This window comes from Homo sapiens, chromosome 4 (genome assembly GCF_000001405.40).
Source record: "Homo sapiens chromosome 4, GRCh38.p14 Primary Assembly".
Classification (NCBI taxonomy): Eukaryota; Metazoa; Chordata; class Mammalia; order Primates; family Hominidae; genus Homo; species Homo sapiens.
The window spans coordinates 60,678,315-60,822,493 of record NC_000004.12 but is presented as its reverse complement, the minus strand read 5'-3'; the positions used below and the strand labels follow the sequence as shown (position 1 = coordinate 60,822,493).

The 144,179-nt window shown below is 35.7% G+C and overlaps 1 long non-coding RNA gene and 1 pseudogene across 1 annotated transcript, besides 1 other annotated feature; both read right to left on the bottom strand.

Annotated features, from left to right (window-relative positions):
- Positions 1 to 26,393: 26,393 nt before the first annotated feature.
- On the bottom strand, positions 26,394 to 71,927 carry LINC02496 (long intergenic non-protein coding RNA 2496). The gene is made up of 5 exons (NR_183857.1): positions 71,629 to 71,927; positions 34,042 to 34,160; positions 32,374 to 32,679; positions 29,236 to 29,307; positions 26,394 to 26,915 (listed from the first exon to the last, which is right to left on the bottom strand). It is a non-coding gene; the product is annotated as a long intergenic non-protein coding RNA 2496 (long non-coding RNA).
- On the bottom strand, positions 37,798 to 38,341 carry LOC100421808 (protein phosphatase 2 regulatory subunit Bgamma pseudogene; annotated as a pseudogene).
- Positions 97,318 to 98,517: an enhancer, noted in NCBI's record as "BRD4-independent group 4 enhancer chr4:61589695-61590894 (GRCh37/hg19 assembly coordinates)". NCBI's record gives its function as "activates an origin of replication core promoter dependent on BRD2, P300/CBP, MED14 and CDK7 cofactors, and independent of BRD4, by STARR-seq in HCT116 cells {active_cell/tissue: HCT116}" and the evidence as "EXISTENCE:reporter gene assay evidence [ECO:0000049][PMID:35650434]".

Here is a 144,179-nt window from a genome sequence, read left to right as displayed (position 1 = left end):
AAAAACATTAAGGTCATCTTTAACATTAACTTACCTTTTACTTCCATGTCTAATCATTCTTCCAATTTTACCATTTATATTACTAATTTACATTTTTAATTCACCCTCTCTTTCCCACACACATTTTTGTTACCTTGTCTCAGGTGGAATAAGAAAATACTCTCTTAAGTACTTACATAATGGCTTTGAAGTCAGGCAGGCCAGGTCATAAATCTGGCAGAGCCATTTAATGTCTGTTTCATCCTGAACAATTTACTAAGCAATGCTTTTCTCTAAGGAATGTGGGAAGGAACAAAATGACATTATACATATGCATATAAAGATAGGTAGATAGATATACCTATAATAAATGTTTAATACATTTATTTAATAATTATTAATGCTTTTTTGGCTTTCTCTCACTCTGCGCTATAATTTGTTATTCAGATACCTCATCTAGATATATAATGAATAAAGACTACTCCCACCCTTCACTTCAAATTTATCTAAGACAACCTTGTCCCATGTTTAATGATTGAGACATAAGTATCTTAGCATGTACTGCAAGATATAGTGGACTTTTTTTGTCTAGAAGATTGGATTTTGATCTCAGCATGGCCATTCATTAAAAAAAAAGTTTATTGGTATATTAGGGTTCTCTAGAGGGACAGGACTAATAGGATAGATGAATATAAGAAAGGGAGTTTATGAAGAGTATTGACTCACATGATTACAAGATGAAGTCCTACAACATGCCATCTGCAAGCCGAGGAGCAAGGAAGCCAGTCTGAGTCCCCAGACTCAAAAGTTGGGAAGCTAACAGTGCAGCCTTCTGTCTGTGGCCAAAGCCCCGAGAGTCCCTGGCAAACCACTATGTGAGTCCAGGAGTCCAAAGCTGAAGAACTTGGAGTCTGATGTTTGAGGGCAGGAAGCACCCAGCATGGTAGAAAGATGAAGGCTAGAAGACAGCCAGTCTAGTCCTTCCACATTCCTCTGCCTGCATTATTCTAGCCACACTGGCAGCTGATTAGATGGTACCCAACCAGATTGAGGGTGGGTCTGCCTCTCGCAGTCCACTGACTCAAAATGTTAATCTCTTTTGGCAACATCCTCACAGACACACGCAGGTATAATATTTTGCATCCTTCAATCCAATCAAGTTGACACTCAATATTAAGCAACACAACTGGTGACCTATTGCATACCTGGAAATTTGCTAAAGGTTGAAGATAGGTAACCAAGCAGACACTGTCATTTCCTATTATGGCTACTCTGTATTTATTTAACCACTCTGAGATCTAGTTTCTTCATTTATAAAATAATGATAATAAGTAGATTTTGCGCTTGTCTGAAAAACTTAATGTGATAATAGCAGATGTAGTTATTACTATTATTTAAAGGTATTTCCAGTGATAATTAAGAGTAATCAGATTGAAGATGGAAGCAGAAATTAAGATTAATAATGTTGAGAGAGTGTTCCACATGGAAGAAAAGACACAAGGCCTGAACGTTGTCTTTTTATGCCTATAGGTATAAAAATAGTCTTCTTTTTCTCTGGACACACATATAACTCTCAGTTTTTGTTTGTTGGTTGCTTCCTTTTTAAAGGCAAGCACTGCTAATATATGTGTATTTATTTTCTACTTATACTTACTGTATTCATTCGATATTATAAACTGACATATTGTTCTTTTTATATGAGAATAAACTATAACTGTCATTATAATGTCTTCTTTATGTAAACCAATGGATCATTATTTCCCAACTTTTTTCTACAAAAAGTTGGGAAATAACTAGCCTAAGCATACTGCCCTTTGACAGTGGGAAGGGATTGATTCCAGGAGACATTTGAATTACATGGAGCCATGAGGATTAAAAAAAAGAGGAGAGGCTAGGCACGGTGACTCACTCCTGTAATCTCAGCACTTTGGGAGGCCAAAGCAGGAGGATGGCTTGAGTTCAGCAGATTGAGCCCAGCCTGTGCAACAAAGCAAGATCTCTTCTCTACAGAAAACAGATATAAAAGCAAGGTGTGGTGGTGCACACCTGTGGTCCCAGCTAGTCGTGAGGCTGGGAGGTCGAGGCTGCAGTGCCATGCTTGTGCCATTGCACTCCAGCCTGGGCAACAGTGCGAAACCTTGTCTCAAAATAAAAAATAAGGGCAGGCGCGGTGGCTAAGGCCTGTAATCCCAGCACTTTGGGAGGCTGAGGCGGGCGGATCATGAGGTCAGGAGACCGAGACCATCCTGGCCAACATGATGAAACCCCGTCTCTACTGGAAATACAAAAATTAGCCGGGCATGGTGGTGGGTGCCTGTAGTCCCAGCTACTTGGGAGGCTGAGGCAGGGGAATTGCTTGAACCCGGGAGGCGGAGGTTGCAGTGAGCCGAGACTGCGCCACTGCACTCCAGCCTGGTGAGAGAGCAAGACTCCGTCTCAAAAAAAATAAAATTAAAAAAATTAAAAACTTAAAAGTGAAAAAAATAAAAAAACAGGGAGAGGAGGAATGGCGTCATCAGGAGAGGGAGAGTGGAAGGAAACTGGAGTTTAAATAGGTAAAAAATAAGCAAAATTATTTTTTCACTTACATGGCACAGGACGAAAATAGCCCCTGTTGTACTGGTTTTATGTTAAATTACTAGATATAACTTAAATGATTGATTTTACATTCTCACAGTGTGAAAATATTGTTCTGAAATGTTTAGACAGAGACAGGAACATCAAGAAGTTAATCAATTCTTTCAATGTCAAGAAATCAGTTAATTAGAAGACCTAGAATAGAATTTTACATCTCTACCACTTCTGAACAACCCTTTTGGTGGTGGTAGTCATCATAGAAAATGGGGTATATGTTGATGATAACACAGTTGCAATTTACATTTATTCTACTGATTTGGCTCATTAATATGTGTTTCTATCATTAGACTGTCGAAAGGGTAGTAACTGGAAATTTTTGGTCATTATTGTATTCCTATCTTTTACCACAGCTCCTGAAACTTAGTTGTCAAATCTACTTTAGAACTAAAATCTGAATTTCTTATCATGGCCTATAATGCTAATATAATTTTACTCTGGCTAAAGCTATAATCTTATCTCTTAATACTTCCTTTTTGTCTCTGAAACTATAATCATGCTTACCTGCTTGCTATTCCTAGAAAACACACCCCTGTCTCATTGCTGTTGCATTTCTGTTTCCTTTTGCTGGAAGTCTCATCCCCTAGATAGCTGCATGGCTTACTTCATCACTCGATTCAAGTCTCTGCTGATCTATCACCTATTTAAAGAGGACTTCCCTAGCATCCAATCTGAAATAGCCCTACCTGTCAGTGTCTCTGTTTACCCGCTTTGTATTTCTTTATAAAATTTTTAATTGCATTCAATATATGTGTTTTGAGTTCATACTATGTACCAAATACTTATCTAGGCACTGGGATACAGCATACAAAAACATGCAAAAATCTCTGTTCTCATGGAGATTAAATTCTAGCATGGAGATACATAATACCAGAGGAAAAAAATAAAATATATAATATTTATGTTAGTGAGCATGGAAAAATAAATGAGGAAGGGGAACAGGAAATGCTGGATGTCCAGGGAAGCCTCAGATGAAAAAAAAATGATGCTTAGTTAAGTCATGTAGAACATAAAGGAGCACACTATGCAGTGATGTGACAGAAGAGCTCTCCAACAGGAGGAAACAACAAATGAAAAAGCTCTGAGTTGAGATTCCAACATGCTTCATTCAGAATCATAGAAGAGTCCACTATAGCTAAATTAATGATTGAGGGGAAGCATATTAATAGATAAAGTAAGGGAGAAAAAGGTTTAGATGGTATAATAATTTGGAGATGATAGTAAAAATGAATTGTGTTGACCACAGAGGAGGTCTAAAGGAAACAAAGTCCAAAAACCTAAAAATATAAATTATATTATTCTGAGATGGTAAGGTTTTGAACAGAGAGGGAATATGGTTGAACTGAAGTTTGAATTGGATCTCTTAAGTTACTTTGTTAAGAACAGAATGAAGAGGGGCATGGCAATAGCATAAATACCTGTTTGTTAGGGGGATCTTGTAGTAATTCAGGAGGCAGTGATGGTGTTAACAGTGAAAATGGTAAGAAGTAATGATATTCTGGATATATTGTGAAGGTAGACCTAAGAGATATGCTGATGGATAAGTAACAGGGCTTGAGAAAAATATGAGAAATAGACGATGAGTCCAAGTACCCAAAAGAAAGGAACTTCCTTTTATGGGGATGGATTGGACTGTGATAAAAACAGATTATGCAGATTGGGGTGGTTGGATAACATTTGAGGTATTCTCAAATATTTCAAATCTCCTCCTTCTGGGAGAATAAAAGGATTGCACTTACAAATTTGGAACTTAGACATGTATATGTGATTTGTTTTAGCTAATAAAATATGAGCAGAAGTGATGGAGGTCATTTTCCATTTGAAGTTTTTAAGGGCCTGTGCATGGTGCTATACACATGTACAGTTTTTTTCAGAAGTGATCATGGAAGTATACAGTAAGATAGAGCCTCTGAGTACATGAGTTGCAATAGAGCTTCATCTGTGTACATAAATAACTATGATTATTCTACTTCCCTGCTAATCTATGTTGGAGATATAGCTAAAGCCAGAAATAACCTTTTGTTACACAAAACCACTAAGATTTTGGGGCTACTTACTATTGCATCATCATCTAGTTTATCTTGATTGATACTGGGAGAGCACAGCAGAAGCTAAATTTTGGAACTGTTCTTTCTGATGCTATTAGATATATAAGTGAAGATGTCAAGATGGATGCGTCTGAATTTTGAGAGAAAGACTAGAGATATAGATTTTGGAGTCATCAGGAAATACATCATTTTTATGGCATGACTGGATGAGCTCACTAAGGGAATAATATATATATAGAAAAAAAAAGTCTAAAGCCCGAGTTCTGAGCAATACTCTGCTAAGGGGTCAAAAAGGAAAGAAGGAACCAGCTAAAGAAACTTGGAGCAAGCAGTAAGGTAGCAGATTTTGGTGTCATGGAAGCCAAATAAAGAGTGTTCCAAAGAGAAGGGACTAATAAACTGTATCAAATGCCGCTCATGGTTCAGGTAAGATGAAGACTGAGAAATTTCCACTGAATTTAACAAAAGGAAAGTTGTTTGTGGGCTTGAGAGGATAAATTTCTGTAGCATGGTAGGAACAAAACCTAGAGTCCTTACTTATGTTACATCCTGCTATTATTTTATATCACTACTTGATATTAATTCATTTATTCATTAAATCATCTAAATAGTCTGTTTATTCCACTATACTAACCCCAGGGTCTTTATATTTTTGTTTATCTCTGCATTTTGCTTAACTCTGTATTTTGTTTGCCACTCTATCTTCCATGACTAGAATTTTTCATCAATAATTATTTGGTGAAAGAATGAATACAAAATAAAAGGCCAAAGAAGGTTGAATAAATTAATGAGTAAGGCTTCTACAGAACCAGTAGCAAGAATAGCTACTCTGTTACATTATTTTTTTAAACTCTAGGTCTGTGAATACCTTTGAATTAGTACTATTTCTAGAACTGGGGCATTAATTATTTAGCCAGAAGGCCACCACACACAGCTCTCTTATCAAATCCATGATAGTAATTATTAATCCACCATAGAACTTTTAATATTAGTCCAGATACACTGTCATAATCCTTCTCAAACTATTGCTCCAGGTAGTCACATTCAATTGGTTAAAGTCAGCATGTTATTTAAAGCGTATTTATTGAGATTCTACTGCCTAGAAGTAGGTGTTCCAAGTAATCATGATACATGAGGAACAAAAGCAATATAAGTCTCTAACATCATTCAATTTGTGATCTTCTGGGGAAAATAGACAACAAACAAATAAATGCGTGGCATATTAGCTTGATATCAGGGGATTTCTATTGTATATAGGATGGTGTATCATTTAAAGCATACAATAGCCCTTGTAACAGATAAAACTTGAAATCTCAATGGCTTATCCAAATATAAATTTGTTATTCATATGCAAATGAATATGTTGGTGACAGTTGGGTGCTCAGCTCTTTGAAGTCATTCAGAGACCTAGATTAATGGAGACTCTACCATCTTCAATGTGTGGCTTCCAGTGTTCCCTTGGACGTCAATATCTAGATGGCAAATAAGGGAAGAGAGTGTAGAGTTCTGATAGGAGATTTTATGGGGTAGGCATAGAGTGGTGGATCTTACTTTCCTCTTCCTCCATTCCATTGCATTTTATACAGCTAAGTGGTCCAGCTATATGCAAGGGGAGTTAGGAAATGTAGTCCATGTCTGGGCAGCCACTTACCAGGGACATCATGGAAGAGGAAAACCATCTGTGGTGGAGAGCTCACTTTCTTTGCTTCATCCTATGAGGAAATTTTTGGCTGAGGGGTTAACATTTGAGCTGAGACTTGAAGGAAATGATGGAGTAAACTATGTGGCTCTCTCACTGAACAAATATTAGCAAGCAGTGGGAGTGTTCTTTTGGAACAATAGGAAGAAAGTCAGGGTGGCAGATGTGTAGTGGCAAAAAGGAGTCAGAGGAGAGATCAGAGGTGATTTGGACAGATCCAAGAGCCTAATTAGCCATGGTCAGAAATTTGGCTTTTACTCTGAGTAAGCTAAAAAGCCATAGGAATATTTTACGGCATATATTACACCATTTTAAGTGTGGTATATTGTAATTTTAAAGAAGATTAATCTGCTAGGGAGAATAGATTATAGAGGTATATGGGCAGAAGCAGGGAGAAGAGTTCTGAGGCTGCTTCAGTAGCCTGGCAAGAGAAGAGTGGCTAAGAACAAGAAGGTAGGGTTGGTTGGGGATGGTAAGAAGTGGTTAGATTCTGGAAAAATTCTGCATATGTTTTAGAATCAACATTTTGCCCAAACTTTATATTCTAACATTTTTAACCTACAGAAAATGGAAATAACCATAAAATAAGCAACCATATATATTTCACTTAGATTAACCAATTATTATTTCACTGTCCTTTCTTTATCTTCCTCTGAGTATTTGTGTATGCATGTAAGTATGTAGGTTTACATACAAATTTAAGGTGGCCCAACTTATTTAGTAGTTTACAGAAAAACTACTTAAAGTAGTTTATAGAAAAATCATGATGTCATTCCTAAATGCTTTATCATGCAGCCTCTAAGGATAAGAAATTTGTCCACTTAACAATAACAAAAATATTTTGAAGGCAGAACTGACAGTATTTTCCGATGAATGTTAGAAAAAGACAGGGTCAAATATGATTCCAAAATTTTGATAAGAGCAACAGTAAGTATGCAGATTCCATTTACATAGAGTAGGAAATGTGTAAGAGATGCTAGTTTTGGGTCAAAGAGTAAACTTCTTGCTATTCTTGTCTAGACTTAGTTGGGGCAGGTCATAATCTAGAAGTTTGAGATATGTAAAGTTCCTTGAACTCAAGAAAATCTTGTATGGTGCAATACAAAACTGCAAGACCCAAGTGTCATATTATTTTTAGTGAAATAATTTTATAGGAGTCCCAAAATCAAGAAGGTTCACTCTGTAAAGAAAAGAAGTAATTAAACTTGAAATGCATTTTCATGGTAGTTGTGCAACCTGTGAGGGATGTGGATTATATGTGACTTGACTACATTTTATAAAAGAGGAAAAAAAAATCTAACAGGTTGACTCCTAACTGGAAAGCACCACAGAGCAAACGGCCCATGGTGCCTGCAGGCTGCGTGGGAGCCCTGCTGCTGACCTGTGCTCAGCACCTGTCACCCACAGGTAAGTTACAAATGCTGCTGGCACCTGTTTGCAGGGGAATGTGGAAACATGCATCCGGGTTCATCCAGACAGCTTGGGTGAGCAGGAGAGCCACAAAGAACTGACTTCATTAGTTTGATTTCCAGATGCAAGTCTGGTTCAGTTCTTGATACCCGAGTTTCCAAGTCTCCTACCTGACCGAGTGTCCTCGGTCTATTTGTACTAGTCTTTTTGGGGGAGGACAGATGGGAAAGACATTGGTGGTGAAGACCTCCTGCATCACCATAAGGCTGTGGGAGGTCTCTTGGGAGGCAGCTGTGGGATGGCAGAGGAAGAGGGGTGCCACAGTCTCGAGGGGTTCATGCTTCTCGTGGTACTGATAGTTCTCTTAACTTGCCCAACACAGCCTACCCTGGAGAAAACCACTTTTCTATTTTTTCCACTATATAGTATGTTTGCTTGATCAAGAATATCATATAAATTAAACCATATTGTATAAACTCATTTTGGTATGGCTTCTTTGGTTCTGCAAAATATCTGTGGGATTTATTTATATTGTATTCTTTATGTTGAGTGTATATATACACCCACACAAGATACTTATACATGTATGTGTATATCTATCCATCCATTATCTATCTATCTATCATCTATCTATCTTCTTCATCATCATCTAATCTCCTTTTTTGCTAAGTAGTATGCCACTGTTCAAATATTCCAGATGCACATTGGGTCATTTATAGTTTTTGGTAACTGTGAATAAGGCTACTAAGAACATCTTTAGTAAGTTTTTGAGGGACTGCACATATTTTCATTTCCCTTGGGTAAATAGGAGTGAAATTGCTGTGTCATAGGGTAGGTGTATGTTTAACTTTATTTTTTGTTTTATTGTCTTTGAGACAGCGTCTTTCTCAATTGCCCAGGCTGGAGTGCAGTGGCGTGATCTCAGCTCACTGGAAACTCCACCTCCTGGGTTCAAGTGATTCTTGTGCTTCAGCCATCTGAGTGCCTGGGATTACAGGTGTGCACCATCATGCCCAGCTAATTTTTGTATTTTCAGTAGAGATGGGGTTTTGATGTGTTGACCAAGCTGGTCTCAAACTCCTGGCCTCATGTGATCCGCCCACCTCAGCTTCCCAAAGTGCTAGGATTACAACCGTGAGCCACCACCCCTGGTAATATATTTAACTTTACAGGAAAGTGTCAAAGCTGTCACTTCTTTAAAGTGGTTGTATATAACCAGTCTTGAAAATAACAGAGGCAAAAACAAGATATTCATCATTAGCATTTGTGGTTGTGGATTTTTAATATAAAACAAATTATCATGAACTATTAATTCTTCATTTCCAAATTACTGTGTGTAGAGAGAGGGGAAAGACATAGGACTTATATACTGAAAGAGTACCCTACTTTCTTCCAGGGTTGATGAATGCAAAACTGTTGGCATATCATGTTTGAAGCCCAGAAGAGAAAGTGTAGATGGGTCTTCCTGATGAAATGACTACTCACCCTTGTAGAAGCTCGGAAATGGAGTCTTCAATAACAGTAACTAAAGCAAAGGAAGGGCCAAGTATACAGGAAAGGAGACAACTTTTTATTTTTTAGAAACAAGAAACTCCAACAATAGTTATATCCACTAAATGACATGTGCTTTCACTGAGTTAGGAAACATCTGTTTCTGGTTTGGGTTTTGTTTTAATTATAGACAATAATCAGTTTCTATTTCTATGCCATGAGCGGTGGTGCTGTCCCTAGAAACTCAGCCATTGACCTACCTGCACTTTGCTTCAGCAGATTCTATTTATTTTATGTCTATTTATGTAGTACCATCCATCTACAGTAAGGGTGAAATCAAAGATATGTACTTCTAATACAAATATAGAATTTAGGAAAGTCTATTTTTTATGTCTTGATAGTTCCATTTATTGTCTTAGCCTGCCATTTACTTCCTTATGAGTCCTGAAAAGCGGACATTTGTAGATAATAAGTTTTTCCTTTTTCATTTACTTTCCTTCCCTTCTTTCTCTTTTTCTTCGTTTTTCACTAATAAATATTTAAAGCTAAAATAACTCTAACCCCTAGTTTTCATGATGTGCAAATAAAACATTGTGTACTTCTCTCTTTTGCTCTTATCTACCAGATGAAAACTGTTCGTTCTGTATGATTTTATTCTTTCTAATATACCTAAACAGTCCCACAATTAGCTCACAAATATATTCTCTTGCTTTTGATTGAGTATTTTCCCCAAAGTTCATGTGTTGGAAACTTGATCCTCAATGCACAATGTTGAGAAGTCAGACCTTCATGAGATGATTAGATCATGAGGACTCTGCCCTCATGGGTAGATAAATGCTGTTATCTCTGGGGTGGTTTAATGATCGGAGTAGGTTTGTTGTAGAAGTGAGTTCAGCCCTTTTGTTCTTTTTTGCTCTTCTGCCTTTTGCCACAAGATGACACAATAAGAAGTCCCTCTCAAGATGGGCTCCTTGATCTTGGACCTTCCAGCCTCCAGAAAAGTAAGAAATAAATATCTGTTCTTTATAAATTACCTAGTCACAAGTATTCTGTTACAGCAGCAGAAAATGGACTAAGATATCTCATTACTCAATTTATGCATGTAGTCATGGACATCCTGGCTACAAAATAAAAGCCAATACACAGCCAGACTTTAAAAGTAACAAATCTATTTAAAATTGGTTCCTTTTCCTTCTTCTACATAATAACAATTTATTATTGGCATAAAAATATAAATAATTACAGGCCAAATGAAATAATTTTTAATTTTATTTTGAATAAAACCACTGGATTGAGGTCATTGTTTTATTAGAGAAAAGGTAATAATGTGATTATTATATTTCTAGTTTGGAATCTTGGTCTCTGTCTTGATGCAGTGACTACTGTGGAAATTGTCTGCTGTGTTAGTTCCATGTGTTAATTTGATCTCTTTCCGTAGTAATTGTGGAAGTGAGAGTGGGGTAGTGGGGGTGGGCAGGGTGGGCATCTTTCTCTGTAGGCCCTTTGTGAAAATAATTAAAATTCCTTAAGGAAAATAAACTCTCTTCCTCCCTTTCTGTCTGTCTGCATTGTCTCAATAGATAGATGATAGATAGATAGATAGACAGATAGAGAGAGAGAGAGAGAGAGATCAGCTGGTCTAACTTTCTGGGGTCATCTCTATATTGCCATCAATATTAGAGGTCTTGAAATCCTCCTCAAGGAAGGTGCTACATTTGACTTCATCATTTTAAGCTCATTCTCATCATCACCCTAAGCTCCTGCAACTGCTGTCATGCCAAACCCAAATGGCTTGATCCTTCCCTTCATTTTTGTAAATCATTGCTTACATAGGCTATTGTATATTACGGACACTTACCAAAGGTGTAGTAAAGGATAATTAGAGCCCACAGAAAAAAAATTTAAGTAGAAACCACTGTCTTAAATATTTATTATGTCTTCCATACCAAGGGAAATTTCTTGCTGACTATCGTGCTTCATTAGACCTCAGCTTGTCACCATCTCTTTGAGCCTCCTAGTCTGATATCTTTTACTACTTCCACCAGGCTACCAAATGGGAAATCTCCACATTGCTATTACTTTCTCAAGCAGAGAAATTTCATCTCCTTGTCTTATTCTTACTCATACTCAGATATCCTCCAAAACCTGCAACATGTTTTAATACACTAAAAGCAATGAAAACCATTTTTTTCTTTCTTAAAGCAATATTTGATTTATCTCTTGCTATATACATACCTCTTTTCTCATATGCTACCTTGAGATTCCTTATCCATTTTCTCACTCCAGTTATAATTTGAATCAGGGTTCTGAACTGAATGATTTAAATAATTTTTGAATAATCCCAGTATAAAAAGCAGTGAACATAAACCACATTGCGTTTAGGTTAAATTTTCCTACAGATGGCTTAAGCTGTTTCTTTATGTAATATTTAACTATTAAACTGAGCATATAAAAAGGGATTGCCAAATGGGATAAAATAATTATTAACAAAGTAATAAATCATAGTAAATTGAAATGCCATTCTTGTCCCATTTTTGTCAGTTTTGTAAAGGGAATGGTTAACTGAAAATATTTGTTGTGTGAACCAAAGACACCCATTTCAAACAGCTACATTATATTTCTGCCTCTTCATTCCTATAGTCCACCATGAAAATATGAACTGAAGACTATACCTCCAGGTACTACCACTTTAACATCAATTGAATACACAGTCCATTTGGGCTGCTGTAACAAAATACATAAACTGGTACTTTATAAACAGCAGAAATGTATTTCTCACAGTTCTGGAGGTGGAGAAATATGAGATCAAGGTGCTGGCAGATTCAGAGTCTGATGAGGGCCTGCATTTTCATAGATGGCACCTTCTGGCTGTTGCCTTACATGGTGGAAGAGGAATGGAAACTTGCTTGAGCCTCTTCTTTTATAAGGGCACTAATTCCTTTCATGAGGGCTCATCTCTCGTGACCTAATTATGTCCCCAAAGCCTCACCTGTTAATACCATTTTGGGGGTTAGATTCAACATATTAATTTTGAGGCAGGGGACAGCAACATTCAAATCACGGTACCCAGGAAGGTAAGGTTATTTCACAGTCTGAAGAGCACTTTATAAAGAGTGACCCCACTTTTGCTAAGAACTTAGGAAAGACCTAGAGTGTGCATAAATAATGTTAGCTATGACTGTTAATGAGAGGTAGCAGCATATTGTAGTTAAAAGACTGGACTCTGGAAAAAAGACGGCCTGGATTTGAATCTTGGCACAACTACTTACTTCCTGTCATTTTGGACAGTTAATTTAAGTTTTCTGGGACTCGATTTCCTCATCTGTGGCAAAAAAAAGTCAATAATAATGACAACTGTATCATGGAGTTGTCCAGAGAATTAAATGACCTAATACATATAAAATGCTTAGGACTATGCTGAGGCAATGTAAGTGTTTAATAAAAAATGTTTTCTCAATTTGCTGTTGCTTTTGTCAGAGGTAGCCTAAAATCATGTCCAATGACCTGGAATCCCTTTGTCTGTATTTCATGGCTTTGATTTTTCAGAGGTTGGCAAGAAATATTGAACTGTGGTGAGTACTCCATCTGAATAACAGTAGTGAAAAAGAGCTGGTGTTAAAAGCATTGCTGCTACTACAGATCAAATATGGCTCTGTAACAAAACTTAGAAGAGGCGTCCTATTGGGGAATCTGCAGTATGTGTGTGATGATACTAGTGAAGGCTTGGCAGTGTATATGCAAAGTCCAAATTGAAGAAATGAAATCTTGAATAAAATAAAATGCCTTTCCTCTGGGGATCTAAGGATACTCACAACTTTAAACAACTCATTATAGAAAGAAATAAATGGAAATTTTGCCATGCAAACCATTTCTGCTATTTTTCCTTTAGTGCTCACACTTGGAAATTTTGCTAGTCTAAATGTGTATAATGTATCACATTCATTCATCATGCTCCCATTTTGGCAAATGAAAGCCATGAGGATTTAATTAAGGTTTTCTGAATATGTTGTGGGAGGCCTTTTTCCACTTCTGCCAGTGTTTCCTCCAGCTCCTGGCAATTCTTAGTGATATTTGTGCCTGGAACAGGGCAGATGAACCTTGGTAAGAATTAGAGCATCTCACTGGGAATCTTACTTTGGTGTTACTCAATTCCACGGGTGCTCTTATTCTTTAGTTTCAAGAATTTGGTCTGGGAATTGCTGGTTCTCTTTGGCAGTTCACAGGTTATGATTTGTAATGCAGGTCTGGGAAAATAGTCATGCATCTGCTGAAAGGTAGGAATTGAGCCAGGGTAACTGCTTGAAAGCAGTTGACTTTTTGACAATAGAGGCTGGTTGTCTTTGCTTCCACATATGCAACTCTGTGAACAAAGACAGAGAGGGGACTGATGAATAGTGTATGGCTTTTTATTTACCATAAAGAGACTGTGTATTTTACTGGCATCTCCAAAAATCTAGCTGTTTTACCCTGTGGATGTATGCATGGAAGTGGGGATAAAGCTGAGCAAATGAACAGCAATGAGGAAAAAAAAATTCCAGCATCTTTCAGAGTTGGCTAAAGTAAATGATCTGTCCTCTGTATGACACAGAACAAAAAGAAAATGGATTCAGATGAGGAAGAAAGCCAATGTCATATAAATCTACAAGACCAAAACTGAAGGTATGATCTTTTATCATGTTGCTGTAATATTTAAAAAGCCGTATACATCAGAGAAGTGCAATTGGCAGGATTTTACCTGGAGCAAAGTTTTTACATTATGTTGCAATCAAATTGCATGTTTTAATTGAATTCAGACTTTAATACTTAATGTATACAGATTTATGCTCCTAAATGAAAATTCCAGGATCATTTTTTGATTGTTTTACTATGTGAATTACTGTTAGTTTAGTTAGCTAATGATAAGGAATAGATTTGCTTCAGCCTAAAAACATAATTTAAATATTAAATCTTTAAAATTTTGATGTTGGGAATAGACATGGATTTTCCGGGCCAAGTGTGGTGGCTCATGCATGTAATTTTAGCACTTTGGGAGGCCAAGGGGGGAGGATCACTTGAGGCTGGGAGATCAAGACCAGCCTGGGCAACATAGTAAGACCTCATCTCTATAAAAAATGTAAAAATTAGCTACTCTGTAGTCCCAGTTACTTGGAGGCTGAGGCAGGAGGATTGCTTGAGCCCAGGAGCTCAAGGTTGCAGTGAGCTATGATTGTGCCACTGTAATCAATGTCAATGATCATCATAGAAATGCAAATGAAAATTACAATGAGTTATTGTCTTTCTCAGTTAGAATGGCTATTATAAAAAGTCAAAAAATAACAGGCATTAGTGAGGGTGTGGGAAAACGGGGAATGCTTATACACTGTTGGTTGAAATGTAGATTGGTACAACCCTTATAGAAAACAATATGTAGATGTCTCAAATAACTAAAAATAGAACGACCATTTGATCCAGCAATCCTACCATTGGGTCTCTACCTGATAGTTTATCACAACATTGTTCACAGCAGAAAGATATGGAATCAACCTAAGTGTCCATCAGTGGGTGACTGGATAAAGAAAATGTGGTATACATACACAATGGAATATTATTTAGCCATAACAAAGAATGAAATCATGTCTTTTGCAGCAACATTAATAGAACTGGAGGTCATTATCTTAATAAGTCATACACAGAAAGACAAATGTCACATGTTCTCAAAAGTGAGTTAAAAAATGTACATACGACTGGGCGCAGTGGCTCATGCCTGTAATCCCACCGCTTTGGGAGGTCAAGGCAGGCAGATCACTTGAGTCCAGGAGTTTGAGACCAGCCTAGCCAACATGTTGAGACAAGTCTCTACTAAAAATACAAAAATTAGCTGGGTGTGGAGGTGCGTGCCTATAATCCTAGCTAGTTAAGAGGCTGAGGCAGGAGAATTGCTTGAACCTAGGAGGCTGAGGTTGCAATGAGCCAGGATCGTACCACTGCACTCCAGCCTGGATGACAGAGGGAGAACTTGTCTCACACACACACATGCACAAAAATGCATACATAAGGACATAGAGTGTGTAATGATAGAGAGTGGAGACTTAGAAGGATGAGGAGTTGGGAGAAGAGGGAATGATGAAAAATTACTTAATGAGTACAGTGTATTTTATTCAGGTGATGGATGCCCTAAACCCACTGACTTGACCATTATGCAATCTATGCATGTAACAAAATTGCACTTGCACCCCATAAATTTGTATGAATTTGAAAAAACTCAAAATAAAAATATTTATTCAGATCCTAAGTATCAGGCACTTCACTGGCTCTAGAATTTCTGCTGATAAGGTTTGATTCCTGGCCTGGAGAATATCTCAAAGTTATGAAAAACCAATACTAAACAAGTAATCATGATGAAACAGAATTATGCAGTCTCTGATGAGAGGCACCAGACAGGGATGTACAAGCTGTCAGATGATTGGGGTTCAACTTCAACTTTCAATGCTTACAGATACATTGATCTTTGGTTAGTTATTCACCTTTCTGAGCCTCAATTTCCCATCTCTCAAATGGAGACAGAATTAGAATCTACCTCATGATGGTGTTGAGAATTTGAACTACATCAATCCCTGTGAGATGTGTAACAGTACCCGGCACATATTATGATTGGCTTTGATACCAATCACAGAAATTGTAAACATATTACATTTAGCTTTCCTGTAGTAGCCTGTGTTAGTCTCTTTTTCATAGTGCTATAAAGAACTACCTGAGACTGGGTAATTTATGAAGGAAAGAGTTTTAACTGACTCACAGTTCTGCAGGCTTAACAAAAAGCATAACTGAGAGGCCTCAGGAAACTTACAATCATGGTGGAAGGCAAAGGAGAAGCAAGCATCTTATTTACATGGTGGCAGGAGAGAGAGGACAAAGGGGCAAGCTACAAAATAATCTCCTTTGACTCCGTATCTCACATCCAGGGCATAATGATGCAAGGGTATGCCTCTTGTGGGGCATACAATCTTAAGCAACTCTACCCTTGCCCACTATCTGCTAAAGCACCTGTCATTGTCTGCATCCCAGCAATCAGGAAAAGGAACAATAAAAAAGAAGGGTCTAAGGCACTCTCTAGATATCTGGAAACCTGCCTCAAAACAATTCTTACTTTTTTTTTTTGCTGATAACTGAGGCACAAGGCTGCAATGAGCTCGGAGAGCAGTTGGGGAGTATGGTTTTTGAAGCATCCACATGTCTAGCTAAGAGTGGGAGTCTAATATTAAGAAGGCAGAAGAAAAGGAATATTGGAAAGTACACATTCACAATCGGGCAGTTTGAATAGAGCTAAAGCAGAGAGTCCATGGACGTCAAAGTTGACTGCCACCTACTGGTTAGATGACTTTGGGCAAAATGCTTCATTTCTCTATGCCTTAATTTACTGATCAGGATCAGAGACATGTCTCAGGAACAAGTGAGTGCAATCAGCACTAAAAATAGTGTTGTGCATGTGGAAAGTGCTCATTTCAATAAATGGAATGCCACTGAAGAAAACTGAGTGGGAAAAGGCTGTCACGTGACTAAAGTGTTAAAATGATGACTGTAGCTAATATCGAGCAAAGATAAGAAGGAAGAGAAGCTTCAATGTAGAGAAAGAGTTAGAAGACTTTCATAGTGGTGCCAGTGGAATTGGGAGAAGGAGTTGTCTTTAGGGTATATTTTGACAGTGAACAAATAAAATTTATGGATATAGGCTGGGGAAAAAAGAGTAAAGACAACTTAAAAAAGTTTGGCCTATGGTTGTCTTATACACATTTTTTTTTTTCACTATGCTGTGATTTTTTTCACAAAAATCATCACCTTATCTCACTGGCACTATCCACCACAGTGTCTGGCACATGATAAGTGCTATGCAAATGGTCTAGTCGATTCAGTAAGAGAATTAGCTACCCTTAACTATTTTTGGGTTCTTGGTTTTCTCATTCGTTCTTAGACACATATCTATTGATAAAATAATTATAAAGTTATAATAATATAAATATAGTGGAAGTGTCCTAATTTATGTGTAAAATAAATTTTGTCATTTAAGTGAGATGAATTCTGTAACTCCTTTTAAAAGTTTAAAACCACTGCTATAGTTTCTGCTTCTCTACCATGCTTTACCTACAAAGACATTAAAGATATATAATATTGCGGTTAATTTTAGAGACAGCATGGTGGAATAGAAAGAATAGAACTTTATAAGCAGTCTGAGTTAAATTCAGTACCAGCGCAAATATTTAGGTTCTCTGAGTTTTTTTATTATTTGAGTCCTTCTAAAAAGATTTCCAATTCAGATCCCTGCATAGCGTATTTTCTGAGGTCTTGTTTGTCTGGAATTGTTGTTATTATTATTATGCCATCTATTTAAGTTATAATTAAGCTGGCTATCAAATTATTGGCTCAATATTATTTTCCTTTAATATTTTGGAAATAGTATACTGTCTTTGTGTAACCAGTGACATCTGACATTATTTGATTCTTATACTTTTACAGGTGATCTGCTCTGTCTGCAGGCTATATATTTTCTTCTACTTTTGTTTTTTCACATTTCACCATATTTGTTCTCTTTGTCAATGTATGGATTGCTTATATTTGGGATATTTTATCTTTCATCTGTGTGTTTTTATGTTTTTATCTTCTGGCACCCCTATTATCTGAGTGGCTTATCCATCTATCTCCGTAGATCCTCTAGCCCTTCCTGCCTCCTTCATACATCTGATTACTTGTTCTTCAGCGGATTCCATCTTACTATTTATAGAATAGATTGTTTTGTTTGTTTCATGTCATTTTTGTTCTTTTCTGTTTCATTACTGTAATTTTCTGATTTGATTATTCTCATATCTTCTCTTATCCCCTAAGTATAAATGATACATTATAATTTTAAATAATAATGATATATTATTATTATTTTGAATTATATGTGAATTTGTTTCAGTAACTCTGCATTGAATGACGGTTTTTCCAGGAATATATTTTATATTTAAGGTATGTAACTCCTGTGTCCAGTGACTTTTACCAGTGACTTCATATTCCCCTAGGAAGAAGTTTTAGCTATACTCTTGATCGTGTATTGGGAAGGGCTCAAGCTGAGCATTACTCTATGTTGGTCTGATGAGGATTAGGGAAAAGTGAACACTGAATGCCAGCGTAGAGGACCCTATGACCACAACATGCCAAAGAACATCTTAGGTAGACTTGTCCTTATAAACCCTTAGAAAGATGCAGCTTTCGGGGAGCCAGGGTCTCCATTCTGTAATCCAACCTTCCTGGTTATTTGTAGGAGGAGCAGTGGAGGAAGGAATTCTCATGGTTTTCTGGTCCATCCCATTCTGCTTCCCTTGTGAACTTCAGTTCCTAGGTCTGTATGCCCACTGCTGCTGTTTGCTCTGGTGAAGGAACCCAGTATGATTTTCTGAGGCTCTGCTGGAGAGAGGCAAGAAGAGATTGTAAACTATGTTTGCAGTCTCTTCCTGCCACCCATGACTGTCCTCACACCTGGGTTGGAGGGGTACACTGGCCCTCATTCTTTCTGCATCCAGACACCACTTCAAGAAAATGCTCTGTTTCTCCAAAGGGCTTGTAATTTCTATTGTTGCTGCTTTTGTTGACATTAACTTTTGTTAATTATTGGAATCCAAGTTCCTTTCTGGTTTCTATAACTTCTCTAGGTTAATTTCATAAGAGAAAGCAAGGTGTTCATCTCAGTTTATTGTCTTGTATGCTCTGCCACTCTTTAGTATATAACAATATGAAGACCTTAAACATCTTCAGGAAATACATTCTAAATTGAACATGTCTAACAATATAATCTTTCCTTTTTACATATTTAAGCTCTGGTATTATTTTTAAATTGTAAAGTTTTATATTTCTTTTAAGTTTTGTTTAATCACTCACCACTTAATGAAACTTGACATTCCTCTCATTCTTTTTCTAATCGGCGGACAAGAGAAGTATGTAATATTTGCTTGTAAAATCATTTGTCCTTATGCACCTTAGAAATTGACTAACTTTTCTAAGATATGAGTTCAATTTCCATTTTCATACTTATGAGATAATAAAACTGTAAGCCTGAAGTGTGATGCCCTATAGTTAGATATTATTTGTCTTTATTGCCATGGCCTTGTGAAAACAAATACTTCACCACAAATAAAGTAAATAAAATAGGTTTGGCTTTTGAAATACTGCAAATAAAGTTAGAGAAACTGACAGCTCTCTTCTCTTCTAAATATTATGAAAACAATTGCTGTGAAAATAAATTGTTATTTTTTCCATTTACCCATTTTTTCATTCGTATGTTTGTTGAAATGGGTTTTTGTTTGACTATGAAATGGTATGTATATTTCAGTGACCCAAAACACAATATAGGACACCAGGTATTTAAGGAATCATTGAACAGGTTTTTTATTTTTGGGGACTTCAGAAGTTCAAAGCCAATGATAATCACAATATACTTATTAATATGCTTCTTAGATTAAGCTAATGGACATGATTCATTGGAATTTAAAGATGCAAATTAATTAATAATGGGAATTTCTTAATGATTAAGACACATCATGGACTCTATTAGAAAGACAGGTTGAGGGAGGGAAAACAACTATATGTCAGCATTCTAGGCTAGCTCCTCTCTCTACTGTATAATTTGGAAGTTAACCTGGTGTATTCTGCACTTGTTTAAAACACATTTATTGAATGTTTTACAATTATGTGTTTTCCCTGTTTGCTTGGGTAGGTGACCTTTGGTTCAGCTTCTGTGTATGTACACAATTTAATTGAAGCCTTTAAAGAGTTTAAGGAAATGGAATTAGTTTTCAAGATGTTGTCTCTCAGAGAAATCTAGCCAGGAGAAATGAAGGTTCTGGGGTTAAATAGCTGCCTGTGTAATGGTAGGACTATATCATTTATTTTTCTCTACTTCATTTTCTCTCCCTTTCTTTTCTCTTTTGCCATATATTGTATTTTCTCTCTTCGGTAAGTATGTATTGTGATTCAACTAGGAACTAGGACTAACAGAATCAATTAGACAGGATGTTTATGACCTTAAACAAGTTAGTTTCAAATGATATGTGTGCTAAAGCAAATAGATTAATTTCATATATTGTGAATAATGCCACCACAAAATATGGTATAGTCAAATAAGGCTGATTTTAAAAAGTCACATAACAAAATATATACTCAGCAATTATTTCCCAAGCAAAAAATAAAATCCTTTTTAGTGGAAAAATATTTTTGTTGCATGGATTGGATTTTTAACTGAAAAAAATTATTCAAAACCAAATCTAATAAATAATATAATCAAGTTTTATTATTATTAGTAATATCTTTACATCCTTAGTATAATAAAATGTAATTTAGAAAAAAATGTATTTGTAGGCTCTAAACTGATTAAGAAGCAATTATTGGAAGAGAAGTTCCAGATGTGATCAAACACCAATATCATCATTAAAGTAATGCATAGATTTCAAAAGAGATGGTTGTTAGTGTACTTATTTGCGTATTTATGTACCGGTATATTTGTAAATATATCAGTCTTACCCTTGTGGAGTCACATTTTGTGCTCTTGTGCTATTATTGTAAGATACTACCTATCTCATGTATTGGGAGAGGAGATGAAAAAAGAGAATGAACAAAGAGAGAGGTGTTAAGTCCTGCTTATGTGCAATAAAATTCAACTAGGCTACAAACTTTGAGGTAAAGAAACAATCTTCTAGGCAAGAATAATATGTTACTCAATGATTATACCTGATTCACTGAGTTTACTGGTTAGCATATTACAAAAAGTTCTCTATTTTGACTCACTATGTCTATCAGCTTTTTTTAAAAAAAAAAAAATAGCCCAGAAACATGGGAAAGGAGTAGAATTAGACAAAAAGAGACAACAAAGACGAAAAATACAGTCTAATCTGTTCAGAGTTTGTAGACATGTAAAATAATAGAACCTGCATATGAATTCTAAAGAAATTTTTAACTATGGACTGCTACTAAATTTATATTGTTCGATAATGAAAGGAGATGAGTAAAGTATTATTCCCATCTCCAATATGTGTATTGTTATGTAATAATGATGGATTACTTTTCTTTTTATCCTCAGATTAAAAAACCCAGCCTTTCATATTAAGTAGCTTTAGAGAACATTTGTCTATTTCTTTTTCTCTTCCTTTTTTTTCCTGACTAGCATATGAAGCCATTTCTTATGTTTGAGTAATTATCTACTCTGTGGACCTTGGTTAGCTAGAATCTACCTACAATTATAGAACCTAAGCAAGACCTTTGGACATTTATAGCAGTTGAAGCATGAATATATGCCTTGTTATCAGCAATTAGGACTTGGTAATGTAGGCAGAGACAGTGGGCATTCATCATGGTGATGGAGGGAAAGTCACATGTCGTTTCCAGTTTCATACAGAGCTGTGCGGTAGCAGCATCCAATGTCTGGTGGTGAAAAGTGTAGAAACTAGTTCAGAGTCTGTTTGTTGTCCCCAGAATGGTAAGATTTTTCATTTATTCATTTAATATTTATTGAGATCTCTCTGTAGCCCCAGTATTGTTCTAAAACACTGTGCATTGATTAATCTTATGTATTCTTTATAAAAATTATCTGAGGTAAGCACTATTTTTATCCCCATCGCACACATGAAGTAATAAGGAATAGAAAAGAGAAGCAAATTGTTCCAAACAAGGCAGTAATTAAGTGGCAGAGTTGGGATACAAACCCAGATAGTATGGCTTTGGTATGTAAGTGTTTATCCAATTTTCTGTCCAGCTTCCCTTTGCCACTGCTTATCTTCCAAGCCTGGTACCAGAGTTTTACAATAATTCTATGAGTTACCCAATATTATTTTAATAACTATTTTATGCTTAGAATACTCAAATTCATTTCAGCTAAAGATATTCCTGATATCTTAGTTATTCCATAAGTAAATTAGCTGTATGATTACAAACAGATCAATTAATCTCAAGTCCTCTACATATATATTTGCATATTCAAACATATTTTTATGTTCTTACATTTTAATCACTGTAAAAATCAAATAAAACAATGTTTGGAGAATTACTTTGTCAACTAACAAGATTAAATTAATTTAATTTAATTTCAACAAACATTATTCCTCACTTCTTAGATGTAATCTGAATGGTAGATACAGACCAAGTCATGGCAAATATCACCTATTGTTTACTAAAATATATTTGCCCTCATCCAGGCAAGAAACAGAAACTACAGTAGATATTCAAACAGATAATATATTACAAGGAGTTAGTTATAAAAATGTTGGAGGAGTTTGAGAAACGAAAGGGAGAAAGTGGCTTTAATTAGACTTCAAATTACAGGAAGCCTCTGCTGTATCTATTGCTGGAAGAATAAAAGTGAGAAGGAGGTATAATCCAGAGATCAGTAATTAGAAAGCCCATTCTCTCCGTGGAGCTGGAGACCTAGTGTGGGTTTGAGAACTAAAAGCTAATTTCTAATTACATTAAATTCTAGAACCATTTTAATGTATAGCCATTCAGATATTATTTTGCTTAGCAAGTTATTTTTAATTAAAATTTTATTAAATTTTTGTTGGTTACAAGCAAATTTTAGGTGGAATTCTACTAAGAATGACTGCTATACTCTGCCTCATTTCAATGAGAGAGCTGATAAGATTATCGAAAACAGTCATTAACATTTCATCAGTTCCATACATGGGGAATATCTTTTGGTTAAGCTCTACCATCTTGCTAACGCTGTATTATTTTTCAAATGCAGTACCCAAATAGTATCAAGTTTCAGAGTGGAAAAAATGTCTTTGAGACTTTCGGTTTTAATTTAGCAAGGTATATAACTGGGTAATTCCTTATGCTCTCTTTTTGCTTACCTATGCAAGTTCTGATAAACTTTGGTACCAAAGGAACCAAAATGATTTATCTATATCATTGTACGTAGAAAGGTATGAATCCCACTGTACAGTAGTGACATGCTTTATTATTAAGAACTGAATTTGGCTTAAAATGTGGCTGTAGCTGTCATCCAATTAGTATCAGAAAGAACATTTTTGTAACTACTCTACTAAAGAAAGTTTTTTGAACAGTTATTCTTCAACAACTAAATAAATATTACTGATAATCTACCTAGAACATCAATTTAAAATGCCATTTGAGAATGTATTTATGATTAATTGAACTTGATGAGCATCTTAGGATAGAGTGTCATTGAAAATCAATAGACAATAGGTTATTTTATGAATAAGATAATAAATTAATGAAACCTCTCCACCTTTCTTTATTAAAATATGTTAATAATCTCTCATGCATATTTATTTACTCTCAATTTAAGGGAACAAAATGTTATTAACATTTGTTGAGTGGATACCTTTGGGTGAGTGCATCCCTAAGCACATTACATATGCCATCTGATTTTACTTACTAACAACCCTGTGGGGAGTATTAATAACCATTTTTACATTTAAGAAAATTGAGAATCAGGGTACTTAAAGCTGGAAGTGGAGGAGCTGAGCTAAGAACCCATGTTTCTTTGATTCTAAAGCAAATACAAATTTCATCACAACCACTGCAAGAGAAATTCCTTGGAGAAAAAAATTGAAGCTGTTACTACCTACAGATAATAGGCCCATATAATTTGGTTCTTATGTTTCCAAAACATAAATGGAATTTTACAGTATCTAAGGCATATGTATTTTTTTAATAAATGAAAAATGGTGTAGTTGGGAGAAAAATATTTACCACATATTATAGTCTCATGGCAGCACTAGTGTGGTCCCTGTTAGCTGTAGAGGAGCAGGGCCAACTATTTGGGTATGTGAATTCAAATTCGTATACAGAGGATGGAGAAGAGGCCATAGAAACAGTATCAGGTGTAAGGAATGTGTATGAGGTAGTAGGAAGAGAGTTCTAAGGAGTACAGAATAGACTGAAGTCTAGATCTGTTTTAAGCATTGGATGTTGTCAAGAGCTGGGCTCAGCTGGAGAGAGCCGATAAAGGCAACCAGCTAAAATGAAAGCAGCAGTCACACCTTTAAGCACTGTGATAGTCTAAGCAAGATATAAAATGGGAACAAGTGCCAGCTCTCCATCGTTTCATTCCCGCCCCACCCCGCACCCTCCCGCCATGTAATGGCTCCAGGCCAGTGGATCAGCACCCATGTGGGAATTGTCTCACTCCCAAAGAAGCCTTGAACCAAAGGCTCTGCCATTTCATGGACCAGTGGGTTGACAAAAAGGAGGAAAGGAAGAGCTCATGGTGGAAAAGTGCTGAGTACTGAGAATGGGGAAAGTGACCTCAAGATTCACCCCAATCCCCAAAAGTAGGTCTTAGCAGCAGAGGCAACTGGGGGAGGCCTCAGCTCCTATAAAGAGGCCTATAAAGAGGCCTCTGGGCTGTGCACGATGGCTCATGCCTGTAATCTCAGCACTTTGGGAGGCCAAGGTGGGTGGATCACTTGAGGTCAGGAGTTCGAGACTGCCCTGGCCAACATGGGGAAACCCCATCTCTACTAAAAATACAAAATTAGCCAGGTGCGGTGGCAGGCGCCTATAATCCCAGCTACTTGGGAGGCTGAGGCAGGAGAATTGTTTGAACCTGGGAGGTGGAGATTGCAGTGAACCAAGATTGCCATTGCACTCAAGCCTGGGTGACAATAAATAAATAAATAAATAAATAAATAAATAAATAAATAAAAGAGGCCTCTAAATGGAGGCACCTGAGATAGGGAAGCAGTTGGGTGTTAACAGCTTGGCCAGCCAGGAGGGCCTGTGTCCTTGACTGCAACTCCTTTCAGAGACTGCAGTTTACTCTCTGTGCTCCAAGTCTGCTGTGGGGAGGACAGTGTTCCTCTGTGAGGCCTGCAGGAGAAAGTCTTTGTAATTGTTTATGGTTAAGTCTCAAAAATCATACATAAGATTTTGGCTGGAGCCAGACATTTCAGAGATGAGAGGAATGGAATGTTCCTGTAAGGCAGGCAGAGGGACATGGCAGATGGTTGGGAATCAATGTTACTTCTACACTGAGGTGAAGCATGCAGAGGCACCAAGGAAACCTACCCACAGATGGCGGTACTCTCAGACACAAGGTCCCAGAATTGAAGAACCAGAATTTTGAGTGGAAATAGTATTTGGGGCCATTAGATAATATCTTTCCCTCTTTCATTTATTTGGAAGATGGCTCAGGGAAGAGAAACATATAACATATTTTGTGGATCTTTTTCTTCTAAAAAATTAAACACTAAAGTGGGAAGATGATTTAAAACTAATGTGATGAGAGATGCTTTGTTTTCAGTGTCTGTCCCCTCTAAAACTCAAGTTGAAATTTAATCCCTAATGTGGCAGTAGTGAGAGATGATTGGGTCATGAGGGCTCTCCCCTTATGAATGGATTAATTTATTGATTAATGCATTAATGGATTAATAGGTTATCTTGAGAGTGTGGCTAGTGGCTTTGTAAAAAGAGTAAGAAAGACTTGAGTGTGTTAGCATGTAAGCACACTCAACCCTCTCACCATGTGATACCCTGTAGCACTTGGGACGCTGCATGGTCCCCACTAGCAAGAAGGCCCTTGCTAGATGCAGCTCTTCAACTTTGAAATTTTCAGGCTCCCCATAATAAAGTAATTCTTTTTCTTTATAAATTACCCAGTTGCAGGTGTTCTTTTATAAGCAACAGAAAACAGACCAAAACAAGGGATAAAGAATATTTTTCTTTTCTTGAAAGAGACTACTTTGAACAGTAAAAAAATGGAAGACAAAGTGCATAAAAATATATGGGTCCTAGAATAGAGATGTAGCAAGGCCCAAGAAAGCGATGGTGACAGAAAACATCTCAGCAGAGAGAATTCGAGGCGGCATGGCCAGTTTCCCTGCCATAGGGTAGCGCGAAAAATAATAGCGGTTAACAGAGCTGGCCAATGACAAAGGATCTTATGTCCCCAACCTCCTGTCTTATCAAGAGCTTGCCACCATAGGTGGTTTCAGGCCTCTAGCATAACTGTGATGTAAAGGTGATAACTTAGGTTATGTGTTTATCAATCTAAGCAGAATGGATTTGGAGTAGGCAATTAAGCTAAGTTAGAGAATACTAACTTATAATGTGAGCTGAGATTCACATGTGCCGCTGTAATACTGAGAGGCACTTATTAATAAGTATTTAGTTTTAGTGAGCATTTATTGTATGTCAGGTGTTTTAAGTGTTTGAAAATAACATGATGCTCACAAAAATCCATTAGATAGAAATTACTAATATATACTTTTTACAGTTGAGAACATTTGAGTCTTGGGTATATAAAATAATATATCCATACTTTGCAAACTTGGCAAGTGGCTGACCGCAGACTTGAATATTACTCTACCTCTAGAAATTTTGCTGTACACATTCACACTTATGTGAGGAAATAAAGTGAAAAACAGGATTGTTCCTTACCAATAGAAAAGATTGACATTTTCCTGATCTTGAATAAAAAATATAGACAAACTTTCAGTAAATGTTACTTGATATTGTATCTGAGATATCTCTGTAGAAGTTTGGGCTTGCCTGACAGATGATGGTTGTGCTGGGCCTTGCAGATAGAAGTAAGATAACCTGGTTGAAGAAAGAGAGATTTTATGGAGAGTCTAGAGACCTCATCTGGCTTTGCATCACTTATCAACATATTCCCCCTGCAAGCGCAGTGCCTGGAATGAAAACAAAAGAAGGCATTAAATACATATTTAATGTCAATTGAATAAATAAACTGATCTCAAGCAATTCACTTTTCTCTAAAGCCCTCAGTTTTCTTATCTGTAAAATGGAAAAAAAATATGTCTGTAACCCAGGGTTTTGTTGGGATAAGATGAGAAGATATTTTTTTAAAAAAGTTGGAAAACTTAAACAGCTATAAAAATATAAGGTGTATTTCTTTTAACCATTTCACAGGATTGATTTTATAAAAACAGAAAATTGAAACTTGAATTATATGGAATCCAGCCCTTGCCAACAATCTCTGTGCAAACATCTGGTAACTAAAACATACAGTCTAAGGAACAGGCTAACTATGTTGTTCTCTTTAGAGAGTAGTTTTCCCAAACATATCAACCGTATTATGTTAGAGCAAGATAAAAGGAAATACCTATGTATAAATCTGCTCCGGTTGCCATAACAAAATACCATAGACTGGGTGGCTTAAACAACAGAAATTTATTTCTCACAATTCTGGAAGCTGGAAGTCCAAGGTCAAGGTGCTGTCAAGGTAAATGTAATTCTGAGGTTTTCTTGGCTTATAGGTGGCCATCACCTCACTGTGTGCTCACATGATCTCTTCATGCACACGCAGAAAGCGAGAGCTCCCTTGCTCTCTACCTTTATTTATAAAGGCTCTCCTATCGTGAGAGCGCCACCCTTATAAATTAATCTAAGCTTAATTATCTTCCAAAGGCCCTATCTCCAAATATCACATTGGGGGATAAGGCTTTAATTCAGCAGTCCCCAACGTTTGAACCGTAATAATTTGGGATGAAACTGATCCGCCTGAGATCATCAGGCATTAGTTAAACTCTCACAAGGAGCGGGCAACCTAGACGCCTCTCATGTGCAATTTACAATAAGGTTCGCCCTCCTACCAGAATCTAATGCCGCAGCTGCTCTGACAAGAGGCAGAGTTTGGGCAGTAATGCTCGCTTGCCTGCCGCTCACTTCCTGCTGTGTGGTCCAGTTTCTAGCAGGCCATGGACGGGTACCAGTTCGCGGTCCTAGGGCTGGGGACTCCTGCAGTTTAATACGTGTATTTTTCCGGGGAGTCGGGGGGAGGTGGGGGTAGGGTGATAGTAAACAGTTCAGTCCATGGCGACCTGGATAATATTATGGATGCTATTATTTTAGTTGCTTATAGGAAGGCTCTCATGTGTTGTCATTTAGTTTCGCTTCCCAGGCTTTATCTACCAAGGCTTATGATTTTTATAAGACATGGTCTTTTGAAGAATGATTGTATAACTTTACAAAGATATATCTGAAAACACTGTGCCCTACTAGAATAACCTTATATTGGGGAGTACCAGGTAGGTACTTCCCAGACTTTAGTGCAAATAATGTTTTTGCTCTCAAAATACACTTCTGTGTTTTCATTTTTCTAATAATAAAATCGGTATTTCCCTGGCTGCCAGGAGAAACAAAAGCTAAATCTAGAGCTTATTTTCAACAAGTAGTTTATCATACGTCCTTGATTTAGTTTTGCGCTGTCTTGCTCATGTACAAAGTTTCCAGTATATCTTGAGCACTTGCTGTGTTTTTTTTTTAAGTCACTGTCATTAATTATTGTTCTTACATGTGCTTATTTTCCATGTAAATTTCACAGCCTTTAAGCTGCTCATACAAAACCAATATTCAACTCAAGGCCTGGTAGACTGCAAACTTTAGAGTACAAGACTTGTACATTCCCCTCCCAGTATTGTTCTCATAAGTCTCAGGTCTTCTTACTGTCTTGTTTCATTTTTCACATTAATAAATTTAGGAGGATTGTGGTGACCTATTTGTCACAGGATATTGGGAGAAGATAATTTTATAAATTGCAATACTCTGAAGGACCAAAGGGCTTAAATTCTAGGAGCAATGTAAATAATACATTATACTTCAGCCCCAATTAATTTTCATAGACACAGAAAATAGAGAGTATGCATTAAGGGTTTTAAATTATTATTATTTCGAAAAGGGAGGAGCAGAAAATGCTCTGATGCTGCAATGCTGTATTGGAGTGCATTTCTGAGGCAGATAATGCTATTAATATGCTTGCTTTGGTTATAGTCATGTCATGGAAGCATACTAGGAAGCACAAAGCCCAGCTGATTGAAGAAGTTGCAAAGTAGCTTTAAAGTAGCACGTGATGACCCATTTTGCTAGGTGAAGGTGATTTTGTCCAGGTTATAAGACCCTTTAGGATGACAATGCATGCTTGGTTGAAGTTCTTGCATTTAGATTTACTACTAAACAAGTAAAAAAACAGTAAGAGAGGTCAACATTCACCTGCAGGAACAGCTTCACTGCCTGTCTTATTTCTCCTGAAGGCACATTCCAAGTCTGGTGGTCAAAGAAGCCCTTACAGAATAATAAATACATTATGTTAGAGACTACAAAAACAGGATTTTTTTATTAGCCTAAGGATGGGACTAAATTATAGTCAAAGGTCTCCCCTATTACCAGTAAAATCATTGTCATTCTTGCCTTGACAATGTTACTTAGTTCTATATTCTATTTCTTAATACTATGATCTGGCCTAAGGCAGTCTGGCTCATAGAATACTACAAGCATATGTATGATAAAACAAACAGAAAATAAAGCAAACCCTTCTGAATAGAGGTGTAAAAACGCTATTATCTAGATATTTATTTTCTGGGGTTTTTCCATTTGAAACTAAAACAATGCTTTTATAGGCAATGAATTCCTATGGTACAGGTGAATAATTTTCTCCAGGGAAAAAGACACTAGATAAAGATATTTCTTGAAACAAAAGACTATTATAGTTTGCTTAATGTCTAAAATACTTAGAATTGGATACTCTGAGTTGCTCTATAAAGAAGAGATTTTGATTGTTTTCTCTGAGAGAGTCACTGTAGGACCTTGGAGAACTTCTTGAAATTTTTTGAGACCCCCCCTTGGTACTTGTGACTATGAGCCATTATAATAATATAAAATTACCATTATGTATTATGTGTATAGCTCACATCATGGTTTATAGTAACTGAGCAACATCTTTCCATGATGAATGTGCTGCGGCGTTTTTAAAAATTTATAAAAACTTGAGCTACAATGGGACTTGAATGTGGTACTGTAGCTATTTTTTTCTGGATTTTATCAAATTTTCTTACATTTATTTCCTACAAACATACTAAACAATAAATCGCAGCAAAAGTAGGAAAATCCATAAGGTTCCTTTAATAAATTTATGCTCTCAATAATTCTCTATAGAACTGATTGAATGAATAGGAACAGAGAAAGCTTTTAGAATACAGAGAGCCATAGAGATTATTTTGAAAGCTTTACTTAAAAAGTAGCAAAAAGAACATCAACATAACTCAGATAATATTTTGAACTATATCATTCTTTTCTTCAATGATGTCTAAATACAACTCCCACATACTTCTTACATAATTTACTGGAGTTTCCCCTAATGACTTTGCTTGTGAGAATAAAGAAAAGTATTTTCCTTATTATTTTAAGTATAGCTAAGGAACTTGACTATTGTATACAAAACAAAAATAAGAAAACTATAGAAGATGGAGGAAAGAAAGCAGAGGAGACCTTGAGTCCTGAAACATTGAGGAATCCCTGGGTTTTCTTTTTGTCTCATATATTACAGATTTTGTACAGGAGACATTAGGAACACAGAAATGTAACAACCTTCACAACTTCTTGTGAATCTGTAATTATTTCAAAATAAAGAGCTTAATAAAAAAAGCTACTAACAACAAAAAAACCCACAACAATCCAGCCCATTAGTATATAACATAGATATAGTTTACAGCATGGTTTATAATAATTGATAAATATCCTTCCATGTGTAACATGGTATAATAATTTATAAAATCCATAAAACTTTCAGCTATAGTGGATTTTGATTGCCAAACTATAGTTCTTATATCTGGCTATCTCTTATTAAATTTTCTTAAATTTATTCTTTGTAAACACACTGACTAGTGGGAAAAAACAGGAGAATCTGTAAGGCCTCTTGAATAAAGTTGTGTTCAACATAATTATCTAAATATATAACTGACAATATGTATAAATAAATATATACTCTATCATTCATTCATGACAGAGTAGATAGATTACAAAAAACACACTGTTTTTCTACACGTTCACACAACACTTCTGACACAAGATGTGTGGGTATTTTCCACACCAAGCAATTCTCCAACTCTATGGACACCAGCTGGGTGCCCTAGAGTTTAATCCAATTTTGATACTATCTGTCTACCTACATTTAGCATCAGATTTCACAGGGTAAGGGCTCAGTCTCATAAGACTGGCCCCACTTCAGATGCCAAGTGCCAGGTCCAGTCCCCTATTACTTATGACTGACCACCTATAAGTCAGAAGTTTCAACTACTCCCTTCTTAGATTCAGTAATTTGCTAGAATGGTTTGCAGAACTCAGGGAAACACTTAACTTAAATGTGTTGGTTTATTATAAAGCATACAACTCAGGAAGAGCCAGATGGAAGAGAAGCATAGGGCAAGATATGGGGGAGGGCTGGGCGGTGGTGTTGCAGAGCTTGTAGGCCTGCTCTGGGTATACCATCCTCCCAGTAAACCCCCTGTTCAGCAACAACAAAGCTCATCAAATATCCTTGTTCAAGAGTTTTTATAGAGCATATTCTCTAGTCTCCCTCTGCTCCTCAGATGTCAGAAGGTGGGGCTGAAAGTGTTAACCCTCTAATCAATAGGCCTTTCTGTTGACAAGCACAATCCTGAGGCTATCTAGGGGCTCCAACCTAAGTCACTGCATTAGCATGAACACAGGTGTGATCAAAAGTGACTGATTATGAATAACAACAGATGCTCCTCTCAATCAGTAAATTCCAATGGTTTTAGGAGCTCTGCAACAGGAATCAAAAACAAAGACTAAATATGTATTTTATCACAGAGGAGAATTTAGAGACATCATTTTTCAATATTTATCTGACTAACAAAAGCTAAAACGATTTTAAATGATAAGGTTATCTAAATGTAATTTTTTATGTTGTTAAATTCTAACAAACCTTATGAGATAGCCAGTTCCTTTTTTAAATCATGAATATTGTTTAAAATTAGTATGATTCTATAAGCCACCTTTGCTTTCTGAGGCTTCAGTAATAAATGCAGGTATTATGATCAGATTTATAGTGGAACAAGGAAAATTGCAGCTGTTAAAATGTATAAATAAACTCTTTTCTAGGTTTTTAACTGTCCCTTTGAGTCACTGTGTTTTCTTGGGTGGCTTGGGATTTTGGATAACATTTTTTTGATGATTGAGATTAGAAAAAAAAAAACCCTAAGGAGTAAAGGAAATTAAAGGATAATTACTTCTTGGTGGCAGGAAACAAGACAGAACCAGCTAAGTTGCAGCTTCCCATTGTACCTTTGTCATTTTTATCTGGCTGTGATACAGAGAGCAAACCCTTACCTATTTTATCCATTGTTGCATAACAAACTAAGCCAAAACTTATAATAGCCACCATTTTATTAGTTTGCCAGTCTTGGGTCAGCTGCTGGGTTATTCCTCTGGTTCGGGTTAGCATGTTGGATTTCTACCATCAGCTGGTGATGTGACTGGGGCTGGTGATTTGCTTGGGGCTGAAGAGTTTAGGATGGTTGCAACTTTCTTGTTTGGCATTAGGGCTCCTCCGTTGGGATGGCTTGTTTCTGCTGCAGGTGGTTCCTACATTAGGCTAGCCAGGGCTTCTTTACATGAAGATAAAAAGATCCCCAACTGTAAAAGGGAAGAGATTAAGATTGTAAAAGTTGTTTTCAAGCCTCTGCTTACTCCTGCTTGTTAATATCCAATTAGTTATGGAATCTAATACAGAAGCAATAAGCAGAGAGATAGATCTCACCTCCTAATAGCAAAGTCATATTGCAAGGGTACATGCATTGAGGAAGAGAGGAATTTGTGGCCATTTTTTTTTGGTAATTGATTAATACATTATTAGGCACGATAGAAAGCTCTCTTTTCATAAAATTACTGATAAAATTATTTGTAAATATCAACAATGTTTTGTTTCTACAGTAATCAGCTGAAATCCAAATGTAGCTTTATTATACTGGGCATTTGTTTGTAGTTGTGGGTGTTAACAAAAAGGAGTCCCAATCCAGACCCCAAAAGAGGGTTCTTGGATTTCTCACAATAAAACATTTGAGGTGAGTCCACAGGGTAAATTGAAAGGAAGTTGATTAAGAAAGTAAAGGAATAAGAGAATGGCTAGTCCTGAGGGCTGCTGGTTGCCTATTTTTATGGTTATTTCTTTATTAAAGAAGGAGTGGATGCTAAACAAGGGGTGGATTTTTCACGCTTCCCCTTTTTACAACATGTAGGGTACCTTCCTGACGTTGACATGGCATTCATAAACTGTCATGGCACTGGTGGGAGTGTAGCAGTGAGGATGACCAGATGTTACTCATGTCGCCATCTTGATTTTGGTGGGTTTTGTCTAGCTTCTTTACTGCAGCCTCTTTTATCTGCATCCTTATGACCTGTACTTTGTGCCAATCTCCTGTCTCATTCTGTAACTGAGGATGTCTAACCTCCTGGGAATGCAGCCCAGAAAATCTTAGCCTTATTTTACCAAGCCCCTAGTCAAGATGGAGTTGCTCTGGTTCAAACACCTCTGACATAGGCATTCAAATGAAAGTTTCTCTGTGTTTTAGTCTATAGTGTGCAAGAGATAGCATAAGAAAACATAATGATATTTTAAAAAGAAAAATTTAGTCTTTGGGTCAATTGAAAATGAGTGCTTGATTGTTTATTTTGATTACATTTAAAAAGAAACACCAGTAATATGGCATCTATAGGAGGAACAGGTAAAAAAGTTAAATGAAGTTAACTGCTTTTCTGTTCAAATTGAAGCTTCACTACATAAAATCAATAATGTGAACTGATAAAAACAAATCAAAGGTTATTGGCAGAAAATACACAGGAAGCAATAAAATACCCACACAAACTGTGAATTAGCAAAGTAGAAGAAAATATTTTAGTATGCAGAAGAAAAAACAGTCTATATAGCATAGTGCAGAGATACCAGTTCAATAAAGGTGCTATTTTAGATGAGGAGGGGAAGACAATTGGACATTCTACCATTGTGATGCAAGTGCAAAGATCCAAGATGATTGTGACATTCTGAATCATGATTTGCTTTGTTTCTGTATTCTTGCTGTTCTTTTATGTTACAGGTACCAGCTGGTTCTTCTTATTTACTGTTTAAGACAGGAAATATACATGGTGAACCAATCCTAGACAAATAGTTTGCTGTCGCAGAAAGCTTGCAGTTAAGAGACATGAGCAAGTATAACAAATAACAAAACAAGGCATGAATATTGACTCCCCTGTGGCTTAAATACTTAAAGAGGCAGGGAAACTTCTTGGAAAATAGGGAGAGAAAAGTGATAAAATAATTAGTAAAATGTACGAAGGATTATTATTAATCCTTCCTTGTATCTCTGAATTATTTTATTGCACAAAATGCTGAGGGGTCATGTCACCTTGGCTAAAAATCTGTGTGTCTCTGAGTGTCAAAATCAAGCATAGGAAAATTAAAGAAGGGTGAGCAATAAACCTGTGAAAAATGTGTGGGTTGTTTGTAAAATTATAATAGGCAGTGATCTGATTAGATTAAAATCATGAAAAAGTATCTTATATTTCATTTTTAGTAAATAACTCATGACATTTACATTTTATAGATAGTGGATACCTTATATTTTATAGAAACATTTTGATACAATTTATAAATTCTTTTGGGACCTCTAAATTCTTTGTAGAGCTAGGTAGTCTTAATCTCAAAGATTATTAGAAAGACTAACTTAAAGAAGTGTATAAAATTTATCCTGAATGGTATCCCAATGATATTAAAGGATTTTTAAAGGGTAAAAATTAATCAAATTTGCATTTTAGAAAGATCATTGTGATAACACTAAGGTAGAAGTCAGTAGAATTAGGAGGATATGACTATAATCCAGTTAATAAGGGATGAGAGCTTGGAGAATGGCAGGAGACATAGCAAAAGTGAAAGGATTTCAAAAGATTTAGAAAGAGAATGGATAGGTCTTAGTAATTGATGAAGTCAGTCAGTAATTGAGAAAAAAGTTAATAGTTAACAATATCATATGTAGTTGTGCCATTTACTAGCATAAGGAATACAGAAAAAGGCACATATTTTGAAATTTTGTGTTGAGTTGCTTATGAGACATCCAAGTGAAATGTCCAAGAGGTATTGAATATGAAGATCAATAGAGAATTCCAAACTAAGTCCACAAGGGTTGGAAACAGCATATTCACATTCAGTCCGGAGTTATTAAATATGTGCAGTGTGACGTATGTACTGAGCTAGTTGCTGATGAGACAACAGTGAACAAGACATCTTTGCTCAAAGAATATAATTGGAAATTGATGCACTTGACACATTTGATTGAATCCACTAGTTGGGTGTAAATGCAACCTCAGTCACCTGTTTTGCAAATACTTAATTTGGAGCATCATGGAATTTGTTAAAAAAGTACTATTATAATCTCCTTTTTTGATAAATGTGTGTGTGTTTTTCTTCAGTGCAAAAGGAATATATACTCATTATAGAAGTTACAGATAAGCAAGATAAAATAACTTATTCACAGATATTTACAGTGTGCTTAATACATATCAGATATTGTGCTATGTGCTGACAATAAATTTCTTGTTTCTCTGTTCCAGCCAAAGAGAAATGTGCTTGCTTCCTATCATGCCGGAGTTTTCCATGTGTAGTAGACTCTTTCTTTTGTTCTTCTTCTCTACTTTAACCTTGTTTAATACTGTTTGCCCTTCCAGGTTCCACCTATGGGTTCCTTACTCTGGGATGCCTCCTTTGACTCATACCTTGCAGGCAGATGGAGTTATGTGCTTCCACGGTGTCTTACACTTATCCAGCTCTCGGCATATTTCCCAACATGTTGTAATTGCCCATTTGTTAACGCTAGGTGATTTGGCTAAAAATAATTTGGCCAAAAGCATATTGGTCAGCTTCAGAGTATATATAAAATGACACTTTGATTGAAAAATCAATATTTCATCACAGGATTTGGTTTTTCTCATTGATGATTTTGGCATATGTAAAGGTCATTTGCAACTCTTCATGATTCATACATTTTGCTCATTCTTTCACTAATTATTTCTGATTTTTTCATCTTTTAAATAATATTTCCTCATTTCTGGCCAACTTCCTACCTTGTAAACTTTGTGCAATTTAAAAATGTTGACATAACTTTTCAGATTAGTTCAAACAAAATTAATGATTAATTATAGTGACTGAGATGAAAAGCTGGAAAACTCTGCAGGTCTTAAAAGCCTCTGGAGACATACATTTCAGCAGATGACCTGAAGATCACCTTCTAGTACTTGACCTTCACTGTTAGAAGCTGTATTTCAGTGACAACTGTTCTCTGATTTGAACTTACTGTTGTCACTTACCTGGAGACATCAAAAAATAGAATTGCATGCTCAATAATTGATATTTATTAGTCTTTATTGTAAACACAATATTATAGAACATTTAACGTGTGATTTATTCATGCTAGAGCTATAAGATTATGTTTCATCTTTTAAATTTAGCTGAAAGATATAAGATCCCTTGGACAGAGAATCAAAAGAGCGTAAGAGCCAGTATTCCAAAGCCTCATGATCCCCAATCTATGTCTACAGTTCCAGGTTCAAAAGATGGGTCATCACTAGGAAAACTGGTTTGGCATTTTTGCTTGATTATAGAGTGGCCCTTTCTATAGGCTACATGATGACCTGGTTAGGTTTTATCCAATTATGTTGATCTCCACATTGCTCATTGTTTTTGATCCTTTACATCCACTCTGTGGGAAAAATTGTAAGAGGTAACATGGCTTTTTAAATGTCTAGAGTTCTTCAATTATGTCTATGTTGGCAACAAGCCTGTTGGAATCAAGGCATCATGGATTAAGCCAGAGTGATGTCACTTTCTGCCTTCCTGCAATGCCCTCCACTCTGAGCTTTATCACCGGCTACAGAGCTCTCGTCTGTGGCCGATCAACACACAGAGACCTGGTGACTGGCCAGTAGCCACAATGCATTTATTGTAGTTATGTGTATATTCCAGAACATCTGTAAAATCACTTCACATTTTATACAAACTACTTTGGGAACAATAGCGTCTTTGGGTTCTGAGTGTCTTTGCTTTTTAAAATTAAAACATTGATTGGAAACATAGACACTTGAGTTCTACATTGCACATTCAGAAGAAGACAAAACTAAGTACTTATTCAGTGTTTCAGGGTCTTCTTCAGACAGATAGTACCTGGAAGGCAGGACTGCTGTTTTATTCTATATCATGGGGAATAGACTAGTGCCTGGAGCTTCTGAAATGGAATTATTAACTTCTTCTTCTGTGCTCCTTTCTTTTAATAACACATTCATATCACCATATATTCATTAAACCAATAAATATTTTTTAAAACCTTAGAAAATGCCAAGCAGCATCCTAGATGGTAAAGGTGAGTAGTGAGCAAAACAGAGAAAGTTTTTTTCCTCATGGAGTTTATAGATTTTTTTAAATTCAGAAATAAACATTTATAGATGATGTTTTAATGCTTTATTATGGCATATGACTTTCACTCAAGTGTGGTTACTTAAAAGACAGGGACATTGTAAACTGTCATATTTCTCTTTATGGCCTGGATATCAAATATGCAATGATAACTCATCTGACCTCAGAGTATCCATTCTTTCAGTGTTTTACCTTAGGTGTGCAAAGAAGGTAGCTGGGAAGCCTTAGACTATACCTGTCATTCTCTTTGTTGATGTCACCAAGTATGTGACAACAAGTGGTTAGAATTAGGTAGCAATTGTTACTAAAGTAAAGCTTCTAATACTGAAGGTCAAGTGCTAGAAGATGACACTAAGGTCTCTTAGTGAGATGCATGTCTCACAATCACTGATAACAGAATGATGGAGACTTTGGCAAAGACTCTTACTTCTATAATCAGATCTCTATTTAGCACAGTGACTACTAGTAATGTTACTGTGGAAAGGTCTTAAGTTTCTTTTCTTCATCTTTTAGGTTATATTGGTTGGGACTGTTTAAATTCCCTTCAGTAATCCTCAATACTTTGATAATTTTTCTTGTTTGCTTATGATGGTGAGGATGAGAAAATTAGCCATATTCTGCTGAAGGAGCTATTTAATCTTTTGATTTTTTTCCCTGCATATACAAACTCTCCAGGTAGTAAAACTCTAGCTCATGACTCTGTAAAAAGTACAGTAAAAACCTACATTTGTCAGACTTTGCATTTTTATTCCCTGGTTCCTAATGAAAGGTGATGACCCAGTGCCTCCCTCGTCCCCAGTGTTTGAACGAAACTAGAGAAATAATGTCAGCTTTTTGAACTTACCCTATCCATGGTAGAAGGAAAAGAATGTATGGGAGGGGAAGATGGTCCTGATTATAAGGGATGTCTGGGACCAGATCCATGTAGCAACATTTCTCAATATACAGGACAAAAAGCCACTAAAAGACAAAATAATAGGAAGATGCAGACGACAAGTCATTCTACAGTTTTTGAGGTTCGTGATTATTTTGAGCTGAGACAGGCACAAGGGCAATATATCTGCTGGCAAGAACAGTAGGCTTTACCAAGTAGAAAAACGGCAGAAGTGTGGAGGTTGAGAAGTTCTGTTGTTCCACTCTAACCACCATGGTTGAGCAGGAAGAAGATGAGACCACTAACCAATTTTAAACATGAAAATGAAATCATAAAAATTATTCTTGAAGAAATCATAAAAATTATTCTTGAAATGAAATCATAAAAATTAGTCTTGCTTTAGAGTGGAGACCTGTCATGTGCTGGTAAATCTGTTGAAGTGTTTGCTGCTTTTTGTAGTATAGATATTTTCCCCGTGAGTGATTTTAAGTTACCTGTAGTTTGAAAATCCACTCAAAAAATCACTAAGCATTTAACGATTGGTTCTCATGAACCAGCAGGAACTGGCTTCAATATACCACTGGTTAGTAGATTTCTTTTGGTGTTACCCTTTGCTTTTTCATACGTCAAGTCCAGGGGCAGGTCATCCTGGTAGAAGGCTGTTGCCATAATTCAAACATTAGAATATGGATGAAGATGAACAAACTGATGGAATTCTAATGAGGATGGGGAAAGAAGTTTTTTGTCTAAAGGAAAAAGAGATTTACACTGAATGTGGTGAATTAGGGAGTGGAAAGATGCGAAGTGACTATAACCTTGGATATCAGGCTGGGGAGTGGTCCCATTCACCAAGATAGGGAAGACAGGAAGAATATTAGTTTATAAAGAGTGAGCTGGGTAATCAAATTCAATTTTGGATATGCTGAATTTGAGGTACATATAGAATCCCGAAGAGAGTTGTTCTAATATAGAATTGATGATTGTTAGCACAAAGTCCTTGATAACGGGAATAAGGATAGAATAAAGGACACACCTGGTGAACATTCTCTCATTGTAGGAGGAGGAAAGAAAGAAAGGGAAAAATGTGAGCCCTAATAGCTTTGTTATTGCCCTGAAAGGAAGTGGAAAGGGTTCTTTGCTGATGTTCCTAATTTACTCAGAAAAGTGGGAAGCACAGCCGTGTGTTGAGGCCGAAGCATAAGTAATATAGGAGCTGTGAGAAGACATTTGAAAATTTAGGGATATCTATTAAGGGAAATCATTAGAAGAAACAGCTGAAGGAAAGTTTCCTAGGGAGTATTAATGACCCAAATGAAATTAAGTTTGTAGTGGTTTTGATTCAATGTTTTAAACAGCTACATGCTTTTGTGGTAATCACATAATATTGTTAAAAATTCTCTTACTCAGGCTTTCCATTCATTTCAAATAGTCTAAGAACCAAATCATTGTATATTTCTAAAGCAAACATTTTATGGTGCTTCACTTCTAAAAGTTTTGTATATTATTCATTCATTTAATCCTAACAGTGATCCTGGGGGGCAGGCTTTATTATTTTTCCCATTTTAAAGATGAGGAAATGTAGTCTTGGAGCATTTGTGACTTTCCCAAGGTCACATGGTACAGCTGAGATTGCAACCACTTTCACTGGCTCCAGAGCTGGTGCTTTTACTTATTTCACACATTTCTTATAGATTTATATAGTATTTATAGGATTTTGTCATAAATATTATTTATTTTATTTTATTTTATTGCATTTTATCATTATGCAAACCAAATTAACAGAGTATAAAACAAAAAATGTAAAATCAAAGCAACAAATAATGAGTAATTTTATACAGTTTTACTTATCGATACTTGGGGAAATAAAGATTCAACACAGAAAACAAAATTATAGATAGCAAAGCCCTTAAAGAATGGAAGAAACATCTTGTATGACACTCTATGTGGAAGTTGTTTTACTCTTATCAGAAGTCGAGAAAAACTGTACATTTTCTTTGATACCAGCATAGAAGTCATTCCCTGGCAGTCATATACAACCATAGTATTTAAAAGATCTCTGCAGAATAATAATAACATGAATAAAATATCAGAATTATAGGAGAACACATAATAAAGACTATATATTAAGGACTGGACTTTCTGTAGCTTGAGATGTCTCTGAAATTGCTATGTCGGTTGTGTTACAAGGATGCGTTCAATCTAAGTTAAGCTAAGTGGCAAGAGAAAAGATGGGCAGTTCCCTAATGGCTCATGGCTGTAAGTTTTACTAATATCTAAGAACAAAGCATTTTATATCATGCATATTGTGGTCTCTTTATATAACCATATACTAACATTAAGATTTGTTACTTAGAAAATTGAGTTACAATGATTTTATTAATTCCAACTTATGAACTAAGAAAACATAACTCCAATATTTTTTTAACAAGACAAGAAGACAAACCTGACATTTACAGTTAAGGTTCTAGTGGACGGGGATAGCTGGTCAAGTAAATTGAATCCCTCACAGAATTTCTTCTTATCAAATCTGGTTCATGCATCTCCAAAAACATTACAATATCACCGCACCTTACATCATTTTGTAAGTTTTATTAATAATATATTTTAAATTATATCATCTTGGACTTAGTGAATGATTACCTACAAAACAGAGCTGTTGGTATCTCCAGCTATTTTGCTGTGATACCACTAAGTTTGCTGAGAGTCCATCAGCTTTAGTCTCACCACGATTTAAAAGCATTAATCCAAAGAGCATCATGCTTTTACAAAAGCCCTGTGGCATCCCAAACTCATTTATATTGTATTAGTGACTAATTCAGTAATATATAGCATTTTTGTTAATCTAATAACCTGAATAGTGAGTTTGAAATAACTATACGGTGCTTCTTTAAGGATGAAAATTTGGTACATTTCTGAAGAGTTTCTCTACTTCTATTTTCTCATCACGCTAACCCATAACACATGTCAATTTACTTTGATAACATCATTACTGTGTGTGTGACAAGGTGATGATTCAAAGCTGGGTGACACATAACAAATGTATTCAGTGAGTTCACTGTGTTGTAGTAAAGATATAGTTCATGAGGCAATCTAGAGTAGAAGTATATTAATTAAATACATATTTATCAGATATCTGCTAAGTGCCAGACTCGTATACACAGTGCAGTCATAGAGTAATGAAATAGTTAACCTTCAGAAAGTTAGCAAGTTAAAAAAAAAGATGACATCTGGACCAGGTGGTGCTACAATTAAGGAAGCAATACATACAAAGGTATAGAGATGTAAAATAGTGGAAGTTCAGCATATACAAGGGGTGTAGTATTGCTGAATTATGGAGTATGAAAAGCAGAAAATTCAGCAAGGAAAATATGAATTGTTATAAAATCTTCCTTAATTATGACTGTAATCACAAGCTACTGTTCTCATAACTTTAGGTGTTTCTCATTTCGTATCATCAATCCTGAATATTTCTACATGAAAGTAATGATTTTCTTAAAAAAAAATACTAGCCCACCTGTTCATCCTTACTTGTTTTTTTCACTTTATGCACTATTTTTTTTAATTTATTTTATTTTTTTGAGACCGAGTCTCCCTCTGTCGCCCAGGCTGTATTGAGAATGACATCATCAACATATTATACGGAAATATTAGGCAATGGGCAATTTTCTTCATATTTCATTATTTAGTATAATTCTTAATCAATAGATGAAAGTCTACAATAAACATGAAGGCAGTTTACCTACTCTTCATTTAAAACACTGCCTGGAGGTGACTGGTGTGCCAGACAGCCTGGAGACGCTGTATTGATAGCTGAGTCTCTAAGTAAATCAATGGATTCGTGCCTTGAAACCCATTCAAAAAGCATTTTTACCAATCCATTGAAGAATACTGAAGATAAAATTGTAATGGAAAAGCCTTCCGTGAGTGGGGTCATCCATTCTTGTGCTTTGTTTTTGCTTTCTAATACAAAAGGTAACTAATTCGTCTTAACAGGTCATCACTTTTTTAGTCTTCTTTCAGACTTATGCTCTCTTCTATGTGATCCTCTCTAAGAAGAAAGGCATTTGTTGATTTCACCTTACACAGCCAACTGCAAACTTGGAGTATCTTGGCTCAATCAACAAAACCTGCATTTTGCAAAACATTATCCCTGAATGATTTTATACAACGTTTCTTAAATTTTACCTTTCTTAATAGAGGAAAGTCTATTCATTGCTCCATAGGCATAACTTATATATTAGGATTATGCATGGCTATTTTTTTACTAACATAGATACACAATAATGACTCTTTGCCATCTTTTGAGTTCCTATAAATTATAGCATATTCTTTTGGTATTTTCATCTGTGTAACTACCCATTTCTCCTCCATCTTGATTGAGATGGGACAGTTATCTTTTGGGATTGGCCTCTGTCCAAATCTGGATAAAGACCCATTGTTTGGTTCAAAGACGAACTAAAGAGACTCACGGAGATTTAGACCAGGGCTGCTCATATACGTGAAAAACTTTTTTCTACTGAAGCTAGAAGGATGGCAAGCTGGAATTACTATAGCCATCTTGCTTTCATCTTTTGTTTATTTATTTACTCAACAAATATCTCTGCTACATCTACCATGTGCCAAGCATAGGCACTCAGAATACAGAAATGAACAAAATAGACAAAAGTTCTGGAAAATTACATGTATGGATCATCCTGAAAATGATTAACATGGTTAACCCACATAAATTAGAAGTGAGAAACTAGAGGATCTGGGTTTTGTCAACACTGTTTAGGTCCCAGAATCAAGCCTGGATGAAAAACTTCATACTGGCATAAAAAATTCTATTTCTCAAGCCAGTGTATTTTTTTCTTAAGCTGGTATGGGTTAAATATTCTGTCACTTGTGTTCAATGGTATCCCAATGAATACTCAAGCTTAACCTCATTTATACTATAAAAATTGTTATTTAATATTACTTGCATATTCTGTCCTGTTGTAAATTCTTATGTCCTCAGTTTTCTTCTTGCTATCACCGCCTTATATTTTCAGTTCATTTTGATGATCCTAAGAGCCCTATTGAAAAAATATAGGCATGGCATCATAATTTCCATTTATGGCTGAGAAAATTCAGAATAAAGTCCAGAAAATATAAATGTCATTTCTGTTCCTTATGCTAGGGACTTGTGATATAAATCAGGAAAGAGAACAGGCATGTATAGATGTAGTCACTTCTGATTATATAAACACATATATTCTACATTGATCAAAGGTATAATTTATAATTTACCATCAATCTGATATTTTTCTCTAAATTATTACTTGCAATGTGGACTCTTTAAGATTTACATGTTGTTTTAATGCTGTTTTTGGCACACTAATCATATTATTTAAGCAAAAGTAACATGTCATAATGAAGTAGTTTTAAACAGAAAATACAATTGTATAATGACGTTTTATGATTTCTACTTATAATATTCCCTTCATTTTTCATTAAAGCTATCTGGTTTTTGGTATGATATCATATTTTCATTCAATGTGGGAAACAAAAATATCCAAACTATAGATTAAAATATTTCTTATTTTGCTGGGTTATGCAATTAATGTACCGTGTTAAAAATACTTTTTTGCTTATTACAGACAATGAAAAAATATAGAAAAATATAAAGTAAATAAAAATCACCCCTAATTCTGCAATTAACTGATATTTTTATACATTTCTTTCCAGGATGTATTTAAATAAATAGATTAATTTATAGACATTTTTAAATGACTAATTTCTTACCTAAGGTATTAGATGCTGATTTTCATCACTTGCTCCTATGTTTTGAGCATCTTTTTATTCAATATTAAAAGAAAGATTTTAATAACTCATCATCATCCAACTTACAGCATAATTAATTCAAATGCTGCTTTATGGTGCAAATTTATATTGTTTCTAATTTTCATCATTTTAAACAACATTATAATCTGTTCTTTTATTTCATATTGTTTATCTGCACCTCTAATTATTCAATAAGAAAAAATTCTTGAAGTTTATTTTTAAAATGTGAAACAGAATCATTTATTTTAAATTTTTTTTGTTTATTAATCAGTATAACTCAGTTTCTTTCTCCACTTTTCCAGTGACATAGTTTCTTTATTGTTTTTTTGTAATCTCTGTATTATAGTTAAATTAAAAATTAACTCTTTGTCTCCCATAATCATTGCCAGTATTTCTCTAGATCTTTTGTTTTCAATCTCATTTAAGAGATTGTTGGCATAAAAATATTTGCTTTACATGCTGAAATCATTTTTATTATTTATTTTTCTTTGTGATTTTTTGCAATGTATTTTTGTTCAAAAAAGTATATGTCCATTCTTATATCATTTACATAATATTTAAATAAACTTGTAAATATCCTTTTAGAATATATGATAACAATTTGTAACTTAAGTTTCTTAATTAATGGGGAACTAGGTTTGAATTATTGTACAAGGCAATACTTGTGTTTTTCTTTGTTTTAATTTAAATACCTATTTTATCCAAATCATTTGTTGCTTAATTTGTATTTTCCTCACTGACTTTAATGATTTATTTATTGTATAATTATTTATATATAAGAACATGTATTTCTGCTATTTGTATTTTTGGGATCTATTTACAGATTTTTTTCTAGCACTATAGTGAATTAATTTTTATAGCTACATCTTAGCTAATATCTAATATATCTATATCACTTTTATTTTTATAATATTTTATATCTTTATATTTACAGATAAAATCATGTTTCATAAGCTCCATAATAATTCATTTATTATATTCATTTGACTTATTTTAATCTTATATGTCAGTGAAATTAGATTATTAAAAAAATTATACTTTTCCTGAAACATGAAGTGTATCTCTGTTCATTTGAATCTTCTGTAATATCTTTTATATATATAAATATATTCATACATGTATGTATTTACATTTCTTTTTTAAATTTCCCACATATTTTTCTTTCATATCAGTCAGCATGGAGTACAGCAAAAGTATTGCTCGTTAGATATTTCAAATATTAGGGAATTTTAAACATGATATTTGTTGCTTAGAGCATGATTAGAAGGGCTACATTAAACCTAAAACCATAAAAAACCCTAGAAGAAAACCTAGGCATTACCATTCAGGACATAGGCATGGGCAAGGACTTCATGTCTAAAACACCAAAAGCAATGGCAACAAAAGACAAAATTGACAAATGCGATCTAATTAAACTAAAGAGCTTCTGCACAGCAAAAGAAACTACCATCAGAGTGAACAGGCAACCCACAAAATGGGAGAAAATATTCACAACCTACTCATCTGACAAAGGGCTAATATCCAGAATCTACAATGAACTCAAAGAAATTTACAAGAAAAAAACAAACAACCCCATCAAAAAGTGGGCAAAGGATATGAACAGACACTTCTCAAAAGAAGACATTTATGCAGCCAAAAAACACATGAAAAAATGCTCACCATCACTGGCCATCAGAGAAATGCAAATCAAAACCACAATGAGATATCATCTCACACCAGTTAGAATGGCAATCATTAAAAAGTCAGGAAACAACAGGTGCTGGAGAGGATGTGGAGAAATAGGAACACTTTTACACTGTTGGTGGGACCGTAAACTAGTTCAACCATTGTGGAAGTCAGTGTGGCGATTCCTCAGGGACCTAGAACTAGAAATACCATTTGACCCAGGAATCTCATTACTGGGTATATACCCAAAGGACTATAAATCATGCTGCTATAAAGACACATGCACACATATGTTTATTGCGGCACTATTCACAATAGCAAAGACTTGGAACCAACCCAAATGCCCAACAATGATAGACTGGATTAAGAAAATGTGGCACATATACACCATGGAATACTATGCAGCCATAAAAAAGGATGAGTTCATGTCCTTTGTAGGGACATGGATGAAATTGGAAATCATCATTCTCAGTAAACTATCGCAAGAACAAAAAACCAAACACCACATATTCTCACTCATAGGTGGGAATTGAACAATGAGAACACATGGACACAGGAAGGGGAACATCACACTCTGGGGACTGTTGTGGGGTGAGTGGAGGAGGGAGGGATAGCATTGGGAGATATACCTAATGCTAGATGATGAGTTAGTGGGTGCAGCGCACCAGCATGTCACATGTATACATATGTAACTAACCTGCATATTGTGCACATGTACCCTAAAACTTCAAGTATAATAATAAAAAAAAAGGAGGGAGAATCAGGGGACACCTGTACCTCACTGATTTTGAGAACACTCCTATGTTTGTAACCCAGAGATCAGAAAACTACCATTGCTTTCTCTGCAACTATTCATGAATTTTTGGCTGGCTACTAGATGTGAAGCATGGCCACTGCAACTGTCTCTCAGTATTGGTGTGGTTATGACATTGCTTGCTGTCAGAAGGGCACCTGGAAGAGAGCTTCTGCTTAATTTCTGTCTTTCAAATTTGGGCAGCAATACCGTTCGTTACTAAAATCTATTTTGCATCCGAAAGTTTAGCTTCAATGTAGTCAAGTAAATGTCGATTTTAGGTTAGGAATATCTGCAAAATTGAAAGTGAGTGTCAAATCCATAAGGGCAATCTTAATGAGTGTTTTTTATTCCATCTTCTCACAAGTTACTGCTGATGTGTAGTAATTCCATTGTGTTTGAATGTTTCTTACAGTGTCTTTATTTCTAATTCAAATTTGTTTCATGCAACACTAGCCATAAAAACAAACATAATTTCCAGTTATAAAAATGATTATTTGTACAAAATATCTGAAAAAATTAGATTAATTTAGATAATTAAATTAATATTTCATTAATAAACATAATTTAGATTAATAATGCATGGGAAATTATACTATCAATAATGTCAGAAAAAAGTCAAAATGTAATTCTTGGTAAGTACTTATTTAATAATATTATTCTTTACTTCTTGACCTAAAAACTAGTAACTCATACTGTTGAATGTATAGTATATAACTGGATTTTTTGGTTCATTGTTTTCATATGCTGTGTTTTAATCTGGTTTATTTTACTATGAGTTTTGAAAGATATTAATAATGAATTTGAAAAAAAATTTCCCTACACATTTATTTCATAACTCAGAAACCAAATTATTTTTTAATTTTCAATGCAATAGATGCTGTCCATGTGACCAGGTTACATAAATTCTGCATCTGACAGTGATGTGACAAGAGAGGTAGAGAAAGATGGCCAAAATAGAAGGCTCCCTCTGTCATCCCCTCTACAAGAACACCAAATTTAACAACAATCTACACACAAAAAAGTACATTCATAAGAACTAAAAATCAGGTAAGCACTCACAGTATCTGGTTTTAACTTTATATCACTGAAGGAAGCACTGAAGAAGTTAGGAAAGACAGTTTTGATTTGCTGATGCCACCCCTCCTCCAACCCATCACAGTAGCTGTGGCATAGAGAGAAAATCTGTATGCTTGGAAGAGGGAGAGTGCATCAATTGTGAGACTTTGCTTAAACTCACTGCTGCCCTGTCATACCAGAAAGCAAAACTGTGCTGAACTCAGCTGATACTTGCCCACTGAGAGAGCATTTAAACTAGCTCTAACCAGAGGGGAATTGTCCATACTAATGGTCAGAACCTGAGTTCTGGCAAGCCTTACTTCCGTGGGCTAAAGGGCTCTTGGGCTCCAAATAAACTAGAGAGGCAGACTAGGCCATAATGACTGCGACTCCTAGGTAACTCCTAGTGCTAAAGCTGGCTCAAAGCCAGTGGACTAGGGGGGCATGCAACTTACTGAGGCAGCAGCTGGGGTGGCTAAGACAGTGCTTGTGCCACCCCTCACCCAACCCCAGGTGGCATAGCTCATGGCTTCAAAAGAGACACCCTCTTTCTGCTTTAGGAAAGGAGAGGGAAGAGCACAGAGGACTTTGTCTTGCTTATTGGATACCAGCTCAGCCACAGTAGGATAGAGCACCAGGTAGAGTCATGAGGCTCCCCTTTCTAGGCCCTGTCTCCCAGACAACATTTCCAGAAAGACACATCCTCTGCCAGAAGGGAATCTGCTGCCTTGAAGAGAAGGACTCAGTCCTGGAAGAACTCATCACCTGATGAATACAGAGTCCTTGGGCCCGGAATAACCGCAGTGATACTCAGGTAATATGTCATCAGCCTTTGGTGAGACTCTGAGACATGCTGACTTGAGATGAGACTCAGCATATTCCCAGAAGTGGTGCCTATGAAGAGACTCTGATTGAGAAAAGCAGAGGGAAAAGTAAAGAGAACTCTGAACATGGCCTTGCATCTTAGGTACCAGCTTGGCCACTGCGGGATAGAGAATCAAACGGGCTCTTCCAGTCTCTGATTCTAGGCCTAAGTTCTTGGATGGCATTTCTGGACCAGCCCTGGGACAGAGGCAGTCCAGTGCTCTGCTTTGAAGGGTTAGTGCCAGGCCAGTCAGCATTCAACATAAGCTGACTGAAGAGACCTTGGGCCTTAAGTGTACATTGTTGGCAGCCTGGCTGCACTCCCTATGGGCCTGTCATGATGGTAGCCATGGGATGAAGCTTTTCTGCCTGTGGAAAGGGGAGAGAAAAGTGGGAAGGAATGTATCTTGTGGTTTGACTGCCAATTCATCCACTGTATGATAAAACACCAGTTTGAGTTCTAAGGCTTTTGACTCCAGTCCTTGAGTCCCAGAAATTACCTTTAGACTTGCCTAGCATCTTGGGAGAACTCGCTGCCCTGAAGGGTAAAACACAAGCCTAGCTGGCTATGAAACCTGCTGATTGTAGAGCCCCAGGTGCTGACTGTAGTGCCCCAGGGCCTTGGAGAAACATACGCAGTAGGCACGCAGTTGTTACAGTAAGCCTTGGATAAAACCCAGTGCTGTACTGGCTTTAGGTCTGACCCAGAGCAGTCCCAGTGGTGATGGCCACAGTGGTGCTTGTGTCACTCTACTCCCAGCTTCAAGTATCTCAGAACAGAGAAAGAGGCTCTGTTTGGTAGAAAGTAATTGAAGAGAACAAGAGTTTCTGCCTGGCAATCCTGAGAATTCTTCTGGATCTTATCCAAGATCGGCAAGGCAGTACCTCTACAAGTCAACAAGAGTTTCGGCCTGGCAATCCAGAGAACTCTTCTGGATCTTATCCAAGATCGGCAAGGCAGTACCTCTACAAGTCTGCAAGAACCAAAGTGTTACTGACCTTGGGGTGCCCCTGATGCAGATATGGCTTAGATCACAACACCTAACTCCTTTTGAACATCTGAAAAGCCTTCCTGATATGGTTTGGCTATGTCCCCAACCCAAATCTCATCTTCAAATGTAACTCCCACAATTCCCATCTGTCATGGGAGGAACCTGGTGGGAGGTGATTTAATTATGGGAGTGGTTCTTTCCTGCACTGTTCTCGTGATAGTGAATGAGTCTCATGAGATCAAACGTTTTTTAAAACAAGAATTTCCCTGCACAAGCTCTCGGTTTTTGCCTGCTGCCATTCATGTAAGATGTGACTTGCCCCTCCTTGCCTTCTGCCATGAGTGTGAGGCTTCCCAAGCCATGTGGAACTGTAAGTCCATTAAACCTCTTTCTTTTGTAAATTGCCCAGTCTTGGGTATGTCTTGTTTTTTTTTTTTTTTTGTTTTTTTCTGAGATGGAGTCTTGCTATGTTGCCCAGACTGGAGTGCAATAGTATGGTCTTGGCTCACTGCAACCTCCGCCTCCTGGATTCAAGTGATTCTCCTGCCTCAGCCTCTCAAGTAGCTGGGACAACAGGTGTGTGCCACCACACCCAGCTAATTTTTGTATGTTTAGTAGTGACGTGGTTTCACTATGTTGACCAGGCTGGTCTGGAACTCCCGATCTCATGATCTGCCTGCCTCTGCCTCCCAAAGTGCTGGGATTACAGTCATGAGCCACCACACTGGCCTGGGTATGTCTTTGTCAGCAGCATGAAAATGGACTAATATACTTCCTGAGAAAACGGGTACAAACAAGCCCCGGCTACAAAGACTACCTTAAATCCCTAACTCTTCAATGCCTAGACACAGACAAACATCTACAAGTATCAAGGCAACCCAGGAAGACAGGACTTCACCAAATGAGCTAAATTAGGCACCAAGGAACAATCCTAGAGAAGCAGAGATATGTCACCTTTCAGGCAGAGAATTCAAACTAGCTGTTTTGAGGAAACTTAAAGAAATGAAAGATCACACAAAGAAGGAATTCCAAATTCTATCAGGTAAATTTAAGAAAGAGATTAAAATAATTAAAAAGTATCAAGCAGAAATCCTGGAGTTAAAAATGCACTTGACATACTGAAGAACGTATCATAGTCTTTTAATAGCAGAATTAATCAAGCAGAAGAAAGAATTAGTAAGCCTGCATACAAGCTATTTGAAAATACATAGAGAAGAAAGAAGAAAAAAGAATAAAAAAAGGAAGCATGCCTACAGGATCAAGAAAATAGCTTCAAAAGGGCAAATCTAATAGTTACTGATATTAAAGAAGAGGTAGAGAAGGAGTTGGGGTAGAAAGTTTATGCAAAGGGGTAACAATGAAGAACTTATCAAAACTAGAGAAAGATATCAATATATAAGTACAAGAAGTTTATAACACCAAGCAGATTTAACCCAAAGACAACTACCTTAAGACATTTAATAATTGAACTCCCAAATGACAATGATAAAGAAAGGATCCCAAAAGCAGCAAGAAGAAACAAACAAATAACATATAATGGAGCTCTAATTTGTCTGGCAGCGGACTTTTCAGTGGACACCTTACAGGCCAGCAGAGAGAGAGGCATAACATATTTAAATTGCTTAAGGTAAAAAAAAAGAAAAATCCCAAAAGACAAAAAGCATCTTTTATTCTAGAAGAGTTATCTGGCAAAAATATACTTTACTTTAAGCATGAAAGAGAAATAAAGACTTTCCCAGACAAACAGAAGCTGAGAGATTTCATCAACACCAGACTTGTCCTATAAGAAATGCTAAAAGGAGTTATTTAACCTGAAAGAAAAGGACATTAGTGAGCACTAAGAAATCATTTAAAGGTACAAAACTCACAGGTAATTGTAATCACAGAGAAAAACACAGAATATTATAACACTGTAATTATGGTGTGTAAACTACTCTTCTCTTAAGTAGAAAGACTAAACAATGAACCAATCAAAAATAATAACTACAGCAACTTTTTATGACATAAACAGTACAGTAAGACATAAAGAAAAATAACACAAACTTAAAAAGTGGGGCACAGGCCAGGCACGGTGGCTCGTGCCTGTAATCCCAGCACTTTGGGAGGCCGAGGTGGGCGGATCATGAGGTCAGGAGAACGAGACCATCCTGGCTAACATGGTGAAAACCTGTCTCTACTAAAAATACAAAGAAATTAGTTGGGCGTGGTGGCAGGCCCCTGTAGTCCCAGCTACTCGGGAGGCTGAGGCAGGAGAATGGCGTGAACTCAGGAGGCGGAGCTTGCAGTGAGCCGAGATCGCACCACTGCACTCCAGCTTGGGTGACAGAGCGAGACTCCATCTCAAAAATCAACTGGGCCACACAGTTAAAGCGTAGAATTTTCATTACCTTTTTTTTGCTTATTTGTTTATGCAATCAGTGTTATCATCAGTTTAAAATAATGAGTTACAAGATAATATTTGCAAGCCTCATCATAACCTCAAAAAATACAACACATACACAAAAACAGCATGAAATTAGATTAAACCACCAGAAAAAAATTACCTTCACTATAAGAAAACACAAAGAAAGGAAAGAAGGTAGAAAAGACCACAGAGCAATCAGAAAACAAATAAAAAAATAGCAGGATTAAGGCCTTACTTATCAATAATAACGTTGAATGTAAATAGACTAAATTCTAATCAAAAGACATAAAACAGCTGAATAGATAAAAAAAAAAAAAAACAGGACCAAATGATCTGTTGCCTACAAGAAACACACTTTACCTATAAGGATACATTTAGTCTGAAAATAAGGGATTGGAAAAAATATTCCATGCCAATGGTAACAAGAAAAGAACAGGAGTAGCTATATTTACATCAGACAAAATAGATTTCAAGACAAAGACTGTAAGAAGAGATAAAGAAGATCACTATATAATTCTAAAGGGGATAATTCAGCAAGAGAACACAGCAATTGTTAATAAATATGCACCTAACACTGGAACTCCCAGATATATAATGCAAATATTAGAAATAAAGAGAGAAATAGACCTCAACACAATAATACCTGAAGACATCAACACCCTACTTTCAGCATTGGGCAGATTTTTCAAACAGAAAATCAACAAAGAAACATTGGGCTTAATTTGCATTATAGACCAAAAGGACCAAATAGATATGTACAGAACATTTCATCTTACAGCTGCAGAATACACATTCTTCTCCTCAGCATATGGATCATACTGAAGGATAAACCACATGTTAGGTCACAAAATGCCTTAAAATATTCAAAAAATTGAAATAATGTCAAGCTTCTTCTGTGACAGCAATAAAAAAGCCTAGAAATCAATAATAACAGGAATTTTTGAAATTATACAAATGCAAGGAAACTAAACATAATGCTTCTGAGTAACCAGTGAGTCAGTGACAAAATTAAGAAGGAAGTTAAAATTTCTTGAAACAAAGGATAATGGAAACACTGCATACCAACACCTATGGCAATACAGCAAAAGCAATACTAAGAGGAAAACTTATAGCTATAAGTGTCTACATCAAAAATGAAGAACAATCACAAATTAATAAACTAATAATGAATGTTAAAGAATTAGAAAAGCAAGAGCAAACTAAACCCAATATTAGTAGAAGAAATAATAAAGATCAGAGCAGGAATAAAAGAAATTGAAACAAAGTAAACAATACAAAAGATCAGTGAAATGAAAAGCCAGTTTTTTGAAAAGATAAACAAAATTAACAAAGCTATAGCCAGGCTAATAAAAGAGAGAGAGAGAAGACCCAAATAAAATCAGAGATAAAAAAGAAGACATCACAAGTCATACCACAGAAATTTAAAGGATCATTACTTGCTACTATGAGCAACAATATAACAATAAATTGGAAATTCTAGAAGAAATGGAAAATTCCTACACATACAACCTATGAAGGTTGAACCATAAAGACATCCAAAACTTGAACAGACCAATAACAAGTAACAAAATCAAAGCCATAGTAAAAGTCTCCTAGTAATGTAAAGCCTGGGACCCATTGTCTCCACTACTGAATTCTACCAAACATTTAAAGAAGAGCTAATAGCAATCTTACTCAAACTATTACGAAAAAATAGCAGAGGAGGTATGCATCCAAACTCATTCTGTGAGGCCAGTAATACCCTGTTACCAAAAACGGACAAAGACATGTCAGAAAAACCAAATTACAGGCCAATATCTCTGATGAACATTGATGCAAAAATGCTCAGTAAGATAAAAGCAAACCAAATTCAACAATACATTAAAAAGATAATAAATCATGATGAAGTGCGTTTTATCCCAGGGATGCAAGGATGGTTCAACATACACAAATCCATCAGTGTGATACGTCATATCAACAGACATGAAAAAAGACATGAAGTCATCAGACATGAAAAAAGGAGTAAACAGCATCAAATTGTAAAGGAATAAATCAAATATCCTCATTTGTAGATGATATGATCTTATATTTTGCAAAACCTAAAGACTCTACCAAAAAACTATTAGAACTGAGAAATTTTGCAAAGTTGAAGGACACAAAATACAAAAATTTGTAGCATTTCTATATGTCAACACTGATCAATCTGGAAAAGAAACTATACAATAGCCACGAATAAAATTAAATACCAAGGAATTAACTTATCAAAGAAGTGAAATACTTCGATAATGAAAACTATAAAACACTGATGAAAGAAATTAAAGAGGACACAAGAAAATGGAAAGCTATTCCATGTTCATATGTTGAAAAAAATTAATATTGTTATACTGTCTATACTACCCAAAGCAATCTACAGATTCAATGCAACCCCTATCAAAATAACAATGACATTTTTCACAGAAATAAAAAGACAATTCTAAAATTTATAAGGAACCATGAAAGATCCAGAATATCCAAAGCTATTCTGAGCAAAAAGAACAAAACTGGAGGGATCATATTACCTGACTTCAAACTATACTACATAGCCATAGTAATCAGAACAGCATGGTACTGGCATAAAAATGGATACATACACCAATGGAACAGAATGGAGAACCCTGAAACAAATCTGTACATCTACAGTGAACTCATTTTTGACAAAGCTGCCAAGAACATGTATTGAAAGAAGACTGTCCCTTCAATAAATGGTACTGGAAAAACTGGATATCTACATACAGAAGAATGAATCCAGATCACTATCTCTTGCCATATACAAAAATCAAATCAAAGTGGCTTAAAGACTTAAATCTAAGACCTCAAACCGAAACTACTACAAGAAAACATTCAGGAAACTATCCAGAACATTGGCCTGGGCAAAGATTTCTTGAGTAACATTCCACAAGGACAGGCAATCAAAGCAAAAGTGGGCAAATGGGATCACATCAAGTTAAAAAGCTTTCTGCACAACAAAGTAAACAATTGACAAAGTAAAGAGACAACCCACAGAATGGGAGAAAATATTAGCAAACCACCCAGCTGACAAGGGATTAGTAACCAGAATACATAAAGAGTTCAAACTGATAGGAAAAAAACTGATAATCTGCTTTAAAGTTGGGCAAAATATCTGAATAGACATTTCTCAAAATAAGACATATGAATAGCAAACAGGCATTTGAAAACATGCTCAACCTTGTTGCTTATCAGAGAAATGCAAATCAAAACTACAGTGAGATATCATCTCACCCCAGTTAGAAGTCTTTTATCCAATACAGTCAATAACAAATGCTGGTGAGGATGTGGAGAGAAGGTAACCCTCATAAACTGCTGGTGGGAGATATCTGCACTCCCATGTTTATTGCAGCACTATTCTTAATAGCCATGATTTGGAAACAACTTAAGTGTCCATCAACATATTAACGGATAAAGAAAATGTAGTACCTGTACACAATGGGGTACTATTTAGCCATAAAAAAATAAGATCTTGTCATTTGCAACAGCATGATGTCATTATGTTAAATAAACAGCTGGGCATAGAAAGACAAACTTCTCATGTTCTCACTTATTTGTGGGAACTAAAAAATTAAAACAATTGTACTCATGGAGATAGAGAGTATAAAAATGGATGGTTAGCAGAGGCTGGGAAGGGTAGTGGGAGGTTGGGAGAAAGTGGGGATGGGTAGAAAAAATTGTTAGAAAGAATGAATAAAACCCAATATTTTCTAGCACAACAGGGTGACTATAGTAAAAAAAAATGTAATTGGATTGTTTGTAACATAAATGATAGTGCTTGAGGGGGTATATACCCCATTTAACTTGATGTGATTACTGTGCATTGTATGTCTGTATCAAAATATCTTATGTAACCTATAAATATATAGAACCCCTATGTACCCACAAAAATTAAAAATAAAAAAAACTTAAAAATTTTTAAAAAGGAAATTTTATGATTTGGCCTGTAGACTACTTACTTAGGTAAATGTTAAAATGTTTTGGAATTAATGTTTTGTTAATTTTAAAATAGGAAACTCAGTTTTAATACATTTTATTTATTAGAATGCTTTCATTTTCCAAGCTACCATAAAACAGTTAGAAAAAGACATTACAAAAGAGCACTGATGCTATCACTTTCATAGGTCTATATTAAAAAAATACATTGAGTGTTAAAAAAATGCATTCCATCTTGATTTTTATTATTGACCATTCTTGTACTGTGGTTGATGTGATGGGAGAGGGAATTTAGAACCTGTTGTTACTGGTAATTTCACTTGTTCTCTGTTACAACCCTGCTTTAGTTTGCACTATAGTCAACAAAAAATACAATGATGGCATGAACTATCAACTGAAGATAAATTCATTCCTTTTATGGAAATGTCTTTCTTTGTTTTTAGGGTGTCATTTTATTTTGTAATGTTTGTGTGAGTAATGCTGGCAATATTTAGGTACTGTTCAGCATTCTCCACAATTTCAGTATAATTCAGTACAACATCCTTATACACAGGAATATTTGATGAGGTTTGATGATTTAGTATTTTTAATTTTACTATCAGATAGAAAAGTTTGCTAGTGTAAGATTTCTAATTTATTAAGGATGTGCTTCAAAACATATTATCTTTATTATATATTATGTCTAGATATTTTTATATATGTAGTTGGTGTATGAATCCATAATGATAATCCTTTATCACAGGCATTGCCTTTATTTATGATCAGGCCTATTCTCTTCTTCTTAACCAGCAATCCTCTTTTCTGTTTATTTTGGTCTTCTCTGGGTCAAATGCTCTGGTAGCTTCAAGTAACAATACCACAAAAAAACAGGATGTGCGGAGTTCAAAAGTAAATTAAAGTTAAAGTTTATAAATCAAATCCCTACCCAAATACCTTCCTCATAACTGTTTTGTTTTTCCCTTTTTCCCTTTTGTGTGCACCCTCTGAATTTGAAGAAAACTGTATACATGTCGATTTGTGACTCCAAATGTTAGAACTTTCTGTAGATATAGTAGCTAAAGTTCACTCAGTGGTATTATGTTTGTAATAGAGAGAAAACTGAGCTGGGAACCAGGAAATTGGATTTCTAGCCTCCTCTGATGTGTTGAACTGAAAGGAGCTGTGTTTTCTTTTCTACTTCTTGCACTGAAAAGACAGTTAGAGCTGGAGGGAGAATACAGTTGAGATTAATACTATGATTGAATATGACAATTATATACAAGTTGAAGACAAAGAGATTTCCTAAAGTGGAAGAAAACTGTAGCATCGGGCATCATGATGGGAAGTATAAATGGCACCCTAGAGGTTTCCTATGTGTATAGAAAACAACTAAATAATACACTTACTATAAACCTGTTCCAACTTCTGGAAAACCAACTGATTTTGGCAAAAGCCAACTATTTAAAAGACTAAAGCTTTAAGGTAGATCTCTATGTTAAAATCATAGCTTGATATATACCTATGCTGTCATATATATATTAATATGATGAAAAGATTTATATTAATCATTTTGGTATTTACTGAAAATCCAATAACTGAAGCATTAGTCTAGGAGCCAGAAATACAGTACTGAAGAAAACAGGAAAAAAATCGAATATTGCTTATCTCATAGAATTTAAAATTTAATGGATTTCAAGTACCAAATATTAAGGTTGCCAGGGTCAAAATTCCTGGGTCTCTGCACATTAAACATTCAATAGAATAATGGGCAAATGACTGGAATATTCACATCACAATAGATATACAAATGGCCAATCAACACATGAAAACAAGCTCATCTTTATTACACATCATAGATATAAATATTAAATAGTAATACAACTCCCCAATCCCCGGACTTCCTAAGATGAAAAAGATGGAAGGGGAAAAAACCCACAGTGTTTGAAAGGGATTAGAGAGACCAACATTGCTAGTGAGAGTGGAAATGGCTACAACTACATTGGAAAACTGTTTGGCAGTACTTATCAAAGGTGAATGTACACACACTCTAAGAACCAGGAATTCTGCTATGAGGCATTTACATGACATAAATGCATACAGATGTTCAGCAGAAAGCATGAATCTCATGTTCATATGAGCAATATTAGTAACTGACAGAAACTGGAAAATAGCAAAATATGTATAAGGAATAGATGGAAAAAGATAAATTGTGGCATTACACAATGGAATACATCTTACAAACATAAAAGAGAGCAAAAGCAGCCAGGCACAAAAAAGACAGGACTGCCTGAGGCCAGAAGTTTGAGACCAGCTTTGGAAATATAGTGAGATCCATCTCTACAAAAACAAAATACAAATATTAGCCAGGCATGGTGGTATACATCTGTAGTCTTATCTCCTTGGGAGGCTGAGGTGGGGGATCGTTGACCCCAGGAGTTCGAGGCTGCAGTGAGCTCACTGCATTCCACCATGGGTAACAGAGTGAGACCTGGTCCTGGTCTCAAAAAAAAAAAAAAAAAAAAAAGAAGAAGAAGAAGAAGAAAAGAGAGAACTCCCTATATTATATTAATCGTATCAAGATAAATAATCAAATGTACATAAATATCTAGATTCTTTGGATGAAAGACCTTACCTATAGGGTCTTGATATACACAGACCTGGTTCCAATCTAGTTGTGCCACAGATAGTGGTGTAGTCCTTGGCAAGTTATTACATAATCTGAAGCATTGTTTCATTCAACTGTAAATTAGAATGACTAGATCATGAGAAAAACATCTGTTGGATCTATGAGGGATGTTTTGTACTTGTTTGCTTTTGCATCTTTGAGACTAGCTTATTGCCTGGTAAACAGTAGCCCTAATAAGTTAAAGGAAAAGTAAGTGAAAGATATTGGTATATAGGTGCTCAATAAATGATTTATTATATATAGATATACTTAATGTATATAATATTTTAGAATGCATATTATGTTATATTTAGTCCTTACTGATGACTCTCTGAAGAATGTTTTTGTCAATTCCAAAAGACTAACAGAGACTATCCAATTTCCCAAAAATAGTCTGCACAGTCAGTACTTGAACTAAAGACATATAAACCAAGTTTAGTGCTTTTGTGACTATACAGTAGTAAAATAGATAGTTGTAAATATATGAAAATAAACATAGTCTTGTGGACTTTCAAAGCTACAAATAGCCTTAATTAATATATATTCAAGTCTCTGATTGTGTCAAGAATCTTTGTCAAACATATCTTGAATATATTCAAGTAATAGGGAACCCCCATTACCAGAGTATTCACTTCAAAAATCAACAGCTATAATGGTTACATATTCCTTATACTGACTTCAAAACTTCCTTCAAAATAAATTATACCTTCTGGAGCAAAAAAACAGTTATATTTACTTCTATTAATAATCCTTCAAAACTTTACAGCTAAATTGTAATGTGGTAGAATTTCTGGATTCTTCACTGTATTCTTTAACTTTGGTTTTGCATTTCTTAGAAAGGTGGTACTTTGTGATTACCAAAGAAAATAATAAGACTACTAAAATATTATGATCTGAACATAATCTTGTTTTTGTTTCAGCTTAAAATTTTTAGTAGCCAGGTAGCACAGATAGCAATGCAGATCAATGTATTCTGCGTTATAGAATTTGTCTTCTTCAAACTTTGTCAAGAGCCACTTCACATAGGATCTGCAAGGGTTATAGGTTCTACAGTATTATTTAGGGAAAAAGAAGCAATTCTTGAGTTCATGCTTTCTGTGAAAGTCGTAATGGGTTCAATAAATATTTATAGACTACCTATTATATTTCAGTGCTTTTCCAATGCTGGGGATAGAGAAGAGAATGAAACAAATGTTGCCACCCTCAAAGAACTTATATTCTACTTCTGGAGAGCATTACACAAGGAAGAATTGTGAATGATTAGTCATTACCTACTTTTTTTTTTTTTTTTTGAGATGAAATCTTGTTTTGTTGCCCAGGCTAGAGTGCAGTGGTGCAGTCTGGGCTCACTGCAACCTCTGCCTCCCAGGTTCAAGCGATTCTCCTGCCTCAGTCTCCCGAGTAGCTAGGATTACAGGCGCCTGCCACCATGCCTGGCTGATTTTTGTATTTTTAGTGGAGACAGGGTTTCACCATGTTGGCCAGGCTCGTCTTGAACTCCTGACCTCGTGATCCGCCTGCCTCAGTCACCCAAAGTGCTGGGATTATAGGTGTGACCCACCACACCTGGCCAGTCATCAACTACTTTTTCAGACATTTTTGTGTAAAATTTTATGAATAAGTTTAGTACTCCAAACTCCAATTACTGGCTATTACAGTTAATAAGAGAATGCTCTGATATTTAACTAAGTTTATTAAAAATCATGCCTTCAGTGAGCAGAGTCCAATGGGTTAATAGGTTTCTATTGTTCCTAGTCAAATAAACTTTTCATGTAATTACAGTATTCTTTGAGAAGAGCTTTAATTAAAACTCTGATTTGCAAACTCTCCATGTAATGTTGATTCTGAAGTGGGTGGAAATGCTTTCTAAAATCCATTCGTTAAAGTAAAATGGAAAATCACTTCAATGATTTTGTTGAATTAAGTCAAAAAAAGAGAGCAGATATTTAATGTTTTTAATGTTCTCATTAAATTAGGACGGGCACTATACGTCTAAGCATCATTATTTGAATTTGCAACCAGCAAAGCTATTATATGTTAATTTTGCATAAATTTACTATTCTGGCTATTGCTCTAGTTAGGGTGTAACTTCTCATAAGTGAGAAATGTGAATAAAGCACATAATGGTGGTGTTGGTGAGGATGTCATATTTCAAGACTGTATTAGTCTAGACCAAAACATCAGAACAAAGGGAGGCTTATACAAAGAAATAGGCATATGCAAATGTTTCTTACTTTGAAGAAATAGTTAAATCACAAGTGAGGTAATTATTTGGTCTCATATATCGAACTTGACCTTCTAACTGTATGAAATGGTAAAAACACACAAGTATTAGACTGTCAGTGTGTAGCAGTTCCATTTGCTGCCTAAGCACAAATCTTTTTTCTCTGACTGCTAAGCTTGTTCATCCTTCAAACATGATTATCTGACAATACAAACATGCATAGTATTTTTATTTCAACTGTAAATCAAATAGCATATTCATTAATATCTTTAGAGTATATTCACATTAGATGAATATTTTTCAAGTTGCCTGGAATTTTCTTGGGCATCTCTTTCAAACCACAGTGTATTCAAGTTGATAACACTGCTAATGAATGTTTATTAGTCTTTTAGCTGCCGTAACAAAATATTGAAACAACAGAAATGCATTGGCTTGCAGTTTTGGAGGCTAGAAGTCTCAGATCAAGGTGCTGGCAGGTTTCCTTTTTGGTGAGGCCTCTATTATTGGTTTGTAGATGTCCACATTTCACTGTATCCTCATATGGCTTTTCCTCTGTGCAGGTGTGGAGAGAGTTTTCTGGTGTTTTTTCTCATGAAGATACCAGTCCTGGTGGATTAGGACCCACCCTTATGAACTGAAGATACCAGTCCTGGTGGATTAGGACCCACCCTTATGAACTCTTTTAACCTTAATTACTTCATTTAAGGCCATATTTCCAAATATAATCACACTAGGGGTTAGAGGTTAAATATATGAACTGTGCAGGGACAAAATTCGCCCATATCAGACAGTTCAAATAATATTTTCCCTTTAAAAATAAACTCTTACTTTGAAAGAGTTTAGGTTTACAGAAAAATTGTAAAGCTAGTATTAAGTGTTCCCTATGCCCTAAACTATGCCCTAAACTATATTTAGTTTAGTCTAGTGTTAACATCTCACATTAGTATAGCACATTTGTTATAATTAATGAATCAGTTTTCATACTTTTTTTTGTTTAGTTTTTACCTCGTATTATCTTTCCATCTTTCTTCTTTTTCTTCTCTCTGTTTTTTCTTGGGGGGGGGCTCTAGTGTCATATTCAGAATATCATGTTACACTTACCAGTCATATACCATTAGGCTCCTCTTGGCTGTGACAACTTCAGAGGCTTCCTTCATTTTTGTTGATGTTTAGAGTTTTGAGGAGTTTTGATTAGATATTTTACATAATCGGTTGGAATTTTTCTCATGTTTATCTCATGAATGGAATGGAGTTGTGCATTTTTTGGGAGAGTGACCAAAGAGATTAATTACTATTTTTATCATATCTTCTCAAGGTTACAGGCTATCAACATGACTTATTGCCGTTGGTGTTAATTTTGATCACCTAGCTGAGGTAATGCTTGTCAGGTTTCTCTACTGTGAAGTTACTCTTTGTCCCCGCTTTCCATATTGCATTCTCTGAAATGATGTAACGCTCTGCTCATACTTAGGAAGTGGGGAGTTGCACTTCACCTTCTTGAGGGCAAAGTATCTAAATAAATTACTTGGAATTCTTCTGCACTGGTCATTTGTCTTTTCTATACTTTTATGTAACTATTTATATCAGTATGTACTCATGGACAATCATTTCATACTTTGGGTTATAGTCTAATAGTACTTTATTTTGTTGCACAAATTGTTATAGTTTTGGCCACTAGGGGCTCTTTCATTTGGGTTCCTCTGTCTCTTTGGTGGGTGTTTTTATTTTTTTTTAAATTTTTAAGTTTTGAGCAATTTATTACTCTCTGCCACTACAAAATGTTCTGGGTTCATATTGTATGTTTCCTATGTCAGCCTTATAATCAGCTATTTTATTGGTTCTTTTTATTGGAGAATAGTATTAGAAACCAAGATCTGAGAGTTAAGTGTGCTAATTGCTACCAGGATGTTGTTGCTTCTAGGCCCTTTCAGCTGACAGAGCAAAGACATGTGCGTGTATAAGTATAAGAATTAAAGAAAGAGGAAAGAAACACGAAAGATGGCTTGACAGTCAAGACAGGTTTATTGTAGAGAAAACAAACCTGAGAGGGGCGTTTGGCTGCATTAGGTTAGAAGCACGCTTTTTTACAGACTAAGAGTTTTTAAGGGTTTAAAGTGGGAGAGTTTATTAGAGGCTTTGACTGCTTCTGTGTTTTTTTGTTGTGCTTATCTGGGAGGGAGAGTTGTGTGTCTTTTTTTATACATTTTTTTGCAGCTGCAGGCATACCCCCGAGTCTGCTTTTAGCTTTCCTGTTTTAGTGCACTTGAAGGGAAAGAAATGTGCTTATTAAGGCCCACTGTTTTATTGGGGTTCATTGTATGAGGGTGAAGATTGGCAATTACCCAAGAGACTTTTCCCCCACCTCCCCTGTGCCCAAGCTGTCTTATCTGTGTTTCACTCTCTGCTTTCTCTGGCTGCTTATAGTTAGAAGAGAAGTGATTTGCTTGAAATGCATGAAGCTAGAAAGGGAGCCGAAACTTAAAGTGGCAGTGTTTGTCTAAGATGATGGTGCTCCTGCCCTGTCAGTGAGATACTACACAGATGTCTAGAAATGTCTATATATGTATATTAATTTACACTAATTAAACTTTGTACTTATGTTTACAACTCTAATAAATTTCCATATGGATCTCTTTAGCCTCCTCTCTTTGATTATCTGTAATCTTGCACTTCAACAGTGAGAAATCCCACTCCCATCTTCATTTACTTAATTGTTAAATACCAGCATACACATATAGAGCTATCAGAATTGTTATGCCACACCTCTGTGGGAAGCTACTTTATCAACTAAAGTACAATGCGATGTACAGTTCTTTTTGCATTTATTTTATAGATTGTATTGATTTTGAAAGTTATTCAATTTAGCAGTTTTTCCCCTTATTCCTGGCTGTAAAGTTGTCCCATACATTTTTAATGCAGTTACATTGTTTTGTCACATTCTGAATTCTGTATTAAGATTCTTCAACCTCCTAAATGACCTGTTGAAAATTTTGTATACATTCAGGTTCACTTTTTATTCTGTAAGGGTCTATAGATTTTGATACAGGCATAGTGTCATACAACTGTCATTACAGTACCACACAGAATAGTTTCTTCCTTCTAAAAATAAAATCACCTTGTGCTTTACATATTCAAACACTGGTAACCATTAATCTGTCTTCTATCTCTATAGCTTTGCATTTTCTGGAACTTATCCAATCTGTGTTGTTGGTGTTGCTGTTGTTGTTTTTCCCCACACAGGCTTCTTCCCCTTTGCAGGGTAGATTAATGATTCATCCATGTCTTTTAGTGGCCTGATAGTTCATTTCTTCTTATTGCTAAAAATATGTTTTATTGCATAAATGTATGAGCTTCATTTCTGATACTGGTAGTTTGTATTCTCTCTCTGTCTCTTAAATAGCCTGGAGATAAGTTTATCAATTTTTAAATACTTTCAAAGAATTACAATTCAGTTTTACTGAATTGTGCTTTCATTTTCATTTTTTCAGCTTGCTTTAGGCTAAATTGCCCTGCATTCTCTGAATTCCTAAGATAAATCTTAGGTTACTCATTTTAGACCTTTCTTATTTTTAGTACATACATTTCATGCGTAAATTTTCTTCTAATCACTGATTTCACTGCATTACACAAGTTTTGACAGGTTGTATTTTTATTAAGTCCAAAATAATTCTTATATTTCCTTTGAGACTGCTTCTTGGTTCCATATTTTATTTAGATGTGTTTTGTTTGATCTTCACATAGTTGGGCATTTTCCAGGTGAATTTTTTATTCTTATTTATAATTTTTTAAATTAATTTACTTTTAATTTTTGTAAGAATGCTTAACATGAGATATACCCTCTCATTTTTTAACTGTTTACAGCACAGTATTTTTAACTGTAGGCACAGCAGTTCTGTAGAACTTTTGTTTCTGCATAAATAAAACTTCATGTCATTGAACATCAACTTTTTGCTTTCCTCTCTCCCTAGTTTCAGGAAACCACTGTCCTACTCTCTATGAAACTGACTATTTTAGATACCTCATTTAAGTGGAATCATGAAGCATTCATTCTTCTGTAACTGGTTTATTTCATTTGGTATAACGTCCTTTAAGTTCATCTTTGTTGTTCAAAATGGCATAATTTCCTTTGTTTTTAAGGCTAAAAATCAAATGCATTATATCACATGTTCTTTATTAGGTAATTCATTGATGGAATTTAGGTTGTTTCTGCCTTTTGACTATTATAAATAATGCTGTAATGAATATGGAAGTGCTAAGCCTCTTGAGATTATGATTTCAATGCTTTTGGATATATACTCTGAAGTGGATTGCTGGATCATATAATATTTCTAAGTTTTTGAGATATCTCCATACAATTTTCTTTAGTTATTGCACCATTTTACCTTTCTACCAACAGTGTACAAAGGTTCCGATTTCCCCACGTCATTGCCAATACTTGTTACTTGTGTGTGTGTATGTGTGTGCATGTATGTTTTAGTAACCTTGAAAGGTTGTAAGTGCCATCTCATTGAGGTTTTGATTTGTACTCTCTGATGATTGATGTTGAGCATTTTATCATATGTCTTCTTTGGAAAAATATCTATTCAAGACCTTTACCCATTTTTAAATCGTGTTATTTGTTTTTTTGATGTTGAGTTGTTGGAGTTTTTTATACATTTTGGATTTCCATAGCTTATCAGATATATGGCTTGCAAGTATTTTCTCCCATTCTGTAGGTTGTCTTTTCATCTTGTGGATTGCCTCATTTGCTGTGCAGAAGCTTTTTAGTTTGATGTAGTCCCACTGGCCTAACTTTGCTTTTGTTACTTTTGCTTTTGGTGTCACATCAAATAAATCATTGTGAGGTTCAATGTCATGAAGATTTTCTGCTATGTTTTCTTCTAGGAGTTTTACAGTTACAGGTCTTATATTTAGATATTTCATCCATTGTGAGATAATTTTTGTGTATTGCTTAAGATAAATGTCTAATTTCATTCTTTTGCATGTTTATATCCAGTATATGTGTGGTTTTTTCTCAACTGATGCCACAAAAATAACAAAGGATCACAAGAGACTATTACGAACAATAAACTAGCAAACTAGGATAACTTAGAAAAAATGAATAAATTTCTAAAATCTTACAATTTACTAGGACTGACTCATGAAGAACTAGAAAGCCTGAAAAAAACAGTAATGAATAAGGAGATGTAATCATTTACCAATAACCTCCCACCAAAGGAAAGCCCAGGACCAGATGGCATTACTGGTGAATACTACCAAATGATTAAAAAAGAATTAACATGAATCTTTCTTAAACTTTGCCCCAAAAAACTGAAGAAGAACCACTTCCAAATCTGTTTTATGAGGTCAGCATTGCCTCAGGTGATTTCTTTCCTTTAAACAAATTTAGTTTTTGTTTATTTTTCCCCACAGTCCGAGTATGTTCTATCTTACTGAATATAATTTTCTGTTGAAAGCTGGATATGTTGTATCAGGTAATTGAAACTAAGGTAAATAGACCTATAGTATGTGGTTTTATGCTAATCTGGTTAGGAGCTGGGCTGTGTTTATTGTTTCCTGTAGGTGTAGGTGTCATAAGTGTCAGAGGCTTTGTAATTCCTTTTTTTTTTTTTACTTCACTCTTCAGTTTGGGCTTCCCTAAATCTTCCTCTTCAGAGAGAGTCTATGTCTTGCAGCTCAGTCAACTGTAATCTTCTATTATAATATAATCCTGTGAATGTAGTGCTATGGTATTGAGGAAAAGAAGTGTTATAAAATTTTCTGATTAAATCTCAGTCTTATTGTGGGCCTGTGTCTCTAGGCTGTGGCCCTTACAATTGTTTCTCCACTTGCTAGCAATTCCACTTCCCACCTCCTTCCTCCCCCACTGCTTATGTGATAGGAAGGCTAATAGGGGCTGTAGCGGGAAAAGTCTCCTTTCTAAAACTAGGATAAAACTGGGTAAAATCTTTCCCCAGGAGAGCAAGACTTTGTACTGGTGAGGGTCTGTGCGTATTTCCTAATTACTCTTTTCTTCCTCTTGCCAAAGCCACAAGATCTTTCTTGGATCTGCACTGAGATCCTTTTATAGAACCTAGAGGTAAAACCAGTGAAAGTGTGAGGAGCTCCCTAAGACTGAAGATGCCAGAGTTTCCACTCTTATGCTAGTCTACACTCGGCAGCCAGCAGTTGAGCAAATTACCACTTAAGTGTTTCTACAAGTCTGTGGTTCCAGCAACTTCTGTTCTAGTTAAGCAGATCTCAGCTGTATTTTTCTGTCTCTCCAGCTTTTAAGGTGACAATTTGCCTTGAGACCTCAGTTCTCTGATGGGTCAAAAGAAAAAGTAATTGATTTTCAGTTTGTTTAGTCTTTTTTGTTGTAAGAATGAAAGCGTTGACTTCCAATCTCTTGCATGTCAGAGCTGAAACAGGCAGTCTCATATTTTTCATTTAAAGATTTATGTGGCTAGGTGTTTACCCAGACTCTCAGTATAAACACTGTAGCTATTAAGACAGTTCTATAAGATGCTAATAATTGTTTCTATGTAATCAGAGCAAATAACCATATTTGATTCCTGAGGTCGATTAAATTACGTGTGGTCATGATGTGTGGCAACTTCTGAGCTGATGTAGAAGCTAAATTTTTGTTCTAAAAAATCTGGTGCTTTATGTGGTTTAAAAGCTCTCATAAACATCCAAGTTAAAATTTAAAAATATCCAGATTGTAGTTGTGGTAGTCAGAATCCTGAATTAGCCCCCAGGATTCTCACCATGCTGTTGTACATACCCTGTATAACATACCTCACTTTGAAAGAGGCTTAGAATACAGTGAGATGCCCCCCGATGATGATGTTATATTATATGGCAAAAGGGATTCTGAGTATGTAATTAAGGTTCCCAGTCAGTAACTGAGTTAATCAAAAGAGAATTATCCTGATTCGGCCTAATTCAGTCATGTAAGCCACTAAAAGAGGTCAGACCCATTCGAAGCAAGAGGGATTTCTCCTGCTGACTTAGAAGAAGTAAAATTGCTCTTTTGAATTGCCTGTTGAGGGGGCTACATGGCAAGAAATTGAGGGTGGCCTTTAAGACTGAGAGCAGTTTCTGGCCAATAAATGGAAGGAAAAGGGGAATTTCAGTCCTATAATCACTTAAACTGAAATTTTTCAACAACCAGTAAGATTGAAAGAGAGCCTCAAGCTTCAAATGAAAACACATCTGTGAGGTAATAAATACATGTAATTCATACTTCTATGTTTATGGTAATTTGTTACACAACAGTAAAAAAAATTATGAAAGCTGGAGAAAATGCCCAATGAAAAAGTATTTTGATATTTTGTTAATATTAGCCCTAGTGGAAATGCACTCAGAATTTAATAGAATTAAGTTCTATTTTTATTTCTATAACTTATTTAAAAAGAAAAGTGGTCCAGGCGCAGTGGCTCACGCCTGTAATCCCAGCACTTTTGGATGCCAAAGCAGGCAGATCACCTGAGGTCAGGAGTTCAAGACTGGCCTGGCCAACATGAAGGAACCTGTCTCTACTAAAAATACAAAAATTATCAGGGGTGCTGGCGCATGCCTGTAATCCCAGCTACTCGAGAGGCTGAGACAGGAGAATCGCTTGAACTCGGGAGGCGGAAGTTGCAGTGAGCCAAGATCGTGCCACTGCACTCCAGCCTGGGCGACAGAGCAAGACTCTGTCTGAAACCAAAAAAAAAAAAAAAATGTGTATTCACTCGATGTACGTACAGAAAACATGTGTCGGTGTGTGTGGTTCACACCTTCAGCTGAGTGTGGTTTTCCTGCGGTTACTCCAGGTACATAACATGCAGGCATACAATAGCACCACAAAACCCAGGCAGAGTAAATGATCAGTTTTTACACCAGCTGGTAGCAGGTAGGGAGTGACTGCTCGTAAGACCTCTATGTATTTCCGAGTCTTTATTTGCCTAATTCTGATTTTAGGAAGAGGAAATATGACTGATCTGTGTGTACTTACCATACAAAAATGCAAGTTAATATATGAAGGGCAGGTAAAATAGATAATGAATAGAAATTCTAAAGTGGTAAGTAAAATGGCAAAGAACACCACAGAAAAAAATAGAATAAAATCTAAGCACTGTAGGATTAATCAAGTTGAAAACTATATGTGAAAAATTAATAGTTTAAAGTGCAAAGAATTTCAGAGGAAGTATGTGTTGGACTGTGAGTTCTGTTTCTTGGCTGTTTTGCTTCCCTCTTCCTGTCCCTTTGTCTATTTGGTCTGCCCTCCAGTGATTTTCACCTGGAAGAACTTGAGTTTTAGCTTTCATGTTCAAGAGAAGCCATGATCTAATGTGTTTAGCTTTCAAAAACTAGGCAGAATTTGTTCTTATCTTCAAAAATCTAATTTAAAATTTTCAAAATTTGAGTCTTCACCTTATGTGGTGTCACTGAGAATGAGATTAATTATATTTACAATGAAGAAAATAAAATGTTCCTGTTTTACGACTAATCAAAATAATCTGTTAGAATGTCATACTACACTCTGCCATAGAAAACATCCATATATTGTGGGTTCCTGGTTAACCAATAACTTGATATTGTTATTCCTATTACATTAGAAGAAACTTCTTAATTGGTCAGAATTACTAAAAATTTTGAGTTATATTTTACTTCTCATTTATATCTTATGTAACGCTTACTTATATCTTACGTAACACTACTTTAATATGAATATTAACTTATGGAAAAACTTTTGATTACCATACATTCAATTTTATTTTATGTTCTTAATATTTGAAGAGAAGAAACCAGAACCAGAAACAGGAACAGATGTCTATCTTACCATGTAAATTGCTGTAATATTTTGACTACAGTAAATAAAAATGTTAAGTATATTCCCACTCAAAAAATACACATTTAGCACAATGTACTTGTATAACTTTAAATATTTTTATTTTTATTTCTGTTTTTCTAAAGGTATTCCCCAAGTTATCATTTTTCTTTCTGATTCTTTTCTCTAATTCTAAATGTAGATTCAAAAATGTAGAATAGACTCATTTGGCTTTCCCTTCCTACACCTTCAAGGACTCCTTTTCTGCCTCTTGTTAATGCCCGATTTCTGGGAATTAACCATGTTTACAATGTATGGCCTCTAGATTTGGGGTGAATTCTTTGGGTTTCACTTGCTTTAGCCTCCCTTTTTCATCTATTTATCTCTTCTTACATGATTATCCTGTGGATAGCTAAGGATTCAGGATATCTGGTATGAAATAAAAATGTTCTTGCTTATGTTTTTGTATTTTACTGTTTCATCCATTTTCTTTGACCTCATTCCCTTGTCTAGTGGCTGCAGTTTAAGATTGGCAGATATGGTATTTTCTATAATAATAAGTTGAGTTTTCAGTGATATGTCTATTGCTAACACAGCAGCTATATTCTTATCAAGCTCTGTCATAAATAACATTTCCTGAACATCTGAAAAGCCATGAACTTAATAGAAATGAGAAAAAAAAGTCCTTATGCATTTAACAAACAAAAAAAGAAATTCTGACTCTTCCCCTCATCTGAAATAATTCAGTTCAGTTAAAAATTTTCCTCCCATTGTTTTTAAGTAGAGAAAAGCCAATGAACAAAAATGCTGATGTCTCTTAGACATCAGCTTTTTAAGGGATATTTTGTTATGTCTGTAAATAATCATTTATGTGTACTAAGTATACTTTTTTCCCTCTCAAAATCTGTATTGATAAGTTTCTATCTAAATTTATATGTCAAATAATCAAAGATTGTTTTACCTACATGTTGTAAATAATATTAAAAATTGCCTAGATGATCAATTTGAAATATTTGTATATTCATGTTAGCTTATATGTGGCAAAAATAAGAGAACTAGTAGAGTTTTTTATAGACTACATAGTCCAAAGAAAAGTAATGCAATAAAACAGTAGTAACAGTACAATTGTACTATGATGTTACAAAAATTGTAAAAATAATGACAGCTCTTTACTTCTTGAGCACTTATGATATATATTATTGAGAACTTGTTTGGTAGTGTTCTGATCACTTTCTAAGCATCAGTTCATTTATTTCTCACAAGACTATGCTGTAGTTATTGTTATTTTCCCACGTTTTGTAGATCAAGAAACGAAAGCAGAGAGAAATCAAGAAACATAAGAAATAAAGTGCTTGATACTATGCTTCATACTATGAGGCCTCAGATGACTAAGATTGGCCTCTCCTTTCTCCCACGCATTAGAGAGACTAACTAGTAGGGCCAGACCTTGGAGTTCTTTGTTTTGTGCAGGGGTTTCTATCATGTGTGAAGCTTGCTGAAGATGTCCAACAAAGGTCTGTGTGAACAACATAAGGGGTTCATTGAACAAGGTATAACAAATTCTGGTTACATGTCCATTCTAAACCCTTTGCCTTGGCCTAGGGACCAGGTCCACATAGGTCTCGCCAACGAACAAGATAATCTGTATAACTATTGAGAACTTGGTTAATAGGGCAGTAAATAACATTATTCAAACAATACACATGATAACTAGCATTATGATAACTAAAAATAATAATACGTAAGATGTTACGTAATAACTGACATGTACAGTAGCTTATCAAATATTTTTCACATTTATTATTTACTTTATTAAAGCAATTTTAAGTACATTTTATTATTGTCCTAACTTTAAGGAGGAAGAGCTAAGGTTTTCAGATGCTGAGTCACACAGCCAAAACTTCATAGAATCAGGTTTTTTAATTCCAAATTCTTAGTAACAAGTCTCCCCAGATTTACCAGCTTAAAACAACATGGTTGATGGCTCAGGTCAGCAGGTTGAGCTGGATTCAGCTGAATGGATAGTTTGCTGATTATGACCAGACTTACTCAAGCAGATGCAGTCAAGTAGGTGTCACAGCTCCGAGGGCTGGCTGGCTGTCAGCTGAGGTGAAGGGGTAAACTGGGCCAGTCTTTGTTATCCAGCAGGTTTCCAAAATCAGCAAAAGAAGAAAAGTTCCAATGGTCCATCACGTTTCAATTCTTTGCTTGTCTCACTGATCAAAGAAAGTGACATGGTCAAGTCTATTGTCAGTGGACAAGAGGACTACCCAAAGGCAATGGTACAGAGAAGTGTGAACAAACTTGATGTCATTAGTGTGAGAACTAAAACTAAAATTCTAAGCCCCACAACCAACTGAATAGACCGTCTCTTGGCCAAGGGGTTTCCAGAGAAACCTTATAAACAGAATTCCCAGTGATGATGGGAAGGGAGATCAGACACACTTCATCATAAGCCCTTCCACTTGCAATTTAGACATAACAACTGACCAGCATTAATGTAAAAACAGAGGTCATGAGACTGATAGAACAGACTCTTTGTGGCAGTAAGCAATAAAATTATAAACAGGACCTAAGACCATGGCAGGCAAGGGTTAAGTCAGGCACCCCTACACTTAAAGTAAAAACTATGTTCTGACTGCCACAAGGTTTGTCTATTCTCTAGCAGCGAAATAAGCACTGGTCTCAAGATAAACACTATAAAAACAATTGCAGCTCATCTGTCCCCAGACACTGACTATCTGACCCCTTTTCCATAAGCCACAACTGCAGGTTTGTTGGACAAGAGAGTGATCTGAGCAACTTTACCTGAGAAGAGATCACCAACAACGGACTCATTCTGGCAGGTTGACAGAGGCTGGGCACTGAGTGCCTCCGTGTATCTGCTTTACTTTTTGACTTATAAAAGTCTGATTGTAATGCATTTACATGTTAAGCCTCCACCCCAAAGTGAACAGGTAAAGCATGTAACATGCATGTTTGTTCAGTACACATGCATCAGGATCTCCTTAATGAATATGCATAGCTCCTATAACCTGTTGAATATGTATATTCAGCCAACTCTTTTAGCATAAATCCCCTGAGCCAACTCCTCTTCCTTCAAAGTACCTGCTAATGGTCTCTGCTAGAGGCTATGCTTCCCAGCCTGTCAGGATAAACAGTGTAGAGGCTAAAATTCTTTATAAGAAATAAAGTTTCCTTTCTAAATTTATACATCATGTGATTTTTCAGTTGAGAATTGGAACAATATACCGTAGTTACTTAAAGACAAATTCCCTCCGTTCTGATGGGTTCTATTAGAGTTATTCCTTTCTGAGGGCACATTGATTCAAAATGAAATGGAAGAGTAAAAACTTTCAAAGGTTATGGAGAGAGTGTGAGGTAATGTAATAGTTTCTAAAGTCTTAAGTGATAAATCTCAAAGCTGTTCTATAGAGCATTGATCTTGAGAATTGTTCTTCAAAAAGATAGATTTTGCCATCAAATGTATTTGGAAAATACCCATCTTCCTGTCTCACCTTAGCCCTAAGGTTTACATATACGCATGTATACCGGTTAGTTTTTTGTATCAATTTGACTGGCTCATAGGGTACCCAGACATTTGGTCAAACATTATTTGGTTGTGTCTGTGAGGCTGTTTCTGGATGAAATAAATACTTGAATCAGTAGACTGAGTAAAGCAGATACCCTCCCTAATGTAGATGGGCATCATTCAATCAAATGAAGAAATGAATATAACAAAAAGAGGTAATTCTTGCTGCTTTTCTGAAGAGCTGGGACGTTGGTCTTTTTCCTGCCTTCAAATTTGAACTGAAAAGTCATTCTTCTTGGGTCTTGAGCCTGCATAACTTTCAGACTGAAACTTACATATTGGCCCTCCTGGTTCTCAAGCCTTTGTATTCAGACTGCATCTACACCATCTGCTCTTTTGGGTCTCCAGCTTGTGATTACAAATCTTGAGACTTCTCAGCCTTTGTAATCGTATGAGCCAATTCCCTATAATCTCTCTCTTACTCTGTCTCTATCTTCATATATATATATCTCCCACTGGTTCTGTTTTTATGAAGAATCCTAACTAATATAGCATGTAACGCATTAACATATTAGCAGCTCTAAAATAGTCTGGAGTAAAAAATAAAACATCCTTACCTTTTAATGTAAAGGAAATTTCAAACTGAGTAGAAAAGCCTTGATTTAGATCTTGGTTCTGCTACAAACTGTGTGACTTTCTGCAGTTTACTTAATGGCTCTAAATAAATTTCTGATACCTCACCTACAAAATGGCATAATTAGCGAGATTCTTGTCAAGATTGAGATAATACTTCTAAAGTTAATTTTTTTCTAAATACTAAATTTTTTAGGAATTACATATCTTAGAAACTATTCAAAAGATTATAGTCATCAAAATTATTATCACTATACTTATATTACTACATGAACCTAACACATTTTTAGCCACAAAACCTTATTTTTTATAATATCTATTAACATCCAAAAAACAATATTCTAGGAACATATTTTATAAAATATATTTAGAAAAAATTGAGAGACCTGAAGAATAATTTAATATTTTTGTTAGCATTGTGAAATTTTGACCAGCCAGTTTTGTTTTTTCCAGCCAAACTTTTCACATATAATGTGGCCTTTTTTTGTGTGTGACACATTTGAGGGCAAAATGAAATGGCAGGATGTACTTATTCTAGACAGAAATTTCTAAGCAAACAGAGCTTTTAGTGAGAGAATTCTCCTGAGCAATTTTTATTTTTTTGAGAAAGGATCATTACTGGATATCTTGAGGAAGTTTTGTATGTACAATAAGAAGATAATATAATAAATAATAGTAATGACAATACCATTTCATTTTCAATCACCATTCTGTTTCAAAGTATTTCTATATCTGTCACCTCATTTAAAAAATATTTCCCACAGAAGCAGTACATTTGATATGGTCATATGGTGACAGACTACTAAAAAGTTATACTGATAACAGATAAACTGAAAAGGAAGCAGAAAGCGTTGCTCACTTTGCTGAAAGGTTATGGACATGTTGCCCTTGCAAAGTAAGAACACAGGGCTAGTAAACAGCAATTAACACTGACCAAATAGATTATACAAGAATATAAAAAGTATATCTGTAACTTTTGCCTGAATACTTTTTGTGTCACCTCTACTAGCTGGAAAGTACGTTGAACATCTCTTACTCCAACAAATCTCAAAAAGTAGAACCTTGTATATTGTGATGTCTGAGTGAAAGTATTTTTTTAGGAGAAAATATCTGTTCCCTTAAGGCTTCCTACTTCCCATAAAGCATATTTTATTAGCAACAAACTATTTCACATATATCTCAAAACATGATGACTCTCAAACTCATTCTTATACTACTTCTGCAGTTAGTTTATAATTAATACGGGCTTTCATATTGCTCATTCTTTTGTCTCTGTGACCTATTAGCACAAGGTTGAGGCAGCTAGAAAACTTCGCTGGCCACTATATTAAGGATCACAAAAAATTACTATTGCTTTCTTAATTTCAAATATACAATTCTATTACTTCTTAAACTATGTAATTGTAAGGTAAAAAGATGCACAGATATGTGCACAACATTTTCTTATACAATTTACCAGTAAGTGGTTGAAGTCAGCCTGGTACAAATGATGTTTATTTTTGGTCTCTAGAGTTACATTGCTCTGTCCCTTATCACAGACTAGATCTAATCCAGAATCATTATTTTCTACATTATTTTTGTATCTGTAAAAGGCTCCAGGCAAAATGTTAGTTAACAGATGAATCCCTTTGAACTCAAATCTGTACTGGGACAGTAAATTAATTTGAATGCCATATTGAGAGAAAATAAATGAGAGCTTTATTTATGAGAAATCAAAGAAAGAAAGATTGTCTTTAGAATTACCCAGTATGAAGCTTTATATCTAATATGGTTTGGCTGTGTGTCCACACCCAAATTTCATGTTGAATTGTCATTCTCAAAGTTGAAGGTGGGGCCTGGTAAGAGGTGACTGAATCATGTGGATGGTTTCTAATGATGTAGCACTATCCCCCAGTGCTGTCTCCTGACAGAGTTCTCATGAGATTTGGTTGTTTGAAAGTGTGTAGGACTTCCTCCTTCACTCTCTGTCTCTCTCTCTCCTGCTGACCATATGAAGACATGCTTGCTTCTCTTTTCCTTCCTCCATGATTGTAAGTTTCCTGAGGCCTCCCCAGAAGCAGAAGCCTGTATAGCCCAAACAACTGTGAGCCAATTAAACCTCTTTTCAGTATAAATTTCCCAGTTTCAGGTATTTCTTTATAAAAGTGTGAGAAAGAACTAATAGAATATCTAATCACCTCTTTCCCAGATGTATTTTATAATTCACCCTGCCAGTCCTTTCCTCTTCATATATTACAAGAACCAACTCACATCTTACTTCCTTTGTGAAACTTTTTCTGAATAGTCCACTTGAAGGTAATCTGTTCCTCTTCATCTTGCATATCAGCATTTTCTACATTGCCTGCATTGCCTTTCTCACATGTAGATGCATAATGTCATGGTTAAGCACATGAGTCATTGAACTGAAGAGTCAATGTTCACGTGCTAATTCTACATTTACTCATTCTATATACCTGGGCAGGTTGTTGATATTCCCAAACCTCCTTTAATTCATCATCCATGAGGTATGAGAAGTATATATGCAGTTTCAGGTCATTATAAAATAATTAATATAATACCTAGTATTGTAGTCTACTTTTTAAAACATGACACTTTTCTTTAAAAGATCATTATTTGCAACATTATCAACATTAGTTCTTTACGTTTTGGGCTCAAGAGGATGAGAACACACTCTCGTGGTATTTATTTTTAACTTTTTAACAAGACATTGCCAGCACCATGTCTTGTTTATAGTGAGTCACAGAAAATACTCTCAGATTAAAAGCTAACACTGGTTTAAAATAAAAGGAGGAGAAAATAAGATAAAGGGGTAAAGTAACATTATGTGGACAGTGGTAATGCTGAAAGTAATATCATGCAGTCCAAATTTAGCTTTTATATTAAATAAAGTAAATGTTAAAATTTTAGACAAAGATGCTTTCAGTATGAGCTCAAGTTAGCTGTGATTCTGCTACTATGAATAAAGCATTCTTCAAGGAACTAGAGGGCCAATAAAGAAATCATCTATAATGTTAGGGATGTGTAACATAGTGGGAATAAATAAAGTCATACTTAGATAATCATCAACAATTTTCTAGGCACTGTGGTCAATTCTTGGAATAGAATGATGATAGGTTATTATCCTAAAGCAGCTCAAGATCAAGAGGGCTGATAAGTAATCAATAAATTATGAGACGGTGATGTGTTCTGCATCCATGTTTATTCAGACCTGAAGAGGCACAGAGTAAGGGAGGGCAAGAAGTTCAGGGGAAGGAGACTGAGAAGCATTTAGGAAAAGATAACATATTTTAGCTGAATCTTGAAGACTCGGAGAAACAGACTGAAGGTTGCAGTGATTATCTAGTAGAAGGTTCTTGTAAAGGAAGCTAAAAGTTAAAATTGGAAAAGACATGAGCCAGAAAAATAGTACAGCAAATCCCTGCAATAATCTACGCAGGGTTAATCCAAGTTTTGAAATAATGTAATTAGTGATTAACTCTCAGCCTGTGACCAACCTGTGTTCTCAAATGGAAGTAGTGTTTCTCTTTTGGAGCGAAGACAAGTCCAAGTAGGAAAATAGCAGACAATCGCATCTTGAGAATGTGGGTCTTCATATCTTCATTATTCTCCTAGGCTGATGAATCCAGATTGGTCCAATAAAATGGGTCCATTTCTAGGTACATTCCTGAAATCACTGCTTCTGTCCCAGAAGTTCCAGCCTCCCACAGGACCCAGAAACATCCCCATTTATTATTTAAGCTGGAGGGAACAACTGCCATCAGGTGGCACCAGATTGCAGGCAGGCCTTGGATGGAGTTGGGGCTCACAGGCTCAGATTCCCTGATCAAGGAGCTGCACAGGCTTACTCAAGACGTGTCATTAACCTCAAAACAACGTGACCCAGCATTTAAAATGATTAAATTTTTAGATCTTACATATCACATTATCATAGGACTTTTACTGCATTTTCAAATGAGAGAAGAAAACTAAAGCCTGGTGAAGGACAACAAATTGAAGATAATTTGAATTTGCTGGCTCACCAAAGGATGAAATGGTTCAGTTACTGTGGAGGGGAGATTAGGTTCATAGGAATCAGAAGGATGGAATCCTGACTTTCAGCAGTTTAAATTTCTGGAGCAGGTATAAGCAAAGGTGTTAGAGACAGAAAAGAGATAACTTATCTAAGTGAAAAGAAAGCCAGCCTACTGGTTTATTTCTTCAATGCATAAAAATTAGAGAAGCAGTTGCATCATAAACAGGGAAAATTGGAACTTTGATGTTACTGTTTTTGTTTTGTTTTGATTGTTCCCATTTTCGGGAATAGAGTAGTTGGTTTTGTGATGTATAAAATAATTTCTACCTAATTCTTTCTTAGAGAGTGACATTTGAATCATTCCTGTCTTCTGAAATTGGCTAGAAATGTACAATGTTGGCAGCCTCAACCCAAAATCTAAATCCAGAATGGTTTAAGATGCCTAATTTTCATTTCCCCCTGAATCCCTATGTCTCTGTCTTGCTAGTGCAGCATTCAGTGTGAACTCTGCCTGGTGACATAGCTTTTCTATTGTCTCATGATCAAGCATTTTCTGTCCTCTGCCTATTGGCTGCTGTTATTACCTCTTGCTGTTGCTTATGCCTGTGAAACTTGCCTCCTAGGGAAACTTTGTCCTCAGTCCCTGTAATTGTTTCTGCTGTAGAATTACCTCCAAAAGATTCCTAAATTGAAGGAACTCTTAATCTGCCCAAAGTTTTTCCACTAGGGCCCTAGCAGTGTACAATACTTTTACCATGCTTGTTTCAAGAGATTCTGTTAACCTAGCTCTGAATGACTTGGATCTGGTGCAGCAGCATTCCAATCCATATCATTATATAGTAGTAGAATCTGCCTCTAATGTGATGCCTCTGAACTCCGACAGCACACAGGAATTAGGAAGGAAGTTCTTTAAAAATAATCTCACCCCCCATGGTTTTAAAGTCAAGAGCTATGAGCTAGGACAGGAGCCTTAATTATTTTTTAAAATGTCCTAGGGGTATGAGTATGTGCTGAGAAGCACTTTTCTGCTCTTTTAAAAATGACTGAATTATTCTTCTTTATGTTTTAACCTCCCTCTTTGATTTTTTTTTCAACATATGCTTATTGTTTGCTGGAATTGAGTGCCTAGTTTGTTGCGCTATTTCTGCACATTCTGCACTGTAATTGTTCTTTTTTGTTTGTTTTTAACTTTTTTTAATAGATTTTTTTCTTGGGAGTTTCCCTTAGTGAGAACCATAGATCTGCCAAATATATCCACTGTTTAAAAAATTTTATTCTTCCTTCTTACCTTGAGTTTGATAATCCCACCCAGGAGCCATATTTGCTTTATAGGTGGTAAATTGCAAAAAAAAAAAAAAAACAACAAAAAAACGATATCCGACCCGTATCTCTGTTGTGGAGCTGTGTGCCCTTACATGGTGTGTGTCTACCCAAAGCACAGAGCAACTTGTTTTCAGTTGGCAAAATTTTGCCTATCAGATAGCCATGGGCCCTACTTAAAGTTTTCTCTAACTTTGATTCTTTATTAAATCCTAATTTAATATACTTTTCAGCCTGGTGGCCCAGGGCACACGTAATACCTGTATCCCACCTATTTTGAAGAAGTCCCCTTAGAACTAACCCAGTAGTTCTTACAGTGTCTTACAATTGTCTCTCTGGTCTTCTCTAAGATCTCTACCAGTTTTATATAATTATCTGAGATACCTGTATCAATTCTTAGGTGCTTGTTTTTTATTGTATAACTTCTTAGTATTTCCCTGGACCCTAAATCTCCCCTGGGAAGTTATTCCAGTCTTTGATCTTGACATTTGAGGCTTTAGTTGTACTAGCTGGTCTGTTAACAACTAAAACAACATTCTATTTTCAGATACCCTTTCTACTTCATTTCCCTTTGTCTATCTCTCTGTCCTGCCCTTCCAAAATTTATTTTGTAAGTTATAACTTCTTTAATTTCTTCCTAAGATTTAACATTCCTTTTGAGGAACTATCTCTTTCCCTAAAATAGTCAGCTTTTCTTTTGTTTTGATTCTTTGCTGCTCCTTACCTAATGGGAAAATTGAAGCAGTTTTTCTAGTCATTTCAATTTGTCTTTGATTCTCTGAGCAAGTATTATTCTCAGAGCCTGAAGTTCCAAGCACAGGTCTTTGTAAGAACCTCGTCAGCCTTTGGGTTTCTAATCATTTCATTGTTTATCTCCTTAAATAAAAGTAGATAGGATAGTCTTATAAGTTTCCTTCTTATTAAGAAAAATCTGACACTGATGAGTAAATGAAGCTACATTTTACTACTGAAAAACTAAAGCCATAGTCAGAGCTTTTATATTTAATCAAATTTAGTAATGAACTTGAGACCAAGGACAGAGAGCAGAACTTTGGCTGCCAGGCAGATTTCAGATAAAGAGAAGCCTGATCGTACATCTAGCTCATTCTTCTAAACTTGATAATCAGATAGGTCAATTCTTTGCTGAAGAAAAATGAGCAAATAGGTGGCGAGACGCTAGGAGAGTTTTTCTAATGGAAGATTCTTTTACAAGGAAAAAAAACTTTAGAAGAACAACAGATGTTTTCTTCCCTAATGCTTAGTATTAGTTCCAATGCAGTTCCCTGAGTGAATGGGATGTGGAATGCCGGGCAGGGGAAGTGTACTATAATATTAAAGGCCTCAAAGCTATTCTGAAAACAAACTGGAATAACTACTCCACCAGAGATTAAAGACAGTGTGGATTGCAGTATATGACTCTTAGTTAACTGGGATTTTCTTTAGTTCTGCAGTTGATAGTTCTCTTACTTATTTTAATAAAAAACAATGATAGCAGAATTCAAATGTATGTAAAATATGATAATGTTTACATTAGAACACATGTTCTTTTATATTTTATTTTATTTCCAACAATAAAGTAGTAAATTTACTACAGAAAATGTTTAGAAGTATTGAAAAGTAGAAAAATGTTTAGTCCTATCAAATGGAAATGATGCAGTTCAATGTTGTCATATGTAAGACCACTTACAAAATTTTATTTTCCTACTGTAGCAATAACTGACAAGAAATTATCATAAATAATAAGATACTAATGCAAATATTCATAAAAATAATATTGATCTCAACAAAAAATGTCTTTTATGAAAAAAATCTTAAAAATAGAGCAAAAGAAAAATTTAAATCAATGAGGAGAAAAATATAAACTAATTAAAATTATAAAAATTAACTTGTAGCTATCTAATTCTACAATTCTATAATTTAAAATTTGAGAAATTTGAAAAAAATGTAAATTAGTATGAAAAATAAAGGTCTTAGTGAAGGTAAGCTAATGCTGAGAAAGGGAGTGTACGGTAAGACACATTACAAAGCCACATTAATGAAACCAGCACGGGATCAATGAAAGAACAAATAGATAGACTGACGCAACAGAGAAAAAAAATAGATTGCAGACTCCTTCCTTAAATGTTTGGTAAAAATCAATAGTGAAACCGTGTGTGTGTTTCTGTGCATGCGTGGTGTGTGTTAAGGGACGGTTTTAACTACAAGATAATTTCTTTAATAGACAAGGTCTATTTAGGTTTTCTATTTCCTCTTAAGTGAACCCTGGTCATTTTAGACTTTCAAGGAATTTTTTCTATTCAGCTAAGCTGCCAAATGTAATGTCATGACACTTTTAAAAATATTTCCTTATTATTCTTTCAGTAGCTTCCAGATCTTTAATGGTGTCCCCCTTTTATCCTCACCTTGGCAATTTATGTTTATTCTCTTTTCATCAGTCTGCTAAAGGGTTATCCATCTATTATCCATTTTATTTATTTATCTCCTCAAAAAAACAGCTTTTGCTCTTGTTAATTTTGTCTACTATTTTTGCCTTTCATTTATTTTATTTCTACTCTTAAATTTTCTTTGTCCAGCTTTCATTGGGTTGAATTTGCTCTTCTTTTTCTCTCCTCTTCAGATGGAAGCCTAGATTGTTGTAATGAAAACTTCTTTTTCAGTCTAGGTGTTTAGTGCTGTCAATTGCTTGATATTTAATGCTTTAGCTACATCACACAAAAATAATTTTTATGTTCTATTTCTATTGTCATTCAATTCAAAGTAATTTCCATTTTTTAATATTTTTTTCTTTGAACATTGAGTTAAATATGTATTGTTTACTTTCCAAATATTTTGGAAATTATATATTTCTTTTATTTATAATTTAATTTTACTGTGGTTAGAACACAAACTTTTTATCATTTTTCCTTTAAGTCTTTGTGGGATCTATATTGTTAAGGCATATTCATTATATAATACTGTTTAACCTCGTATACTCTTAGTTATACAGAAGAATATATATTTAATGTTCTCTGCCAGTACTTTGTCAATGTGGCTCGTTATTTTTATTGTGTAGAACTTGTTCCCTGGAAGATTCCTTAGGCAGAACTTATAGCTTAATTTAACCTGAGTTCTTGCCTGTTGTCAACTGTTTGCAAGTTGTATAATCTGAGTGTAAAATCCTCACCTTTCAATCTCTTTCCTTGAATATACTAAAATGTTTATGTCATCTTCTTCTGGAACAACTCATTAATATCAAAAGTATAAAATGAATCATTTGACCTGTTCCTTTAGGTAGATTTATTTTTTCCTGAAGTCAAGTAATTGTTCATTTAGAGTCAGCTTATGTAGTGTGTTTTCTCAAGATGTAATTCTGAATCTTTGTATTAGCTTCAGGACATTTTTTCTTGGATTAAACTACTTTTCTTTCTCAAAGTCCCTCTTATATCTCTGTTAAATAAACGTCATTTATTTGATAAATGTTTCCTCTTTTTTTGAATTGAGTTAATGTCTTTTATTCATTTTTAAAATTACTCTTTTTTTCTAGTTTTAGGGCGCTAATCGCTGTTTATTTACCTTTGCAATCTTTTTAACATTCTCTTCATCTGTGGGCATTTTTTCTAGTTTTCTCTTTGAATAATATCACTTCTTTATTAATTTTTTAATTTAAATTTATGTAATTTTTCCATAATCCTGTACTTTTATGGATACTTTTTATTTTGAAATAATAAGCTATTATTTTAATTTAACTATAGGCATGATTTCCTAGCATGCATTTGTTATCTATAGATATGTTATTTTGCTTCTTATTCTCTTTTATTATAACTTTTTGCGGGCTTGACCCTTTTCTTTTTCTATTAGTTTTTACATTAATTTGGTTTTACTCAGCGTTCAGAAGATTAAAGTTCAAGGTAGCTTTTCTGGCTTAACCTGGCTGTCTCTTTCGTTATTTTCATGTACTTAAATAAATATGGCAGCTTACTTTTTAAAATCTTCTGGATCTGATCTCCTCTCTCAATTTTATGGGGAACTCATCTTTCATTTTTTTCTATTGTTCTTGTGATGCTCACTTTTTGTTCTTTTCTCTGCAGCTTTTTTAGTTTTGAGAATTCCGAGACTCAGAAAGCTCCAGCATCCTACAGATATTACTGCTTTAGTTTTAGACTCATCTACTGTTGCAGGGTATAAAATTCTCTCCAGTTCCAACTATTAATTTTAAACTGTCCCTCTGAGATTTACAATGAGTAACTTGTTAACTTTCTGTGTCAACCTGACTGGGTTAACGGATATTGAAATAATCGGTAAGGCATTATTTCTTTGTATGTTCATGAGGGTATTTCAGAAAAAGATTCACATTTAAATTAGGACACAGAGCTCACCAGTGTGGACAGGCATCATCCAATCCTTTAACTGTCTGGATAGAACTAAAAAGCAAGTGAAGGACGAATTTGCTTTCTCTGGCTCTTGCCTTGACACATTGTCGCTCTTTGTTCTCAGGCCTTTGGACTCATACTAAATTATACTACCAGCGTCTCTGGTTCTCCTGCATGCAGAAGGCAGATGGTGGTATTTCTCAATTTCCTCAATCGTGTGAACCAATTTCCATAATAAATCAATCTTTCTCTCTCTCTCTCTCTCTCACACACACACACACAAATACACACACACACATTAATGAGGATTCTTCAGAGAAACAGAACCAACAGTACACAACACATACCCTATTGGTTTCTCTGTTTCTCTGCAGAACATTGACTAATACATACCTAACGACAATTTTGTAATTTCTACATCTTTCACAAGAGCTATTTTTTCTCATTTGTTTCTCCTACATATTTACCATGTAAGTATTATAGTGATTAGTGGTTTGTCCCCCTTCACACATACTTCTGAGTTCATGGTAATATATTGTCATCGACATCTCTGTACATATTATATGTTCATTTTAGTATTCTAGTTACTGTCCCTAGTTTCAGAAAAATTAAAAGAAAGATATCTATATCATTGTTTCAGTCATCTTAAAAGTTCCCCAAAACACTCCTTTACACACTTTCAACTAGTAAACATTTGAAAAAATGATTTTCAGAAAGTGCTGGTAGAATTTAGGGGTATGGAAAATCGTCATGTATAGCTGATGAGAAAATAGCCTTTTTCAGCTTTTCAGGAACAAAATCTCTCTATCTATCTATCTATTTATCTATTTACCTATTAATCCATCCATCCATATGTATCCATGAATTCTGCTTCTATATAGATTTTCTAGTAAAATTCTCACTGAAATGAGAATCTTCGTTTCAGTTTTGTTTGTGCTGTTGGGGATTTGAAGGCAGCCTAGGAATCTATTATTGACAGAAGTGAAATAATAAAGGTATTACACCATCAAATATTATGCAACAGTTTGAATGAGTAATAAGATGTAACCAAAACAACACGGCTAGATGTTGAAAGCATACTGATGAATTAAACATGAAAATTAACCTTTTTCTAAACAAAATATTTTACATATAAGTTAATACAAACACAGGCAAACACAAACACATACATAGTATGAACATATTTTATGTATGGTAACATATAAAGTATGATTATATACTTGTATATACATGTAGCCATACTTTATATGTATGCTTTTAATGGAAAATGAATAAAAAGATTGAGGGTCAAAGAACAAAAGTGTAACCAACTCACTTCCTTTTACTTCGTTGCAAAGGAAAACACTATTATTGAAATTTTTATATATTTTTATTTAAGCTTTCTTTTAGATGTTATTCTTTGTTTTCCTCATAATAATATTGCTTAAGTATTCTCCAACATTTAAAAATATTCCCTAGAAACATATATTCTAATGGTTGTATAATATTACATTCTCTGTGATGAGGTTCAGTTCAATGCCTAGATAAAGGAACTACATGTAAAATAAGAGAATATGCTTCAGAATGTTGCCTAAGGCGTGTGAGATGAATGAGAAATAGGAGCCAGAATAAAATGATATAAGTACATAAATAAATCAAGAGACAGCTCTTGAATGGGCACGGTGGCTCACTCCTGTAATCCCAGCACTTTAGGAGGCCAAGGCGGGTGGATCACTTGAGGTCAGGAGTTCCAGACCAGCCTGACCAACATGGTGAAACCTCTTGTCTACTAAAACATACAAAATTAGCTGGGCATGGTGGCACACACCTGTAATTCCAGGTACTTGGGGGCTGAGGCAGAAGAATCGCTTGAACCCGGGAGGCGGAGGTTGCAGTGAGCTAAGATCACACCATTGCACTCCAACCTGAGCAACAAGAGCAAAACTCCATCTAAAAGAAAAAAAAAAGAGACAGCTCTTAAACTCACAGTAGAGGTTAAAGTTCAAAGCTGTACGCTTAATGCAATTTCCTTTACAAAGTTACAAACAAATAAATAAAATATATTTAATCATCTAATTTTAGTTTTTATCCTTATTATAATTGCTTTTAGTGGAAAATGAATACAAGGATTAAGAATCAAAGAACAAAACTATAACCAACTCACTTCCCTTTATGTCCTTGCAAAGGAAAACACTATTACTAAAAGTTTGGTATATTTTTATTTGGGCTTTCTTATAGATACTATTCTTTGTTTTCCCTGTAATGATATTGCTAAAGTATTCTCCAACATTAAAAAATATTCCCCAGAGGCAGACTTAAATTTCCGTGTCTGACAGCTTTGAAAAGAGTAGTGGTTCTCCCAGCACGGAGTTTGAGATCTGAGAACAAACAGACTGCCTCCTCAAGTGGATCCCTGATCCTCGAGTAGCCTAACTGAGAGGCATCCCCCAGTAGTGGCAGACTGACACCTCACATGGCCAAGTACCCCTCTTGAGACGAACCTTGCAGTGGAACGATCAGGTAGCAACATTTGCTGTTCAGCAATATTCGCTGTTCTGCAGCCTCTGCTGCTGATATCCAGGCAAACAGGGTCTGGAGTGGACCTCCAGCAAACTCCAACAGACCTGCAGCTGAGGGTCCCGGCTGTTAGAAGGAAAACTAACAAACAGAAAGGACATGTGAAAAGACCAAATCTGTGTCTGACTGGTGAACCTGAAAGTGATGGGGAGAATGGAACCAAGTTGGAAAACACTCTACAGGATATTATCCAGAATTTCCCAACCTAGCAAGGTAGGCAAACATTCAAATTCAGGAAACACAGACCACGCCAAAAGATACTCCTTGAGAAGAGCAACTCCAAGACACAAAATTGTCAGATTCACCAAAGTTGAAATGAAGGAAAAAATGTTAATGGCAGCCAGAAAGAAAGGTAGGGTCACTCACGAAGGGAAGCCCATCAGACTAACAGTGGATCTCTCGGCAGAAACTCTATAAGCCAGAAGAGAGTGGGGGCCAATATTCAACATTCTTAAAGAAAAGAACTTTCAACCCAGAATTTCATATCCAGCCAAACTAAGCTTCATAAGTGAAGGAGAAATAAAGTACTTTACAGACAAGCAAATGCTGAGAGATATTGTCACCACCAGGCCTGCCCTAAAAGATCTCCTGAAGGAAGCGCAAAACATGGAAAGGAACAACCGGTACCAGGCACTGCAAAATCATACCAAAATGTAAAGACCATCGAGACTAGGAAGAAACTGCATCAACTAACGAGCAAAATAACCAGCTAACATCATAATGACAGCATCAAATTCACATATAACAAAATTAACCTTAAATGTAAATGGGCTAAATGCTCTGATTAAAAGACACAGACTGACAAATTGGATAGAGTCAAGATCCATCAGTGTGCTGTATTCAGGAGACCCATCTCACTTGCAGAGGCACACATAGGCTCAAAATAAAGGTATGGAGGAAGACCTACCAAGAAAATGGAAAACAAAAAAAAGCAGGGGTTGCAATCCTAGTTTCTGATAAAACAGACTTTAACAAAGACAAAAAGAGACAAAGAAGGCCATTACATAATGGTAAAGGGATCAATTCAACAAGAAGAGCTAACTATCCTAAATATATATGCACACAATATAGTAGCACTCACAGTCTTAAAGCAAGTCCTTAGAGATCTACAGAGAGACTTAGACTCCCATACAAAAATAATGGGAGATTTTAACACCCCACTGTCAACATTAGACAGATCAACGAGACAGAAAGTTAACAAGGATATCCAGGAATTGAACTCAGCTCTGCACCAAGCGGACCTAATAGACATCTACAGAACTCTCCACCCCAAATCGAGAGAATATACATTCTTCTTAGCACCACATCACATGTATTCCAAAACTGACCACACAGTTGGAAGTAAAGCACTCCTCAGCAAATGTAAAAGAACAGAAATTATAGCAAACCGTCTCTCAGACCACATTGCAATCAAACTAGAACTCAGGATTAAGAAACTCACTCAAAACCGCTCAACTGCATGGAAACTGAACAACCTGCTCCTGAATGACTACTGGGTACGTAACGAAATAAAGGCAGAAATAAAGATGTTCTCTGAAACCAATGAGAACAAAGATACAACATACCAGAATCTCTGGGACACATTTAAAGCAGTGTGTAGAGGGAAACTTATAGCACTACATGCCCACAAGAGAAAGCAGGAAAGATCTAAAATTGACACTGTAACATCACAATTAAAAGAACTAGAGAAGCAATAGCAAACACATCCAAAAGCTAGCAGAAGGCAAGAAATAACTAAGATCAGAGCAGAACTGAGGGAGATAGAGACACAAAAAGCCCTTCAAAAAATCAATGAATCCAGGAGCTAGCTTTTTGAAAAGATCAACAAAATTGATAGAACGCTAGCAAGACTAACAAAGAAGAAAAGAGAGAAGAATCAAATAGACACAATAAAAAATGATAAAAGGGATATCACTGCCGATCCCACAGATATACAAACTACCATCAGAGAATACTATAAACACCTCTATGCAAATAAACTAGAAAATCTAGAAGAAATGGGTAAATTCCTGGATACATACACCCTCCCAAGACTAAACCAGGAAGAAGTTGAATCCCTGAATAGACCAATACTAGGCTCTGAAATTGAGGCAATAATTAATAGCCTACCAACCAAAAAGAGTCCAGGATCAGATGGATTCACAGCTGAATTCTAGCAGAAGTACAAGGAGGATCTGGTACCATTCCATCTGAAACTATTCCGGTCAATAGAAAAAGAGGGAATCCTCCCTATCTCATTTTATGAGGCCAGCATCATCCTGATTCCAAAGCCTGGCAGAGACACAAGAAAAATAGGAGGGTTTTAGACCAATGTCCCTGATGAACATCGATGCAAAAATCCTCAATAAAATACTGGCAAACCGAATCCAGCAGCACATCAAAAAGCTTATCCACCATGATCAAGTGGGCTTCATACCTGGGATGCAAGGCTGGTTCAACATATGCATATCAATAAACATAATCCATCATATAAACAGAACCAAAGACAAAAACCACATGATTATCTCAATAGATGCAGAAAAGGCCTTTGACAAAATTCAACAGCCTTTCATGCTGAAAACTCAATAAATTAGGTACTGATAAGACATATCTCAAAATAATAATGATTTATCACAAACCCACAGCCAATATCATACTGAATGGGCAAGAACTGGAAGGATTCTCTTTAAAAACTGACACAAGACAAGGATGCCCTCTCTCACCACTCGTATTCAACATAGTGTTGGACGTTCAGGCCAGGACAATCAGGTAAGAGAAAGAAATAAAGGGTATTCAATTAGGAAAAGAGGAAGTCAAATTGTCCCTGTTTGCAGATGGCATGTTATGTATTTAGAAAACCCCATCATCTCAGCCCAAAATCTCCTTAAGCTGATAAGCAACTTCAGCAAAGTCTCAGGATATAAAATCAATGTGCAAAAATCACAAGCATTCTTATACACCAATAACAGACAAACAGAGAGCCAAATCATGAGTGAAGTGCCATTCACAATTGCTTCAAAGAGAATAAACTACCTAGGAATCCAACTTACAAGGGATGTGAAGGACCTCTTCAAGGAGAACTACAAACCACTGCTCAACAAAATAAAAGAGGATACAAACAAATGGAAGAACATTCCATGCTCATCAATAGGAAGAATCAATATCATGAAAATAGCCATACGGCCCAAGGTAATTTATAGATTCAATGCCATCTCCATCAAGCTACCAACGACTTTCTGCATAGAATTGGAAAAAAATACTTTAAAGTTCATATGGAACCAAAAAAGAGCCCACATTGCCTAGACAATCCTAAACCAAAAGAACAAGGCTGGAGGCATCACGCTACCTGACTTCAAACTATACTACAATGCTACTGTAACCAAACAGCATTGTACTGGTACCAAAACAGAGATATAGACCAATGGAACAGAACAGAGCCCTCAGAAATAATACCACACCCTACAACCATCTGATCTTTGACAAACCTGAGAAAAACAAGCAATGGGGAAAGGATTCCCTATTTAATAAATGGTGCTGGGAAAACTGGCTAGCCATATGTAGAAAGCTGAAACTGGATCCCTTCCTTACACCTTATACAAAAATTAATTCAAGATGGATTAAAGACTTAAATGTTAGACCTAAAACCATAAAAACCCTAGAAAAAAACCTAGGCATTACCATTCAGGACATAGGCATGGGCAAGGACTTCATGTCTAAAACACCAAAAGCAATGGCACCAAAAGCCAAAATTGACAAATGGGAACTAATTAAACTAAAGAGCTTCTGCACAGCAAAAGAAACTACCATCAGAGTGAACAGGCAACCTACAGAAGGGGAGAAAATTTTTGCAATCATCTACTCATCTGACAAAGGGCTAATATCCAGAATCTACAAAGAACTCCAACAAAGTTACAAGAAAAAAACAAACAACCCCATCAAAAAGTGGGCAAAGGATATGAACAGACACTTCTCAAAAGAAGACATTTATACAGCCAACAGACACATGAAAAAATGCTCATCATCACTGGTCATCAGAAAAATGCAAATCAAAACCACAATGAGATACCATCTCACACCAGTTAGAATGGCGATCATTAAAAAAGTCAGGAAACAACAGGTGCTGGAGAGGATGTGGAGAAATAGGAACACTTTTACACTGTTGATGGGACTGTAAACTAGTTCAACCCTTGTGGAAGACAGTGTGGCAATTCCTCAAGGATCTAGAACTAGAGATAGCATTTGGCCCAGCCATCCCATTACTGGGTATATACCCAAAGGATTATAAATCATGCTGCTATAAAGACACATGCACACGTATGTTTATTGTGGCACTATTCACAATAGCAAAGACTTGGAACCAACCCAAATGTCCATCAATAATAGACTGGATTAAGAAAATATGGCACATATAAACTATGGAATACTATGCAGCCATAAAAAGGATAAGTTCATGTCCTTTCTAGGGACATGGATGAAGCTGGAAACCATCATTCTCATCAAACTATCACAAGGCCAAAAAACCAAACATCGCATGTTCTCACTCATAGGTGGGAATTGAACAATGAGAACATTTGGACACAGGAAGGGGAACATCACACACTGGGGCCTTTCGTGGGGTGTGGGGAGAGGGGAGGGAAAGGATTAGGAGATATACCTAATGTAAATGACGAGTTAATAGGTGCAGCACACCAACATGGCACATATATATACATATGTAACAAACCTGCAAGTTGTGCACATGTACCCTAGAAGTTAAAGTATAATAAAAAAAAAATCAAAGAGAATAAAATACCTAGGAATCCACCTTACAAGGAATGTGAAGGACCTCTTCAAGGAGAACTACAAACCACTGCTCAATGAAATAAAAGAGGATACAAACAAATGGAAGAACATTCCATGCTCATGGGTAGGAAGAATCAATATCGTGAAAATGGCCATACTGCCCAAGGTAATTTATAGATTCAATGCCATCCCCATCAAGCTAACAATGACTTTCTTCACAGAATTGGAAAAAACTACTTTAAAGTTCATATGGAACCAAAAAAGAGCCCACATCACCAAGTCAATCCTAAGCCAAAAGAACAAAGCTGGAGGCATCACACTACCTGACTTCAAACTATACTACAAGGCTACAGTAACCAAAACAGCATGGTACTGGTACCAAAACAGAGATACAGACCTATGGAACAGAACAGAGCCCTCAGAAATAATGCCACATATCTACAACTATCTGATCTTTGACAAACCTGACAAAAACAAGCAATGGGGTAAGGATTCCCTATTTAATAAATGGTACTGGGAAAACTGGCTAGCCATATGTAGAAAGCTGAAACTGGATCCCTTCCTTACACCTTATACAAAAACTAATTCAAGATGGATTAAAGACTTAAATGTTAGACCTAAAACCATAAAAACCCTAGAAAAAAACCTAGGCAATGCCATTCAGGACATAGGCATGGGCAAGGACTTCATGTCTAAAACACCAAAAGCAATGGCAACAAAAGCCAAAATTGACAAATGGGATCTAATTAAACTAAAGAGCTTCTGCACAGCAAAAGAAACTACCATCAGAGTGAACAGGCAACCTACAGAAGGGGAGAAAATTTTTGCAACCTACTCCTCTGACAAAGGGCTAGAATCTACAATGAACTCCAACAAATTTACAAGAAAAAAACAAACAACCCCATCAAAAAGTGGGCAAAGGATATGAACAGACACTTCTCAAAAGAAGACATTTATGCAGCCAACAGACACATGAAAAAATGCTCATCATCACTGGTCATCAGAGAAATGCAAATCAAAACCACAATGAGATACCATCTCATACCAGTTAGAATGGCGATCATTAAAAAGTCAGGAAACAACTGGTGCTGGAGAGAATGTGGAGAAATATGGACACTTTTACACTGTTGATGGTTCTGTAAGCTAGTTCAACAATTGTGGAAGTCAGTGTGACGATTCCTCAGGGATCTAGAAGTAGAAATACCATTTTACCCAGCCATCCCATTACTGGGTATATACCCAAAAGATTATAAATCATGCTGCTATAAAGACACATGCACACGTATGTTTACTGTGGCACTATTCACAATAGCAAAGACTTGGAACCAACCTAAATGTCCAACAACGATAGACTGGATTAAGAAAATGTGGCACATATACACCATGGAATACTATGCAGCCATAAAAAATGATGAGTTCATATTCTTTGTTAGGACATGAATGAAACTTGAAACCATCACTCTCAGCAAACTATAGCAAGGAGAAAAAACCAACACCCCATGTTCTCACTTATAGGTGGGAATTGAACAATGAGAACAAATGGACACAGGAAGGGGAACATCACACACCGGGGCCTGTTGTGGGGTGGGGAGAGGGGGCAGGGAAAGCATTAGGAGATATACCTAATGCTAAATGACGAGTTAATGGGTGCAGCACACCAACATGGCACACGTATACATATGTAACAAACCTGCACATTGTGCACATGTACCCTAAAACTTAAAGTGTAATAATAATAAAATTAAAAAAAATAAATAAAAAATAAAATAAAATAAAATAAATGAAAAAAATATATATATATTCCCTAGAAATGTATATTTTATAGGCTATGTAATATCACAGCCTCTGTTTTGAGGTTCAGTCCAACGTATACAAAGCCCAACATAGAAGTTACCTGTTAATTCTTTCTAACAAGCCAATGATTCTCAACTTGAAGTCCTGGCCTCCCTATGATCACAGAGCTATGGTAAAGGAGAATGGAATTTTATAATCTGTAATGTATATTTCCATACAGAGAAGACTTAGATATACTTGCAGTAGAAAAAGCAGTAGAAATTGAATATTCTTGTTCTTTTCATGTAAGCATGTGAGTATCACTGAAGACACAGTTGTATGTCTCACCTTCTCTCCACCAGAAATTTCCAGGTCTTTGGAGTTTGATGAAAAAAATTATAGGAACTCAATTTATTTGTTGAGATATTAATTTTAATACTGAATGCCCTGTCAAGGTATTGGTTGGGATACACCTAATACTTAAAATAGTGGGCAAATTACTCTGCTACTGACAGGAATGTGATTACATGAAAAGTAATTCAGTGTGGGTGGTAAATGACAGGAGGAAGTTGAAAGAAGTTTTTTAAAAGATTATTTGTGAATCATCTCCTTAGAGGTAACTAATAAGAAGATGGAATCATGACTCACAGAGTCCTGAGGAAAAAAAAATATATTAAAAAGTGGATAACAGCTTTGGTAAGCAGTAGGGGCTCTTCTAGTTAAATTACAGAATGAAGAAAAGGAAATGAGGCATTAATTAGACAATAATTTCAAATTGGAAAATACAAAGTTAAATTGTCCCTGTTTGTAGATGACACAATTCTATACATAGAAAACCGAAGACTTCGCCACAAATTGAAAATAAACTTATTTAGCAAAGTTGCAGGATGTTAAATCAATATATAAAATCAGTAACTTTTCTATACACTAACAGTGAAATATTCAAAAATGGAAACAACAAAAACAGTCTCATTTACAATAGCTAACAAAAAATGAAATACTTAAGAATAAAGTAATTTTTCCAAAGATGAAAGATCTGCACACTAAAACTAAAAAACATTGATGAAAGAAATTGAAGAAAACACAAATATATGGAAAGATATCCTCTGTTCCTGAGTTGGAAGAACTAAAATTATTTAAATGTCCATATTATCCAAAGCTATCTACAGGTTTAATGCAATCTCTAGCAAAACCACAATGACAGTTTTCATGGAAAGGAAAAACAATCCTAAAATTTGTATAGAGCTACTAAAGGCTTTAAATAGCCAAAGCAACCTTGAGGAAAAAAGAACAAACCTGGAGGCATCATACCACCTGACTTCAAAATATACTGCAAAGTTATTATAGTAAAAACAGTATGGTAGTGACATATAAATAGAAAGACAGGCCAATATAACAGAAAAGAGAGTCCAGAAATTCATATATTTCTGGTCAATTGATTTTTGACAAAGGTGCCAATATCACAAAATGGGGAAGGGACAATCTCTTTATAAGTTGTTTGGGGGCAACTGGATATCCATATGCAGAAGACCAAAATTAACCCTTATGTCAGATCATGTATAAAAATCAATTCATAATGGATAAAGACTTAAAGGCAGGACCTGAAAATGTAAAACTACTAGAAGAAAATATAGGTGAAAATCTTGATGGCATTGGTTTGGGCAATGATTTTTGGATATGAACTCAAAACCACACACAAAAGAAGCACAGATATAAATGTGATTACATCAAACTAAAAAGCTTCTGCACAGCCTAGGAAACAATCAACAGAGTGAAGAGACAACCTGTGAAATGAGAGTAAATATTTGCAAACCATATATCATATAACTAGGTAATATCCAAAGTATGTAAGGAACTTAACCATGTAGTAAGAAAAATAACCTGATTTTAAAATAATCAAGGGATCTGTACAGAAAATTTTCAAAAGATAACCAGCAGGTATATAACAAAATGCTCAAAATCCTTAATCACAAAAGAAATGCACATTGAAATGACAATGACATATTGCCTCACGTCTGTTAGAAAAGCTATTACCAAAAGAAAGAAAAAAAAGGTAATAAATGTTGGAAAGGATGTGGAGAAAAGGGAACCATGGTACACTGTTGCTAAGAACATCAGGTAGTACAGCTATTACAGAAAACAATATGGAAGTTCCTTAAAAAAAAAAATAAAACTACTCTATGACCCAACAATACCACGACAGAGTATATATCCAAAGGAAATAAAATAAATATGTTGAAGAGATGTCTATACTCCCATGTTTACTGCAACATTGTTTACAATAACAAAGGTGTGGAATAAGCCATCAATAAATGAATGTATGAAAGAAAGTGTTCTCTCTCTCTCTCTCTGCATCAGTCTATATATGCACGTGCGCGCGCGCGCACACACACACACACACACACACACACACACACACACACAGAGTAGATAGAGGAAAATACATTATATTGGTAATTAGGACCTAGATTCCACATTTGAAACTCCCAGATTTCTGACACTTAAAAAAAATTCTTATATCCTGTTGTATGTCATAGCTTTTTCATTTGTAAAATGGAAAGTTTAATTTATTGATTTCCAAGACTATAATTATAAAATATTAGAATTCTGAGTGTGACAAAAATGTGAAAGAAAAAATTATATGTAGTAATATAAATGAAACAATTTTGATTTTTCATGCACATTATATTAAGAAATATACAGTATATGATTTCAATAATATTGTTAATTACCTATTTTCACATATAAATATTGAGCTATGCACATTCTCTAAAAATGTCTTTTTATACTTTTTATATCTTCTACCTGCAATAAAAAAATCTTAGAACATAGGCCAAATGAAAATGTACAGAAAAATAAGACTTTGAGTGATATCAATCATATACTTTGCTCATCTGGATGCAGCAGAAGCATGGATTAGTGGCATAGCCTGGGTTGAAGCCAAAGGACATCACAATAAAGGGCCTTGAGCCTTTCCTCTGGCCAGATGTGTACATGAGGCACATGCTTTCTTTCCTAGATATGTATCTCACTCTGGGAAAGAGCCAGACAAACAGGCCTATGCCTGAGATATTTGAGTGACTGAGAAATTTTTCCTGGTAAGACTGATCATTGTCTAAATGGAATCTTAAATCACAAAACTGGATTTACATTATTCAAATTATTAATATAATTTAAATTTGTCAAATTTGAAAGGCTCTTTAAATTTGTTAAAAGACAAAAATTCAACAAATTTTGTTTAAATATCTAATTGGCCTTCATTAGCAATTTGTGAATCAGAGAGCTTCTCATCTAAAGATTTACAAAAGGCACTCAGATGAGCTGAGCAGAGGAGACTGGCTTTATAGGCAGAAAGGGCTGAAGAGATTAGAAAAATGGAACACAAAGCAGATTGGCTAGCATTTGTTAGATTACTCCAGGTTTCTTTCCTTTTTAGGGTTAAAGCAGAGGAGACGTTTTGTTTTTTATCATGTCTGATAAAACAGGAATGTTTGGGGATTTGGCTATTATCTTTCTCTGTTCTGATTTCTTGGTAAGTCAGATAAACAACTTAGTGTCAGTTTGTTAAATAAAGAAGTTTAGCACGAGTGACTCCATTTTGGTTTTGTCTGTTGAAGCCTAGTGCAGGAACTCAATCCAAACCAATGACTTCCTATAAATTTATTTAACAAATTATTGAATTGGATTAAGTTTTAAACATAAAATATCCAAAGTAGAAATTTTTCCTTTAACCCATAGTGAAACGTGGGGAGTAACAGACATTGGTTACAGGCAAACTAAATTAGGCATATTTCTCTCTGTATATCTGAGGTATTGTGAGTTTGATTTGGACTCCCATATATGCCACTTTATAAATCAGAGATCTTGGGCTGTATTCTCTTCCTGTTATGTTTAGATATATTGATGACTTCTAGAGTAGAGTATACCCTATATAAAAAGAAACAGCTTTTCATATGTGCCCAAGCTACAAAGTTCAAGGCAAGGGACCTTAGCGAGATCAGTCAAGGATTCATTGAGATTTCCAAACAAGAAGTTTAAACAACATGGCAGTGCACTCTAATAACTTATATAGCTGCATCACTATATGATAAGGAAGTTCCTTCTTAAATGTCTTCTTATTTTATTCTTGATGAGGTGTTCTTAATTTCCTAGTAGCAACCCTATCAATAGGAGTTAGGAATCCAAGGAGGTGAGGGTGGAGTAGGCATAAAATGTAAGTAGGTCATGTATGGCCCTTTATTTGCTTATTAAATAAATAACTGTTGATCACCTATGTTGTATCAGGCACTGCTCTGTGTGGTGGAGTTGAAAGGGTAAACAAGACAGACATGAAGTTTATGTTGCAATGAGGTGAGTTAGAGACAATAAAGCAACAAGATCATTTCAAATGGCATTAACTGCTATAAAGAAAATAAAACAAATTCATTTAATCAAGAGTTTGGGAAGTATGGAAGTTTGAAGCAGATGATGAGGGACAGACTCTGTGAAAAGCAATCATTTTTAACTAAATCAGAAGCATACGATAGGGTCAATCATATAACAATGGAGTTCAAGTGAGAATTTGGGCAAAGGAAATAGGCCACAGGGATCAACCTTGGTTACAGCAAGACAACAGAGATTAGTTTGGTTAGTGTGAGGGGCTGGGTGGGAGACAGGCGTTTGTAGAATTTGTCAGGGCTTAATTAAACAAAACCATGCTAAGTAGTTTGGATTTCTAAGTAGAATTATGTAATAGATAATATTGGTCCCCCAATTCCTTAGGATCTATATGACTATTTTTGTGCATATTTCAGTTTCTGTGCACTTTTCTTCTATGAATCTTGTTTGGAGGAATGTCCTCAAGATACTGGAGCCTGCCTGGTCCACACTTCAGAGAAATATCTGAAAATGTATGCCCACGATCTTCCACCCAATAATTAGATAATTAATAGGTGCAGCTTGTAGTTGGGAAAACACAGAGGCTGAATTTTCTCTTCAGAGTTCCTCTGTGGGATTAGGCTGAAGCTGCGCTTTACGGGATTTTGCCTGTGATGACACCCTCACTTGGATTTTGTCCTTTCTTGTCCTGCTTTCTCAGCTCTTCCCTGGGGACAGCTCCTTACCAGTTTCCCTGGGAACAATTTCTTATCAAATCACTTGCATACCAAAGCTCAGCTTACATTCCATCTGGGACACTCACCCTCTGACCAGTTGGAAGACTTTGGAGAAATCTAAAGAGAAAAACAAAAACTGACTAATGTTAAAAATATCACTGCGGCAGTTGTGTGAAGAATGGATAATGGGGGCTGGGGGAAAGCAGGGAATAAGGAACAAAGGTAGGCAGGTTGTATTAGGCTGTTTTTGCACTGTTATAAAACAATACCTGAGACTGACTATAAGAAAAGAAGTTTAATTGGTTCATGGTTCTGCAGGCTGTACAGGAAGCATAGCACTGGTATCTGCTTTTGGGGAGGCCTCAGGAAGCTCACACTCATGGTGGAAGGTGTACGGGGATCCTGGACATCACATGGCGAAAGCAGTGGGGAGAGAGAGTGGATGGAGAGGTGCCACACACTTTTAAATGACCAGATCTTTAAGAACTCATTCGCCATGGTGAAGCTACCAAGCCATGAGGGATCCACCCCCATGACCAAAATGCTCACAACCAGGCCCCATCTCCAGCATTGGGGATTACAATTCAACATGAGATTTGAGTAAAGACAGATGTCCAAAGTGTATCACAGATGAATGAAACCAAAATATTTCTCCTTGAAATATTGAGAATTGTTAAGTTAATGTCACTAAAAACATAGGAGAATGCTCTGCCTCAGCCTCTATTTGCCTGGTGGCAGGACATCGTTCCCTCCTTACTGGAGACGACACTTGCTTATGGGCCCAGGGAAGGCACTAGCAAGCACCAGAAGAATCTGGGAACAGATTTTACAATCTTTTCACATGTTCCTGCCTTTTAAAAGACTGGAACTGCTCTCTCCTCTGTCTTATCACTAGATAGGATTTATGGCTCTTTGTTAAAGTACTATTTAAGCAAGGCCCATAAACCACTACCTTGAGAGAGAAATACTTTTAAACTGAGGCCTCTCCTGCGTGATGGGTACAGCATGTTTTAATAAACTTCTGGTTGTTTTTACTTTTCTGTTAATTTGACTTTTTGTTTTTAGGAGATGTCTCAACTAAGAATTTTAAAAGAAACTATGATTTCTCCCCTACAATTTTTCAATGCAGCCTGGAAAAGCAGAGATAATTCACTTGTTCTGGGACCTATAGAGGGAATCCTGAAAGAGAACTGGCAAAAGTCCACAGAAAAAGGTAAGGTTTCTTACTCAAGCCAGCTTCTCCCTCTGTGGTACCTGGTGGAGAGAGGAAAGTAAATTCTTTTCCTTGTCCCTGCCTTTCCAGGTTCATATTAACAGGAAAAAAAATCTGTAAAAAATGGTTATTTGAATTTGTGACTCTTGTAGATTTGTTGTACATACTTATTTGGTTATTGATTTGTCATTTTCCTAGGATGGTCTTTGTTTTCCTTGTTTCTGTATCTTCGTATGGTTTGTCATGAGAAGAAAAAGCCTCATAAGGTTCTCCTTTTGTCTTGTTTTATTTCTTAAGAAGTTTGGCTTTCTAACGAGCAAGTTTATTTTCTCATCTCTAACACCTTGAAGGGCACAGATTTTGTTAATCGTGTAAGGCAGCCATGTGGGAGTTCAGTTGGGGGTCCCAAATGTCTGTTTGTCCAAATGTGCCAGCTTTTGGGAATTGTTCTTAATTATCTCAACTTTCATTGCCTTGCTAATAAGGAGGGATATTACTTTCTTAGAGCCTCTTTTTGGTTTATTTTATCTTATTTTTTTCTAGAAACAGCGTATCGCTCTCTCACCCAGACTACAGTGCAGTAGCATGATTATGGCTTACTACAGACTCAATCCCCTGGGCTCAAGTGATCCTCCTGCCTCCGCCCCCTGGAGTGGCTAGGACTACAAGCATGCACCAGCACACCTGGCTAATTTTTAAATTTTTTGTAGAGATGGGGGTCTCACTATATTGCCCAGGATGAGCTCAAACTCCTGGCCTTTAGCAATCCTCCTGCCTTGGTCTCCCAAAGCACTGGGTTATAGCCTTGAGCCACTGCACCCATACTCTTTGGAAGAAACTTTAGATCTTGAGGGGTCACTACGTTTTTATACTCTCTTTAGGGATGCTATTCTTGCATCGGATTGTAAGCCATAAAAAGGCTTACTGGCCCAGCGTGGTGGCTCACGCCTGTAATCCCAGCTTTTTGGGAGGCCAAGGCAGGCAGATCACGAGGTCAGGAGTTCAAGACCAGCCTGACCAACATGGTGAAACCCCGTCTCTACTAACAAAATACAAAAATTAGCTGGGTGTGGTGGCGTGCACCTGTAATCCCAGCTACTCGGGAGGCTGAGGCAGGAGAATCATTTGAACCCAGGAGGCGGAGGTTGCAGTGAGCAGAGATTGTGCCATTGCTCTCCAGCCTGGGTGACAGAGCAAGACTTTGTCTCAAAAAAAAAGGCTTACTGGTGCTAAGTTACAATTAAAAGTGGATATACCTTTGAAAATTTGGACTTTTGTATCTAAAAGTATTTTTTTAAAGAGAGCCTTCTCAGTCCCTTGGAGTTGTAAATTCTACCACGGCTTTAAAACGTTAACATAGAGGAGATCAGTTAAGTAGTATTCTAGCAGAGATCAGATTTGAAAGAGAGTTACATTTCAGAAAGAAAAAGCCAAGGAAACAAGGCACAAGAATATTTGCCATTTGCCCAGCTAATATCTGCTAATTTTTTAAAGACTTACATATTTAAAATTTTACCTATAGTATACATATATTTAGGTTATATATATATATGTGTGTGTGTGTGTGTGTGTGTGTTTGTGTGTGTGTATTCTTAAGACTTCTGTTCTCTCTCTACAGAGGCTTCTCAGTTGACTAAATTCCTCTCTTTGTAAATCCCTGCTAACTATTAATCTATAAACTCCCTCTGCCTGTTTATCCTCTTGGTGACATAATTTTTGCCACAAGGACTTGCTCTTTCATTTACTTTTCTCTGTCCCTGCTTCCAGTTGCTATCCCTGAGGTCACATGAGGAAACCTAAGGAAGATTTCTAACGACACTAGGACCTCTTGAGAAAAACAGAAAAGATGCCAAAGAAAAACAGAGAGGTTTCCTTTTTTTGGGAAGGAAACTTCATTATTTTCTCATGGAACAGCAATATTTCTAAGTGGACAGATTCCTTGCAACTCCAAGAGTTGAAAGTAGACAAATCTAAAGCTCTCTGCTCTTTTGTATTAAACTCCTTGATCTCTTTGGCTTTTAGATGCATATATATGTGCATATGTATTTTATATGTTGTATTTACATGTATGTATATGTCTATACACATATTTGTATATTGTCTACATGGTACCAAATTAACTCAAAGGCAGATAAGTACCCATAAAGAAAATAAATAGCCCAAATATTTTTCAAGCTCATGTGATGTGAATACATTTTTTTTGATGAATAAGACTAGTTTAAAATTCTTGGTTTAATAAAAAGAACTATGTCTTGAGCTATTAGCAAAACATACATGTGTTTAATTTTTTTTGTTGTTGTTTTTTGAGACGGAGTCTTGCTCTGTTGCCCAGGCTGGGGTGCAGTGGCGCAATCTCGGCTCACTGCAAGCTCTGCCTCCCAGGTTCACGCCATTTTCCTGCCCCAGCCTCCCAAGTAGCTGGGACTACAGGCGCCTGCCACCACGCCCGGCTAATTTTTTTTTTCTTTTTTTTTTTTGTATTTTTAGTAGAGATGGGGTTTCATCGTGTTAGCCAGGATGGTCTCGATCGCCTAACCTCGTGATTCTCCCACCTCGGCCTCCCAAAGTGCTGGGATTACAGGCGTGAGCCACTGCATCCAGCCACATGTGTTTAATTTTAAGGTTCTTTATTTTATGGTACTTGCCTAACATATGGTAATATAAAAATGGTGAATAGAAAATTTAACTTGAGATGATGGCTAGATTTATCTAATGTCTCATAAAATTTTCCAACCATAATTGTTAAGATTAAATAAATAAAATAGATGAAAGTGAGATAAAGCTTATAAATGAAGTTTTAATCATTGCTTTTATGTTTAATGAAAAATATTTCTCAATTCTTTATGGTAACAATAACCTAAACATTTTGCTCAGCTAAGTTAAATGATAGATAGTCATTAAATATATACATCATTTTCAAAAAAGATGAAATGCTAAGACACTGATTACTAAATCTAGGCTTCTTATTTCAGAAAGACAAAAGATCTTTAGATATATTAGTAAATATATTCTGTTCCACGTTGAAAAATAATTCCATTAAAAAGCTGTATTTCTAAAAATCATAAAATGTGTATTAATAAATTGCTAGTACATGACTGACAATTAAAAATTATCCACTTCTTAGGTATTCACTATAAAGATTCCTAAAAATTAAAATTCTGGCTAATATGTGGTCACTAAAAGTTGCAATAAAAAGGGAAACAATTCTGTATACAGAATATATAATAAATGTAAGACTTTTTCATAAAGGAGATTATGACATTTGAAACTATGTTTTTGTTAAAAAAGTGATTTTTTTCTAGTTTATATGTCACTTTAGAATAAATGAAGAAAGGAAGCAATTAAATAAACTAAGTGGATATAGAAGTTGGAGAAAAAGGAAAATTGAAAAACATTATAAGACATAGTAAAAGGTTTAGAGAAATCTTGTGTGGTCAAAACTAATTAAGATTGGATGGATTTATTTATAAGGTTTTATTGAAATTATATTTAGTATGAATAATACAACTGATACAAAGATAGAATTTGATTTTCTCTTTTGAATACGATTTTTTTGTATATTATTAATAAGAGATAATAGAAGACTTTGGTTTTCCTTTTGAGAAAACTACAAAAAAAAATAAAAACAGAGAGAAATGTTTGTTTCACCCTATCTTTATTAGGTCTTTTTTTCAAAAAACTCTGTCTCCTACCAATCAGAGAGTAAAGGTTTTTACTTTTTGGAATCTGTTAATTATCACTTTGACTAAATAAATGATGATTATTTCACAGTGACCTGTGATCCTATTGTGATAAAGTGTTTTGTACCTTTGACACATTTGACAAGCTTCTCAAAATCAGATTTCAAATTCTAAATTAAGTCTTTTTGACCTCAAACTAACTTTTAGACATTCAAAAAAAGAGACAGAAGTCCAAAAGAGACATATTAGGCTTATTTGATATCTTAAATTATAGGGGAAGCATTGTCAAATAAAAAATAATGTTTAACCTTATTTGTGTTATATTTATATAAATGTGTTATTAATATGTGCTCCAAAATTGTATGAGATTTTTAAAAATTATGATACGTCTTGGTATATGTTACCAGTCAAAATTCTGATTATTATATTAAATTGTTGTATGCCTTAGAAATTACCAAATTTCCTTGTCAATTGCATCCTTAGCCATAGCTATTCTAAGGGTTTTGTCATCCACAGGCATTTATTGTTTTACTTTTATTCTTCTCAAAAGACTGTTTACAATTGGCTATAGTATAAAATTTGCTTCTTATTCAAGAAAATTAATGGAAAAGGATCATGACAAATACTTTTAAATATAGATTTCTGATAACTTTGTAGATCATACCATTGGACTGTGTAAAAATTTTAAGAACTCAAATGAAAACATTGATGGGTTCATAAAGATTACTAGCCCAACTTTTAGAAGAACATGACTTAATCACATAGGACTAAACTTGATACAGGAATAAAATGATTTTTTCAGGACTTCCTTTTGCTTAAATTATTATTGATTATTTTTATGTATTTCTTTCTGGAGTCAAGGAAACTATTTTCTTCTAATAAGCTACATATAGCATGCAGCAATTGGGTAAAATATGCTTTTGTCAGCAAAATTTAAACATTTGCCTTTGTCTCTACTTGATTCCTTGAGAATTTAAAACTATTTGTGGGTATTCATATTTTAAAACAATATAGTTATTTCATAAGTTCAGTAAAATTTTTCTTTCTTTAGTGGAACAATTTAAAACACAGGTTATGTTACTGGGGCCTTGACTGGGATGTCACATTTTCTGAAACGACTAGACTACTTCAAGAAACTAAAATTAATGCTAAGGAACCATTAACATTCTTGAAAGAACTGGCCTGGTACCTTGTCTATGCATTTCCCCTGCAAGGCTTCAGCATTATGGTAAGTAAAAAATGTCACTTTCTGACAGGCCCAGGAACCTCAAAATAATATGGGACCTCAAGAAAAGAATAATTTACCCAGTTACCACAGATAAAATCTGATGAGAAGTCCATGGCTTGGCTTCCTAGCCTAAAGAAGTTTTAAAGGTTTACTCTGAGATGTCTTATGATAATTTCCAACAAAGTAGATTAAAGAAAAATGAGCCTATGTGGCCAATCACTATGCTTGCTTCACTTTATGCAAATAATTAGGCCAAGTATATTAAAGCTAAAACTTATTTTACAATTAAATTAGTCTTACTATAAATATCTTTAGTGGCTGGGTGCAGTGGCTCACGCCTGTAATCCCAGCACTTTGGGAGACCGAGGCAGGTGGATCACCTGAGGTCAGGAGTTCGAGACCAGCCTGGCCAACATGGTAAAACCCCATCTCTACTAAAAATACAAAAATTAGCTGGACGTGCTGACAGGCGCCTGTAATCCCAGCTACTCGGGAGGTTGAGGCAGGAGAATCACTTGAACCCGGGAGGCGGAGGTTTCAGTGAGCTGAGATAACGCCATTGCACTCCAGCCTGAGGGACAAGAGTGAGACTTCATCTTAAAAAACAAAACAAAACAAAACAAAACAAAAAAAAACCTTAGTAAAAATTGGCTTAATTTTGAGTGTACACACACACACACACACATATATATGATTTTTGTAACACATTGTATATATAATAACATCATATATGTTTTTAAAAAAACATCTTCTATGTGGGCCAGGTGCGGTGATTCATGCCTGTAATCCCAGCAATTTGGGAGGCTGACGCTGGCGGATTACCTGAGGTCAGGAGTTCAAGACCAGCCTGTCCAACATGGTGAAACCCCATCTCTGCTAAAAATACAAAAATTAGCCAGGTGTGGTGGCACACGCCTTTAATCCCAGCTACTCAGGAGGTGGAGGCAGGAGAATTGCTTGAGCCTGGGAGGCGGAGGTTGCAGTGAGCCGAGATCGTGCCACTGCACTCCAACCTGGCTGATAGAGCGAGACTCTGTTTCAAAAAAAAAAAAAAAGCCATCATATGTATGTGTGTGTGTGTGTGTATGTGTATATATATACACATATATATACACACATATATATGTGTATATATATGTGTATATATATATGTGTGTGTATACATATATATATATATACACACACACACATATATATACATAAATGTTTTTTAAAAATCCTCTACAGCATACCTGTTATTAGATTCTAGCCCTCTCCATTGTTAGGTTTTATTAAAAACATTTTCTGAACTAAATTTCAAGTTGTAGTTTCTTCTATTATCTGGCCTCAACTTTCTAGACTAATGCTTTTAATTTATCTCCCAGTTTCCTGACTTAAAATCACTAAAATTTAAACCATGCTTTTCTGAAGCCCTACAAGCTAAAGTTAGACAACTTGATATTAACTTCAGAGAAAACACACATAAATGTATTTATGGACAAAAAGTTCACAGAAACATCTGGTACAAACTATTATCTAGGAAAATTTGTCAGATTGTCACTGTTTACTTCCATCGCAATTGTAGATATTTCAAACACAAATCTGAAATTTTCTCAGCTAACTGCCCTCCAAAACTCAAGCCTAGTTTGTAGGTTGCTCCAGATATTAATCTCTGTTTTTCTTTTGCTCCCATAGCAATGTTTCTTACTAAATACCTGTTTGCCTATACCATATAGAGAATTAACTCTAACAACAACCCACTTACACTACCACCTCCTGAAATAAAACACAACTGCTCAACTGAACTTACTATTCTCAAGACTAAAAAACTGTTTCATTAGGATATATGACATTTGTTCTTTCTTCTGCTTCCATGGTTTCTCTTTTTGCCAATCTCTTATCTCAAAACCTCTAAACCAAATCCCTCCAAAGCTACCATCTTGCCTTTTCATATGTAAAGCCTTCTAAAAGTAAAGTTTCAAAAGGGCAACTGAAAAAAAAAAACAAAAACAAAATATTTCTACCCCAAGTACTGAGAATTATTAAATTAAAGACATTAGAAACACAGGGGAACACTCTGCCTCAGCCTCTATTGCCTGGTGGCAGGACATCAATCCTTCCTTACTGGAGCACTTATTATGGGCCCAGAGAAGGCATCTTTCTTCTCTCTAGAAAGGATTTATGATTCTTGTTAAAATGCTATTTAAGTGAGGCCCCTAAACCATTGCCTTGACAAAGAGATACTTTTGGACAGAGGCATCTACTGTGTGACGGGTATAGAAAATGTTAATAAACTTCTGCTTCTTTTGTTAATTTGACTTTTGTTTTCAGGATAGTGTCACAACTAACAACCTGAAAAAAATGTTTTCTCCCCTGTACAGGGTATTTCAGTAATCTGGACTAGATTGCAAGCTATAGATTTCCTAACGTTTTCTAAAAGGAGGCTTGTTCACCGGAGGGATTGTCATAAATGAAGCAACGAAGTGTAGAAAGAACATAATATATTCTATTTCTCTGTGTCAATCTAGAAATTAGAAAATAAATTATGCTTCACTACTATTTAATTGGTAGATTGACAGAGCACACATACTTATGCTTCAGAAATAAGTTAATATATTGGAGAATGCGTCAAGATTTTGTATTGAGGAGATAGGTCACCAAAAATCTTTGGAGAACACTGATTTTGACACCAACCAGCTTTATATTCCCTATTAACATGCACTCTATTCTTGGCAATTTTATGGAATGCTTTTCTTGTGTATGTGTCCCTAGTTAAATGTCTTTGTGCCTTTATCCTTCATTCTGATGGAGAAGATTAAATTATTTGGGTGCTCCTATAGGTTGGCTATTTTGAAGAATGAGGCTATTCAATTTCTTCTAAAAATGAATAACAATTTGTAGGGGTAAGTCAGATAATTCTCTATTATTTTCTGAGGATAAGAAAATTAAAAGTGTTCCAGATGCTTTAAGTGTAATTTTCCATCTACCATAAATTTACTTCGGAAGGCTTTTATCAAACAAGGTCAGGGCATTAGTGCTCATTAAGGACTATATACATGCACGGCTTGAGAATTCATCAGAACACCAATCAGTTGTTTGAACTCAAAGAAAGTCTATAAAAAATTGTTGTGCTGACTTTTTTCCTCTCACTCAACAATCCACTGCCCTCCTTTCCATCAGATATCCCTGTTTCAAAATGTACATTTTATTATTATTTAGGGATGGTCAGGGCAACAGATCAAGAGACAATGACTATTAAAAAGATTGTAATTTAGTGTTTTTAAGAGGAGGGAGGGGCACACCATATCATGGAAGGCCATGCAGGGAAGCACAAAGGACTGGCAGGAGTTAGCAGGAGCTGGAGGAAAATGAGGCAAGAGCCTTTAATGTGGTTTTCACGAGAAAGTCAAAGTAAGACGGGTTTAAAATTGGCTAGTTTAAATAACTTCAGTGGATTCTGGGCATAGGGGCTGATATGGTTTGAATGTTTTTTCCCTCTCCAAATCTCATATTGAAATGTGACATCCAATGTTGGAGATGGGCCTTGTGGGGGGTCTTTTATTCACGGAATGGTTCTCTCATGAATGGAAAGGTGCTGTTCTCGAGGTAATAAGTGAGTTCTCTTTGTGTGAGTTCATGTGAAATATGGTTGCTTAAAAGAACCTTGCCCTTCCTCCCTCTCTCTCATGCTGCCTCTCACCATGTAATGTGCTGGCTTCCTCTTTTCCTTCTACAATGATTTCAACCTTCCTGAGGCCCTCACCAGGAGAAGATGCCAGCAATACACTTTCCGTGCAGCCTGCAGAACTGTGAGCCAAAATAAACCTCTATTCTTTATAAATTACCCAGTGTCAGGTATTTCTTTATTTCAAAACAAATGGGCTAACACAGGGGCTCTTTCTTGTTGTCTGATATCTGGACCCAGGAAAATTAGAATAGGGAAATAGGGATCTGGAGTGTAAGAACCTTGTGAGAGCCCAGTGAAGGAGGTGATTGGGGCATATGGACTTTAGATTGGTTGGTTTGCACTTGAAAGGCATGAAACCCACACTTGCAAGTGAGTCCATAACTATCTCTAGAAATTGTTTGCCTTGGGAGGGGCAGTCTTTACCAGGCCAGAAAGGCCAAGATGTCAAAGCATCAAAAAACATAGAAAGAAAAAAACATAATTAATGCAATCACAAAGGATAAAATAAAATGTTTTTATGATAGAATAAAAGAAGGAAAGAAAGACGTAAGGGGGAGAGGGAAACTGAAGAGGGATAATGAAAATGAGGCAGGAAAAGAGGTAAATGAAGAGAAAGTAAGAGAAAATAAAGGACAGAGGAAGAATGGAGGAAACAAGGAAAAATTGTTTCCCTTGGACTAATTCTTAAGTTGGAATGATTTTACTATAATATTCTAATGATAATTTTATGGTTTTAAAAAGACTGCTTTTAGTCTTATATGGTATGACTTCTCTAACAGTGAAGAAAAAAGCAGCTAGGTAGATATGAGATAACTAAATGACTACATATTTCATCAGAATAACTATATTGAAAACACTGAATGTATTACAACTTATGCTTTTTCATAATTTCCTTTTGTAAATTGTGTATGCCTGAAAGATTTCTTCCTTAAATGAATAAAGGAGATTTCTAGTTGTTAGAAACTGAGAACTTGACAGGTGTTTAGGAGATACTCTAGAATTCATTTTTGGTTAATATATTGAGAAATTAGAAAAAAAAAAACATACTTTGTTGCTGATTTATTTTTATTTTTTCTTTCTTCTTGGGCTAAGACTGTATACATTGGCTTAAAGTATCATTTAATTATTTAAAATGTTCAATATTTTTCAGGTATTATACTTTGCTTTTTAGGTTACCTTGGACTTTGACTCTTATCGAAGCTTTTGCCGCCACACAGAGAACTTTTTACATATTTTCCCTCATTTATTTCTAATCTGAAATCTCTGAATCTTTCCCATGTGCTTGAGACAATGCATGTACAATGGATCATATATGAAAATAGAAATCATACATATAATCTCTATAGCAACCAGCCCAAGAAGTCAAACCACAGTCTGCAGCTTCAGCACAGAACAGGCAGGACTTCGTCAATGACCATCAGCTGCCATAATTTTTGTTACTCAGGACCAGAGAAAGTCTTGTATGTTCCACAAACCAATCACATGTCCTGCTTCTAGGTAGCCTGGATCCCACTCTGACAACAACTTCCAGAGCACAGCTTAAGTCTTTTCCTTCTGTTCACAATAAAGCTTTCCTACTCCTTTCCCTGACTTTGAGTCTCTGCCAGAGGTAAGTGATGGTGTCTGACTTCCTTGGACAGCAAGCTCTGAATAAATTGCATCTGCTAGTTCTCATTTAGATGGTCTTCATTTGGCCCCACACGATTTTTTTTTCTTCTTTCCCTGAGACTGGTTTCTTTTCCTGAGCCTGTTTCCTTTTCCTTTCACTGGTTTTCCTAATACTTGTGATACTTGTGATAAGGTGAGTGATGTCTTTTCATTCTATACTAGTATTTTTTCCCCCACAAATGGGATGATATTATACAGGGCAGAGAGGAGCACAGTTGAAAATATAATCTGAGGTAGTTGAATTTGACTGCAAGGCTCCCAGAGTTTTAAAATATTATTTGTTCTTGTCTGACTTCTGACATACTCTTTCTAACTTTTTATTCAATGATAAAACCAGAGACCCCAACTTTCTCTCAATATCAAACATGTTTTCAGAACCTTTTGGGGGCAGTAGAGACAATATGGGATTATGTGTCAAAAGTCATGAATTAAATTACTTTCTCCACTTACAGATCTATTTAATGTCAAACAATTTATTTAACTGCTCTGAGTTCCAGTATTTTAAATTATTAATGAGACTCATACTGCTCATTTGATATAGATCAAATTGTTAAAATGCATATTAAGTGTTTTGTAAACATTTGAATGATTCACAAATATCTCTACACTTTTGTAATTTTTGAAAATTTTTATTTGTGGTGGAATATACATGACATAAAACTTACCATCTTAATCATTTTTAAAGTGTAGAATTCATAATGTATAACACATTCATATTGTTGTGCAACCAATCCTCAGAACTCTTCTTATTTTGCCGAACTATAACCATATACCCACTAAACTACAACTCACATCCTCTCTAAGAATATTTGTAAATTAACATATGATGAAAGATTTAAGTTCAAAGGGTGCTCTTTTGACTGAGTTTCACGTTTCATTCTGTAGGAAGAGGAAGATTTTGATCGGTATGGAACAACTTTAGAATGGTCCCTGTGGTGACCCAATTCTGGCTTCATGTTACCATTTATTCGTTTTGACTCTGTGTACATATTCTTGTCTTATTCCTTTTCAGCCAAAATGATATTTCCAAAACCAAAATAAGACCATGCGTCTTCCAGTTAAAATCCTTTTGTGGCTTCCTGGTATTGTGTAAATAAGAACAGAATCTTAAACATGCTTGATTAGATCTTGCAAGCTCTGGTTCCAGCTTATTTCTTTAGTGTCATGTTATAATGTTCTCTCTCATAGGCTTATTCAGCCTCATTGATCATCTGATTTCTGGAGAGGGGTCATGCTATCTTCACGGGTCTGCTAGTTCCTTCACTTAAACTCATTTCCAGAATGCCTGAGAGAAGGGTTAGAGTATTCCATGCAGTCAATTCAAGATCATCTTGTAACAGTAAAACTCTACTATTTCATATTACATTACCAGCTGTGTCCAGAAAAGCTAATAAAACTTTCGTGAAGTAAGGTGTTAATGGAGGAAGGAGAGACAATACAACTTGTTGCAATGTTTATTACCACCAAATGACGACAAGAATGAGATCAACACCTATAATATGAAATGACTTTTTACTTGAACCAAGACCAAAACTCAAACTCTGTTAGAATTGGAGAGGGCTGCAAATAGTAGTACTATTCTAAAATTATAGTGATACAGGTGGTCGACTGGGGGAACCCTTGCTGTTTACAACAGAACAATGAGCCATTGTTCTAACTCTCTATCTCAGAGATTTCCCTCTTTCATGTTATGAAGTATCCCTGAAGCCAAGCTTTTTAAATGGTGGTTAATGTCATTTACTTTAAAATTTCTGTTTCCTAAGTATAGATGATAGTGCATCAAACCAAACCAAACCAAACTCCCAAATACTAAAGTATTTCAGAAAATTTAACACCCATCGGCCCACTTTGAGGTTTACTATTAACGCAACCCATGACACGTAAGACCTTAAGTTCCTTTGAACAGTAAAAGAGAGAGTGGGAGGAGGTATTAGAACCATGCAAATGGAAAATCATTTCTTTATACTCTAGAAAACCAGCTGAAGCTCAGCAACAATCTGAAAATAGACTGGAATGTGTGAAAATCTGGTCATTGTTGTCAACTATTTTCATGTTCTTTACTGTGATTTTCTTATTGAAAAGGTATCTACCATCAAGATATTATGTGCTACTTGTCAGAATAATTTGAAGTCATGGAGATACAGAGGCAGACAGAGAGAAGACAGTCAAAAATATTTTCTTCAGGCAACTAGCTGTAATTCTCTGATTTATATTAGCAGACTTGGTTGCCAGTTACCATGGTGGTTAAACCACATCCAAAAAAGTGACAGATTCCTAGAAATTAAAATAAAATTATTTCTAATTAAACATAAAAAATATAAAACTGCTAGACTTTTAAGGTCTTTAAAGCTCTAATTTATGTATTAATTCATAGTAATTAATTATTGGCTTTTTAAATACTTAAGAAAATAACTAGAGGTAATTTTTATTTGGTAAGTTACAATTCCAATCCAATAATTTAAAAAATAAAGACTAAATTGGGCAGGGGATGACAATGTTGCAATAGTTATGATTTATTTTTATTTTATTTCAACTTTTTTTAGCTATATTCGAAGCTACCAGAGGAATTTATTTTAATCAATTTGTTTTAAAGTAATTATTTTGTGTAAAGTGTATACTCACTTCTAAAGAATTAGTTCATTGTAGTGTGATTTTCTGTAGTTTGTTGAAAGGTTAGTAATTTTAAGGCCTTTGACTTAAAACTTTGCCATTAAAGACTATGGTTTGGAGAGAATTTCTGGTTGAAGGTAAAGTCCATGCTACTCAATATGGTAGGTGAATTGCTCCAAGAAGCTTCTGCTCATCTATCCACCTTTTATCATGCTTTTACTACCTCCTTTCTCGCATTGTAACCCAGAAATAAGAAACTGTTCATCATTTTCTGCTCATAACTTATGCTTTCTAAGTGCAAATTTCTTTCTCTACTCCCACCTCTGTTTGGATTTCTCCACTCTTACTGCTATCTCATCACATGCCGAAATAAATTTGGATTTTAATTGTATCAGAAAGTAAGTGAAAAAACTTGTAAAATACAAGAACATTTCATAACTTCTCACAATAACAAAAATGTGGAGTAAAATAAAAAATAAAACAATTTATGCTTTGTATGTTGTACAAAAAACAAAATTCTCTGTAATCTCTTTTCTAAGTAAAATGGGCAGTGTAGTGGGGAAAAGACTTCTCTTCTACCCTTTCAGCTTATGTGGCTGAACCTGAGGCTTAAATTGATGAGAGATTAACAGAATAAATGTGTACAAATGTTGATATTAATAGGTTTACCTGTACCTGAAGGCCTTCATATATAAGAGATAAAGACCCAAGTGAAGTGATAGACCTGAGAGCTTATATACTATTGTAACAAAGAACATACATTGTGGATATGTGTCAAGGCAAAGGAAAAGGTGCTTTGGGCTAGGGTAGCAACTTGTGGGAAAGTGACTAGGAAATATATGAGAGATGGAAGATAAAGGTTATTTAGTAGATTTGTTTGTACTGATTTATCTCAGCATTGACTTCTCACCTCTGGGAATAAGAATATGCTCTGCTTCCTGGTACAGAGAGGGCTTGTTTCTCATGGGAAATTTTATGCCCACATTTAGGTAGCAAGGGAAGATCAGAGAGTCTTCCTGTACCTACATTTTCCTCAATAGCCTTGAGCTCAAAATAAACAATATGCCATAATAGTAGCATATTTTGAGGTGGCATGTTTTGATCCTCTTCAGCATAATGCCACTGAGCCTGAGGGCCTTTTAAAAGATTAAATAATATGAGATAATATATATTAATGAAGTTCATATAATATATGAGATAATATATATGAATGAAGTTCATTGTTCAGTATATAATAAAACTTGGAGTTATTTTGGATTTATCATACTATTTTTAACTCTACATCTTAGCCATCAGCAAATCAAACTGATTTGACTTTCAAAGTATATATATATAGATATATATAATATTCATTTCTCAGCACCTTCACCAATATAGCTCTAGTGGAATTAACAACAAATGCAAGTGCCTTATAACTACATACTTCCCCTTCGCTCTTGCCTTCTACACCACTCCCTGGTGATCTTTTAAAAAAGTGCCAGGTATGGCTCATGCTTGTAATGCCAGCACTTTGGGAGGCCAAGATGAGAAGGTTGCCTGAGGCCAGGAGTTTGAGGCTGCAGTGAGTTACTAAGTTGATGAAAAAGTAATTGCTTTTGGGAGGCCAAGATGAGAAGATTGCCTGAGGACAGGAGTTTGAGGCTGCAGTGAGTTACTAAGTTGATGAAAAAGTAATTGCCGTGTTTGCTATTACTTTCAATGGCAAAAGCTGCAATTATTTCTGCACCAACCTAATATGATTGCACCACTAAACTCCAGCCTGGGTGACAGATATGAAAAAAAGTTGGTTTACATCATTACCTTTTTTAAAGAAGTAAAAGTATTTATTTTCACTGTTGGAATAAAATGGAAAATTTATATTATAAGACACTACATTATTTGGTCCCTGGTTTACTAGCTAATCTCAATAAACAAACAGTGTTTTAAAAAAGCCCCCAAAACCCGGAGCTTGCAGTGAGCCAGATCGCGCCACTGCACTCCAGCCTGGGTGACAGAGCAAGACTCCGTCTAAAATAACCCCCCCCGAAACCCCAAAACAACAACAACAACAACAACAGCACAATATCCACCTTAGGACTTTTTAATTGTAAACTCGAAATGGAATATTCTATGCAGATAACCCAGTGGCTTATTCCTTATTTCCTTCAGGCTTGTACACAAATATTTCACCCTCAGAGTTATTTGATTAGCTACATCAAAATTACATGCCCTCTTACTTCTTAATTTTATTTCTATGATTTATTTTCTACATGACACTTAATGCTATTTACTATTATATTACCTATCTATCTAGCTATCAGTCTATTTACTTATTTATAGTTTTTTGTTCTCCCTCTAAAATCTAGGCTCTAGGAACGAATTTAAGTTTATTTTTGTTTTCTAATTTATTAGCAGCATCTGGCTTATAGTAAATGCTCAGTGAATACTTATTGAGTTAATGTAAAAACACATTAATTGATTAAAATATAACCAAAAGGTAGCTATTATTATAATGAAAAAATCATATATCTTATTATATATACTTATTCAAATATTGCTACATTACTGTGAGGTGAGCATTTATTAAGTTTCTGATTCTATACATAAAAACTGAGAAAAGACTTAAATTATTTACTTAATATCCTATATTAAGGCCCTCTTTCAATTCCAGATTTTTTGCCTCTAGAAGATTCTATTTTCTTATCAGGGATACCACATTTATTGAGAGAAATGAACATAGAATATAAACTAGTCAATGGTTTTTAGGTCAAACGTCACATTAGAATTATCTGGGGAGCTTAAAAAACATTACTGAACCTCAGACACAATTTCAGGATAATTGAGCCAATATATATGAGTATGGACTGGGCATTTGTATGGTTCTGATTTTGATACCATATGTTTGATAAATCTGTTTCTATTTATACTGCAAATTCTGGAGTCTATCCTTATCTTTCTCCTTGATCTTTATATCCCTGAAAAATTTGGAGCAAATATTAAGTAAATTAATATTAGTTAAAAGTAAATTTTGATACTCCCAAAAATGTGGTTCACATAATACAGTAACAAAGGTAGAAAGAACAGAGATTTCCAGAATTGGCAAAAATATGGTGAGAAAATCGCATGTTCCTGCACTGCCTGAGAAGCCAACCTGAAAACATGAATCAAAAGCCTTAAAATGTGCACACATTTTAACCTACCATTAAATCCCTAGAAGTTAGTCCTATTGTAATTCTCACACAAATGTGCAAAGTATGCATATAAAGATGTTTATGCTGATATTTTTATAATAGGAATAAACAAACTTGGTAATGAATAGGATATTGGGATAGATAAAAAAATAGGTTGAAAAACTTTCACCATTTTTGATCTCTGACCCCCCACACACACACACACACACTCACACACCACTCTTAGACACATAAAAGAGTATTTCAGAAGGTATTTCAAACATTGCAATTATGATTTGCCATCCTAACTGGACAAGCGACATCATAGTAGAGTTGTTCTGGGCTAAGGCGCCATATTTAACTGTTTCAGTTTGGTTATGTTGGCATCACAACCCTGGCCTATGAATAGCTCTGATGAAGAAAACTGAAAGCAGTATTATGAACATTTCTGAATCCCAAGCCAGAGCGTTAGTTTAGTTCCAATTGCCTACCTTGTATAGCTGGCATAAAAAAAGAGAATTCCATGTACAAAGCCAAAAATGTATTTAAAAATTTTTAAAATGAGACAGATATTGTGATCTCTATTTAGGGTATGAAGTTATAGCCTAGAGATCTTTCTGAGATGTAGCTGCAGAGCAATGTTTTGTTTGGTTATGTGGTTATAGGTAGGCTAATAAATGGAGCTTTACATTCACAATTAGTGTTGAAATTAAAGGTAAAGAAGTTGAAGGGAAATGTTATCCAGGTTGTACTAAAGATACACTGATAGGCTGCATATGAGAGGCAAGTTTTAAAAAAGATACACAGAAAGTTGAAAGGGATAAAGTTGATTAGAAGGCAAGCACATTTATGTCCAAAGCAACAGGGTTGAGATTAATATCTGATAAATAAAGCATTTGAGAAGAAATACACTATGCAAAGAATGTTATTTTATAGTAATAAATGGAACTGTCTATATTAAAATATTACAGTGTTCATTGTAATAAATGACATATGAGAACATGACATGTTTTATCTTATCATGTTACATTAAGTAAAAAATACTTAAAAACACATAAATGACAGATATACAGCAGCAGCAGCAGCAGCAGGAGTTTTTGACTACCACCATCTCTGCAACAGCAAACAAGTAGACAAAAAGAGGTCATAGGTAAAACAAAGAAACAAAGTATACACTGGACTTAATTGTGACATGGCTTTCTCAAATGGGATATATTCTACTACCGCAACTTTCAATTACTCCGTGCTTTTTGTCAATATTTGTCATTATCTATCTTGAATTTTAGAATTTTAGGCACTGGGAGTGTGTGTAGGTGTATCACTTTGCAGTTTTATTTTGCATTTCTCTGATGATTGATGACACTGAACACATTGTTATATGCTTATTAGGTATTCGGGCATACTCTTTTCTGAAGTTTTTGTTGAAGTATTTCACCCACTATTAATTTGGAATTTCTCTTTTCTTACTGACTTGTAAAAGTTCTTGTGTATTCTGGATATGAATGTTTGATAGTAAAAAACATACCTTTATTTAAACATTCTTTTATTTAAAGGAACCAAAAGGAAAACAAGACAATAGAGAGAACAGAAGAGAACTTCACTATTACAGGAACATAATCTTCACGAAGAGATGGAAAATGAGGCATCTTACCTATAAATAATAGCAGGCTATTAAAATAGGAAGAAAGAGAATGAGAAAAAGCAATTTGAAAAAAAATTAGTCTTGAAAATTATGCATTTAGTAGTCCCTTTGAATTAAAATTGAAGAAATTTTGAGAAAATAAAAACAAAAAATGCGACAGAGAAGAACAGAAGTAAATGCAAGAAACATAAAAATGAAACGAATTCAGGATGTGAAACATTCAAATTTTAGGAGTTATAGAATGTGAAATTTTGAAAATGTGTGATGACATTACAAATTGAAGAAGGCAGGTCATAAAGAGAACACTAAATGTCTCCAGGAAAATAAAAAAGAATAGATTCGTACAAATAATCATAAACTAGATATTGGAAATTCTTAACTGCTATTATTGGAAATGAGAAGTGCATCAAACTACACTTTTATAATTCTGCAAAAATATTACCTCATCAAAATATCAACAAATAATGTCCATTTTAGAAATGTGTAATTTAAATTTTTTTCTTGGCTGGGAGTGGTGGCTCACACCTGTAATCCCAGCACTTTGGGAGGCCCAGGCGGGTGAATCGCCTGAGGTCGGGAGTTCAAGACCAGCCTGGCCAACATGGTGAAACCTCATCTCTGCTAAAAATAAAAACTTAGCCAGGCTTGGTGGCATACACCCATAATCCCAGCTATTCGGGAGGCTGAGGCATGAGAATTTCTTGAACCTGGGAGTCGGAGGTTGCAGTGAGCCAAGATCACACCACTGTGCCCGAGCGTGGGCAACAGAGTGAGACTGTCTCAAAAAAAAGAAAATGTGTGTGTGTGTGTGTGTGTGTGTGTGTGTGTGTGTGCATATATATATATATATATATATATATATATATATATATATATATATATATATATATTCTGCAACAGGACAAGGAAGCCAGACAGGAGCAGAAGGATGAGATATGATGAAAGAGGGATACCCAGAGCAAGAAAAGAGACACTAATAAGTTGTTATTTTGAATATAACATATACATTTAATAGAGTTGGGGAAAACATTGCTAATATATGCAGAGCAAATAAAAACAAAATATGAAGAAGTGCACAAGAAAGGCAATATTTCCATAAAGAATGTAAATATTAACTAATAATGTAAAACAATTTTCACATAGTTATATGGACATTTATATGTATATATGTGTGTATATCTATATATCTATATCTACATCTATGCGTGTGTGTGTGTGTGTGTATATATATATATATATATATAAATGTGTAGACAGAGTGCTGAGGATAAAGTGTTTGCAAGAGAACTAAATGACCATCCCTCATAAAGGAAGTGAATGAAGTTCTAACACTGAGCAATCCCTACATCGCTATATTGTTTAGATCAGTGGTCTGCAACCTTTTTGGCACCAGTGAATGGTTTCATGGAAGACAATTATTCCATGCCAGGGTTGTTGGGGGTGGTGGTGGGGGTAGATGGCTTCAGGATGAAACTGTTCTACCTCAGATCATCAGGCATTAGTTAGATTCTCATAAGGATTGCACAACCTAGATCCCTTACATGCACAGTTCCCAATAGGGTTTGAGCTCCTATGAGAATCTTATGCTGCCATTGATCTGACAGGAGGTGAAAATTCTCACTGGCCACTCACCTCCGCCATGTGGCCTGGTTCCTAACAGGCCACAGAGTGGTACTGGTCCATGGTCTAGGGGTTGTGGACCCCTGGTTTAGATTATGTAGTTACATATCAGGCAATAGAAACAGCTAAAAGAATTGGAAATGGGTGTTGAATTGAGTTGGGCTAGGGTACTATGGGATTTAGAAATATTGTTTTTCACTATAAGATCTTTAGGTTAAACTGTTTTTTGTTTGTTTGTTTGTTTGTTTTTTGAAATGGAGTCTCACTCTGTCAACCAGGCTGGAGTGCCGTGTTGCTATCTCAGCTCACTGCAAACTCCCCATCCTGGGTTCAAGTGATTCTCCTGCCTCAGCCTCCCGAGTAACTGGGATTACAGGAGCCTGCCACCACGTCTGGCTAATTTTTGTATTTTTAGTAGAGATGGGGTTTCACCATGTTGGCCAGGCTGGTCTTGAACTCCTGACCTCAGGTGATCCACCTCCCTCTGCCTCCCAAAGTGCTGGGATTGCAGGCGTGAGCCACCGCTCCCAATCTAGGTCAAACTGATTTTTTAAAAATGTGTGCTGTAGGCCGGGCGCGGTGGCTCACGCCTGTAATCCCAGCACTTTGGGAGGCCGAGGCGGGCGGATCACGAGGTCAGGAGATCGAGACCATCCCGGCTAAAAAACGGTGAAACCCCGTCTCTACTAAAAATACAAAAAATTAGCCGGGCGTAGTGGCGGGCGCCTGTAGTCCCAGCTACTTGGGAGGCTGAGGCAGGAGAATGGCGTGAACCCGGGAGGCGGAGCTTGCAGTGAGCCGAGATCCCGCCACTGCACTCCAGCCTGGGCGACAGAGCGAAACTCCGTCTCAAAAAAAAAAAAAAAAAAAAAAAAAAAAAAAAAAAATGTGTGCTGTATTACTTTAATGAAAAGTAAAACTTTATTTTAAGTGATCAATATTTTTAATGAATTCCTAAATATTATAATCTCATAATTTCACTAAAAAATTACTTGGAAGCATATACGTTTGGTGGAAAAAATCAGTGACCAAAATATCAATAGAGAAAATATTGAATACTAGAGAAAAACTAGAGACTGGGTATAATAGACTTTCATTAATTCGAAAGAATTTGCACATTGTAGTGCCTGAATGTAATTCGTTATTTATACAAAGAGTGATTAGTACCAGTGATCAAGACTGAGAAAACTGAAATGACTGATGGAAATATTAATATTTGGAACATCATTCTGCTTAATATACTTTTGCAATACTTAAAGGAATTGGAAAGGGTGAAGAATGTGAGTAATTGAGGTCATTTCTCATATAAATCTGAAAGTCTGCAGAGCTAACATAAGTGTAGAGATTCCTTTGAGTTTGCTGCTGCAAGCCAAGAAATAGTCCCACTAATTACTAGAAATAAGGGAGACTGTGAGGACATAACATAATGATTTATGGGCTTTACTTATAATTTGGTAGAAACATGATCCATATGCAGAAACGCTCATTCATAGACAAATGAGATCTAATACTAAAAATGAAATTTTGATGCTGAAATGAAATTTTGATACTGAGGAGTTAAATGAATATACTTTAAGATTAAGAAAATATCTTATGTTTCAAATCTATCCTTGAACCATCCACTGACAAAAAAAAGTTTGTAATTTTAATGGTAGAATGCTATTTTTTCAGCTCAATAAATTCAGTTTAGCAAATTAGATCTTTAAAGTCTATTTATGTATTGAACAGAAAAATAGTTATTTAATCAATGCAAACATTAATGTACTTTTTAACTTTTTTCCTTCCTCCCTATTAGTCTACATATGGAGGACCTACTGGATAATAGGTATTATGCTGGGATTTAAAATACACCCATAAGTATCATAAAAAGGGAGTTTAAGGAGTATTCTGTGAATAAGGAAATTTAAGTTCAAAGATGTTTATTAAATTGTCCAATATTACAATGCTATCATATATGAAAATATATCTTTCTGAACACAAATGTAATACTTTTAAATTACTTTTAAAATGAGGTAACATGCTGCCTCATTTTGAATATATATTCTTTCAGTTAATAAGTGTTCATCAAGTGCCAGGTATCTGTCATGCCCTATTTTTGACACTGAGATGGAGAGATAAATAAAATGCATGTTTTCAATGATTCCCATAGCCTAATGGAGAGAATATTCACATAAACACATATTTTGAGAAGCATGAAAATTTGGCTTTGGCCTTAGTATTCCTTTTTTGGGAATTTTTGTACAAGTTGGGAAAATGAATTAAGACCAGAATGCCACTACAAAATTTCATGAGATTCCAAGACTCCAAAATAGCACCAATAAATCATAATCAACTATGATATAAAAATAAGCAGTAAAAAGAAAATTTTTAAAAGGTAGGGAAAAATGTATAAAATTCAACTTTGTTTTCATTTATCAAACTACAATACAGAGTTTTCACAAAAGATTTAGCAACAGATTTTTTTTTATTATACTTTAAGTTCCAGGGTATATGTGCACAACGTGCAGGTTTGTTACATATGTATATATGTGCCATGTTGGTGTGCTGCACCCATTAACTCATCATTTACATTAGGTATATCTCCTAATGCTATCCCTCCCCCCTCCCCACACCCCATGAAAGGCCACAGTGTGTGATGTTCCCCTTCCTGTGTCCAAGTTTCTCATTGTTAAATTCCTGCCTATGAGTGAGAACATGCAGTGTTTGGTTATTTGTCTTTGCAATAGTTTTCTGAGAATGATGGTTTCCAGCTTCATCCATGTCCCTACAAAGGACATGAACTCATCCTTTTTTACAGCTGCATAGTATTCCCTGATGTATATTTGCCACATTTTCTTAATCTGGTCTATCACTGATGGACATTTGGGTTGGTTCCAAGCCTTTGCTATTGTGAATAGTGCCACAATAAACATACATGTGCCTGTGTCTTTATAGCAGCACGATTTATAATCCTTTGGGTATATACCCAGTAATGGGATTGCTGGGTCAAATGGTATTTCTAGTTCTAGATCCCTAAGGAATCACCACACTGACTTCCACAATGGTTGAACTAGTTTACAGTCCCACCAACAATGTAAAAGTGTTCCTATTTCTCCACATCCTCTCCAGCACCTGTTGTTTCCTGACTTTTTAATGATTGACATTCTAACTGGTGTGAGATGGTATCTCATTGTGGTTTTGATTTGCATTTCTCTGATGGCCAGTGATGATGAGCATTTTTTCATGTGTCTGTTGGCTACATAAATGTCTTCTTTTGAGAAGTGCCTGTTCATATGCTTTGCCCAATTTTTGATGGGGTTATTTGTTTTTTTCTTCTAAGTTTGTTGGAGTTCATTGTAGATTCTGGATATTAGCCTTTTGTCAGATTAGTAGATTGCAAAAATTTTCTCCCCTTCTGTAGGTTGCCTGCTCACTCTGATGGTAGTTTCTTTTGCTGTGCAGAAGCTCTTTAGTTTAATTAGATCCCATTTGTCAATTTTGGCTTTTGTTGCCATTGCTTTTGGTGTTTTAGACATGAAGTCCTTGCCCATGCCTATGTCCTGAATGGTATGGCCTAGGTTTTCTTCTAGGTTTTTCATGGTTTTAGATCTAATATGTAAGTCTTTAATCCATCTTGAATTAATTTTTGTGTAAGGTGTAAGGAAGGGATCCAGTTTCAGCTTACTACATATGGCTAGCCAGTTTTCCCCGTCCCATTTATTAAATAGGGAATCATTTCCCCATTTCTTGTTTTTGTCAGGTTTGTCAAAGATCAGATGGTTGTAGATGTGTGGTATTATTTCTGAGGGCTCTGTTCTGTTCCATTGGTCTATATCTCTGTTTTGGTACATTACCATACTGTTTTGGTTACTGTAGTCTAGTAGTATAGTTTGAAGTCAGGTAGCATGATGCCTCCAGCTTTGTTCTTTTGGCTTAGGATTGTCTTGGCAATGCAGACTCTTTTTTGGTTCCATATGAACTTTAAAGTAGTTTTTTCCAATTCTGTGAAGAAAGTCATTGGTAGCTTGATGGGGATGGCATTGCATCTATAAATTACCTTGGGCAGTATGGCCATTTTCACAATATTGATTCTTCCATTTGTTTGTGTCCTCTTTTATTTCGTTGAGCAGTGTTTTGAAGTTCTCCTTGAAGAGGTCCTTCACATTCCTTGTAAGTTAGATTCCTAGGTATTTTATTCTCTTTGAAGCAATTGTGAATGGGAGTTCACTCATGATTTGGCTCTCTGTTTGTCTGTTATTGGTGTATTAGAATGCTTGCGATTTTTGCACGTTGATTTTATATCCTGAGACTTTGCTGAAGTTGCTTATCAGCTTAAGGAGATTTTGGGCTGAGATGATGGGGTTTTCTAAATATGTAATCATGTCATCTGCAAACAGAGACAATTTGACTTCCTCTGTTCCTAATTGAATACCCTTTATTTCTTTCTCCAGCCTGATTGCCCTGGCCAGAACTTCCAAAACTATGTTGAATAGGAGTGGTGAGAGAGGGCATCCCTGTCCTGTGCCAGTTTTCAAAGGGAATACTTCCAGTTTTTGCCCATTCAGTATGATATTGGCTGTGGGTTTGTCATAAACAGCTCTTATTATTTTGAGATACGTCCCATCAATACCTAATTTATTGAGAGTTTTTTGCATGAAGGGCCGTTGAATTTTGTCAAAAGCTTTTTCTGCATCTATTGAGATAATCGTGTGGTTTTTGTCTTTGGTTCTGTTTATATGATGGATTATGTTTATTGATTTGCGTATGTTGAACTAGCCTTGCATCCCAGGGATGAAGCCCACTTGATCATGGTGAAGAAGCTTTTTGATGTGCTGCTGGATTCAGTTTGCCAGTATTTTATTGAGGATATTTCCTTCAATGTTCATCAGGGATATTGGTCTAAAATTCTCTTTTTTTGTTGTGTCTCTGCCCGGCTTTGGTATTAGGATGACGCTGGCCTCATAAAATGAGTTAGGGAGGATTCTCTCTTTTTCTACTGATTGGAATAGTTTCAGAAAGAATGGTACCAGATCCTCCTTGTACCTCTGGTAGAATTGAGCTGTGAACCAGTCTGGTCCTGGACTTTTTTTGGGTTGTAGGCTATTAATTATTGCCTCAATTTCAGAGCCTAGTATTGGTCTATTCAGGGATTCAACTTCTTCCTGGTTTAGTCTTGGGAGGGTGTATGTGTCCAGGAATTTATCCATTTCTTCTAGATTTTCTAGTTTATTTGCATAGAGGTGTTTATTCTCTGATGGTAGTTTGTATTTCTGTGGGATCAGTGGTGATATCCCCTTTATTATTCTTTATCGCATCTATTTGATTCTTCTCTCTTTTCTTCTTTATTAGTCTTGCTAGTGGTCTATCAATTTTGTTGATCTTTTCAAAAAATCAGCTCCTGGATTCATTGAGTTTTTGAAGGGTTTTTTGTGTCTCTCTCTCCTTCAGTTCTGCTCTAATCTTAGTTATTTCTTGCCTTCTGCTAGCTTTTGAATGTGTTTGCTCTTGCTTCTCTACTTCTTTTAATTATGATGTTAGGGTGTCAGTTTTAGAACTTTCCTGGTTTCTCTTGTGGGCATTTAGTGCTATAAATTTCCCACTACACACTGCTTTAAATGTGTCCCAGATAATTCTGGTATGTTGTGTCTTTGTTCTCATTGGTTTCAAAGAACATCTTTATTTCTGCCTTCATTTCGTTATGTACCCAGTAGTCATTCAGGAGCAGGTTGTTCAGTTTCCATGTAGTTGAGTGGTTTTGAGTGAGATTCTTAATCCTGAGTTCTAGTTGTATTGCACTGTGATCTGAGAGACAGTTTGTTTTAATTTCTGTTCTTTCACATTTTCTGAGGAGTGCTTTACTTCCAACTATGTGGTCAATTTTGGAATAAGTGTGATGTGGTGCTGAGAAGAATGTATATTCTTTTGAGTTGGGGTGGAGAGTTCTGTAGATGTCTATTAGGTCCTCTTGGTGCAGAGCTGAGTTCAGTTCCTGGATATCCTTGTTAACTTTCTGTCTCATTGATCTGTCTAATGTTGACAGTGGGGTGTTAAACTGTCCCATTATTATTGTGTGGGAGTCTAAGTCTCTTTGTATGTCTCTAAGGACTTGCTTTATGTATCTGGGTGCTCCTGTATTGGGTGCATAAATATTTAGGATAGTTAGCTCTTCTTGTTGAATTGATCCCTTTACCATTATGTAATGGGCTTCTTTGTCTCTTTTGATCTTTGTTGGGTTAAAGTCTGTTTTATCAGAGACTAGGATTGCAACCCCTGAATTTTTTTGTTTTCCATTTGCTTGGTGGCTCTTCCTCCATCCTTTTATTTTGAGCCTATGTGTGTCTCTGCACATAAGATGGGTCTCCTGAATACAGCACACTGATGGATCTTGACTCTTTATCCACTTTGCCAGTCTGTGTCTTTTAATTGGAGCATTTAGCCCACTTACATTTAAGGTTAATATTGTTATGTGTGAATCTGATCCTGTCATTCTGATGTTAGCTGGTAATTTTGCTTGTTAGTTGATGTAGTTTCTTCCTAGCCTCGATGGTCTTTATGATATGGACTTTTTTGCAGTGGCTGGTACTGGTTGTTCCTTTCCATGTTTAGGGCTTCCTTCAGGAGCTCTTGTAGGACAGGCCTGGTGGTGACAAAATCTCTCAGCATTTGCTTGTCTGTAATGGATTTTATTTCTCCTTCACTTATGAAGCTTAGTTTGGCTGGATATGAAATTCTGGGTTGAAAGTACTTTTCTTTAAGAATGTTGAATATTGGCCCCCACTCTCTTCTGGTTTGTAGAGTTTCTGCCGAGAGATCAGCTGTTAGTCTGATGGGCTTCCCTTTGAGGGTAACCCGACCTTTCTCTCTGGCTGCCCTTAACATTTTTTCCTTCATTTCAACTTTGGTGAATCTGACAATTATGTGTCTTGGAGTTGCTCTTCTCGAGGAGTATCTTTGTGGCATTCTCTGTATTTCCTGAATTTGAATGTTGGCCTGCTTTGCTAGGTTGGGGAAGTTCTCTTGGATAATACCCTGTAGAGTGTTTTCCAACTTGGTTGCATTCTCCCCGTCACTTTCAGGTACACCAATCAGACATAAATTTGGTCTTTTTACATAGTCCCATATTTCTTGGAGGCTTTGTTTGTTTCTTTTTATTCTTTTTTCTCTAAACTTCTCTTCTTGCTTTATTTCTTTCATTTGATCTTCCATCACTGATACCCTTTCTTCTGGTTGATTGAATCAGCTACTGAAGCTTATGCATGTGTCACATAGTTCTTGTGCCATGGTTTTCAGCTCCAACAGGTCATTTACGGTCTTCTCTACACTGGTTATTCTAGTTAGCAATTTGTCTAATCTTTTTTCAAGGTTTTTAGCTTCTTTGTCATGGTTTCGAACTTCCTCCTTTAGCTCGGAGAAGTTTGATAGTCTGAAGCGTTTTTCTCTCAACTTGTCAAAGTCATTCTCTGTCCAGCTTTGTTCCGCTGCTGGCGAGGAGTTGTATTCCTTTGGCAGGGGAGAGGTGCTCTGATTTTTAGAATTTTCAGCTTTTCTGCTCCGTTTTTCCCCATCTTTGTGGTTGTATCTACCTTTGGTCTTTGATGATGATGATGTACAGATGGGGTTTTGGTGTGAATGTCCTTTCTGTTTGTTAGTTTTCCTTCTAACAGTCAGGACCATCAGCTTCAGGTCAGTTGGAGTTTGCTGGAGGTCCACTCCAGACCCTGTTTGCCTGGGCATCAGCAGCGGAGGCTGCAGAACAGTGAATATTGCTGAACAGCAAATGTTGCTGCCTGCTTGTTCCTCTGGAAGCTTCATCTCAGAGGGGTACCTGGCCATGTGAGGTGTCAGTCTGCCCCTACTGGAGGGTACTTCCCAGTTAGGCTACTCAGGGGTCACTGACCCACTTGAGGAGGCAGTCTGTCCATTCTCAGATCTCAAACTCTGGCTGGGAGAACCACTACTCACTTCAAAGCTGTCAGACAAGAACATTTAAGTCTGCAGAGGTTTCTGCTGCCTTTTGTTTGGCTATGCCCTGCCCCCAGAGGTGGAGCCTACAGACGCAGGCAGGCCTCCTTGAGTTGTGGTGGGCTCCACCCAATTTGAGCTTCCCAGCTGCTTTGTTTACCTACTTAAGCTCAGCAATGGAGGGCGCCCCTCCCCCAGCCTCGCTGCAGCCTTGCAGTTTGATCTCAAGCTGCTGTGCTAGCAATGAGTGAGGCTCTGTGGGTGTGGGACCCTCCAAGCCAGGCACGGGATACAATCTCCTGGTGTGCCTTTTGCTAAGACCATTGGAAAAGCACAGTATTAGGGTGGGAGTGACCCAATTTTCCAGGTGCAGGCTGTCACCGCTTCCCTTGGCTAGGAAAGGGAATTCCCTGACCCCTTGCACTTCCTGGGTGAGCAGATGCCTCACCCTGCTTTGGCTCATGCTCAGTGGGCTGCACCCACTGTCCTGTCCCCACTGTCTGACAAGCCCCAGTGAGAAGAACCCAGTACTTCGGTTGGAAATGCAGAAATCACCAGTCTTTTGTGTCGCTCACACTGGGAGCTGTAGACTCCAAATTTTTTTAAATTATTATTTTAAGCCTATAGAGGCAAAAATTTGGAGGAAATTCTAATTAAAATGAATGCAATAGAATGCAAGCAGTTTCTGTGAAAGAATATCAAGGAGTTTTTATTTTTATTCAAGCTGTAAATTCTAAGCAACAGAATTCTGCCTAGAAGACATGTTGCCAAAAAGCTTGTTCTTGATTTATTTCTGTTGTATACACCAACAAAAGTTTGTGATATTATTGAATAAGTACTTTTCTCATTTTTATAATTACATATTTAGATATAAAGATATAACCATAAATCTTTAAGTTTGAGATATGCTGAACCAATGAAGATTTTAATTATTCTTCTGCTTGAGAATTTTCTGGGTCTCACAAAGCTAACAACTGAGTGAATCTGGTGACCTATTTATGGAATGGGAAATCAGTAACCAAAATGTCATATAGTTGTGACTGACAATGAAACAAATGTGGTGAAGACTGTGAGTGACATGGGAATAAGCAGATGATGGATATTTAGTTCACATCCTTTAGTATGTGTTGGAAAACTAATTGTAGCACAAAAAACATAACAGAAATACTGCCCTTAAGCAGAAAAATAGTGATTTCATGTTATCACTGTACCTTATCCAAAAATAATCTACATGACATAAGAAAGATAACGGAACTGCTTTGCCAGATATCAGATGTTCAAACAAGATGGAATTGAAGATATAACACTTTTAAAAAAGATTAATGTAAGAAAGCTTTAACACTGTATTACATCAATGACAGTACTAACATACAAGACAGCTTTCTTGTAAAGAACAGTTTATTAGAATCTGCTAAAGAAATAACCAAACTGGTATGACTTGAGGACAGAAGTATTTCTTATATTATGCTTGCTATAAAAACAAAAAATCTTCCAACGTATTGCTTCACAGAGCATGCTGAAATGAGTGTGCATGGAATGAAACCTGAGGTACAGGTGGGAATTTAGAGATTTGTTATACAGAAACCAATTAAATATCTCCATTGCTAGACTGCTAAATCCAAGAGTGAAAAAAAAATTACCTTAAGTAAGTGTAAGGCAACAACTAAATAAAAATATTCCCGATAAAATAATATGTGAAGACAGTTTTGAAAATATGCAGAATCTTCTTCAATCAGTAAGAAAAACTTCCATTTGAGAAATTGATGTTATGACCTCACAGGAATTGAAATATTTACCTAAATAACTGAAAACTTTCAAATTTAGTGGCAATGTCACTATCCACAGAGTAGCCTATATTGGCACAGTTACTCCAAAACTTTTGCATACCCAATATCCACAGTTAAAAGTGAGTGGAGAAATTTTTTTCTGACTTAATATTAAAACTCTTAGAATTGACTTTTAACATTTTTAGTAGTAAAATTGTAATCGTAATTACATTTTCGGGAACATTTTCAGATTTTTCTGGAAGTCCAATAAGTTCAATGTAGAATGGTGTTAGTTGTCCTATTCTAAATATTGATTTTGACATTTAACTATTTGGCATTCAACTAAAAACTGTATGGAGAGCACATCTACAATTATAGTGTAATGTGATAATTTTAGTAATAGAAATATTAAGTCAAGGTTATCAGATCATAGATACAGGGGGTGGTGGATTCTACAGTAGGGTGTCAAGGAAGACGCTACAAAAGTATTTTGAGTAACGGTATGCAAATGAGAGAGTCTCTTCTGTGGTAGTTAATATTCAGAAATGAACAAGCAAGAAATAATGATAATCTTTTTTTTTCTATTTCTTCTACGAAAAAAAAAGTGGGGTACACATGCAGAACGTGCAGGTTTCTTACATAGGTTTACATGTGCCATGGTGGTTTGTTGCAACTATTGACCCATCCTCTAAGTTCCCAACCTCACCCCCCACCCTCCAACAGGCTCTGGTGTTTGTGTTTCCCCTCTTTGTGTCCATGTATTCTCATTGTACAACTCCTACTTATGACTGAGAACATGTGATGTTTGGTTTTCTGTTCCTGTGTTAGTTTGCTGAGAATGATAGTTTCCAGCTTAATCCATGTCACTGCAAAGGACATAATCTCATTCCTTTTTATGGCTTAATAGAATTCCACAGTATATATGTACCATATTTTCTTTATCCAGTCTATCAGTGATGGGCATTTGGGTTGGTTCCATGTCTTTGCTATTGTAAACAGTGCTGCAATAAACATATGTGTGCATGTGTCTTTATTGTAGAATGATTTGTATTCCTTTGGGTATATACACAGTAATGGGATTGCTGGGTCAAATGGTATTTCTCGTTCTAATTCCTTGAAAAATTGTCCTACTGTCTTCCACAATTGTTGAACTAATTTACATCCCCACCAACAGTGTAAAAGCTTTCTTTTTTCTCCACAGCCTCGTTAGCATCTATTGTTTCCTGACTTTAATAATCACCATTCTGACTGGCATGAGATAGTATCTCTTTGTGGTTTTGATTTGCATTTCTCTGATAGTCAGTGATGTTGAGCTCTTTTTCATATGTTTTTTGGCCACATAGATGTCTTTTTTTTGTTTTCTTTTTCATTTTTTTGAGATGGACTCCCACTCTGTTGCCCAGGCTGGAGTGCAGTGGTGCAGTCTCGGCTCACTGCAACCTTCGTCTCCCAGGTTCAAGCCATTCTCCTGCCTCAGACTCCTGAGTAGCTGGGATAACAGGCATGTGCCACCACGCCTGGCTAATTTTTGTATTTTTAGTCGAGTTAGGGTTTCACCATGTTTGTCAGGCTGTTCTCGAACTCCTGACCTCATGATCTGCCCACCTCTGCCTCCCAAAGTGCTGTGATTACAGGCGGGAGCCACCGCGCATGGCCAAATATCATCTTTTGAGAAGTATCTGTTCATATCCTTTGCCTACTTTTTGATGGGGCTGTTTGTTTTTTTCTTGTAAATTTGTTTAAGGTCCTTATAAATTCTGGATATTAGACCTTTGTCAAATGGGTAGACTGCAAAAATTTTCTCCCGTTCTCTAGATTGCCTGTTCATTCTGATGATAGTTTCTTTTGCTGTGCAAAAGCTCTTCAGTTTAATTAGATCCCATTTGTCAATTTTGTCCCTTGTTACAATTGCTTTTGGCATTTTTGTCATGAAGTCTTTGCCCATGCCTCTGTCCTGAATGGTATTGCCTAGGTTTTCTTCTAGGATTTTTATGGTTTGGGGTTTTACATTTAAGTTGTTAATCCATCTGGAGTTAATTTTTGTATAAGGTGTAAGGAAAGGTCCAGTTTCAGTTTTCTGCACATGGCTAACCAGTTTTCCCAGCAGCATTAAATGAATAGGATATCCTTTCCTCATTGCCTGTTTTTGTCAGGTTTGTTGAAGATCAGATGGCTGTAGATGTGTGGTGTTATTTCTGAGGTCTCTGTTCTGCTCCATTGGACTACATGTCTGTTTTGGTAGAGTACCATGCTGTTTTGGTAACTGTAGACTTATAGTATAATTTGAAGTCAGGTTGCCTGATGCCTCCAGTTTTGTTCTTTTTGCTTTGGATTGTCTGGGCTATACGGGTCTTCTTTGATTCCATATGAAATTTAAAATAGTTTTTTCTAATTCTGTGAAGAATGTTAGTGGTAGTTTGATGTGAATAGCACTGAATCTATAAATTACTTTGGGCAGTATGGCCATTTTCATGATATTGACCCTTCCTATCCATGAGGATGGAATGCTTTTCCATTTGTTTGTGTCCTCTCTTATTTCCTTGAGCAGTGGTTTGTAGTTCTCTTTGAAGAGGTCTTTCACATCCCTTATTAGCTGTATTCCTAGGTACTTTATTATATTTGTATCAATTGCAAAAGGGAGTTCATTCATGATTTGGCTCTCTGGTTGTCTATTGTTGGTGTATAGGAATGCTTTTGATTTTTGCACATTAATTTTGTATCCTGAAACTTTGCTGAAGCTGCTTATCATTTTAAGGAGTTTGGGGGCAGAGATGATGGGGTTTTCTAAATATAAAATCATGTCATCTACAAACAGAGACAATTTGACTTCCTCTGTTGCTATTCATATACCTTTATTTTTTTCCTCTTGCCTGATTGCCATGGCCAGAACTTCCAATACTATGTTGAATAGGAGTGGTGAGAGAGGACATCTTTGTCTTGTACCAGTTTTCAGAGGGAATGTTCCAGCTTTTTGCCCATTCAGTATAATATTGGCTGTGGGTTTGTCATAAATAGCTCTTATAATTTTGAGATATGCTCCATCAATACCTAGTTTATTGAGAGTTTTTAACATGAAGGGATATTGGATTTTATCAAAGGCCTTTTCTGCATCTGTTGAGATAATCTGTGGTTTTGTCATTGGTTCTGTTTATGTGATGGATTATGTTTATTGATTTTCATAAGTTGAACCAGCCTTGCATCCCAGGGATGAAACCAACTTGATTGTGGTGGATAAGTTTTTTGATGTGCTGCTGGATTAGGTTTGCTGGTATTTTGTTGAAGATTTTTGTATAAATGTTCACCAAAGATATTGGCCTGAGGTTTTTTTTTTTTTTTTTTTTTTGTTGTTGTTGTTGTTGTTTCTGTGTCTCTTCCTGGTTTTGGTATCAGGATGATACCTCATAAAATGAGTTAAGGAGGAGTCCCTCCTTTTCAATTGCTTGGAATATTTTTAGAAGGAATGGTACCACCTCCTCTTTGTATTTCCGGTAGAATTCAGCTGTGAATCCATCTGGTCCTGGGCTCTTATTTATGATACCCAATTTGATAAGAAGTACAAAAAATTTCATACAACTATAAAAACGAATTTAATACAATGACTTTTTTTTCTGGACAAGTATTGTTATGTCTTCTATCTGAGCAATTTTTTCAAATGAGATAGCCATGCAGTTTGCCACATTGATTGACCCCCTCCTTTCAAGAACAATTTATCTGTAGCATGTGACGCTGTTTGATATCATTTTACCCACAGTAGAACTTCTTTCAAAATTGAAGTAAATCCTCTTAAAATCTGCCACTACATTATCAACTAGGTTTATATAATGTTCTAAATTCCTTGTCGTCATTAGAACGATGTTCACATCATCTTCACCAGGAATAGATTCCTTCCTAACAAACCACTTTCTTTACACATCCATAAGAAGCAACTACTTATTCATTAAAATTGTGTCATAAAATTGAAGCAGTTCTGTCACATCTTCAGGCTCCACTTCTAATTCTGATTCTCTTGCTATTTCCACCACATCTGCAGTTACTTCCTCCACCAAAGTCTAGAACCCCTGAAAGTCATCTGTGAGCATCGAAATCAACTTCTTTCAAAGTCTTATTAATGTTGATATTTTCACCTCCTCCCATGGAAAACAAATGTCCTTAATGACATTTAGAATTGGGAATTCTTTCCATAAGGTTTTCAATTTATTTTGCTCAGATTCATTGGAATAATTTACCTATGAAAGCTACAGCCTTACAAAATAAAATTCTTAAATGATAAGACTTGAAAGTCCAAATTACTTTTTGATCCCTGGGCTGCCTAATGAATGTTGTTAGCAGGCATAAAACATTAATGTTCTTGTACATCTCCATCAGAGCTCCTGGGTAATTAGGCGCATTGTCAATAAGCAGTAATATTTTGAAAGGAATCTTCCTTTCTGAGCACTATGTCTCAACATTGGGCTTAAAATTCTCAGTAAACCATGCAGTAAACAGATGTGTTATCATCCAGGGTTTATTATTCCATTTATAGAGGACAGGCAGAGTAGGTTTAACACAATTCTTAAGGGCCATAGGATTTTCTGGATGGTAAATGAACATTGGCTTCGATTTAATGTCACCAGCTTTATTAGCCCCTAGCAAGAGAATCAGCCTGTCCTTGGAAGCTTGGAAGTCAGACATTGACTTCTCTCTAGTTATGAAAGTTCTAAATGGTATCTTCTTTCAGTGTAAGACTATTTTGCCTTCATTGGTAACCTGTTGTGTAGTGTAGCCACTTTCATCAATGTTCCTGACTAGATCTTCTGGATAACTTGCTGTAGCTTCTATAGCAGCTCTTGCTGCTTCACCTTGCACTGTTATGTTTTGAAGACAGGTTATTTTCTTAAACTTTGTGAACCAAATTCTGCTAGATTTAAACCTTTATTATATTTTGCAGTTTCCTTATCTTTCTCAGCCTTCATAGAATTTAAGATATATAGAGTGCTCTGGATTAGTCTTTGGTGTAAGGGAAGGTTGTGGCTGGTCTGATCTTCTATCAGACCAATAAAACTTTCTCCGTATCAGTCCTAAGGTTATTTCACCTCCTTAGTGTTCATGTGTTCACTGAAGTAGCTGTTTTAATTTCCTTCAAGAACTTTTCCTTGGCATTCATAACTTGGCTAACTGACACAGGAGGCCTAATTTCTGGCCTATCTCAGCTCTTGACATGCTTTCCTCACTAAGATTAATCATTTCTATTTTTTGATTTAAAGTGAGAGATGTACAACTCTTCCTTTCACTTGAACATTAATAGGCCATTGTAGGGTTATTAATTGGCCTAATGTCAATATTGCTGAGTCTCAGGGAATAGGGAGGCCCAAGGAGAGAGAGAGAGAGATGGGGGAGTGGCCAGTTAGTGGAGCAGTCGACACACAAACATTTATCAAGTAAGTTTCCCCTCTTATACGGGTGTGCATTGTGGCATTCTAAAACAATTACAATAATAACATTAAAGTTCACTAATCACAGATGATGATAACAGATTAAGAATCATAAAAATTGTGTAATATTGTGAGAATTACCACAATGTGACACACAGACATAAGGTGAGCACATGCTGTTGGAAAAATGGAACCGATAGACTTGATTAATGTAGGGTTGCCACAAATCTTCAATTTGTAAAAAAATGCAATACCTGCCAAGCACCATAAAGTGAAGCACAATAAAATGAGATATGTCTGGACAATATAATTCTCTTCCAAACCCTTCTAGACCTTACCCAAAGTGGAACCAATTGGATCACTGAAGTTCCATCTCTAGCTCCTCTTTACTAATTTTCATATGATTATTCCCTAACCACAAGAGCACTTCATAATTAGGGCTTCTGGGAGTGGATATTATATTGCCTGCTTGGTCAAACTTCCACTGTGTTTTTGATTAGCTTTACTTTTGTGGTCATAAGTGTATAATCATTTTACAGATTCACCTTTTTATTTTAGTTATGTTTCTCTAAGGTCTTGTGACCTCTACAGTTTTCCAGAATGCACCAAATTCACATATGCATAAGTCCTCACAATGTTGTCAGTAGATTCTTGGAAACTATGACTTTAAGTAAAACAACATATAAAAGAAACAATTTTTTTTTCTCATCAACGTCTTAATGAAATGATTTTGAGTGCCTGCTATATATTGCTTAACGTTGCAGTTTCCAAGAACCTATCAACCACATTAAGTGATGACCTCCTGTGCTCTAAGACTTCTTAATAGGTTATCATATTATTTTCTCTCTTCATTTCTAAAGCACTCCCATATAATCTTCTGTATTGTGCAAGTCTCTTTTCAAGTATGCTACAATCACTTAAGATGAAGTAAACTAATGTTATTAATATTTAGTATACAAAGGTCTTCATTGTTTAGCACTGACTTTTTAATTCAAAGAAATGATGGTGCATTAGCTCAAATGCAAAAGTTTGATTTTCAAAAAGGTGTCATATTTAACTTTAAAAAAATACGCTATTCCAGAAGACCTCTAAAGAATGAATCCTTTCCTCTAAATCATCATGTCATTATTTTCCAGACAGCCTGGCCTGAGGTAATTAGTTTTGCTTCTCTTTGTGAAATCCATTGAGAACAGGTCAGTGGATAATAAATACAAATCAGAAAATCTTCAGCACATTCATTTTTAAACAATACTCCACAATGACTTGTTGTTTCTGATTTGGTCTCCACTGGACAAAAGCAGCACAGGGATTCAGGCTGCCTGATACCAGCTTCCCAGCGCTGGATGATGTGACTCAGGTTTTGACATGTTCTTTTAATATTTTGGCTTTTATTCTACTTAGGCACACAGAGACACTTCCTCTTCATTAATTTAATTTAAATCTTATAAAAGCAGACCAGATTGAAATCAAGTAATTTAAGAAATTTATTACAAACATAACTCTCTGCAATTATTCAGGAGACTTTACTGCTACATATGGAAATTGAAAAGTATGGAAAATGATCTTAATAAGCAAATGAGAGGTTGAAGTATTAGGTGGCCAATTTGTGCCTTAAAATAATACTAATTTTATTTTTTCAGCTCCTGTGAAAGAAAAGTGTAGTAAAGACTATTTTTAAAAGACTTAATAGTGATCTGGTTATTTTCTCAAAATTGTTTTCAGGATTTCATAAGAATCCTTCATGCAAAGCTAATGTGACAAATTTTATCTTAACAAATTCTGATGAGTGGATTCAGCAATTGTGATATAGTTGATCAGTCAGTACAACTAGATAACTGGAAGTAACATTTGTATTTTGAGGTTATTTAAAGTAAAAGTTATTTAAAAATAAATAAGTAGTATATAAATATATTTAAATAGTATAAATATTAAATAATAGAATTCTGAGTCTAGAAAGCCGGAAGAAACATATTAAACACTCTCATTGACTGCACCTCTGTGCTTATTTTTTAGAATTTTGTTTTGGTGATGCATTTTTTGCTTTCCAAAACAGTGTTCATCATTCTCTTTCTTGCTTCCATTCTAACTCAGGAACATGTCAGTGGGAGGAGACATCTGATGATCTAAGAAAAGGGAGTTAGCAAGGGAGGGAGGACTACTCCAGGACTTCAAGTTGAACCTGATGAAGGGAGTTTGGTGTTTATGCCAAATTACTTAATCCAGGAGGTCTACTTGATATGTTGACCTGCCTACAAGTACTTCCAGGCTAATTTCTATGCTTAGAAAGTTATTACCCTCAGTAGACACAGGACAAGAACATGAATGGTAGACTGGGTGATAATAATAGCATCTTGGGTTCCAGTTTCTCCTTGAAGGTGGATTTGTCGGCCAATTGGACAATACTGAAGAGAGTACAGAGGGCGTAAGCCTGTTCCTGGTCAGTACAGAAACTCTGGTGTACATAAGAATCAGTTAAGGTGTTTATTAAAGTAAGCTCCCCATCATGTCACTTTTAGGAATTGTAATTTAGCAGATATATTATAGAACCCAGGGGGCTGCATTTAAAAAATAATTTTAGAACCGTTTTAGATTAATGGAAATTTTAGAACAGTTTTAAAATAATGGAAAACTTATAAAGTTAGTACAGTGAGTTTCCACATATCTCGGAGCCAGGGAACTATGTTCGCATGAAATAAACATGATTGTGATGCATACCTTTTGAAACTCTCACAATAAGAATATTGTGAGAAATAGGTTCCCCTATTGAGGAAGCAGAGTTTGAGAATGTCTGGATTTCAAGAACATATTAGTTTTTCTGTATAAACCATAACCTGGGCTCTCGGGACAAAAGTTAATGGGGGTAGCAGGCGATAGTGGTAGGAGTTATAAAGAAACTGACAGTCATTGCCCATGAAATGCCAGAACTGATGATATGACTAAATTCTATAAGATTGAGAAACTGAGGCTGCTGATATATTTCCCATTTCAGACAGGAACAGTTCTGGTTTGAGCCTGCAGGTGGGAGATTTCTGTAGATCCAAGTAAAAGTCATAGGAGAAGCCAAAGGGGTAAGAATTTTGTAAAATATGTATTTAACTAGTTAATACATAGGTCTTACTAGAAAACATCTGCCATAGAATTCTCTGATATAATGATATTACTTGCTCATAGAGACATAATTAGTCAGGAAGATTATACTATAATAAAATAACACAAAATCTTTAAAGTGTAAATTATATTGCTTTCAATGTACAGACAGTCCGTGACTTACGATGGTTTAACTAAAAATTTTTTGATTTTATGATACTGCAAAAGCTACATACGTTCAGTCAAAACCGTGCTTTGAATATCCGTATGGCCATTTTGTTTTTCACTTTCATTACAGTAATCAATAAATTACATGAGATATTACAAACTTTATTTAAAATAGGCTTTATTGTAGATGATTTTGTTCAATGTAAACTAATATAAGAGTTCTGAGTATATTTAAGGGAGGATAGGCTAGGCTATAATTGATGTTCAGTAGGTTAGCTACATTAACTGCATTTTTGACTTGTTGGTGTTTTCAAACTGCTATGGATTTATTTGGACATAACCTCACCATAAGTTGAGGAGCATCTGTGCTGTTTGTGTATTATTGGGAACTTTTTTTTGGACTACAGGTAAAAATAACCTGTTAAAATATGGGTGTTGAGTCTGGGCACAGTAGCTCCTGCCTGTAATCCCAGCACATTGGGAGGCTGAGGTGGGTGGATCATTTGAGGTCAGCAGTTCATGACCAGACTGGCCAACATGGCAAAACCCCGTCTCTACTAAAAATACAAGAATTATCCAGGCATGGTGATGGGCGCTTTAATCCCAGCTACTTGGGAGGCTGAGGTATGCAAATTGCTTGAACCTGGGAGGTGGAGTTTGCAGTGAACCGAGTTCACACCACTGCACTCCCGCCTGGGCGACAGAGAACCTGTCTCAAACAAAACAAAACAAAACCACAAACAACAACAACAACAAACCTGAAATGGGAGTTGGAGGGTCAAAATAATCCAAACAAGATCAAAGAAATGTCATAAAAAAAACTATGTGTTTATAACAGTTTTTAAAAGATATACTAAACATGTATCTCTGAACATATCCTAACATAATATTTAGAAAATAATTTCATAGCTAAATTTATGGACTAGTCTCATGCTTTAATGAATGTATCATATAAAGTAGTATAAATTAATTGTAATGAAAGAATTGATAGATATCTGACAGTCTATGACAGTTGAATTAATGTTTGTGAAATGCCAGTATTAATGATAAACATTAATAAATGCTGCATATAATTGAATTGACAATGATATGAAACAGTCTTCTGCTAATATGCTAACTAGGCAGAGATATTATTTTCTTATTCCTAATAGGAACATAATTTCAAAGTAAAATACTTGGTAAAAATTCTCAAAGAGATTTCATTTATGCTGCCTAAGCTTACCCTCATAAGAGCTAATTTTCCTTAGCACAATTTCTTAAACAATTACAGCTTTGGTGCTAATAATTTATGTTTATAAGGTTATTATTTATGAAAATAAAGTAAGTATTTATGAAGTACAAAAATATGTGATACGTACTCATTCCTGACTGCCTTTTTTAGTAGTAGAACACTAATAATGCATAATGCCAGCAAAGTCTACATATCAGTCAGAGCCTACATTGTATATTTGTTTTCGAGATGTTCCAAAGCAAAAGGACTTTGGGTTATTCCATTATTCTACTAATTTTTGTGATAAATGAAGAGGATGATGTTGAAAATAAGATATACCTACCATTCTTTTTAATCCTTTAGTGAATTATGTAGCATCAAAAGAAGATCATATAGTTGAAATATTATTTGACTCAGAATAGCTGAATCTTGTCCATGGATGGAAGGAGAAGTTAACTTGATATATTTTTTGAAAATTTAAAAGAAACATATGGTAACAGTCAGCCCCATACCTTATTATTTAAAGATCAGTGTGTCCAAAAAGACCGAATTATAACTAGAAGCCAACACTGTGCACAATTTTTGATCATCATTATTTTTAGATTCTGTTACATTTTGGGTTCCAGCCTCTACTGAAATACACATTCGCTTGAAATGAGTCAGGCCATTGCTTTTGGCTCAGGATTGACTTTGTCTGATCTTAACTGTTTTTTCCCCAGCATTCCACAGCTCTGCTTCATGACTTAAAGTAACTATTATAAAAATATTTGGGAAAATCATATGGTGTTGTTAGATGCAATAGAAAATAATGTTATGCACATACAAATGTGAGATAAATATGCATACAGGCAAGAGGTTTAGTTTCATCCAAAATCTATTGGAAAAAAATCAAATCTTATGACCTAAGATTATCTTCACCATTAGACTCTAAATAATATATTTTTTAGATGTGAAGTGACTTTGTGTATAACTTTTCTCAGCATTTGTTGATCATTTAGTTTCAGACTGAATATACACCGAATACCAAATAATACATGACAGTTGTCTATGCTAGTTTTACAGAACCTTTGCGTTTATCTTCTCCAAATCATACAAAGCTGCTGTTATGTCTTGTGTCTTGTTTCTAATGGGGAAAATGAAAGTAAGCAAAAAGAAGTGAGCCACTATTCACTGCATGGACACATACTGAATCATTAAGAATCAGGCTCATACCAAGTCCTCTCATTTCAGGCTTACTCATCTTTCCATAGCATCAGAGAAGGAGAGTCAGATGCCCACAGGCTTGTGGCAGTGTCATGTGGACAGACTGGAGTGACCCTGCAGTGGAGGCTGGGGGACCTCTGGGCCACTGGGATAGGGGGATGGAGCAGGAGGAGAGTGAGGACTGGACTTGGAACTACATGGAGACCAGGAGAGAGAGAATAAGACCATCTTGCCATTCTAGACCTCCTTTCCTAAGAAAGACATAGTAAGTCAGGAGGGGATGAATTTTGTGATCCAGCATTCTAAACATCTCTTCTGACAGTAACTTGGGCAGGACAGTGACTGGAATGAAGGGTTCTTCCATGAGGACTTTGGTATAAGTCTAATTGGAAAAACAGAGTGAGTTGATCTCAGACATAAATGCATCCTCAATGTGTCTGAACCATAAGTAATCCTGCATATTACTAGGATATTTGTTTTTGGCTAACAGCAACAGGGGCCAATACGTCAGATTTTATTGTTTTAATGACTTTATGTTGGAAGATTCCACATAACATAGTAATAGTCATCAGTAAGTCAGAGACCAAGCAAACTGTGGAAAAATTCTTTTCATACTCCATCTCTTCATTGGAACTGATTTTTTTTCTTCTTTTTTGGGGGTTAAAAGCTCAAATACTTGACTTTTAGAATACTTAGCTTATTTTCTAATTTTAAGAATATCTCATTGTTATTGAATCGTATAACTCTCAGTGAATCTTCTTGAAATCAAATGCTTTTTTTTTCTCTGCATTGCTTTTTGTTGATTCGGATATGACAAATTATTGGGATTGTACTGTGGAAGATGACCTTAAAAGGACTTTTTTTTCTTACAATCTCTGACAAGCTTTCATTAAACTGGCTGAACATCTCCAATAATGAGAAATTTACCATTTACAGGGGCTGGTATAAATTGCAGGTTAACAGCAGACTCTGAAGTCAGATATTTTTTTTTTAATTTAAATCCCCATTCTGCCCCCTGACTGTCTCATTAAATTATTGTGGTGATTTGATTAGTTAATATAGCAAAATTATTCATCATAGGTGACATATGGTAAATGCCATGTAATAATTATTTTACATCACAAGGTCACTCATTTCATTTCTGAATTGATATGCTTTTAAATAGTTACAATCTATCTAATTGAGGATATGCTTTGGCAAACTTTTCTTGTGAAGGGACAAGTAGTAGGTATTTTCAGCTTTGTAAACCGTAGGGTTTCTGTTGCAATGACTTGACACTACTATGAAAGGACAAAAGCAGTCATTGACAATACATAAATAAATCGGTGTGGCTGTGTTTCAATAAAATGTATTTACAAAAACAGATCATGCATCATGTTTGGACCATAGGCCATAGTTTTCTGACCTCTGATTTATAACATTATTTCAATTCTAATTTTTTTTTTTTTTTTTTTTAGACGGAGTCTTGCTCTGTCACCCAGGCTGGAGTGCAATGGCACCATCTCGGCTCACTGCAACCTCCGCCTCCCGGGTTCAAGCGATTCTCCTGCCTCGGTTTCCTAATTGGCTAGTTTAGTATTTTTAGTAGAGACAGGGTTTCACCATGTTGGTCAGTCTGGTCTTGAACTCCTGACCTCAAGCAATCCTCCTGCCTCGGCCTCCCAAAGTGCTGGGATTACAGGCATGAGCCACCACACCTGGCCCAATTCTTTTATAAATAGTTCCTTGAGACTGGAATTGTGCCTTAAGCCCAAGTTGAAACAAACAGCCCCTGCAGAAGGAAATGCTGAATTCCATACTCCCTCGACAACTAATCCATTTGGACTACCAACTGGATAATGACCGCCTGCCTGCCTGCACAGTTGCAGAGACATAGCATTCACAAGGTCACTATTAATTATAGTAAAAACTTGAAAAGGAATCTGAACTTAGAATTTGTGACCCAAATGTTAGTATCCAAATAATATATTGAAAAAAATTCAGATAGCTTTTAAATGAAGACATTACACCTGCTGTATTATATTTTCATTTTGAACAGTAAAACCTATACATAGTTTTATAAAGTATAAAAACCTTGTCTGCAAGTGCATTAGGACTCAGTAATATAGATTCATAGCAATTTAATTAAGAACATAATATTTTATGTAAATAGAGGTTTAAAATAGAACATGCGATGACTTGGAATTTAAATGAAGAATGTAAAATATTTATATGATTTTTAAAAAGATCAATACCAATTAGATAATTTATTTCAAATTTATACATAAAGAATCAGAAAAGAAAATAGTTAATAACTGTAATAGCATTCTATTAAGAATAAATATATCAAAATCTGAAGACAATTGGTTCTACATGCACAAGAATAGTACTGAGCATCTTCTAGTTTTAAAAAGTACATGTCAAAAATTCTTTTTATAGCTCACATAGTTATAAATTTAAATAAGACTTCTAGCTCTCTCTATATATATGTATGAAGATATTTTATACCTTAAATAGAAAAGGTAGCAAGAGGTAATGCAGTTATAGTCATTTTTCTAAGTGTAAACTGATTGGTTATAATACTTAATGCAAATTATTTATAGAATATATTAATATATATTTTACTGTCATTGTCCTTCTGTGTAAAGTGTACAGGGCTTTTGTATTAATATCGGGGTAGCCATCTGTGAGGATGAGAGTATTAGTGGGCAAGAGGCAAGAGGAGATTGTAATTTGTGACAGAGGTAATGTAGAGTGAAATAGGCATATTAGTAATATTTAGCTTCTGACATTAAAAAATTATACAATTGTATACATTTTCAATCCAGATATCGTTTTAAGAAAGGATCTCTCAAATTTAATTTTTCTCCACTTAGTATCTCAATTATCACCTAGCTGATAATATTAAGTGCACAGAAGTACATAGTGCAGGAGAACAGTCTAGTACCCTCTTAAATTTTAGCTGAGATGGAAAGAGGGGATGTTTTAGGGTGTTCAAAGAGGGCACAATTCTTCATTGTCTCCAGGGAATGTCATGAAAGTTAAAGAAGAGAGAAATAAGAGATTAGATAATCAGGCAGATCCCGAATTTCTACATTTCTACTCTGGATTGAGAGGAACAAAGTATGTTTGGGGAAATGAGGAGAGGAGTAAGCGCATACAGTGGTTTAGCATTCTCCTCCAGCTTCTGGAAATTATGAAAAGAATCCACATTTCAAGCTTCTCTACGTTAATCTAGGATGCAATCCAGATGAGATTAGGCTAAGGTAGAGTTTCAGGGTAGAGTTGAGAGTTTGGCTCAACTCTCTTGAGCCAAAATAAGTGTTTGTTTGTGACACTGGGTACTGGGCTAAAAGCCATTAGGCCTGTGGTGGTGTCATGTGGACAGACTGGGGTGACCCTGCAGTGGAGGCTGGGGTACCTCTGGACCACTGGGATGGGTAGAAAAAAACAGTTACAGATTTTGATATCTGAAACCAGTTAGTTCAGTTCTGGAGGAGAACATCAAGTCTGGAAGGGAGCATTTACTGAATAAAAAGTAAATACATAAAATTAAAAGAGACTACAAATCCACATTAGAAAATGGCAGAAAAATCAATGAAAAATGGACAAGTGATATTGTCAAGCAAACTGGCTGATGCAAGCAGCACGTCACCAAAGTCCAGCATAAAGTCTCCTTTATTCTAACTCATAAAGATGCATAGCCCAGTATCTGTCACCCCAGAGTCCTTGTCTGAGTCCCATAATGCTGCTATAACAGAATGCCTTAGACTAGGTAATTTATAAACCATAGAAATTTATTTCTCACAGTTCTGTAGGCTGGGAAGGCTAAGGTCTAAGCACTGGAAGGTTTGGTATTTGGTGAGGACTCAATCTCTTCTTCAAAGGTGGTGCCTTGTTGCTGCAGCTTCACATGGCAAAAGGGAAAAAGGGGGTGAATACTTCTCTTGCACCTGTTTTATATGGTAATTAATACCACTAATGAGGTGTAATGGTAATACTGAGTGTCAACTTGATTGGATTGAAGGATACAAAGTACTGTTCCTGGGTGAGTCTGTGAGGGTGTTGCCGAAGAAGATTAACATTTGAGTCAGTGGACTGGGAAAGGCAGACCCACTCTCAATCTGGGCAGGCACAATCTAATCAATTGCCAGTGTGGCCAGAATAAAAGCAGGCAGAAGAATGTGGAGAGACTAGGCTGGTTTAGTCTGCTGGGCTACATCTCTGTCCCATGCTGGATGCTTCCTGCCCTTGAACACTGGACTCCAGTTTCTTCCGCTTTGAGACTCAGACAGGTGTTCTTGCTCCTCAGCTTGCAGATGGCCTATTGTGGGGCCTCATCTTGTGATCATATGAATCAATACTCCTTAATAAACTACGCTTTAAATATACATCTATCCTATTAGTTCTGTCCCTGTAGGGAACCCTGACTAATACATGAGGGCACTGCCCTCATGACTTAATCACCTCCTAAAAGCCCCATCTCTTAACAATATCACATTGGTGAATACATTTCAACATATGAATTTTAGGGAGACATATTCAGACCATAGCACTCTCAGAGGCCATTGGGAGAAGAAACAGATGTAAGGGTGAATTGTAAAGGGTATCAATACCCTTTCATTTAAGAAAGAATGAGTGGGACTTTTAAAATTATCGCATTGATTTAACTTTAAGCCAAAGTAAACATTCAGGTGAGTTTTTCCACCTTAGTACTAGATACATGCTTTGATGGATGTCCAGGTGCATTGTAAACAAAATAAGGAAATTATACACAGTTGAATGGTAGTGAAGCTATATTTTTGTGACCTTGCTTCCAGATCACAACTGTAATTTATAAATGTCTCCTTGATATAATTTCTTCATATAGACATATAAGTTGTGTTTATACACTACAAATAGTAAAGCATAAACTTTTTAAATTATGGGAACCAAAGGTACAGAAAGAACATGGAACATAGTTAACAAATATATTCATAAGACTCACATTACCTTATTGCTTAAAAATTTCTGTGTGCCAATTATTAAGTTATCCATTGTAACTAATTATTCACTTACAATGCCTATTAAGTATTTCGTAAGTGCTCTGCTCTGTCATGCGCTCTAAAAAGATGCAATAATAAGTCCTCACTCTTGGGGAACTTTTTATTTAAAGCAAAATTTGAGTGCTCATAAAATTAGAAGTACCCCTCCTGACTACCTCTGTATTACTTGCATCAGGAGTTTCAATTACTTTTATATTAACTCCAAGAAATATTAGTAGATAATATAAAATATTGTTCAAATAATTGTTTTAGAAACTCAAGGGAAATATTACTGTTGATTGACT